The sequence below is a fragment of the Phytophthora cinnamomi genome (assembly GCF_018691715.1).
Source record: "Phytophthora cinnamomi strain GKB4 chromosome Unknown Contig14, whole genome shotgun sequence".
Taxonomy (NCBI): domain Eukaryota; phylum Oomycota; class Peronosporomycetes; order Peronosporales; family Peronosporaceae; genus Phytophthora; species Phytophthora cinnamomi.
Window position 1 is genome coordinate 3,275,099 of NW_027150947.1, and position 129,010 is coordinate 3,404,108.

The following is a 129,010-nucleotide window of genomic DNA, read 5'->3' on the forward strand; positions in this document are numbered from 1 at the left end:
AGTGCTCGGGAAATACCATATAGTATTGAATAGGCCTGCAGCAAAAGAACGTAATAGCTAACTGTCGCGTTGGGCCCGAAGAGTGTTTGTCGTTGAAGTGGGTGCGAGTGTTGGTCCTGCCGAGAAGCGCGGTAGTTGTGGTCGATGTGCGGGGTAGACGGTTTATTTAATACTGAATTGCCACTGCTAGCCTAACATGCATGCCTCGCTGTGCTCCTACGCGAGCACAGGGCTCTCTTTGCGTATTTCTAGGGTTTTCCTTGACTATGCGCTACCCTGCGTCTTTTTGTTTTCTTTTCATTTCTTTTCTACTAAATGCATGTTCCATGTTTCTTTTTCATGTTTTTCCTACAAAATGCATGTTCACTGTGACGGCTGATCTTCTCGGGTAGCTGCCACAGGAACTTCAAGCCTCTGGCCGCAAGCAAGCAAGCCAGAGTCTTTGCGCCGCATCGCTCTGGCTTGCTTGCTCAGCAGGCCAGAGGTGGGCCTGACATCTCCCCCTGGTTGACTTCGCGTTGGCGGAGTCGATACTCATCCAGGAGTTGACGCCAATGCGAAACGTGCTTGATCTGCGCTTCGCTTTCGCAGGTTGCCTCATTCTCCGGCAACCCATGCCACTTCACGAGCCATTGACGTTTGCGACGTCTAGTTTGTTTCTTGAGCAGCTTCTCCACAATGTAGAGTTCTTCTCCAGTGTCCTCATCCACGATTAGAGGTACAGCCTTCGGAATCGGTCGATTCGGAAAATCCTCACGATTCATTTGGTAATGGGTCAGTAACTCCACGTTGAATGTCGGATTAAGACGTTTCATCGTGCGCGGAAGTATCAACTTCGCCACGTTGTCGTTCACCATACGTTCAATCACGAACGGTCCAACCTTCTTAACTGCTAAGTTCGCTGTCTTCAATTCCGTGTTCTTGTTTACGGTTTTCAGCGGTAAGTTCTTCGTGTCGAGCAGCACTAAGTCACCTCTTTTAAAGACAACTTGTCTGCGCTTGCGATCGTAGTTCTCCTTTTGTCTTGCTTGAGCTTCTTCCAAATTCTTCTGAGCACGTTCTACGATCTCCTGTCGCTCCTTCGCAAAGTTCTTCGCGAACTCCGCGAGCGTCACATCATTCTTCGATTGCAGCAGGTCTTTCATTTCCCCTGCCACAATGTTTGACACCTTACGTCCTGTGTCAAGTTCGAGTGGCGCGAACTTCGTAGACGCGTTGACGAGAGTCGAATGCGCATATTCGATAGTCCCTAGGTGCTTAACCCAATCGTCACCGTGATACGAGATCATACATCTCAATGCATCTTCGAGCACGAGGTTCTGGCGCTCTGTCTGGCCATCTGCCTGAGCTCGGTGCGCAGTTGTCATGCTGAGTTTGATACCCATCAACTTCATCAATGACTTCCAGAAGTCCGAGATGAACTTCGAGTCGCGATCACTGATGATGACCTTCGGCAATCCGTGATGCCGAACAACTGCATCAAAGAACACTTTAGCCGTGTCCTTCACGTCAGCTGTCGAATACGTTGGTGCATACTTCGCTCGCTTGGACAACTTGTCCACTGCAACTAGTATTGCATCAAACTCTTCTGACACTGGCAAACCCGTGATGAAATCCATTGACACCACTTCCCAGCATACCTTTGGCACTGGTATTGGCATCAGTAGTCCTTTTTTCTTCTGGCTGCTGGACTTCCATCGTGCACAAGTCTCACATGTGCGAACGTATTCCCTTACGTCGCGGCCCATAGGCGGCCAGTAGTACCATTGCGCTGCTTTCAGGTACGTACGTCGACTTTCAGGATGCGCGGACGTCTTTCCATCATGAAATGCGATCATGACATTTGTGCGAAGCTCTGTTACCTTCGGCACACAAAGTCGGTAGCCAGTTTCGCCTTTCGTCTGTTTGAAAAACAGAAGCCTATTGTGTTTGACGAACTTCTCCTTTCCTGCTCCATTAGACCACTGTTGCTTGAAAGCAGGGTCTGATTCGTATCCTTCCTGAAACGCCCTTTTCGTCTCAGGTGCCAAGTGCGGACTTACAAAATGATAGTCGACGCTGTTGACTTGCTGCTGTGCTACGCCAATCGGGCGACCCTCCCCCCGTAAGTCTACATCGTCGAGTAACAGGTGAGTATCATCCATTGACAAGTTGCGCAACACTGCAGACTTAATACGGTGGTCATGAACTGGTGCAACATTCTTCGCGCATTCGTCGTCGCAGTCATGAACCGTACACGTCACATCCGGAAGAGGTGCTTCTTTCTCCTCTTCGTCTTCCAGTCCATCCGGTGGAGGCCGTAAGAGTGCATCCGCTACAACGTTCATCTTACCTCGCACATAATGCAAAGTAAACGTGTATTGCGAAAGGTGCGTCAAAAAGCGAGCCATCTTTGGTGACACTCGTGGGTGATGCAACATCCACGAACACGCTGCGTTATCCGTGTTGACGTCGAATGGGCGTCCATGCAGATAGTGTCTCCACTTCTCCAAGGCCACTTTGATAGCTAGTAGCTCCTTCTCATGCGTAGGCCACCCACGCTCATGTTTATCCAACTTCTTCGAATAGAAGGCAATCGGATGATCTGCTCCGTCATACTTCTGTGACAGAACTCCACCAATACAATGTCCTGACGTGTCCGTCGTCACGATAAACGGTCGCTCAAAGTCCGGCAACTTCAGCGTAGGCGCTTGCTGAAGTGCGAGCTTGAGATGCAAATACGCGTCCTCCACAGGCTTCGTCCAATTCCATGGGGCATCTCCCTTCGTCAAATCCCTCAACGGACGAGCAATCTCGGCAAAATCACAGATAAATCTGCGATAATATCCTGCCAAACCCAAGAAACTCAACAACTCCTTTCGATTCGTCGGAGTCGGATACTTGGCTATCGCTTCCGTTTTACGCGGATCAACGCTTACTCCTGTCTGCGAGACAACATGTCCTAGGAAAGCCACTTCGGACTGACCAAACGAACGCTTTGCCATGTGCGCAAAAAGCTTCTCGCGACGCTGTACCATACAAACTGCACGCAGATGCTCCACATGCTCCTCCATACTCTTCGAGAAGACGCAGATGTCATCGAGATACACGACGACAAATTCGTACTTGTCGAACAGCTTGTGCATGAGCCTGGACCATGTCCCTGGCATTCCAGCCACTCCCATGGGCGCTACACACCACTGATACGTTCAATGTGTGTTCGAAACGCAGTGTACCGACGACTTGACTTTACCACCAGCATTTGATGATATCCCTGCGCAAGGTCGATCAACGTGTAGATGACACAACCTACCATCTTATCGAACAACTCCTCGGTTAATGGCAACGGGATCTTGGCAATGACAGTCACGCTGTTGAGATAGCGGTAGTCGAACACCCAACGCAACGGAATCTTGAAATTGCCGCTACGCAACCATTCAGCCCTTTTCGGCATTTGACCTGTGACTGGGTCCTTCTTCGGGATATCGAAGATGTTCGAAACCCACGGCGAGTTCGACACTTCAATCCATCCTTTCTTCAACTTGTCTTTGACAAATTCTTCGAAAGCATCCTGTTCCATCTTCGACGTGCGGAACGGTGCACGAGAGCTTGGTTGAGCCCCCTTCTTCAACGTCACTTCAAAGTTGACTTCACGCATCGGAGGCAATCCGTCAGGTAATTGCTCCGGAAACACATCCTTGAACTCCTTACCGACTACGTTGAAGATCGGTTCTGGAATTCCTTCCATTTCGGGCACAAGTTGTATCTTCACCCGAAACACCTGCTCATACTCGCCTTCCTTCAAGTTGTGCGAGAACGACGGTGCATCGACGTCGATGAATTGCATCCCGTCAGGTATGGCAACCTCCTCCTTTTGCCAATCCACTTGAGGGTTGTAGTCCTTAAACCACGGTTTCCCCAAAATGACGTCGTGCGACTCCGGCAACTTCCATTCCACGAACTCGATCGCTGGAAAGAAGTACCCATCCATGCTCACTGGCGCTTCCACGTGTTTGACATCCGTCGCCGGCGTTAACGTGCCATCAAAGCGCTGAGCTTGAAGTCGTCTTGACAGAAGCACATTACTAGCCAAACCTGGCATAATCATGTTCGTGCTTGCACCCGTGTCCAACAGAATTCGGACATCTCTGCCATTGATGCGTCCACTCAACTTACTATCCTTCCAGTCTATGACCTTAGCTAAAAAGCACTGCTCCACCTGCTCCCGGTATAGTTGGAACGATTCCGTGAGCGTCCCCCCGAAGCTGGGCATTTTTATCCCATCCAGCTTTAGTTGCGACAGCTGCCTTGACTTGCGCAGCTCGTCGATCAATTCTGTCTGCTTCTCCATGGCCGCCAACATACTATGCATTAGTTGGGCTGGATCCGCCATCTTGAACACGCGAAAACTTCGTACTTTGAGTGTTCACCCTTGAAACTTGATACCGGTGGGATCAATCTACTTTTAGGGGCACTGACTAAAAGAAAGTAAAAGAGAAAACCTGTTAAAGAAAATAGCCTACGCTACTTCTAAAAATTGGCCGAGTTATGCGCTGTGGGAGGTCTTGGACTTCTTCGATGCCTTTGAAGAGGTCGATGACACGTGAGAGGTCGATGACGCGTGAGAGGTCAAGCGATGACGGTTGTCGTCCCGGTCTTCGCTTCGCCAAATTTTGCTGTGCCGGGCTACCAAGAACAAAAACTGACTAACCGGCTTCGAGACTTATAGTGCTCGACTTAAGTGCGGTGCAGTCTTTTGAGAACAGTAGCTACTTGGGCAAATGGGCTATCACCGGGGCCAGATGCAAAACAGATTTGCACCACGGCTGCCCTCCAGTTATTTCCCACGGTCAGCGTACAATAATAGGTTGCCCTATTAAGGTACCAAAGTCTCCCCAACAGCTGGGTTGGTCACGCTTACGTGACACGTACACCTCAAGCTGAAAAAGCCTCCCCTTGAGAGCCGTGCAGCAGCGAGCCTTCCCCCCGCAAGTGCTACCAGATGTCGCGTTGGGCCCGAAGAGTGTTTGTCGTTGAAGTGGGTGCGAGTGTTGGTCCTGCCGAGAAGCGCGGTAGTTGTGGTCGATGTGCGGGGTAGACGGTTTATTTAATACTGAATTGCTACTGCTAGCCTAACATGCATGCCTCGCTGTGCTCCTACGCGAGCACAGGGCTCTCTTTGCGTATTTCTAGGGTTTTCCTTGACTATGCGCTACCCTGCGTCTTTTTGTTTTCTTTTCATTTCTTTTCTACTAAATGCATGTTCCATGTTTCTTTTTCATGTTTTTCCTACAAAATGCATGTTCACTGTGACGGCTGATCTTCTCGGGTAGCTGCCACAGGAACTTCAAGCCTCTGGCCGCAAGCAAGCAAGCCAGAGTCTTTGCGCCGCATCGCTCTGGCTTGTTTGCTCAGCAGGCCAGAGGTGGGCCTGACACTAACACAATAACACCACAAGCAATAGTTAATCATTGTCAATTACAAAATGTATTGCCAGATCAAAGGATAACTTGCTCTAGCGGGCGCGACAGCTCTACATTTGCTGGTACACCGCGTTTACCGTCTCCATGTCCCAGTACCTGCGGTTTGAGCGCAAGAACGTTAAGATTCACGTCAAGTGTGATAGCCGTCTATCATAGATCAACGGCGACCTTTGATTTGATGTTGGGGAGCCACATTTCAGTATGCCCCGAGGAAAGAAGAGAAGCCGAGATGATCCAAGCGATTCTGCCGCAGTAGCTGCGTCGCTTCAGTCCAAGCGAACGAGCAGCAGCACGGAGCGCACATACCGCTCGAAGATCAACGCTATGAAGGAGTGGCTTCAACGTCACCACCCAGACTGTATTGACAGCGATGCAAGCGAGCTTCGCGTCCCCCTGCCGAAAAACGTCATCTTGGCGTTCTGTGGACACATCTGCAGCCCCGCACATGCATGTGACCGTGCCAACATGGACGCAAGAGACGCTCCAACCCCTCCGCTATCCGTGTCTTGTGTCTGGGGCTACCGTAGTGCGCTGGTTGACGTCTACCACAGTAAGTTGCTTGAATTGGAGCAGCCAGAGGATACTGAATTGAGGCGAGTGCTTGATGGATACGAAAAGGTGATCAACAGCTTGAAGAAACGTGGGCTGGTGAAGATAAATGAAGGGAAAAGTCAGCTGAAAACTAGTGGTTTTGATATGTTGGCGCTGAAGTTGATGACAATAACACCAGTGAAGAGAGGACAAGCATGGCATACCGTTATGTTTGGGTGGGGTTATTTCGTCTTGATGTGGAACCTAATGAGTCGTTCGGACTCAATTAGCACCATTATGCTACAGCACATTGAATGGGTCGATGACTGTCTCACTGTTGAGGAGCAAGGTCATAAAGGTGACCAGACTGGTGCTGAGAAATACGGAAAGCACGTGTACGCAAATCCATACGAACCTTCACGTTGTCCTATTCTAGCTCTAGCGGTGCATCTATTTTGCTGCCCGGAGCGCTTAGCAGGTGGTAAACAGCAATTGTTTCTCGGTGACGATAGTAAAAATCGGTTTGGACGAATGCTACGCCGTGTAATTGGTTCTTTGGGTGAAGACGAGATTTCAGTGCTAAGTTGCAGTCCTGGTGATATTGGAACGCACAGTCTACGCAAGGGCAGCAATTCCTATGCCCTAGGACAAGTCAACGGCCCCACGCCCGTCTACGTGTGCCTAAGAATGGGCCAAAGCCTAGGAAAATTAAAAGACCGGTACATTCATTTTGGCGAAGGAGCAGATCAGCTTTGCGGTTGAATGATTACAGGACTGCCATTTAATTCTGAGCAATTTGGGGTGCTGCCACCGCATTTTCCTCCGGGGTAACAGTCCAAATGACTTGTGAATACTGGGAAAAAATAGTGAGTGGCTTTGGAATTATCCACGAGGCATACGGTCGTCGTTTCCGTATTTTTTGGCCTCGGTAATTCACCACGAACAGTTTTTGCGTGCTACCCTCAATTCTACTCATCCGATTTTTGCAGCCAGAATTTTTTCGTCGAATCCTTTGCTAAATCTACAACGAGGCTCTACGGTTATAGCAATCGGTGCTTCTCCAGTCTGCGCGCTGAAAGCGACAGGCATACCAGCTCATCTTGCCATTGCAAAAGAGGTAAAAGATCTACGGCAAGAGGTCTCTGACCTAACCAATGAAATTAATCAGCTCAAGTCTGATATATCCTCCGTGTTACCAGAAAATGTCGCTGCAAAAGTAGTTACTGAATTGAGGCAGCACTTTACTGTGAACGGAGTCGCCCCGGTATCGCTTCGAGACCTCTCTAGTCTTCGCTCCGACCTTGCAGCGGAGTTCCGAAGCGCGATCAGCGCTATTCAGCATCCTTACGATCCCAGAGCGGCTACGTCAACCGATGTGCAGCAACCAGATTGGAGGTCTTGGAGCTGGAACGACGGCCAACTTGCACATGTTGTAGCTAAAGGCTGGGAGTTTCCTGCTCGAATGAGCGTGAAGCAGATGTGGAATCTATGGTTTTTTGGCAATAAGGACACCGGTATTCGACCGTATAGACTGATCAACAAGCAGCATGATATCAAAGTATCCGACAAGATGCGCCACTCACGCGTACGAAAAGTAATGGAGCATGTAGTTCATCTTGTAAATGAAGCAGGTATCTTACCAGAAGGAGTAAACAGTATCTCGGGAATGTCAGTGTCAGCAGGTGATGACGTCTTTGGCATCGCCTACGCAAATATGCTCTCCAGTTATACGAAACTAAACCAAAGCGACCAGAAGAGATTACCTGTGGCACAATTTACAATCGACTGTGTAAATACCAGCAAAGAAAAACTAGTGAGCGCATACGCCAATTAAATTGAAAAGTACACATGACTCTGAGAATCTTACCTAGTAGCCAATCAGCTTGTGTGATATTTTGTGATCTGATTCCTATCACACTTGCAGTGGTTATATACATTATTCAAGTGAATTGTCTTGCATTCCTGGACAAAATATTACGGCTACCTCTTTTTTGCAATAATTTTTTTTTCTGGCTCTTGCTGTTTAGATATGTGTTTCAGACACCCTCAAGAAACATAGTTACGATGAGAAGGTTGCGGAGTTCGAGCTCTGAAGGGAGGCTCCCACACAGAAAACCGTAGCTACGTGCATTCCTAGCGACGCGTTCAGCTAGATCGAGCAAACTGAAGTACTGCAGCGATTGGAGTTGGACTTCCATTGCATAGTTGGTTAGATCTGTTCTCTGCAGGTTCTTGACTTGCTTCAAGACGCTGAACTCACTCAAAAAAAAAAGTAGCGTCTATCGGCTCGACCTTCGCGTCATCCAGCGCATCCAGCTGCTACAGCTACCAGGCAGCTCATCCAAACTCCTGCTCGCTCGCATGGCGGAGCTGAACCGCGTGGCCAAGTCCACGTACAACACGACACAGCAGAACGGTGTCTACCTCTCGCAGCATGTGCGAGCGAGGATGGGGGCGTAGGCTGTAGAATACCATCTAGTCATTAGCTGTAGCATTTCTGACTCAAGCGAAATAAATGGACACTCTAATTGTTACACGTATCGCAGGCAGGACGTGCTTCTACTCACGCCGGAACCAGCAGCGCTTTGCCGGCGGTAACGGCGGGCCCAAACGATGCAGTGCAACGTCTTCTGCTCGTGCAATTTCGCGGCCAATCGCTTGGCATAAGTTTCCATCATGCCTCGGTAATTTCTTCATCGACTTGAACTCCCTGCAGCGCGTGTTAACCTTTGCCGCCAACTCTCTGGTGCTGCGCAAGTTGCACCTCAGCGTGACAGGCACCGTGACCGTGCGGCTGGAGCTGGCGCTGGCTGAAGGCCAAGTTCAACCTCGTGTTTGGGGGTCCATTTGTGTGGCTGCTCCAGATGGGTGGTTTTAGTTTGCACAAGGGCAGTGTTAAGAAGAAGAAGAAGGAGAAGACTGAAGTTGATTGACTAGGAGGTAGAATTGTCGTAGTGCTGGCTAAGTGAAAACTAAATCAAACCTAAGGCTGAGGTACCCACACACGCGTAATTGCGAGTTAGACGTCGTCATGAACTAGTTCAGGGAACCCAGGCGGTGCAAAACTGTCGTGATCGCGTCACTATCAAGACTGAACTCGGTTGATCGGCGATGGAGGTGCAGGTAGTGTTGCTGGAACGAGCAGCTCAAACAGGGAATGTTTGGGCTGATCGCACGTACACCGTGGAACTAGATATCGCTCCAGAGACGTCATAGCGCGTGGAGCACAATGGCTGTGTGGGTGCGCCATACAATGAGAAAAACCTCACGAAGATAGCGCTAGTCGTCATGCGCATTGCGGTCGGACGGGAAGATCAACAGCCACCACCTCAGGGAACATCGAAAAGCTGGAGCTCATGGTTCCCAGATCTTCTGTCATAACCCCTAGACGGGGTCACACTCTGCTTAATAATGCAGTGCACTGATTGGCCAAAAGTAGTTAACGCTTGCCAACGCATGAGTTGTGCAGTATCATTTTTGTAACGTCCTGTTAACCAATCAGATCACAAAGTGTCCGAAAACGCATGCGTCCGCCTCGGCCCTAAGAGGCAGCGCCAGCGGCTGTGCAAATACCCTTTAAAATCGCTTATGGGTTGTAAAGAAATTATTGTTTCATTTTTCCTGTTGGATATAATAACTTGCACAAAACCATAAATTACTTGGATGTTACCTGTGTCGTCCACCTCAGCTAAGTGCGAAATTTATTAACCAATAAGCTCGTATCCTTGAAATCTATTAGCCAATCGCATTGATCAGATGTTGCACGAAGGTTAACCCAGACGATGCCGCTCTGATCGCGCAGTATCTGGAGTCGAACTAGGGCTCTGACTGCAGAGATGCTTTTGCGCGTCAACTGGCGTGGAGCTGAGGATGGAGGTGACGGGTGACCCTGTCGCGACCGCGGGTGCTACACAGTCCAGCGATAGTTGACCCACCGTCTCAGTAAAATAAAATAATTATTTTTCCGAGCTCTAGTCTTGTTCCCCCAGACGCCGCCTCGCTCCGCGCGGACTTCATTACATGAAAGTAACAATAATATATGTTTGTCTGACACGTTCATTTTGATGATTCACTGAGTAGTCGAGTGCATGATTTGTATTGTTTGTGTTGATAAGAGACTCAAATTGGTTGCTCCAATGAAGTGTATGCCTTGATTTGCTTTGCTGGTTCAGCCACCGCCTCACAAACTTGGAACGCGGAGGAGCTTGTTCTCCGGGGTCCCGCTTGGAAGAGCTGGGCACGTCAGCCACGACAGCAAGGAGAATGACGATGGAGGGAAGGAACTTCATGGTTTGGCTCTTCAGATGACGGGGCGGGTTAGGCTGACTTGGGAATATGAGAACTAGATGTCCATGACATACTGTCCTCCTCTGTCCTAATTCCTCTGTGATGTCCATTACTTCAACAGAAAAGACGTGGTATGACGCTCACATTCGGCGATCACGGGAAGCGACGCTTTTATCGGTTAGGCTGTGGACGTTTTATTTGGTGAACTTGGGAGTAACGATGTCCAACGTAGGCAACCTAAGGTGCGCAACACGAGTTGAAATCTGGGAGTGTCATATTTAGCAAGAATTTGTCTGCGTTTTGTCTGCTCGTACCTAATTGAGACGAATCTGTAGTGCTGTGGAGACTATGAAGAGGCACAAACGGAAAACCCACGATGACAACCAGAAGCACATTGAATGATCGTTGTGACCTCGCCAGCCAAGTTGAGGCCATCAAGAGCAAGTCATAGGCAAGAAGACGGTGGAAATGTACCACCGAGGAATAACTCGTTATCTGTGTTGGCTCTACCAACACAAGAGAAACGGGTTGAGCGATGAGTTTCTAAAAGCTGTTGAAGATGATCAGGAATGGTATCTCCATTATGATGACACTGGGGGGGGGGGGGGTTCCCACCGGCAAATGTTTAGTAGGCTACGCAAGATTGGCGACTCAATAAATCCAGCGAAATCATGAGTTGTGTTTCCACCGGCATATTTTGAGAAGGCGCGGCCTTTCGTCCATTCCAAATAGCTGCTTGACGATGGAAGAGCTGGCTAGCGGAACGCTAGTAGTTCTGCATAAGTTTCTGTCTCGAGGCTACGCATTATCTAGCGGCGGCGAGGACAGTGACGACACTGATGAAGCAGTGCAGTACTTGCTCAGTGGCAATGCCTGTACCAGTGGATTGTCTCCACCACTGTACGAAGATTGCGCTGCATCCGTGTTTTGGTTGTTGTCAGCGAAGTCCGCAATATATGTCTGACGAGGAGCACTACTATCCTCTCTCTCAAAGATAGGCGTAGAGGAAACTAAAGCGGAAGGCTCGACAGAGTCATCACCTCCTAAGATGTTCTTCAAAGCATTGAATACGGCTATATCCATGTCGGCATTGCGAGCGTCCGTCTTGTTAGCAGCCTTGATGGCTTTCTTTTGCTCACGTGACAGTTCAAACCAACAAGGCTGGTCGGTTGAACCGACCACACGGTTGTTGTTAAATGCGACTATGAACTTGTACGCAACAGGCAAGTTGTTCTTCTTGTCGATGACTGCTTTCTCACCGCGAGACGTGGTGCCACCACACAGCGTCTTGAATTGCTCGAATACTCGCGTGTTAAGAAGGGCCGTCGACTCCCCCTTCTCTCCTGGGGTATCCAGCTCAACTCGCCATGCCTCGATGAGCTTCAGGATCTCCGTTGTAGTCCAGTTAGGCCCTCGAGCACGAGATTCGCCATGCTGCTTCTGCTGCTTCTTCTTCGCCATGAGACCTTGTCCCCCGCCCCCTACTCAAGATTTTTTGCAGTAGCAGAAATCCTACTGCAAAAATCCGCACCTTCTGACGGGTTATTGAGTAGGAAAGTAATGAATCAGGTTAGGTTCTCAAAACCGCCTACTCAAGAGTTACCGGTGGGACCCCCCCCCCCCCCCCCCCCCCCCACTGGTGATGGATCTCTCATAAGGAAAGCAGTACTCAAATTTATGCGTGACAATAGTGCTGTGGCCCCAATTCAATATAATGTGGATGTTGCCGGCGATTTCGGAGGGTTTTTGACGTCTTTAAGAAACTCTAAGGGTGAGAAACCCGGTCAGTCCGCGTATGATTCTATGCGCTCCAGTTTGTTTCACTATACCGTGCCTACGGACGTCTGATGAGCGTGGAATTCGCCACTGACTTGACCGTATTTCTTAAGGGATTGAAGCGGACTGTTGCTCGCCGCAACCATAACAGTGGCGTGAAATTAACCGAGGGAAAGAACCTCTGCCTTTTTCGGTGCTTCAACACCTCTGTTTGTCTATGATGCAACATGGGAATGCCGAGCTCGTGTTTGCACATACTTTTCTATTGATCACTTAGAATCTCATCTCCCGCGCGCTGAACAAGTGTGGCGTTGTTGAACTTCTACGATCGGTTCAATTGCAAAACGCGTCACAGCCGCATCTACCCGTTGGTACTGGCTCAGCTCCACTTTCTATTGAGCACCATTCAAACCAAGAAGCTTCTGATACCCCAATCACAAACTTGCGTATGCAAAGCTCTGGCTTGACACGAGTTCGTGCTGATTTTGCCATCGCTACCATGACTTTAGAACGTGCGTGGAAGCACTGGGGTTGTGGCACTCCATCAGGTAATTATGGACCATTCCGCTTTCTCCAGTGGCAAGATCTTTCATGTGCCACAAATGAAACTACTCTCGCACTACAGATGCATGATGATGGTAGTTCAAACGAGAGCCATTGCACGATCAATCTGGATTGACCACCCGACGATTGAGCAAGCGCGCTCAATGCTCGAGACAGTGTTACCGGACCTACCGATCAGTGACTTCACAGCTAAGAATCATCAGCGTCGTAAGATACAACTCATGTTGTAACGGGGTTACACGCACAAGTGGCTGCAAGCCACTTGTGAATTTAACAGATAGGTTATCTGTTAAACGTTTTGGATACTTCCTCACATTGGTGTAAGACACACCGATGGATACATTGAAGTGGACCACCACAGTGAGTGGTCCACACATACCCAAAGATCCTATTGGTAGAAAGCAGCATCTTTCTACCAATCAGAGTCATGCATATTAGCGGGGCTCTGACAGCCAGCCGCTGTCAACCCTTTCATAGATGATAAACATTTCTAAGCAGATTTTAGAGGAAGATCAATTTACAAGCAATACAGTTCTCATTTTACCTAATCTAAGTCACTTGGAGTCCCTTCTTATTTAACTTATATTTGTGTATTCAAATATAATTAACCTAAGTAATTACTAAGTACTTACGCTTCCTCATACACGTTGCGCAACGTGTAAGCTAAAGTAGTGAGTCAAGTTAGACCCACTACACATGTGGTCAACTGCTTTACAGGAAATTCGATCAAACCGTATAAATACTGGTACGAATAGCAATTCGACTTCATAGGCTACGTCGCGTTGCCACTGCTAGCAGATAAATCAATATAACTAAGTCACTCGGTGTCATATCAGTTTCACTAATTGCTAACCAGACGTCGTCTCTCTAATGATTGTAGCATTTTTTGTCTGCGTGAAACGCAGACAAATTCGTGAGAAAGCCGCGTTTGCTCCAAAACTACCAGCAGATGTATCGAGGAGCCACTATTGCGTTTAAGAACTTGTCTGCACTAAACGCAGAAGATAACGCAAAAGATTTGATACAAAACCAGCGAGCGGCGCAGATATATTCAAGAGAACCAGGTATACCTATAGCTGTAGTTCTGTAAATGGATATTATATTATATTATATTATATTATATTATATTATATTCCACTAAAATAGAACAATGTAATACAACCGTAACTGCAGGTACGGAGGAGATCTAGAGTGCACCCTGGGCGCAAGCGGCATTATCAGCGGAAAATAAAATGAAAAATAAGAGAATGTATTCAGTGGTCAAGTAAACACGAGTGGATTGAACCAGACCTTGGCTGCTTCTTGGTAGCATGAACCATTACAACATACGTGACTTAAGGGACATTTCTCAAGATTCATGGATTGACGATATTTCTCGATCAAAACGACTCGGGTTTCGAAAGTGCAACGAGTTGAGTGTAGAATAAAATTACCTGACCAATAACACGGACAATTTGGGTTCATCGTACGATCCGCGCGAGTTAACACATCCGTATTATTGACATAGTTCCTAGTGCAGACCCATAATATGGGTCTGCACTATTACGCATGTTTTATCTACTAATAGAGTATCAGTTTCAAGCAGTGCTCTCCCAGAGTGTGACTGGTAAAAAGTGAAGGCCAATTTCCCATTTAGTATTGCAATGCACTCCAACTACTCTACTATATCCATTTGGGGCAGTAGTGCGGTGGAAGAAACATCTAAACTACCTATTTCCTGTTATTAAAGAAAATATGAGAGCAGTACTATACTACAGCAGAATCTATCTATTGTTGTGCTGTGCGGTCCGCAAATCAAAAGCCAGAGCTGTTTCGGGCGAAGCTCGACTTTGTTAGAGCTTGCCTGTGACCGCGTTCACGCCGCGTAGGCTATGAGAAATAAGCAAATTGAGGCAGGGCGTAGCTTTGTTTCATCTGCCTTTTCAATTTAGACCACGAAATATCAGAGCTTCTCTTCGTGCGGCGCACGACTTTGTAAGATAAAGATGTTGACTTCAACCGAAAGCTGAGAAAGGGATAGTTGGAGACTTTGGATTCCAGCCACCCGCGGTTGGAACTACTGAGGCAGTCGAGAATCTGCTAAGTCACACACAGACACACACACTCGAAATAAAACATCAAGGCGTCGGTGCTTGTTGCCCGCGCCCACCGCTATCGCTGCCTGCATCTTGCATCTGGTCCATCCAGACAGTGAGTCCATCCGTGATTATCGAGTTGAGGCAATCCGGCAGGAGCTGACGCTGATGAATGAGGAAGTCTCAGATAAGGAGACGATTACTGCGCTTTTGACGGGTCTAGGCAAAAAATATGAAAGTATGGTTGAAACATTTGATAACCGAGATGATTACTCGCTACCACAAGTGAAGATTAAAGTCACAAGCCGCGAGGATTGGTTGAACCAGGCCAATACTGCCACGTAGGCGAAGGCTCGGAAGAAAGCAAGCATACTGGGACTCGTGCAGTGCGGTCAGAAGGTGCGCAATCCGATGATAAGAATGTGTCGTTTGTCAAGAAGCGAAACCGAGATCGTGGAGAAGGCCGAGGTGCACAAAAGCGACGTCTTGCTGCAATTGATTACTACAATTTGCGGGAAATTCGGGCATTCCGTGTACGAGTGTCGTGCTCCGAAGCGGGACCAGCAACAAGGTGGCAAACAGAGCCAAGGCAAAACGCAACGTAAAAGACGCAAGCAGCAGGAAAGCGATGACACTGGTGACTATCTCCCGGGATATTATAACCCAAGTAAGTCCAGTGGAAAGCAGTCTGAACCTGTGACGATGATTGAAGTAGTAGATGAGGAAACCCCCCTGCCATGTTTCGCTAATCCTGAGGTGAAGAAAGATGCTGGTACCAGCTTTTTCATTCCGTTTGTGCTGGATAACACCTCTGGAGTATATATATATATACGGAAATCGCGAGGCATTTGTGTCGTTGACTTCAGCTTGTGACACCGTGATGAAATTGTTTGAGAACACACGCAAGAAGGCACAAATGAAAGGTCTGGTGAAGTTTGTGATTGTCGATGCGCTGACCAAGAAGAAGGTATGGATAACCGTGGAGGCGCTGTATGTTGAAGGTGCAACCCACCTGTTGTCTCAGCGAACGTTGTGTAAGGACTATGGTTATACCGCTCAGCCAAGTGAAGATTAGGAGGTGACCGCTTGATGAGCCGAGTGAAGCACTTTACCTGGCAGTTGGATATGGTAGAATATCTCTATCAGACAATGGTGGAGGTGCCATGCTCCCATCCTGCATTAGCTGTGTTGCAGAACACCGTGCAAACTGCAAGGAGCCTCCGTTCGTGGCATCATCGTCTGGCACATGCAAATTGGCATGTGATTAAAGACATGGCTACGAAAGAGCTCGTGAGTGGTCTGGACTTATCGCAGGAGGAACGGAGAAAACAAACTCAGTGCTACAACTGTGACATGGCGAAGATGAGAAGAATTTCTTCCGCCACACTAATCCAAGTCGGAAAAAAGTGCCGTTTGAAAAGGTGTTGATGGATGTGAGCTTATTTAAGACCCAACTATGGAGGGGTACACCATGTACTTGCATTTGATTGACGAAGGCTCACGTTGTCAGTGATGGTATGGGCAGAGAGCGAAAGAGGAAACTGTGGCCAAATTGAAGTGCTTTCGAGATATGGTGAGCGCAAAACACCATAATAAGTGAGGACGTTTCATTCGAACCGTGGACCAGCATTCATGAACAATGCAAAGGCGTATCAGTGTGCGAGTGAATCGATACAGATCTTCACCCACCGTCACACGCCCGAAGAAGTGTGTTTAACAGAAAAAAACACACGGAACATTGATGCACAAAGTCGAGCTGTACTGTTTAGCAGTGGACTACCTGGCATGGTGTGAGGAGTAGGAGCGTGCTACGTGATTGAAACAATCAATAGGACGAGTACCAAGGGCAAACCTCATGAAACAATGTATGGATCGAAACCGAGTGTTCGTCATCTACGACCCTTTGGTTGTCTTGCTATGAAATTCGTGGACAAGGTCTACCGTAAGAACAAATTGTCGATGAAAGGAGCACCTGCACTCATGGTCGGATATGCGACTCAGACACGAGGATATCGGCTACTGGACATGACGAAAGGTGTGATAAGTGAACATCGCCATGAAAATGTTAAGATCTATGAGGAGACGACGGTGGATAGATGGTATGTAGAGAAGCTGCTCAACGAGGTATACCGGTTGCGGAGACGTCCAAGCGTGGACAGTTCATAGATTCCGCTCGTTGACTTGCCATTGGTAGACGTGGACGAGTCAAACGATACTAGGGGATCAGGGCTCCAGCGTGAGCACGAAGTGGAGCCGGCCTGCGCAGCAGATAAAAAGTGACGACCACCTCACTCTTGTGACCCCTTGCGGGTCCTTCCTAGGGCTACGCTGTGGGCCCAGACTTGCGTCAGCCACACCAGCTACCCCCGATTCCGAATGTCTCCAAGTGTTCCCAGACGAAACTTGTACCTCGCTTGGCAAGGCTCAGTCCGCACGTTTCTTCACCCGATTCACCCCTCTTGAATGTGCAGGCACGGCACCACCCACACGTAGTTCACTCCTTTCCCAGACCTTTGGATTCTGGGCCTTAACAGCCTACTGATTTGCTGAGCGACTCAGGGATCGAGTCGTTTCCAGTCACGACACTTCCTCCTGCGGCTCAGACGGTAAGCCGCGTAGCATCGTTCCTCAGACCTAAGGGTGACCCCGAGAATTGGCTCGGCTTGAGCCTGGCTTTATCCTGGGTTCTCACTCTGCACCCTGTGACTTCCGCGCACCACGCCTTGATGTAGTCGAAACAGCGAAGCTGAAAACCACTATCCCAGATCAATCGCGCCACACGGATTCACCAGCAGCCCTGAAAACCACTACCCCAGGTGCTGATCTGCCTTGAAATATCAGGGCGAATCAACTTCTGCCCGGAAACACGAAATACGACGCTGGGTATACAAGCACCCCAGTACGTAGCAATATGAAATACCTCCACAGCTGTCACTCCGTAGGAATAGCAACTGAGTTGGTCTGTGGAGCCGAATTTGGAGATCTCCTTGGACCCTGTGGAAGCACCACCTGCATCTTTGGGTGCAAATCGAACTATGATTAAATTTAACACATGCAAAAACTAAGACTTATCAAGTGAGGGTGCAATTTCCCTCTGGGTGCACCTTGAACAATGGTGAGATGTAATCCGTCAAATACTGACTTGGGCGACTCTTCGTGCTGGGCAGATCATTGTATCCACCCCGACCAAGGTCAGACCAGCCACGTAGAGGTCCACGACTATGCCGATTGGTCACTGTGGGTGAGGCACTTATACCCACAAAGGGGGTGCCTAAGTGTGGTACGGCTGATATGAAGTGACTGACTCAAACTGTCAAGTCGACATCTCCCAGATCCCTCTGTAACGGGGTTACACGCACAAGTGGCTACAAGCCACTTGTGAATTTAACAGATAGGTTATCTGTTAAAAGTTTTTGGATGCTTCCTCACCTTGGTGTAAGACACACCAATGGATACATTGAAGTGGACCACCACAATGAGTGGTCCACACATACCCAAAGATCCTATTGGTAGAAAGCAGCATCTTTCTACCAATCAGAGTCATGCATATTAGCGGGGCTCTGACAGCCAGCCGCTGTCAACCCTTTCATAGATGATAAACATTTCTAAGCAGATTTTAGAGGAAGATCAATTTACAAGCAATACAGTTCTCATTTTACCTAATCTAAGTCACTTGGAGTCCCTTCTTATTTAACTTATATTTGTGTATTCAAATATAATTAATCTAAGTAATTACGAAGTACTTACGCTTCCTCATACACGTTGCGCAACGTGTAAGCTAAAGTAGTGAGTCAAGTTAGACCCACTACAATTCGGCACGACAACGCGATCCGCGTTGTCGTCGACTGCATTGTAAAGCAGCAGTCCGTCGTGCACACGAAAGCGGTGTGCACGCGCTCGAAGGTGCTTGGGCAGCTTCTGACGGGACTTGTCGGAAGGCGCTGTGCCATAGGCCAGCAAGAGCTTCGCGTCCGCGTCGTGCACGTACGCGGCCTTCACATCGTCCAACAGAGACGATGTGGGTTTGCTCGATCGCATGGCGTCAATGGCATTGACGTCAACAGCTTCTGCGTAGTCCGGCCGACGTGATAACGCGTCGGCCACTACATTCAATCTTCCGGGTTTGTATTCGACCCGGAAGTTATACTCCGCAAAGAATGAGAGCCATCTCGCCATTCTTTGTGATATGTGTGGCGACTTCACTGCGGTGCGCAGTGATGCATGGTCGGTGTAGACCACAAATGGTCTACTCCCAAGCAAATACACTCGGAACTTTGCGAGTGCGTACTTCATGGCAAGGAGTTCCTTGTCATGCACCGGATAGTTGCACTCAGCTGGCTTCAGCTGACGCGATTGATAGTAGACGACACGATCACGGCCCTCGTGATCGTGCTGCATCATTGCGCATCCGATTGCAAAGTCGGATGCGTCACATACGACGTGAAATGGACGATCTTGGTCAGCTACTGCCAAGATCGGTGCCTCAGTCAAGCCCCGCTTGACTGCATCGAATGCCTTTTGGCAATCGGGTGTCCAATTCCACACAGCTTCCTTCTTGAGAAGCTGTGACAGCGGGCGGATCTTGCCCGCATAATCCTCCACGTACTTGCACAAGTACGTGGCCAAGCCAAGGAACTGCCTCAGTTCCTTGACACTTGAAGGCGTTGGCCATTCGTTAACCACTCTGACCTTTTCCGGGTCAGGGCGAACACCATTCTTCCCTACGAGACACCCGAGGACGGGTATCTCGCTCGCCCCGAAGATACACTTCTTCAGGTTCGCGTAGAGCTTATGCTTTCGCATAAGCTCAAGTAGCTTCCGGAGATGCACCCTGTGCATCTCTACGTCGGTCTTCCCGTCCACAGCCCGGCTGTGGATGAATACATCATCGAAATAGCTCGGCGCGAAGTCGCGCACCGAGCGCAACAAGTGCGTTACGCACCTGTTGAAAGTAGCAGGGGCGTTCTTAAGCCCCTGTGGCATTACTAGCCATTCCCAGAGCATGCCGCTTGGCGTGCTCACTGCCGTGAGAGGGATATCCCTTTCACGCATTAGGATTTGGTAGAATCCATCTCGCAAGTCGAGAGCACTGTAAACGGTGCTCCCGGCCATCGAATCGATGATAACATCTTTTCGCGGTATCGGCGTCTGCGCCGGTACCGTCGCATCGTTCAGCTTGTTGTAGGCATGAACGATGCGCCATCCGCCCTGTGGCTTCTTGACATAGAACGTCGGAGCACTGTGCGGGGACTTTGATTCCCGCACTTGTCCTGCTTTGCGACGACTTTCAAAGAAGTCGTCGATCGCTTTTACTTGCTCTCGCGGCAGTGGCCACTGCCGCGTGACACAGTACTTCGTGCCCGGCACGAGATCAATCTCGTGCTGAATGCCCTTATCCTGCGGAAGCTCCGCAGGAATCTCTTCCGGGAGTACGTCTCTGTACTCCCTCAACAATTCGTAATAGGGACTCGACTTCAGCGAGTCCCAACCTTGTTTCTCGAAGCGCTCTCGCTTCGTCTTCGCACTGAGAGTGTCTTCACTCTCAGTGGTACTTCCCATGAAGAGCTGCCTCAGCTCTTCGCTCTCGCTCGCCGTTCTTTCGCTGTCCGAAAGAACGCAGACTTGCTCGATGCGTCCATCGTGCAAGTCGCGCGTGAAGCGCTTCCAGCTCATGGCTGGAAGCGAAGTCAACTCCGACGCCGTCGTCGGAGGACTAGCGAGTTCCATCTCACGATACTGGAATCCAGTATCGGTGCGCGTCAAGACGCTTAGCGTCTTGACATTCGACGTCACCGCCGCAGTCTGCCCAGCAGACTGCTCTTGTTGCGTCTCGGTCCCGGACCGAGACTTGCGCAGCGTTTTCCGCTTGCGCCGTCTTCTTGTTGTGCGGAGCCCGGCTCCGCACAGTTGTTCTTCTGGTCCAGGCCCTGCCGCGGACAGTTGTTCGCCGGCGGACCCTGTCCGCGGGCGCGCGGTATCAAGCCCGGCTTGACCGCATTTTCCTTCGTGCAGCCCGGCTGCACGGTAATGTGTCCCTTCGCCGGCAGACCCTGTCTGCGGGCGCGCGATATCAAGACCGGCTTGATCGCATGGCGCTTCGTCGTGCAGACCGGCTGCACGACAGCATGCAAATTGCGTCAGTGCAGTACGTTTGCAACCGTCCGCACTGTTTGCAGCGTCAACTCCCGGAGTTGACACGCCTTCGTCACCTCGACGCCATTCATTGGCGGAGCCCCTCATGACCGAGGTTGCGTCGGCTCCCGGAGCCGACGCGTCGTTGTCGACCTGACCTTTTCGGGTCAGGGACCGTCCCTTACACGCTTGAACGTGGGTGTTGGTTCCCGGAATCAACACATCTCTTTCTTCCGATGTCGGCAGCATTGCCGACGTGGGACTCACTTGTGCGCGCCCTCGCGCACTTCTTGGGCACTCCGGGACAGCAGCATAAAGCGCTGTCTCGACTGGTGAGCCGCGCGCACCTGCTGGTGCGCGCGCTGCGGTAACAGGGCCATCGCTCTCTGTTCCGCTGTCGCGGCCGAAGCGCACGAGCGTGCGCTTCTTCCAGTCTATCACCGGATCATGCCGTGCAAGCCACGGCATGCCCATTACTACGTCGAACTTATCGTCCAGGTCCAGGACGATAAAGCGTTCGACAAACACTTGTTGTTTGTACGAGAAGCGCACATTCACGACGCGCTTCTCGGTCTTCACGATGGCACCTGTTGCCAGTCGTACCTCCAGAAGACTTCGAGGTACATTTACTTCCTCGAAGTCAAGTCTCGACAGGCTTCGTAGTCGAACAAAGTTGTTCGACGCGCCTGAATCTACCAAAGCTCGAAGAGAGTCACTCGCTCTCTTCGAGTAAACCTTCAAGATGACCAGGTTCGGCCTGTCATCTTGTTTCTTGCAGTGAGAGCTGGTCTCACTGGGGGCTGCAGTCCTCAGTGTCGCGTGCCCGATGTCGGCACGCGCGACTGCATTACCAGTAGGGCGCCCCGCGCCTACTGGATGTTCGCGTGTTTTGTTGGTCCGCGGCGATGCCTAGCATCGCCACGACGGCCACCTCCAGGGGGCATGGGAGCTGTGCACTCCCGTGCAAAGTGACCGATCCTTCCGCAACGGAAGCATCGCACGTTACCTCCCTGCTGCTGGTAACCAGCAGTTGCGTTCGAGAGGTCCATTGGTTCCGGACCTCCCGTCCTCGCTACCGGGCGTGGTTGCGGCCTCGGCACGTTCACATGCAGTTTAGCCTGCCGCAGGCTAAACTCTTCCTGCATGGCAAGAGTAATCGCAGCTTCGAGAGTACTCGGGTACTCTCGGAAGAGATAGGTCTTCACAGGCCCATCTCTAAGCCCCTTCATGAACGTGACGACCTTGGTCGCCTCGTCAATCGGGTTAGTCACGATATTTGATACCAAATATCGTGCGCGCTGCGCGTAAGCATGGACGTCATGCTTACCCTGCTGAAGGTCGAGGAACTCCGCCCTCGACCGGAACTCGTTTTGCGGGGGCTCAAACGCTTGTTTGAGCTCCTCTTTGAACACTTCGTACGTGCTGAAGCACGTAGGATCGGAGAGTCGGCGTCCATACGCCCAACTCCTTGCGCGTCCGCCAAGGCAGGACATGGCGAACGCGACCTTCGACAGCGGGTCGACGATGCGTCGAGCCGCTATGGCTGGGTCGAGCTCGACAAGCCATCGGAGGAGAGGCTCGCCCTCTCTTCCCACGTAATTGCTTACGCTCAACTTTAATGGTTGAGCACGCGGTGTCGTCCCTGACGACGCCGTCACTGAGGAAGCAGCATCACGCTGCTCCTTCATGATGAAGCCCAGAGCAACACCATGTTGCTCCGTCGGCGATAGCGTACGCAGCATCGTGGCTATCGCCGCTTCTCCAATGACTGTTGACAGTCGTTGGAGGACTTCCCACTCTGGGTCAGACAGGTGGGGGCAGTCTGCGCGTGCAACATGCGTTGCAGGCGTATTGGAGCTCTCCATGGGCACCTCCGTGCTCATGGGGTTCTCGGCTCCGCGTTCGTACACCGCGTACGAACGTCAAGCAGTCGGTCGTTGGACGGACTACAAAGTGCTACCAGGTGTAGTGGGTATAACTTGACTCACTACTTTAGCTTACACGTTGCGCAACGTGTATGAGGAAGCGTAAGTACTTCGTAATTACTTAGATTAATTATATTTGAATACACAAATATAAGTTAAATAAGAAGGGACTCCAAGTGACTTAGATTAGGTAAAATGAGAACTGTATTGCTTGTAAATTGATCTTCCTCTAAAATCTGCTTAGAAATGTTTATCATCTATGAAAGGGTTGACAGCGGCTGGCTGTCAGAGCCCCGCTAATATGCATGACTCTGATTGGTAGAAAGATGCTGCTTTCTACCAATAGGATCTTTGGGTATGTGTGGACCACTCATTGTGGTGGTCCACTTCAATGTATTCATTGGTGTGTCTTACACCAAGGTGATGAAGCATCCAAAAACTTTTAACAGATAACCTATCTGTTAAATTCACAAGTGGCTTGTAGCCACTTGTGCGTGTAACCCCGTTACACTCGGTGCTCAGCGTAACAGAGCCATCGGCATTCTGTCCAAGGTTCTCGCGGCCGACAGACGCTACGCAGCCTCAGCTCTCTCCGTCGAAGCTGCGCGTCTCTCTGCGCGTTCGTCGCATGGGTTACCGCCCGAAACCGTAGTCATTTCCGTTGACCTTAACGTAACAATACCCATCACTGTGAGCTCTTCATCCTCACCCCTTATCCGAATCGTCTCAAATCTCGTCTACCATCCTCTGCGGATCGCTGCAGGGCGTCCTCATCGCCCGCTGACGCCAAGCGCGCAGGAAGCCTCGAACATTCCTACCCAGAAGGCGCCTGTCATGACCACCATATAGACATCGCCGGGCCTCTCCCGGGTAAGTTCGTCGATGCCAGCACCCGCCTCGTTCGGGCAACTAGCTTCACCAGCACCCGCCGCGTTCGGGTAACTAGTGTAGATCAACATCCTCAGAACTATTCACGACCTGGGAACCTAGGCAACGGGCACTCACCGCCGGGTCGGGGCTGGGCTTTTCACCAGTGTCAACTGGCCCTTTCTTCGGGAGGGTCCAGGATAGAGCCGATTAGGAGGGAGTGCCAAGCGACCTCGGCCTGGGATTGACCGGGATTCCCCGCTATTTCCCCACGAAATATGCACCGGGCCGCCGCACGTCGCCCTGCTCGAGCCACTAGGCCCTCACGGTACATTCGCGCGCACGAACCCCTCGGCCAAGGCGCCGATAGCCCCCGCAGCCCCCGCAGTCTCTCTCTCTCTCTCTCTCTCTCTCTCTCTCTCTCTCTCTCTCTCTCTCTCTCTGCAGTCCTCTATCCTCTGCTATCCAAACGTCCCCGCCATTCCTGTAACGGCGTACCTCGCTTTACGATGTATCCGGCCTCGTCCGGCGTTCACAGCCCGTACTCCAGCGCCAAGTTCCTGAGATTAGTTTCAACTTAATGCACGTCCTGCACTAAATTTTGTCTGAGAGTCGAACGGCGACCGCCGCTTGGTGCTCTCCTACGAAGCCCCACACTACCAACTACCTGCGGGAACGGCACCCTTCTCCTAAGGTACCCGCTTGGACCTCTCCCCCTTTGGGGTGCATCTTCCGTCTCGTGGACTCTCGGCCTCACATCCTTCACTCGATGTCGCCTCGCCGCGACGCCATTCTCTTTGCCGTCCATGCTGAACGTATCGTCTCCTCTTGCAATCTTCCAGCCTCCGCTGGCTTCAACCCTCCATATCGTTCCTACCTCGCACCTGTGGCGCGAGTCTCGCTGACTTGCATTCGCCCCCATTCGTCCTTGCTCTCACACTCGCGTCCCGATCTCCGTGGTGTGTGTCACCCTGCTGAGTACGGCCGTCACCGGCTGTTCGTCGAGCACTCCGCGCCGCCTGCTGCTCGACGAGTGACGGTCCGCCCAACTACATTATCAACCATTTAGAGGTTTTCGAGATAATCGCGTTTAAAGTTGACCAATCAAAATTCGTATATAACCATACGTCAAAAATTTAAAAGCAACAAAACACTCGTAGAAAGCGAAAACAAATCTAATTCGATTGCTTTTAACACTAGTTTCCGACAATATACAAGAAGCTAAAATTAAAAAATATTGAGGTCATACGCCCGATATAAAGTCCGAGATTTCGGGGGTCCGGAAATGGAGAAAAAAATTTCGTCCGATGTAACTCCACGAGTTCTCAACATTTGCTAACAATCAATAGCTTAAAAGAAGCACAAGACAAGCTCTTTCGAGTCATGCAGTTAAATCGCGATTCGTACTTAGGTTCATAAGAAAAATTTTGTTTGCAGTGGCCTCTTCGAGGTTCATATGACATATTATGTCATATGAACCTCGTGAACCTTTGCGGAGTTCACGGCAGTGCTCGGGAAAATATTATTAAATACAAATAGTAGTAATATTTATTGTAAGAAATTATTAAATATGTATTAATATAAAGCTGAAGTATTATTGATATTTGAAATATATATTACTACCGACTACTACTTGGCGTGCAACCGGTCCGGTCTTTATGGACCGGTCTCGATTCTCGATTTGGTGGCGTAGGGTTCCCGTCAAAGAAGCCGCAGCTAAAGGCGTCTGGTTCGATTGTGCACTCTCCAGTATTTGAATCCGCAGCGGTGAAGGTATAGTATTAAATCCTTGATGGATTGATATGATGAGTACTAACATTTTTATGTATTAATACTACATGTAGGTAGTTAATGGAGAGATGCGCTTGTCCTCTGGCGAGCGCACAGCCATCAAAGCGTTTGAAAAGCGGTATCGGTAACGGACTCTAAGCGTAAGGAGCGGGACGATAAACGGCGAGAAGAACCAATTGGGAGAAGACTTTGCCACGCCATTTTGCGAGCCAAGAATACAGCCGTGGCGTCCCCGTCAGCGGCGGTTTACTCGGAGCTTCTCACGAAGCTCCCGCCAACGAGTAACCGCGCTGAACGCCTCTTCTCACAGGCAAAACTGGTACTGACACCGCAACGAGCGTCGCTGTTGCCCATTAACATGGAGATGTATACCACCTGTATGCCTAATTTGGATTTTGAGGCGTTTGTACCGTATCGAATTACCTAATCAACCTTTTCAGAATGCCTATTTGAGGTCAAATTAGGTAGGTAGGTATTTCTGCCTAATTTTGAGAGGCCTGTCAATAGTCAAAACAAGATGAATATTACAGTGTCTCCTTGAATTATCCGTGAATTTTAGGACGGATTTTAGGGATTTTTGTTAGGTAGGTTTAGGACGCTGTTAGGTAGGCACAGGCGAGTTCTAACTAATTGTGTTTGTTTGTTAACCCTGCCATAGCCTCGACCCAGATCAGCTACGAGCTCGCAGGTCGAGACCACTACTACTTTGCCAATCGGAATCCGTCCTCATGGAGGGCACCACTAGAGGTATCCTGATAAACGCAGTGGCAAACATACAAAAACATGAATTACATATCACTCGATTAATGTTCAAGGACTGTTAGAGAACTGCCAAAGGTTCAGTATTTTGCTACTTATAAGTACATATTTACAGTTTGCACGATAGAGTCTGTTAGACACCAGAGTATTTGCTCTTGAATTTCTTTATTGCATGTGGAAACTAGGAGCTAACAACTACATCATGTGGTTTGTTGATATTTTACTTTTCCATCAAAGTTGACGCTTACTTTTTCGTCTTTTTGAGGGCACCTTCCAGTGCCTCCAGATTAGCCGGGCCACCCCACAACGACTTGAACACGTCGTGTTCGTACGAAAGCACTGCATCCAAGCTCACGTCGTCGGCGCGATTAATCACTCGCTTCGCACCATGCGAGACCGCTGTTCGCAACACAATGGCAGAGTTAGCTCCGCATGCACATCACCGTAACTCTACGTAGAACCAGCGAGCCGTACCTGGTGCAATTGCATCGAATGGCATCACGAAGCTGCAGATCGCAGCGTCAGCACCATCAGTGGCAGCGTCAAATGTAAAGTCGGCTAGCTTCAGCTCCACCGCCCGCTGCGCCGACAACTTCTCCGCTGTGCACAACAACCTCAACGCGTTCTGCCTCCCCACAATCTTGTACAGCCTCGCGCCACCGCCCCACGCGGGCGAGACGCCCATGTGCACTTGCACGAACTGAATCACAGCTTTCGCCTCCAGGATCCGGAAGTCGCAGGCAGTGGCGAGCTCCGCGCCTCCCCCGTACGCACCGCCTTCAATGCACGCGATGCTCACCAGGGGCAGTCGGCGGAACCTGGTCAGCGTGTCCACCATGAGCTCGCCCATGGCCGCGCCAGCCTCGCGCGACGTCAGCTCCTGCTGCGCCACGCGCAAGTCCGCGCCGGCGCAGAACCAGCCGCCGGTCCCCCGCACCACCACGGCGTTCAGCTTGTCGTGCACGGCGGGGTCCTCCAGCAGCGCCACGACGTCCGCCAGCTCCGCCATCATCTTGCCGCTCAGCGCGTTGCGCGCCCTGGGGCTGTGGATCTCCAGCAGCGCCGTCTTCTTGAGCGTCTCGAGCCCCGTCGGCAGCGACGAGTGCGCGGTGGCCACTGCGCTGCTACTGGCAGCCGCGAACGGCAAGTGCAGCGTCACGTAGTCGTCGTCTCTCCCGAGTCCGCGCAGCACCTCGCGGCTCCTTCCCACGAGCGCATTGCGGTCGTCCTTCAGTGCGTGCACGAACGCGAAGAGGTCCGATGTCATGTCGACCGGCACCTATTGGCGTTTCTTCAAGTGGGATGGATGTCAATCAAATGGGTGTCGTTTGTGTATAAGTTATGTGGTGTACATATTGCAGCGCGGTTTTTGTTCTATATTACCCTATCCAAACCGATTTGTATACCCCTACCATATCTGAAAGGTTTTGCTTGTTTGGGCATTCCACATCAATTAGTGCTGCATAGAGAGATGGAGGAGACCGCGGGCAGGCCGACGGCGGAGCGCCCCGAGGACGTGGAGGCGGAGGCGGACGACCTGCTGACGGACAGCGGCCGCAACTGGAGCGCGGACGTGCTGCTGCAGCTGGTGAAGATCTGGCGGCGCGTGTTCCTGGCGCACCCGGACTGGAGCCGCGTGCAGCGCATGCAGGCCGTGTACGACGCCTTCCAGCAGTGCGTGGACTGCTCGCAGCGCAGCCGCAAGGCCGTGGACGACAAGCTCTACTCCATGAAGCAGATGTACCAGTTCATCGCGCAGGTCAAGGACCAGTTCAAGCAGGGCGGGCCCGACAAGGCGCCGTCCCCGTCCTGGTTCGAGCTCACCAAGGAGGAGCGCCGCGTCGTGCGCACGCTGCATCGCGTGCGCATCCCCGACATCTCGCTGGACGTGTACAACGTCTTCGACAGCGTGCTGAGCCCCAGCGCCGTGGCGGCGCGCAAGGCCCTCGAGGGGAACTTGATCAGTGCCTCGGCGGCGTCGGCACAAGGATCGACGGCAGTAGCCACGACGCCGCTCGCGTCGGCGCCCAACGACGACGCGCAGGAGATCACGCAGGAAATCCTAGACGTGAAGCGCAACTGGAGCTACGACGTGACGCTGCAGCTGGCCAGGGTCTGGAACAACGTGCACAGGGAGAACCCGGCGCTTCGAGGCGCCACGCTGAGTTTGAACGTGTACAACGCCTTCATGGCCGCGGTGGGGGGATCCAACCGCTCCAGGAAAGCCGTGGACGACAAGATGCACTCGATGAGGGAGATGTATCGCTTCATGAAGAATTACGAGACCAAGCGGATAACTACCGGAGAGCCGAAAATCCCGTGGTTTGACCTCACGAAACCCGAGCGGCGAGCGGTTCGTGCGGCGAACAAGATCCGGGTGCCCAACCTGGCGCCGGATGTGTACAACGAGATCGACATGCTTATGACGAGGATGAACCAGATCTCTCCGTCCGACACTCCCATCGAGTCGGCGTCGACATCGGTGCCGTCGGTGGACCTGGAAGGCAGTCAGCACAACTCGAACTTTGCGACGTCGACGTTCATTGTGAACAACAGCAACGCTGTCGCAGGACAGCTTTCTCAGAATAACGGAGCGACTGCCAATGGCCAGCCGGGCCAGCTTACCTGCGAGTGTGGAGCCAAGCGTCTTCTGGATATCGCCCCGGCCACGATGACTATCACGACGTCAAACAGCGGCAACAGCAACGTACAGCTCCAGCAACAGCAGCCACTGCAAGGCGGAAGACCAGCTCCTATTGTTACGGCACAGAATATTCAAGTCCCTGCCAATTACTATTCGACGCAGCAGATTGCAGGCCAAGGCACGCCGAAGCGCCAGCGAACGACCCAAGAGCAGCAGGTTACGACGAACCAGGTGACTGCCGGAGTCCAAGCGATGGCCAGCGCGGGCATGGTTGACGCCCAGTCGGCCCACGACTTCATGGAGCAAATGCGCGCCTCGCTGGCCCAGGACCGCGAGGAGAGACGACAGCAGCACGCCGAGCAGATGAGCGCGCTGCGCGAGATCGCGGCGTTGCTGAAGCAGAGAAGGTGAGGTTCTTCGAGGCAGTCAGGTGTATTTGTCGAGGCCCGCTTGGTTTTGAGGCTGAGTGAGTGGGCGTCTATGCTATCATAGCCAAAATGCATTCGTGTTTAGCAGTTGAAGCCGCCCTGACGTCATTCATTGTACTACAGTACCTGTATCCCTGGTGGTAGTTAAGATAGCTGATGTGAGATTTGTACAGCCGGTCGAGCCGTAACTTATCCGGACACGACGACCGCCGACGCAACAGGCAGGAATTCATGTCGGAGGAGGAAGACGCCGGCCGCAGCCGCCTCATCGGCGAGACAGACGTGCTGGCGGCCATCACCAGCGAGTACCTGGACGAGAATGCGAGCAAGAAGGACACGGCGGCGGCTACGGTGTGTCTGGGGCGGGTGTTCATGACGACCTTCCGTTTCCAGTTCGTGCCAGACGAGCACGAGTACGACCGTGTGCGGCGCCATCTGCTGGACCGGAGGGACGAGGAGATTGAGAGCTTTTTCCTCATCCCTCTGGGCTGCATCGCGTCCGTCAAGAAGAAAAACTCCATCGTGGAGATTTTCACCAAGGATCTACGCCAACTTTCCTTCCGTTTCGACGTCGTGGAGATCACCAAAGTGGGGGACGCAGACCCATTGCTACGTACATTATTTGTTTGAAGTGCTGACCTTATTTCATTTTATTTCATTTTGTTGTATGCTGTGTTCCGTCTTAGATCTACTCGGTGCTGACGACGTACGTGTTTCCGGACAAGATCGAGTTTTTATTCGCGTTCTACCATAGGTGTGTGAGTAAAGGTTGTGGGGTGCGGCTTTGCGGAGATCAGTGCATTGATATTATGAGCTATGGCAGACTTTCGGAAAATATGCTGGAGGAGGAACCGCTGCTACCGTGTGTTCTGGACTGGGACGTCTACGACGACCAGGCTGAGTGGGAGCGCCAAGGTGTGTTCGACAACGGAGAGTGGCGGGTTTCGAACTGCAACGAAAACTTCTGCGCAATCGAGACGTATCCGGAACGACTTATAGTTCCTACTGGGGTTACGGACGAGGTACTGCAAACGTGTGCGAATTGTACGCTTGCAACATAGTCCTTAATGAACCTTTTTCGACGGCCAACGTGACAGGTACTGCTGGACGCGATGAACTTCCGCTCTTTGGGCCGTATCCCCTGCATGACGTGGCTGAACAAAGCGAATGGTGCAACCCTGAGTCGGTCTAGCCAGCCAAAGGTTGGAATGTCAAAGGCCACATCGCCCGCCGACGAGAGCTTGGTTGCTGGTATCTCGTCGTCGAATCCATTGCAGGGCCAACTTCAAATTATTGACTGCAGGCCAATGTCCAGCGCACTGGTACGCTAATACTCAGGGGGTGAGTACTGTTGGTGGCTAGTGATTGACTCTGTCATACATCCAGGCAAACCGCGCGAAAGGATACGGCGTTGAAAGCTCGGTGAACTACAAGACCTGCACAGTGACTTTCATGGAGATACCAAACATCCATTCGATGAGAGAAAGGTAGGATTGTCATTTTGTATCGTGCATCATCGCCTGGTCTATTAATAATCGATTCATATCTTCATTGTTTATGTATTTTTTTTTTAGCATGAAAAAGGTGCGAAATCTTTGCGCGTCGCCATCATGTGACAACTTGCGGTGGCTTGGAAGCATTGAGGACACCAAGTGGCTGGTCTACATTCGCCAGCTACTAAAGTCTGGTCTTCACGTTGCGTCATTGCTGCGGTCAGGAGAGTCTGTGCTTCTGCACTGCAGTCACGGCTGGGATCGCACAAGCCAGATATCGTCGCTTGCTCAGATTTTCGTGGACCCATACTTTCGAACGTGGAAAGGCTTCCAGGTGCTCGTTGAAAAGGAATGGCTGTCCTTTGGACACCCGTTCCACCTCCGGCATTCTCACGGCGAGAAAGCGGATACACAGGAGTCGCCCATTTTCATTCAATTTCTGGACTGTGTCTCGCAACTCGTCCGAATCTACCCGACCTACTTCGAGTAAGTGATCTGAATGCATGAATGAGGAACTACCCAACGTGGCCACTAACACTTGCTTGTGGTGTATAGATTTAATGAAGGCCTGCTGCTTCTGCTTGCCGATGCATTGCACTCGTGCCGCTTTGGGACATTTTTGTTCGACTGCAAGAAGCATCGGCTGGAGGCGAACCTGGAAAACAGAACAGCATCCGTGTGGACGTGGGTGAACGGCTTCCGTCCTCAGCTAACGGAGCAAACCTTCCTTCCAAAGCAAACCCTGAATCCTCCTCTCTCGGGTTTGTTGAAACGTATAGTGCTATGGGATGCTATGTTTATGCGATGGTCTGGTCAACCACTAGTGCAGGAGCCTCCCATTTCGACAAACTTCTTTGCCGACAATGCGCAGCGCACCCCGACGTGGCAACTTCCGCAGGGAACTGTGAACGCCCTCAATGTAGCGCTTACCCTCAAGTATCGTGAAGCCCGGCTTATTCAGGATCTGGAGGAGCGAATTGCAGCTTTAGAGGCGAAAGTAAAAGGCCGCAAGGGCTCACGACACTAGGGAGAAGATCTACAGCAGCAAATCGATTCTGCTAGAACGTGCTACGATCACTACAGTTGTCCATATCAACAAGATTTGTTTGATCTTACTCTATTCGTCAGCATAGCTTTTGCCCCACAGCTTGAACATTGTCTTCTCGCGCGCAAGACTGCGCCGCTCTGCCTCCAATTGATCAAGGAGATGCCACGGAACCTTGGCTGCCAAGATGAGCTGCCGTTTGCGCTTCTGGCGGTCCAACTCATTTATCGGGTCTTCAGCGCGCTTAAGATTGATCTCCGCTATGCGACCTTCTCGGTTTGCGATGTCATTGCTGACCGCTTCTTGGATTTCTCGCTCGTGTCGTGCTATAAGACGTTTTTCATGCGCATGCAGCTGCCTTTGAACTTGGTCGAATGAGCGCTCCACATCACGAAAACACGGGTCGAACAACGCTTTTGTTTGCTCGATCTGAGCCGTGGCTGCAGTGAGAGCAACTTGGTCCGTCAGATCTTTGATATGTTCTCTTGTGTCGCGTTCTTTTACCTCGTCATCCAATACTTTCCCAGTTGACGCGATTTCTTGCATTCGATGCCGCCATTTATCGTGTACTAGAGCAAGGATGTCAGTTGAACCGACGCAAAATACTTCCTTTGCTTTCGCCGCGTCCAGTACATCCTGGGACCAAAACGTTCCACGCCAACGGCTGTCGCGTTTGCCGTTTGTTCTGTAAAACTGAATTTGCCACCTGCGTCGCGTTTCAGCAATTTGCTGGCGCCTCTGGATTAACTTTTCCTGATACCGGAACCTACACTCGCGCTAGAATTGACCAGGTTTGATCAATGAATTGCAAAACCTTGCTGGCCGTCATTCTAGTCTACGTACCTTCCAGTAGTCCAGGAACTCTTCGTTTCTCCAGATTTCAAACTACGTTAAACACGACGTAATTGCATCGCTTAGAACTGTTACTACCACGCATAAATTAGTTGATCTTACCCGTCGACGCTTCTCCTCTAGCTCGTATATGCGTCGCTGAAATTCGATGAGCTCCTTCTCTTTACGCTTAAATTCTAAGCCAAGACCAAACACTGTATCAAGCTTAAGCCTGGTAATAAGCGCACGCTGTTGTTTCATCTTCGCTTCCATCTCTTCCACCCATCCGTGCTCGATGGCGCGGGGAGATACCCGCATACGCTGTGTCTGCATGTCAAGATATATGCTTTCCATCTACACGCGAGCCAGGCTATTAGCAAAAACGACTGCCATTATTTTGCTTCGATTTATGACGTACATCGTGAATGTGCTGGTGCTGGGTGAAATACTCGAATTCAAGTTGAGCAACGCTGCAGAATATGCCAATGGGATATAAATTTATGAGGGCATTGCTCGATCGTCATCATTCAGGTAACAAACTTACCGCTTTTGTAGTTGTTTACGGTTTAATCGTGCTTGCAGCTTGTCACGTTGAGCACGATTCCATTCTTCTTCAACCTCTAGAACTGCCATGAATTCTTGTCGATTGCGAGTTTCTCTATCGCGCAACAGAGTATTTATCTCCTTGCGAGCTTTCATCCCTCGAAACATACGTTGGATCTGAATGGCACCACTCTCTAAACGCGCTGCCTTCCTTCGTGTAAATTTCCGAGCCAGAGTACCACGAACTAGCCGCTGCAAATTTGTCGCTCTTGCTTCTAGCCAGCACATATCCGATTTTTTTCGTGATGCAAACCCTCGCCAAGTTGACTGGATGTGCAGTGCCGCAACATCCCTCTTATAACGGCGGCAAAACTTCTTCGCAAAATGCATCCGGATGATGGATTGAATCTTGGCTGCATTAAGATTTTCCCAACGCTTCCAGGTCGAGACAACCCTATGTCGAATGTAGTATCCACGAAACAAGGCCTGCAGCCTCGTCACTCGAATTGTGCGATTCACGTGCCAAATGCGAAGCCACCGCCTTGTGAAGTAACCACGCGCAATGCGCTGAATCTGCACTGCCGCTTTTACCTGCTTGAAGTACAGGCACCAAAACTGACGATGCAAATGCCCCCGCCACCACTTTTGCAGTCGACGTGTTGCCTACGCTCGACACAGAAGAAGAAGCAAAAACTTAAGATAAATGACGACTCTCACCAACGTAGCACGAAACTTGTACCTCAGCGCAGCGACGTTCCAGTGTGAGCATATCTTGGACAATGCGTGGTCGAACCTTTTTCCTAGCCACCAAAGAGAGGCATAAGTAAAATATTACCTGCGCGTCAACATGCAAGCAAACTGAAGGCCCCAACTTCTTCACTCGCTGGCGCAGTTTGGTATCTTTCATCAGCATAGCCAGTCGCAGGTTCTCCATGGTGTAGATGCTGCCCTTCTTCCTGTTGTTGCTGCTGCTGGCCTCGGCCGCCTGGGCGGCCAGCTCGCGTTCGTCAGTGGGCAGCTGGCGCAGCCGCCGCATCTCCGTCTTGCGCCTCCATTGCAGCTGCTGCTCCTTGAGCTCCTGGTCCAGGCGCGTCGCGGCGCTGGCTAGCTCGTACTTGTCCTTGACGCTCTGCTTGCGCAGCTTGGCCAGCGCCTCCACGCGCTCCTCCTCCTCTCGCTGGACGTCCAGCTCGGCGGCGCAGATCCATGCCGACTCGACGGATACCACCGCAGTCGAGAACTTGTCGGTCTTCATTTATTTCTTCTCGAAGGTAACATAGATTCTCTATATAATACTTTACGCCCTTTCAGGATCCACCCGGTTTTTGACGTTTTCGACATATCTCGTGTCAAAAACCGTTTTCGACATTCAAGGGGAAGTTAATGACGTCCTTCCCCCGCCCGAGTGACGGTGTCCGAAGCGACTGGCTCCGCTGCGTCGCCGCCCCCCCCGCCTTCACGTCGACGGCTGTCAGTATTGGAATTGTCGCCGTAACCCCGTCGTTCGCCGCCACTTCCTCGCCTCTTTCGCCATGGCTTCTGTCGCTGCCAACCGCCCCGTCGTGTCCGTCCTCTCCGTGGAGGGCGAGACCGCCACCGTCGCGTCGCAGGTGGCGCTGCCGGCCGTGTTCACGGCCCCGATCCGCCCGGACGTGGTGAACTTCGTGCACACGAACATGGCCAAGAACCGCCGCCAGGCGTACGGCGTGTCGCGCGAGGCCGGCCACCAGCACTCGGCCGAGTCGTGGGGCACGGGCCGCGCCGTGTCGCGTATCCCGCGCATCCAGGGCGGCGGCAACATGAGCTCCGGCCAGGCCGCGTTCGGCAACATGTGCCGCGGCGGTCGCATGTTCGCCCCCACGCGCATCTGGCGCAAGTGGCACCGCAAGATCAACGTGAACCAGCGCCGCTTCGCCGTGGCGTCGGCCCTGGCCGCGTCGGCCGTGCCGGCCCTGGTGATGGCCCGCGGCCACCGCATCGAGAAGGTGCCGGAGGTGCCCCTCGTGCTGGACGACGCCGTGGAGGCGACCCAGAAGACGGCCCAGGCCCTGAAGGTGCTGGCCAAGATCGGCGCTGACGTCGAGATTGAGAAGGTGAAGGCCTCGAAGAAGCTGACCACCGGCCGTGGCAAGTCGCGCAACCGCCGCTACACCACGCGCCGCGGCCCGCTGATCGTGTACGCCAACGCCAACGGCGCCGAGAAGGCCTTCCGCAACATCCCGGGCGTGGAGCTCGCCAACGTGGAGCGCCTGAACCTGCTGCAGCTGGCCCCGGGTGGCCACCTTGGCCGCTTCATCATCTGGACCAAGTCTGCGTTCCAGAAGCTGGACTCGCTGTACGGCACGTACTCGAAGAAGTCTGCCTCGAAGGCCGGCTACCAGCTGCCGCGCCACCAGATGAACAACGCCAACCTGGGCCGTCTGATCAACTCCGACGAGATCCAGTCGGTTGTGCGCGCCGGCAAGTACGAGAAGCACCGCCGCTTCCAGAAGAAGAACCCGCTCAAGAACCTGGGCGCCATGGTCAAGCTCAACCCGTACACGCTGGTGGCCCGCCGCGCCGAGCTGCGCGCCGAGGCCCTGCGTGCCGAGAAGAAGGCGGCTGTGGTCAGCAAGAACCGCAAGAACACGTGCAAGACGGACGCCAAGCGCAAGACCCAGTCGCGTGCTCTGTTCGCCAAGAACTCGTCGGACTAAGCGTACTGCTGCGGACGTTCGCGGAAGCGCTCTCGTGCAGGGTGCTGTCTTCGCTTGGACGAAGCTGCTTAGTCGCTGTGCATTACTTGTAGTGCTAGGTTAGGTAGCCCGAGTGAAGGACGCTAAAACAATGAAAGAACGCCATGAAAGAGGCAACAACGGATTCTGAGTTTTGTTCATGGTGTTGTCTTGTTGGTATAGATAGTAGTGCACTTGAAAGCGTTGGCATGCTGTGTGCGTATTATATACTTAGTAGTGGTAGTAGCAGTAGCACCAATACAAATGCAGCCCATCGTCGCCATTTTCAGACTTTGTAGAGTGTTCCCCGCCCAGCCGACCTAGGGTGTTTCAATTGTTTAAGACAAGACCATCCAGAATATGAGGAACGCTGCGCTGTTCACAGCTTGTTACTTGGTGACTGTGTCAAGAAAGGAATAATACATCGCGTTTGTCATTTTATTGAAGATTTCTCTGCGATCAAAGAAGGATACGGAAAGCTGTGTAAAGCTTACCGGTACATGTAGGACGACGCTATGATAGAGGTAAGTAGGCTTCTTCTGCGGGAAGCTCTACGCAAGGACACTCGCATCGCGTTGGAAATCTACGCATCGTCATATCGCGAATCCTGCCAAAATCGGTTTTAATAAGCGCAGCAGTAACGCCGCAACCGGCACCCCCACACATTCGGAATGGATGCTATGGCAGAAGCAGAAGATTGATTCGGGAGTGAACTCGTCGAGCACCCGGGACTATGCCTTCAATTCCAATCACAACGTCGGCAAAGACGTTTGGGGATCGTTTGGTCCATCATGTGGATCTACTGTTCCTCTTCTTTGATGAAGTCGAAGGAGCCTTTCCAAACCCTCGTGGAGTCAAACACTCGCTGGAACTGTTTACTAAATTTCGTAAACAAGGTGGCTGCAGGTTCCGAAGTTGTATGTATACCAGAGCTCGCAATCGGGTACCCGAACCCGGGTAAAATGCTTACCCGACCGGGTATACCCGACCTTCGGGTAGGGTGCGGTGTCTACATTGTAGACATCAACAATTTGCAAATTAAAAGCACGTACAAAGCGAAAATAATCGCTTAGACTGTTTTTTACACAATCTTTTCGACAGCATACAATATGAAACCCGCATCAATCAAAAAAATCAAAGTACGAATCGCGATTTGACCGCATGAATCGAACGAGCTGTGTCTTGTGCTTCTATGGGGCTGTTGAACTCGTGGGTAGTATCCCTTTCGTGACGAGAGGAAGAATTTTCCGCCCTTTAAGGTGTTTTGCAAAACAAGGTACGAATACCCCCTCGCATTTTCCGCAAACTTCCGTTGCAATCGGCCGTATTGTATGACAAATTAGAAAAAAAGGTGTTTGTCGTATTCATCATGTAATCATATGAATACAAATATCAAGATGTAGTTCCACACTATGTACGGCAAAATCACAGTAGAGGATATGTCCCATGAAACATGTGAACAGCAGTTCATGTACTGTGATTTCGTTAAAGGGCGACATTTGCGACCTTTTACAATTGCATGCCTTAGATTTGTATTGTATACTAGTAGTTAATAGAGGTGGCTCGCGAAAGGGGGCTGTTGATACAGCCCAAGCACGGTGGCGGCCAGCATTGCTTTGCAATCAGGGTTAGGGAAAGAAGCATACTGAAAACAAGTAAGAAATCCCAAACATGGCGAAACATGACAAACATGTTTTGACTTGTGGGACGGGTGTCATCATCTGCACTCCGCTACCAAATCCTATGGGTCAAGGCGAACTGCTGCTGCCAAACGTAGATCTATCGGTCGTTAAAGCCCGCATAAGACCGACCCAGCGTCGAGCAGGGATTCGTAGGATCTGACTCTGCGGGCTGTTCATGGCTCTCAAATGCCACGAGGGTCGATTTGGCTTGGGCACTTCTGCTAGATTTGAGTGTCGTTTCACCCCCTCCGACTGAAAACATGGGCTGTATGTTTTCCGTGTCATATACTTTTTTATAGTATATGGTACGGAATTATTAATATAATAGCTCTGTCGCAGGTGTTCCGAGTTTTTTTAGTTGTAATCATGCAGATGACGCCACGATGGTACTGCATTCTGGTACATGAGCGGGATAGAACCGTTGTACGCAGGGGCAATTCTGAAGCGAGCGGCAGTTCAGAATCTGCCAATTGCGATGCGTTTCCCGAGTCTTGTCGACCCAGCCTAGAGGACATGCTTGATTCTGCACCACCCGGAGAATTAATTCCGTCGATGAGGCGTGCAGGCCAGCCAGAACTAGCGCCTGGACCGAAGCCCGCGAATCAGAAGAAAAGGCGCGTGCGACGCGAAGTGCAAGAGCTCAAATATCTCCGCGAGTAGACTCATACACTCGAACTCAGGTCAAGATGCGGGCGCCTGCCCACTCAGGGCAAACTCCTGCCCTGCCTACCAGCCACGATGCGTCAGCTCAGTCCATATGGGAGGGTATTGCGGAGCGCCAGCTCGAAGAGAGACTCAGTGTCGAGAAGGCCCAGCGGGAGCTCAGCGCCGCGTGCGCTGGCACTGTAAAGCTGGTGCGTGATCTGACAAAGCAGCTCAAGTCGTGTGCGAAGGATATGAGGTTGTCTGCTTTGATGAGGCAAAAGCCTGCACAACTCTGGGACTTCAGGTCTGCAGATGCCGCGGGACCAACTCGTGCAGGTATCAAAAACGTACCTCAAGACGCAACAGCACTGTCTTGCTCCAGTCGCGACGCTACAACTCATTACCGATCTCGTCCAAGGCCTGGAAATCGTAAGAACAGACCCCAACATCGACTGGGGTTGTATTCGAGAAGTTCTGCAGTACGACAATCCCGTTTGACCTTCGCGTGGCAGGGAGGGTATATTGGAGGATGTCCATGTACGAGGCGTACCATCGCCTAGGGTATGTGCAACAGGTAGGATTAAATATCCCGCGGCTCTTAACTCTCGTTCTAATCGGTGCCGCTACCAGGATGTGGACACGGACAGCGATGTCGTGTCGTCACCCTTCGCCTTACAGGTAAATTGTGAAGGGTTTACAGCAAGCGCTCGGGGCATGCAAACCTGCCAGACGATACATTGGAGAAGACAGCGAGACCATTGTGTGGGCAAAATATGTGGAACCTGTCGACTTTAACGGCGTCACATATCCAGGCATGTACTGTCGAAAAACCGGCTGGATCAAGCTGCAACGGGCAGCAGGACAGGACACACCCTCGACCGTGGCAGAAATGTACTCGGAAATGACTCCGGTATTCAAGGACGGTGTCGAAAACCAGAACTGGCAGATCCGCGCTCTCGTTGACTCGATGGCGCGAGCTCACAAGATTACGAATTCCATTTACTGCGAAATGATCCGCGACCTGCTACTGGAGGAAGACTGGAAAGCAACGTTTGGAAGTGGTAACCACTTGACGTAAGAAGAACCAAATCAAACCAAAAAATGTTTCTACCAGAACTGTGGGTTCCGTCAGCGACCCACCACTTGTGGTGTGATATGAGCGATACACTGGGATTTCTACGAACACTTGCCGGTTTGCTCTATCATACAATCATACTGCAGGCATATTTTCACTCACTAATTTGTAGAATTCGCTGGCAATTCAGAGCGAAGACCAGCCAGCGGTACGTTCAACTTTCCATTTCAGTAACTCGTAATACCAGCACAGAGCTGTGGACATTGCACTGAGACTCCTTTGCTCGTAGCGTAACCTTTGAATACTGCTGCTAGGACGAACACTATACTAATTATCATTGGGGCTAAGAGATTGGGTATTGAGGAGAGTGGGGTGGCTACCGGTAGACGTGAAACTCGAGTCGCGGCGATCGATACATGCACCAGCACAGGGACACCTGATGGTCCAAAAACGAGTACAGACCCGAGACCTCGGACGAGATGGTTAGGTCGTCCATGAACTTGAGCACGACCTGCTCCAGAATTGGCTTCTCCACGTACTCGTTGCTGCCTGCCTCCTCCGGGCACGCCACGTTCATCTCCGAGCTGCACGGGGGCAGGAAGTTGGAGTGTAAACAGGCCACTAAGGCAAATGTTCGGGCGAGAACAGGCGGGGTGTCTTGTCAGGTAACATCTCATAAAAGTTATGATCTGAAGTTCATCGCATGACTCGGACAACAGAGCGACTTCATCTGCTGAAGTTGTGACAGAATATAGCGATTTTGGAGGGGATTATCGTATTTTAGATTCCGTGGAACCAACGTAACCCTTTTGAGGATGGTTTCTCGAGCTTGATTTACGCACGTAAGAACCGTGATTTGAGCATTGGTTGATAGCTTAGAACTGCGCTGTAACGATTTAGCTAAAGCAGTAAAACTTGAGGATGTTATGTATGTGCCCAAACTTTGCTCGTACTGCAGTAGTCATTGTTCCGCTCGAGTATGGCAAAGAATAGCTGGTTATCTCGATCGAGTATAGGCACGCCCCGTTAGCTGGTATGATAGGATCTACGTAGGTTGGCAACCGATGGGGAAGCTTACCTACAACGAAGCGTTCTGTGATGAAGCGGTCCGCAGAGGCGCCATATCACATTTAGTCGAAATGCTGCGGGCTGGTAACTTCCCGCTAACGACAACCACGGGCTTGAGAGAGAAGTCAATGCGTTCCTAAAAGCGTCCAATCCTAAGGATTTCTCCTAAAATATCATGTGGACCACATTACTTTTAGGACTGGGTTAGGACGAGGATTTTCCATAAATCAGTGCTTTTCACTGAGACTTGTCAAAACGATTGTGATAATTGCCTGGTACTGCTGATGTGTATTAGATTATCCTTAGTATTGGATTGACATACACATTAAATGTGTATTTTCAAGTCAATCCGATATCAGTAGTACAGTACGCCAAAACTAGTAAGTTGGTTCTTGTTTAGCAGATTATACTACTGTCGTGATGGCGTGTTGCAAGCTTGGTTTGAAAAAAAAATCTAGTGAAACCTGGACCACATATGTTTTGTGCTGGAATCAAAGCAAATTCCGTGTTCGTATGTGACTTATCAATAAAGACCCCCCCCCGTTGACGTTACCTAAACTCGACTTACTCAATCCCTTGACGAGCGCCTAAAACCCGCCATTTTACGCTTCCGTCCTTGCCTGACGTGTGCCTAGAGCTCGCCAGAATGTCCGCTGCCGTCGGTTAACAGGACGAGAAGAGAGGCTTCTGACACGATAGTCCGATCGTGGGAAACCATCCACATCGCAGCAAGCTCTTTACTAGAGAATGATAGCTGCTTCGGCGCTTTGGCTTTAGAAGCTCCGATACACAGGGGGCCCACAAGGGATACCGACTCATAAATAGAAATAAGACAAGAACTATCAGTTGGTGCAGTTGGCCAGCTTAGCACAAGCAAAATATCGATAACCGGATTGTAATTAGTTTTCGCACAACCGTTTGAGAATTTGAAGACACTTAGTTTTAGTTTAGGGTGTGCAGTAGATACTAGCGTTTGCAAACTGTTTACTACATGTAGAATATGCTTTGTGGTGTATGAGTGTTCGAATAGAACATCGTGAAGCCCTCGCAATGCTTGACAGGCTGGGCTGTGGATTTGTACTTCACGATTAACACTACTGATCTCGCTGACGTGGTTGTCTTTGGTGCAGCCCAATGTGGGTCATTTACCGTCAATACCAACTTGGAGAAGACGGATTCGGCTGATTGTCTGTATCGTTTTCTTGTACGTTGTTAGTGGTAGGTGTATGCGGACGCATGGTGAGGGCTGCGACCTTAGACGATGGGATATCCCACTTGTCCATGACATCTCGCAGCAGCGCTATCGTGTTCACGTGTTCATCCAGCGGCAGCACGTACACCTCCAGCACACAGTCCCGGCGTCGGAAGCCGCGCGAGATCCAGTGGCCGCTCACCGTGAAGAAGCTGTAATCCGAGCAACGATTTTGTCAATAGGATGGCAAACAGGCAAGCACGTTTGTAAACGTGTATATTAAAGTCACAAACTTGTCAGCGCGGTACGTTACGTACTGTGCATCACTACGTTGATTAGGACGTGGGGACTAGGCTGGGTGCTAGACGCCAGCTACACTATTACCCCTGCATGGAGCAGAGTGATGATGTACATCAGCGATCCACATTTGATGATCAGGAATATGATAGTACAGATACAGTACAACTGTAATACTACCTCCCTAATCACTGAGTCAGTAGTTTGGCTTTTCACAATCGCTTGCCGAATCTCAGTAAAAATCACTGATTTATGAAAATTCCTCGGTTAGGACAAATTGGGCCAAGTCAAAACAGTCGTTTTGGCAGGATTCGCGATATGACGATGCGTAGATTTCCAACGCGATGCGAGTGTCCTTGCGTAGAGCTTCCCGCAGAAGAAGCCTACTTACCTCTATCATAGCGTCGTCCTACATGTACCGGTAAGCTTTACACAGCTTTCCGTATCCTTCTTTGATCGCAGAGAAATCTTCAATAAAATGACAAACGCGATGTATTATTCCTTTCTTGGCACAGTCACCAAGTAACAAGCTGTGAACAGCGCAGCGTTCCTCATATTCTGGATGGTCTTGTCTTAAACAATTGAAACACCCTAGGTCGGCTGGGCGGGGAACACTCTACAAAGTCTGAAAATGGCGACGATGGGCTGCATTTGTATTGGTGCTACTGCTACTACCACTACTAAGTATATAATACGCACACAGCATGCCAACGCTTTCAAGTGCACTACTATCTATACCAACAAGACAACCCCATGAACAAAACTCAGAATCCGCTGTTGCCTCTTTCATGGCGTTCTTTCATTGTTTTAGCGTCCTTCACGCGGGCTACCTAACCTAGCACTACAAGTAATGCACAGCGACTAAGCAGCTTCGTCCAAGCGAAGACAGCACCCTGCACGAGAGCGCTTCCGCGAACGTCCGCAGCAGTACTCTTAGTCCGACGAGTTCTTGGCGAACAGAGCACGCGACTGGGTCTTGCGCTTGGCGTCCGTCTTGCACGTGTTCTTGCGGTTCTTGCTGACCACAGCCGCCTTCTTCTCGGCACGCAGGGCCTCGGCGCGCAGCTCGGCGCGGCGGGCCACCAGCGTGTACGGGTTGAGCTTGACCATGGCGCCCAGGTTCTTGAGCGGGTTCTTCTTCTGGAAGCGGCGGTGCTTCTCGTACTTGCCGGCGCGCACAACCGACTGGATCTCGTCGGAGTTGATCAGACGGCCCAGGTTGGCGTTGTTCATCTGGTGGCGCGGCAGCTGGTAGCCGGCCTTCGAGGCAGACTTCTTCGAGTACGTGCCGTACAGCGAGTCCAGCTTCTGGAACGCAGACTTGGTCCAGATGATGAAGCGGCCAAGGTGGCCACCCGGGGCCAGCTGCAGCAGGTTCAGGCGCTCCACGTTGGCGAGCTCCACGCCCGGGATGTTGCGGAAGGCCTTCTCGGCGCCGTTGGCGTTGGCGTACACGATCAGCGGGCCGCGGCGCGTGGTGTAGCGGCGGTTGCGCGACTTGCCACGGCCGGTGGTCAGCTTCTTCGAGGCCTTCACCTTCTCAATCTCGACGTCAGCGCCGATCTTGGCCAGCACCTTCAGGGCCTGGGCCGTCTTCTGGGTCGCCTCCACGGCGTCGTCCAGCACGAGGGGCACCTCCGGCACCTTCTCGATGCGGTGGCCGCGGGCCATCACCAGGGCCGGCACGGCCGACGCGGCCAGGGCCGACGCCACGGCGAAGCGGCGCTGGTTCACGTTGATCTTGCGGTGCCACTTGCGCCAGATGCGCGTGGGGGCGAACATGCGACCGCCGCGGCACATGTTGCCGAACGCGGCCTGGCCGGAGCTCATGTTGCCGCCGCCCTGGATGCGCGGGATACGCGACACGGCGCGGCCCGTGCCCCACGACTCGGCCGAGTGCTGGTGGCCGGCCTCGCGCGACACGCCGTACGCCTGGCGGCGGTTCTTGGCCATGTTCGTGTGCACGAAGTTCACCACGTCCGGGCGGATCGGGGCCGTGAACACGGCCGGCAGCGCCACCTGCGACGCGACGGTGGCGGTCTCGCCCTCCACGGAGAGGACGGACACGACGGGGCGGTTGGCAGCGACAGAAGCCATGGCGAAAGAGGCGAGGAAGTGGCGGCGAACGACGGGGTTACGGCGACAATTCCAATACTGACAGCCGTCGACGTGAAGGCGGGGGGGACGGCGACGCAGCGGAGCCAGTCGCTTCGGACACCGTCACTCGGGCGGGGGAAGGAGGTCACTGCGCATCTCTTAAGAAGAAGAATACTAAAAGGGAATGAACGTATTTTGTTTGAATTCTGGAAATACACAGCTGAATTTGAAAATAAGACAGAATCTCTGGTGAAAGTGTGTTGCTGAATTTCATAAGCGACAAATGCATGATGTAACTTAAGAATCGTGTCACTTCTGCTCGTGCACGTGGGAGACCCAGTAGCTGGAGCTGGTTACCACGGTTTCCGTCCCATCGAACGAAAAAAAAACGCTTTCGGCCTATGAACCATCACATCGACTGATGGAGCGGGCTAGAGTAGTCAATAGAATACCGAAGCATTCCTTTGCATTCGACATTTGTTTCGCACCGTAACGCCACAATGCGCAGTAGCTGGGCATAATATAGCGCAGCTATAGTTGTTACATGTTATGTAACAACTGCACACGTGCTACATTCGACACGAACCTACTTCAGCTTGTATTCAAAGCTGCAATTCCTGTTCGCGTAGCCTCCGACTTACTCGAAGAATTCCACTTCGTTACTGAATGAGCCAAATAGAAGTGTTTCAAAACAGTCTGGAAATCTACGTCCTTTTGCTCAACTTCTCGTCAGAAAACGCCGAATCTTTCGCCCCGTTTCTGGCCGCGTCTGGGTTGAAGCACACAGTTCCGCACTTTTGGATCCGAGACGCGAGGCGAGGAAGGGAAGGGAAGCGTCGGGTTCGATGGGGGCGCAGGCGTCTCGCGAGGGTGCCGCCGCCGCCGACGCGGGCCCGCCCGACACTCAAGACGAGCGGCTGGCGGCGCGCGCGTGGCGCACGGGCGTGCCGTTCACGCTGCTGCACGACGAGGGCTTCGTCGTGGAGAAGTTCCAGGAGCTGCTGGCCGCCTCGAGCGCGCCCAAGCTGGGCGGCGGCAAGGCGCGGGAGGAGGCGCAGACGACGGTCTCGGGGCTGGACGAGGCCCCCATGGACGAGCTGCAGCACGCGACGGACATGGCGCGCATCAAGCTGTTCGCGCGCGCCAGGAGGGACGAGGGGGACCAGGGCGGGTCCAGGCCCGGCTCCCCGGCGGCTTCCACCGCCGGGGCGTCCACGCTGACGTCCTCTGCAGCCAAGGAGAACCCGCCCAGCGCCCTGGCCCGGATGGTGGGGAACACGCTGTCCCGAGAGTCGCCCGAGAGCGTCGAGAGCGAGAAGCTGCGGGCGCAGCGCGACGAGCTGCTGCAAGTCTACTTCGAGCAGGTCGCCGCGAGGATGAAGCAGAAGCAGACAGCCTCCGAGGAGGAGACTTCGAGGGAAGAAGAGATGGCGGCGGCAGGGACGACGGAGCCTTCCCCAGTCGCGACGCCGTCTGCGGGGTTGCCCGTGGTCGCGGAAGGACGGAAGATCTCGCAGGACGTGACGCCGGCGAGCATCTTCTCGCTCGGGTCGCTGCGCCTGCAGCTGGAGATGCTGCGGGAGTTCCGTGTGCTCAGTCCTCGCCTGTTCGAGAAGGGAGTGATGGCGCTGGTGCAGTCGCTGCTGGACAGCCCACCGTTCGCGCTGCGTGACGTTGGCGCGAATACCCCCGAGGACGCCCTTTTGAACGATGTACTCAGGTTTTGCCAGGATATTTTGCATCCTGACCAGGGAGAGCAAGCGGCAACCGACGCCCAACGCAAGGTTATCCTCATCCTGCTGCTAGCGCTTGGAGTGAGTAGTGGGCGCGTCAGCTTGCTACTCGAATTCGTCTCTGAGTTGCTTGCCATGCCACGAGAAACAACAACGAGTGCAGTTCTCGTGCAAGGGTATCCGTTCTCAGCGTGGGTCAAAGTGTTTATGGCGCGGATGCAGTCATACCGCATTGATTTTGCATTGGGAACGTTCGAGGACAGCACGTTTGTGAAGAAGATTGCCGTAAAAGCTCTTCCAGGCGAGGTAGATCCTGCAACCAAAGAAGATGCAGAGAACGATTCGCCGGCTAGTTTGTCGTCAAGCTCTTTGGCCACAGATGGGAGCTTTGCCTACACGTGGAGTTTATCGAGAGGCCTTGCAAAAATCGGAACAGGGCTCAATTTTACTATTGCTGGAAGAGTGTATGCTGAGGTCCCAGCAAGTGTGTATTTGGGGATACTTGAGGAGAAGCGCACCGTGCAAAAGTTGGTGTATGGTTTTGGGGAGCAAGTCATGGATGTGTCTGAAGTTGCAAGGGAAGAAATGGCTAAAAGTCTCACTACAACATCCACAAGTTCAGTTGGTGTGACGGTACAAGATGTATTTGGTGCAATTGACCGGTTGGAGCGTTTCACAACACCTAGATTGCTAGTTTCGTACAAAATAGGCAACTATCAGGACGTTTGCATCCTCGAAAATGGGGATAATTTTGCTCTCCCACCTTTTTCTTCCGAGAATGGAGACACCGCTGTAAGGATCTGCCGCGCATGGTACGGCGACTTGGATATCTTAAGCAACGAGGCGTTGTTAGAATTCCGCAAGTTACTTGAGCAGAAGAGATCCACACCGGTTGATGATAGTGGCGAAGTGGGCATAGCACTTACCAACGATCTTCTCGAGCAGCTTATCACATTATCGGACATCTCTCCAGAAAAGATAATTGATTCCAAGAAACTGATGGTGGTTTATGCAAGTAGTAATGAATTTAATTCGGTGGGGGCCCAACTCCTTAGTGAAGGTGATCGCTTTGTCGACGTTGAAGAAAGAACCCGAGACATATATCTGTCGAGTCTTCTTTACTGCGGCGATTCCTTGTACCTGAACGTCATGTACCCAGAGCGAGATGTAAGTGGAATGCTGACTGATGAAACGACTCACCGATGTCGGCAACTACTTCGTATATCTCCTACAGATCTTGGATTCCAGGAAGTGTTGCGAGTGGAAGATGCGTCATCTTCCATTGGAGTCGCGAGGCTGTCAGTGCCAATCTACGCTTACGTTACTGAAGGGAGACTCATCTACGAGATTAACATGGGACTTGGTGATATTGGCGTTAGTGTTATTACCCCAAAGAAGACTGTAGGCGCAGGAAAGGAGCTTGTCATTACTCGACAATTCGTCTTGGACGAGAAGACAGTCCAGTGCTGCGATTTTTTGTTGTGTGTAGCTAAGATCCGCAGCATGGTGATGAACAATGAGGATAAGCTGGATGCGAATCTACCATCCTTCTATACGAATGGTGCTTCACTAGGAGTACTCGTTGTAGATCCAAACGCCGAGGAAACCGTATCGTCGAAATATCGCGATCACTGCGTGATGTTTGATTGCGAAAGTGGTCAGAAAAAGGAGCAGCAAGAAGACGGGGGAAGTGTAGAGTGCTTTGAACGCTCTCTTCCTCGTGCGTCAGTGTGTTTCGATGCAAGAAATAATATGCTGTGGCTGTATGAAGAGCAAAAGAAGGTTCTCCGTACATACAAAAATTCGGGGAAGCGAATACTTTTGGAGGAGAATTCTATTCCTTCGGACATTGTTACCAGCACCGTTGTAGAAAGTGACGAGGGTGCGGCCTACGTCGAAACAACTGCACTTTCAGTGCTTGGCATCCTGTACAGAAATGCTATCGCAAGTGATGCAGCTGATGAGAGCTTTGGTCAAAACAGCACTCGAACCAGGATACCATTCGCGATCGACGTCGAGGTTGAGACATTCAAGTTTCTGTTGGCCTTCACAGCCAAGTTTGTCGAGATATTCAAGACAAATGAAGTGTCTGTTGTTCAAGCATATATCCTCCAAGCATGCCTGGGCATTCTAAATAAGAATCTAGAGAGCTTGCTCCTTCATGCGGACGGTCGTCGCAAGCGTGATTCAATTGCGCTGTTAATGGCAGGTTTATCTGCTCCCCTTGACAAGCTTCTCGAGTTTTCCAACGAGGATCACACTAGTGCAAGCCCGATGCAAGTAACGCCAAAATCACCTAATAGTTCAACTTCGTTGCAGATTGACGACAGGAGTCGAGTACAAGTGGCTTCTGTTGCCCTGGATTTGTACACTACGTCCATTCGTATTTTTCACTCGGATGTTAGCAAGCAGTTCACGCACGTTCTAAAGTATTTGCAACAGTGGCAGCAATCAAAAGCGACGGGAATGGAGTTGAAGATATTGGCTCGCCTTCTGGCACATTTGTGTACTCGAGTGGGTGCTATCTACCAGTCGATGGTACTGTCTGATGATGCATTGGGGAAATTTTTAAAGATGGTCGAGTTTGCAGTGCAAATGCAGGAAGAACAGCTCCGGATGGACTGTATTGATCCGGACGGAGGGTTTGAAGAAGCCAAATCAACCGTTCTTTCGCATAGTTGCGAAAGTTCGTTTGAGTTGATTTCACTCGTGAACGCAATAACTCAAGCGTCATTCGTGGCTCTCACTCACGCTGACGCAAATAGCAGTCGTAGAGCGTTTGACATTGCGGTTGTGGTATTCGATGCGATACGGGATGCTTGCTCTAGCATTTTTAACGACTTGGCTGAACAGGCGAAGCAGCAAGATTTTCAAGTCCAGTGGCTTCGAAGGGAAACTATGCTTAAGGATGGGTTTGTTGGTGTATTGGCACCTGTCGTTCTTTCGTCGGGGATTATGTTTTTGCGAGATCACAAGAACATTGCAGCATTAACCTTGGCAAGTGATAAGGGTGCACACAAACCCAACGAGCAATACGAAAGCCTGGGAGGTGGTGATGCACAAACTGTCAATGACAAGACGTCATCTGTACTATTTGAACTTCTTAAGGATAACTCGTCCAAGCTGCTTAAGTTCATGACTAGCTTAGACGTCCTTGTGTCTTTGATTGAACCAGCGCAGAGAGAGCACACTATGGAGAATATTTCTATGGCACTAAAAACCGAAACAATGGAGTCATCCCACGAGTATGAAAACAACATGGATGCATTAACAGAACTGCAGGTCCCTGGGGCTACTCGAATGGTGATAACATTCGACCCGAGATCACGAACAGAAGTCAATTACGATTACTTGACTTTTTACAAGGATAAAAGCCAGGGGGAATACTACGGAAACCAGTTTTACTCCGGTCGTGACTCAGAACAAAATTGGCCCGGGGTCGGTGATAATCCTCCATTGATCATCGAAAGTGATAACTGCTTCGTATATTTCCACTCGGATGGCTCCAATACAGACTGGGGTTACAAGTTCACGGCAACAGCCGAAATTCTCGAAAAGAAGAAGAGTCTGCAACAGCACTGGCTCGTATTTTTGTTGGAAAGTGTAGTTCAACTACTGGATGAAAGCATTAAGCTTCTAGTGGACGGAAGTGCGTTTGCACCAATTGAGGACACGGAGATACAGAGCGAGCGGTACTTGCAAAGCGATTTGTTGAGAAGTGGTGTATGCACTGAAGACAACAAAAATGCAGAAGTGTTGCAGTTATTACAAGATTTCGTGGACCCGTCCGAATCTTCAGATGCGCAGAAGGTCATTCATGCCCTCCAAGAAAGATCAGGTGCAGCCCGGTCAGCATTAGCTCTAGCGCGATCAACATCTTTTGATCAAATCACAAGTTCCGTTCCAAACCAATCTGTGAATAGAGCAGTTCGAGCCGTCGCAGCTGCTATCTTGCACCACAATATGTGGGGGATGGATGCGTACGCGTTCTCGCAAAATTTACGCGATGACATATCTGAGCAACTTCTTCGTGGTTGGAAGAATGCGCAGAAGATGCGCGATTGGTTTCACCTTGGCGACGCCGCAGATGCCGGTATCCGTGGGCAAATGGTACCCAATCGACGGCGTTCCGGGCGACTACGACGTCAGCCATCCGCTTACAAGGGACTTTCCGAGGAATCACTTGCAATTTTGTGTGATAATGTGATTAAACGGGCTAGATTCCTGCTGGAGATCACACCAGTGTCATTTGCGTATGTGACTGGTGCAAAACGCAGATGGGGGTTATTGGCGAAGTACGGGCATGCAATTGGAAAGCAGAGCTCTTCCGATACCCAGTTGGATAAATGGTACAATCTATTAGACGAGTTACAAGCTGCAACCGAACTACGAAGCCTCTTTCAGTATCGGAGATCGTCTAGTGAGCGCCTCAAGCATGGTCAAGTGAAATCGGTCACTGAGCAAGTCCTCGAGTTTATTCAAAGTGATGTGGATGTGGCTGAGGTGCGAAAAGTAATTGAAATCCGGAACCAGAGAGCAGCGAGCCGGGCATTAGGTATGGAAGTGTTCATCCAGTCGCTCAGAGATTGTCCGAGTTCACGCTTGAAGGGAATATTGTTGGAGTCGTTCACGTCAACACTGAAATGTTTCGCCGTTGCGAATTCTCCTACAAATGTGCCTGAGCCGGCTTCGATAAACTCGACGTTGGCTTTGGATTCTTTTCCGCGATTGCACTTCGACACGTTACTGCCTGGATGCGACGAGGTGCTCCGCCAACGAATTGCGGAGGCTTTTGGCAGTTGTCTTGTTACGTTCGCCAAGCAACTCGCGTCAATTGAGGACGATGGCACTAATTCTGGATTGATTACTGCTGTCTTAAGATGCTGTGCGATTGATTATGACTTAGAGGACTCATACCTGCTTCAGGAAAGCCGTATCTTGCCGCATATTTTGCGCCATCTCTCATCAAATTCAGTTCCAATCCGAAACGCTGCGCAATCGCTTCTGGGTGTGCTTCTTTCTCGTTTTATCGCAGGACGAGTTGAGTCAAGTCCAGATGAAGAGGCTTGTAGTGAAGATTATCACACTTCTGCGGATTTGCACGATGTTTCAGTCTTCCAACGGCAATTATTCTCAGCAGTTGGTCACCAGCTTGGTGGCATTGTGTTGGCTACCAAGGCGTCACTAAATTCAAGCAACGACGGCTTAGGCAAGTCATCGCCTCAGTACCTTCCTGAAAACTCTCCTGGGTTTACTGCACCATGTTTGCAAAGAAATGCTGTCAGTTGGAACCACTCCATTATGCTGTGGGTTTATTGTCCAAGTAAGGGACCACTATATGCTCTCAAACTGGGCGATGAAGTACGACGGGGACCAAACTGGAGTGGAAGTGACGATTCTACAGATAGTGACACAGAAGTTGGCACCGTCATCAGCATCCCTGCACCGACGAAAGTCCATGTGCGGTGGAACTCATCCGGCCTCACCACTCAATGCGAATTCGACCCAAGAAATGGAATTTTGGAAGTGGTTTTAATGGACGAAGGTGTGGGCGGCTCAATATTTTTCAAGGGCAACAAAAATATGATCAAAGACACGGCTGCGGCAAAACCATGGAGTCATTTCGGTTTGTCTTTGACTGATAAGCGGATGCTCGTGTACAAAATTGCCTGCGGGTCAGATAAGGAAAGCGTATTTGAAACGGATTACGAAATCGCTGCTGATGAATGGTCTCATATTGCCATCGTGCAGGACGAGGACATATTAAAGGTTTATGTCAATGGTTCGATGGTTTCACAGCACCTCCTCGAATCATTCCTAGTAATGAATGCCAATGTGAATCCAGCGGAGTCGGCTATTATTGAGTCAGCGCACCCGCTCGAAGACTCGATCGATGAATACTGTCCAGTTCACATTCCTGGCGCTGTCAAGATTCGCTTGACTTTTGATCCTTTATGTGATATTGATGGCTCCACAGGATTTGTTCGTTTTTACAAAGATGCAAAATGTGTGGAATACTGGGGCGAAGAGAAATATACTGGAAAGTACAGTGATCCAGAGAGAAATTTCCCTGGAGCTCAAAGCAATCGTGCAAGAAGCCTCCAGCAGACAGATAATCCCGGTATAGATTTGAATGTCCTCGAGATTCCGTCGGATCGATTTTTGGTATACTTTCATAACGAAGGGAGCTCCAACAGCTGGGGTTTCCGGATTTTGGCGTCCCCAGAGTTCGCTACTTCCGAAGAAGAGACCGTGAATCCCGTATCACACTTAAACCCGTACCCGTTCTATTTTGGGGAGGCGCCAGGTCGCGTCCTAGACGAGCCTGCAGCAAAATGCTGGATTTATCAACCACAAGTGTTGAGCTATCCGATTTCGGAAAGTGATTTAACATCAGAGATCCAGACAAGCTTTCCGTCTGCAGACAGTGTTTCAAACTGCGTACCAGCAGAGCGGACTTTGCACATCCTAGGACTCATCCGAACGTGCGCGGAAACCTCGTTTGGCCGGAGCCTCATTGGTACTGCAGAAAATCTTAGGAACCTGATGTTTCTCTCGTTTGATGATCGTGTGCCGATAGAAATCCGAGTCGGCAGCATCCGAGTGCTGAAAGACCTCGGTGGTATATTGAGTGCAGACTTCATGGATGCTCAACTTACAAAAGCTCTTCCGAATGAAACGGATGGCTTCCTGTCGTTCGTTTTCAGGAGTCTAGGTGAAACTCTCAATGTTTGGAACTCGTATGAGCAAGACAAAAACGTTGAAGTTGGTGCTGTTGAACAAGAAGACGAAAGATTTTTGAAGCTACGAACTTCAGCGCAGGGAGCAGCCAGTTTGGTTGCAGCATATGTATCACTCCTTCGCGGTGCTGCGGCGTGTCCGTGCTGGAGCGACCAGCTCTTTGATTTAGTTCTAGCTGGAATCCGCTCTGTCCGAACGCGCGAAGCCATATTATCAGAACAAGCAGTGAACCAAGTACTATCATCTCTTGCGTTACTCGGTGGAAATTATGGAGGTGCTTATATCGGAGGCAGAGTTAGCTGTTGTGTGAACGTCGACGGCAAGGAGATGATTGAGACAGGGTATTTGGTGCAGTTCCGCATGAAAAGTGGAGTCCAAATCGCGCGCGTTATTTTCGACTGCGATCAGTCCAGCACCGTCGATGTGCCATTGACTGACGTTGCTCACTTTGATGACACCGAGATAGCCGAACTTTCCTCTTTTATTAAACGAATGGTGCCCTTCACATCGGAGCTGAAAGAGTTATTTCAAAGCATACTTCTTCTGAGTGATGACGCAGCCCTGTCTACGGGACCGTACCTACCCAAAATCACGAAGAAGGAGAATGTGGAAGTGCTCGAAAGCGAGCACCCGTACGCGGGAGGTGAAGATGTAACGTACTCACTCAATTTTCGTGGAGCCAGCGAGATAGTTGTGCGGTTTGATCAGATGTCGAGTACAGCTGGGCCCAACGACTATATTCAGTTCAAAAAGCGGGAAAAAGATAACGAGGAAGGAGGCGACGATGATGAAACATACTGGGGGGAGGAAAAATACTACGGGGAGTCATTTCCAGGTGTGGGAGCGTCACCGCCACTTCGTATTCCAGCCGGGTGTGTCGACGTACACTTTTGCACTGAGGGGTCATCAAGTGGGCTTTCTGACTGGGGCTTCAAGCTGACAGCACACGCTTTCGAAGAGGCTCTTATTTACCCGCCCGAAATTCCCCCACCAATCTTAATAAGTGCATTAACTGATATTCGGGCGAGATGTATTAAGTCGCTCGGACAAATTCTTCGAGCACAGAAACGTGCAGACATAGTCCCTGCTTTCGTAGGTCTACTGCCTTCATTAACGAAAATCGCCAATGCTCCTTGTGGTGGTCGCCCAATTCAATCCTCGCCGAAGTCGCAAATATTTGAATCGAAACACCCGTACGCAAATTCGGTGATGGAATACATGAAAGTGACTTTCAGTGGTGCGTCAACGTTGACGATAACGTTTGACCCGCAATCTCGAACCGAACAAGGATGTGATTATATCTGCTTCTTTAAAGACAAGTCACTTACAGATCGATGGGGTGCCTATCAGTACTGTGGAGTAGGCAGCGATGCTAATTGGCCCGGTGTTGATGATCGACCTCCTCTGATTATCCCTGCTGACTCTTTTACTCTCTTATGGACCACAGATGGCTCTAACGTCGATTGGGGCTGGAAATTTAATGTTACAGCGGAATTTCAACCCGAGTACCCCCTTGACAAAAGTTTGAAGCAGCTTGACGCACGGTCTTACAGATTGTTTGAGACGTTGTACGAGAAGACGAATCACCAGCGGGTTCCACTTAAGAGCGAATTTGAAGACTTTGCCGACAGTGGTGATCCATGCCAGGAGAAACATACCCCGGATCTAATTCGCCAGGTGTTGTCATCGTGTAGTTCGCAAGATACAGTCACTACGCCCCCAAGAAGTAGCTCGTATTTAAAAAAGTTGCTACATTTTTGCGTTACGGACGAAGATGGACTAAAGATCTATCAGGAGAGAGACCGCGACTCGAATGTTTTGACTGAGCTTGACAGTGGAACAGAATTTTGTGCGGAGATCCACTCGAGTGGCTGGCTCAGAGTTACATCTGAAAATTTTAGTCAGCTTGGTGAAGTACAGTGCGGTTGGGTGTGGCAGCGAACAGGTGAGCGCGTGCATGCCAGCTTTTCAACGTCTTGTGCTAACGGAGAGGACCTGTTGACGTTGGGAGTGGATGATTTAAACTTTGAAACCCGACATTCGGTACTGGAAATGGACGAGAGCAATGATGAAGAAAAATCCCTGACAGGTTTATGCTCTCCATTTGCATTCGACGAGTTGAAGGGGCAGACTGACCGAATTCAGAGTTTAGCGTACGATTCGCATCGAGCTATGGCGACAAAAGCTGCACGAGACGCAATTCTAACATTCCTTTCTTGCAATGCAAAGCAAGCTCCGATACCGCTTGGTTCGTTTGGAGATCCCGGCGATATTCTGCTACTCTTGTCCCACTATTTCTTAGGAAACGATTTTGACAATCAATTGGGCGTCCTTCTTGCTCTTCGAAAGCGGTTAAAACACACGGCGTTAACTGGCAATGATGATTCGGTCATTTCTGCGGTCATTGTTCGATGTCTTGGCATTCTTTCGAGTGGCCTGAAGATGCTCCCCAAGGGCCGTGGAGCTGTTCGAATTTTGGAAAGTACTCATCCGTACCAGGATAATGCAGACCAATACTGGGATGTCTCAATTCCTGGGGCTAAAAAAATTAAGGTAGTTTTCGATCGGCGATGCAAGAGTGAGGCTGGGTGCGATTGGCTGCGGTTTTACAAGGCCGGTTCAAATCGGACGGAAACAATTGGCCCGGACCAAATCGGAGGTAGAGGAGACAGCGAGAATTGGCCGGGGAGTGGTGGTCGCCCTCCACTATACATTGACGCCGACTCGTTTGAAGTATATTTTCATTCTGATTCCAGCAATAACGATTGGGGCTTTAAGCTATACGCTATTGGGATATTCAAGGAAGACGAAATTCTACCCGAACAGAAGGGCAGTACTGAAACAGTGGTCAGGTTACTTTCTATGGTCTGCTGGATTCTGGAGGTACTGAGCTCAATTCCTGATGCTAACTTTCAGCAGAGTCCAAGCGCATTTAAAATGCTGTTCTCGGCCGAAACACTTCAAACGCTGATGTCAAATTTGGATGACTCGCCTCAATGCATCAAGATTTGTGTGCTTCAAATTCTAAGTAACATGTCGCAAAGTGAGGCTTTTCATCGAATTCCTTCAGTCCTCATTGAGCAAGTTCGTGATTTACTGCACGTGAAGATGCGCGCAAAGTATCTGGCGGAAGATCGTGTGGAAGTGAAGTCGCCCTATCTACAAACTCTAGTTCAATGTACTGTTGCCATCGATCTAGCGATCGATAGTCACTGCTTCAAGGAATTTACTGGTTCTGATTGTATGGAAACATCGTTGACCGTGCCTTACCAACCTGATACGGGGGAGGTCAGCACCTACGTGAGTGATGCAACTACATCGACTTTAGGGTGCTACCAATTCCAGCTGGTTTTCAACCGGCTCGTATCAGCATTGAGTTTTGGGATTATCCATGGAGCTTTCGTAGATACTTCAAGCATTCCAATCGCATCTGTGCTGTGGAATGTCAGCGGAGAAATCATGATCAGGTCCGGCCATGACAATGCTCTCGTCGAAATCCCTGGATATAAAATTCGGATTCGAGAAGGAGACGCAATAACTGTGCAACTAGACGCACCGCGACAGACTCTAGTCTTCCGAAAAAATAGCGCGGTGTCGGTCCTAGTCGCAGGCCCAGCGGGTTCTGGGGCTTTGCTTTCGTGGGACGCTCTGAACCCTTCGTTGCGCGAATGCAGTGATGTCCGACTCGTGGTCTCAAACTCAAGTTCCGAAAACAGGATCGAATTAAGCTCGCTAAAATGCTCTCCTGTTGCCCTCATACCTCAAACTGTTGCACCAAATTGGTACGGCAGAATTGTTGAAGCTGTAGGGATGATGGTGGATTTCCATAACAATTTGTCGTCAGCAATTATTGCGAGTGAAAGCCACCACCCATTGCCATCGTCGGCAACACCTTCCAAATCAAATCGTGCAAATGTCGCTATCCAGGGTGCTGTTGCATTAGAGATCCGATTTGATCAGCGAACCAAGCTTCAGAAAAGTGATGAGCTACGGTTTTACTACGAAAGCCCTTCTGAGGCGTCATCAGTCCGTGACGAGAAGTCAACTGTATTTTCGGGCATCAATGGCGAAATTGACAAAAACGGGAATCCACATTTATTCGCCCCTGAAAGCGGAAACAAATCGAATCGTTCGTTGTCTGTCGGGGACTTAGTAACAAGATCTCCAGATTGGGAATACACCGATGAAGATGGAGGTGCTGGAAGCGTCGGCATTGTGCAAGAAATCACTGCTTGGGCGTCCCATGGTGGGAAAGGGCTGCGCGTGCGATGGCAGGAAAATGGTTTTGAAAGTGTGTATCGATATGGCTTCAATGGTCGCTACGATGTGCAGAATGTGGAGAATACGAGGTACCACAGCGCACCATTCATCGTAAGAGGAAACTCTTTTTCATTCGACTTCGTACGAAGTATGTCACAGACAACTGCTAAGTTTGATCTGAGCACTGTTGCCTCTGAGTTTGGTGGCAGTTTGGAGCTGGATGGATCAGTTCAGTTGAATTTGAAACTCCTGGACGAAAGTGCATGCTCCATCTCGAAAGGAGATTGTTCTATCGAATTCTGGGCGAGTGTTGGGAAAAATGCATTTGGCACAGTTGATGGACGCACCGACGGATGCAGTGCATTCATGGAAGTTTTCCGTATTGACGGTGCACATGGCCGAATTGTTTTGCTCTGTGATCGATTTGGCAAGTGCAAATTAGCGCTTCAGGAAGTGAGTACAAGCGACAAGCCAATGGAGCATCGTCAGTCTGATGATAATATCGAGAGCGACAACGGGAGTTCTGGTATTGAGTTAAATCAGTGGGTTCACTTGGCTTTGGTATTTTGTGGATCAAGGATCTCAGTTGTAAAGAACGGCGATACGATCTACTCATGTAGATGCGCAGAACAGGATAGGTTGATGCTGGGGTCGAATCCAACGTTAGTTTTTGGAGACTCGTGCAATGCGATTTCGCCGTGCAATCATGATACCAGCTGTCATGTACCGAGCTTGGCGTTCCGCGGCCACCTCTATGATATCCGGCTATGGGATGTCGCCTTCCGAGTAGAGCAACTCCGCAGTCATTTCCGAGGCTTAGATAGCGTGGATGTGGTACCCAAGGTCAGCAGTAGACCAGGAACTCCAACTTCTGCGTCAGGAAAACCTCAATCTCCATCTATGACGTATCTGGCGTCGCCGCGATCGCCCCGCGCATCATTACGTCCTGTTGCAGTACCTCAGCACCTGCGAAAATGGGTAACCACTAACCGGACTAGCAAGGATATTTCCACTGTTCGCCTGAATTGCAGTGTGAAGGTATCTACTTCGACAAAGGGTGAAGAGTCCAGTGATACAGTATATTATGAGGCTCATGCATTATCTAGTGGCAAAATGTGCGTCGGGTGGATTTTGGATGGCGTAGATATACTAAGTCGGACAACGATGATTGGGGAAGAGCGCGATTCGTTTGGCATTGATTTAGCGAAGAAACATGCCCATTTCTCGACTTGTACGAGTGACCTCGAGCAATTCACTAGGGTTGAACCTAGCGGGTGCAGCAGTCCACGAAGATCTATCGGAGCCAATTCGTTTGCGAATGATGTTTTCTGCCGCAGTGGCGATGTAATCGGTTGTACTCTTAACACGTTGACTGGCGAGCTTACATTTTACGTAAACGGTGGGGTGGTTGCAAAATGCATTCCTTCAGCCATCGACGGGAGCTCACGTACAAATAGCGCACTGGTTGAGACTCCTTTACTAAGCAACAGCAAAGACCACGAATTCGACTCGTTGGTTTGTGAAATTGTTACTGAGGAGAAGCCGTTACTATCATCTTCGACCGTTGAAACTAAGACGTCACCGCCTGGCCTGGAAGCGAGATTTTATCCTACGGCAAGTCTAGGCCCTCAGGGTGCGCAGGGCCTGGCGTGGAATTTTGGGCAGCGCCCATTCAAATATGAGCCTGACCTTGGGGGTCGTGAGGTTATGTCGCTTCTTCAGGGCTCTGGTAGCACCGAAGAGGAAGCCTATTTTGAAGTATATGACCACGATGAGCGACGATGGGATCGAGTAGTCTACCGCCACAAGGTTCAAGATATTAGTCCTCGACTAGTTGGATGGTGGAAACTAAACGAAGGGACGGGCAACAGTATTGATGATGCAAGCGGAAACAGCCAACAGGGAATGATCGTTGTCCGTACCGCGATAAGGTCTGCCTTTGCTCGGGCTTTTGAAGAAGGAGGAGAGAATCCGTGGTGGAACGAACAATGTGCCCCGCCCGCCGTCGCGCGTAGGCGAATTGGCGATGGCAACGGAACGTCGCCGTTTTTCCCGTTTGGGTCGAACAGTGACACTTCAAACAAGCCCGAATCATTTTGGGGGTACAAATTTTACGTGATCCCGCACTTTTCAGCCGAGACGATCGGTCGCCGCCATTTTCAGGCTCCATCGGTGCGTTATGGTGACGGTCCGCGCAACTTGCTGCCGCGCCATGATCAGCAGCTGGTCAAGTACATCAACAAAAAAGGACAGAGTAAGGATCTCAATGCGACACAACTTCTGCATGGGTCATGGAATGACATTGCACCGCAGGAAAACGAACTCGTCCGGTGGCCTGCATTGGTTGAAATTGTGACCTCCACGGGAGACGAATCAACGGTAGAAAGGAATGAGTCAAAAGCCACCGACGTACCTTTATCGACCAAGACACTCGTTGATACGCATGGCCGTCTTTCCAAGCGATTTAAAGTGCTGCAAGAATTTAATGCCGCAATCTACCGAATCTTGCCGTTCATAGCCTTCCATGCTCCGAGCGTCGATACCAGTACGCCTGAAAGACAATTTTTGCTGAGCAATCTCTTAATGGAGCACAGACACCGGATATTGAGCGTTGTTAAACGTACAGTCTGGGATAGCGCACTGGGACGCACAAACGAAGGCGGTGTCTCGTTTGAGCTGACTCTAAATCGGCCGAAGGCTATGCGGTTCCGAGCAACAGGAAAAATTGATACGGAAGGGCGACACACACTATTTTCGCAAGCGTTCCGGCAACTGCAGGCTCTAGATAGCACTCACTTTCGGCGCGAGGGCGCTTTATATCATGTGACGTTTCTTGGTGAAAACGCGCAAGACGCTGGAGGTCCATATCGTGAGACTTTTGCCCAATATTGTGAAGAGTTGCAAAGCGCTCAGCTGTCGTTAATGTTGCCTACTCCCAATTCTCAACACAACGTTGGTGTTGGTCGTGAGAAATGGCTACTAAGTCCTGGTGCACAATCCACCACTGCGTTTCAGATGCTCGAGTTCCTCGGTAAACTTATGGGTGCATCTATTCGCAGCAAGCAGTATCTCGCCCTGAATCTGGCACCGATTGTCTGGAAAAAACTTGCTGGTGAGCACCTAGGCCTAGACGACCTGGCAGCTGTGGACTCGATGCTTGTGAACTCCATGTCGAAGATGCGAACCATCGATCGCTATGGTGTAACAGAGGAGATGTTCGAGGATATCGTCATGGAGACTTTTACGACGTTAGGGGCGGATAATCGTGTGATCGAGCTCAAACCGGGGGGCGCGCATTTGCCGGTGACATTCAGTTCACGCTGTGAATATGCTGATCTAGTCGAACAAGCCCGGCTACATGAAAGCGACGATCAAGCCCAGGCGATTTTTCGAGGACTTGCCAAGGTAGTTCCGGCAAAACTACTCGCGTGCTTCTCAGGTGCCGAGTTGGAGCTTATGGTTTGCGGGTCGCCCGAGGTTGATGTGGACTTGTTAGAGAAGTGCACGGAATATTCCAGCTGCTCACCTACGGATGACCACATTATTTGGTTTTGGCGAGCACTGCGAGATTTCTCTCACGAAGAGCGCAGTGCGTTCTTGCGTTTCGTTTGGGGGCGTTCGCGCCTTCCTGCTAGTGCAGACGAGTTTCCCCAGCGTTTCAAACTCCAGTCGTTTAATCAGCAGCGCGCGGGTCGTAGTGTTGATGCCTACATGCCTGTGGCTCACACGTGTTTTTTCTCCATCGAGGTACCTGCCTACTCAAGTGAGTCTGTACTGCGCGAGAAGTTGCTGTACGCTATCTACAACTGCCAAGAAATTGATGGCGATGGCGATAGCGTCGCAGCTAACCAGCTAGGGTGGGAAGAATAAGCAGTCCAGAGTGCGTGGTAGATAATAATTTTGATATATGATACTTTTACACAACCTTCCCCCCGCCCAGCTCTTTCAACAGCGCTTCGTAGTGTTCCAGTCGCTCGTGTAGCTCGTAGATCTCGTCTTCCTTCGCATTCAGGTTCTCTGTCGCCCACACTACAGCAAGGACGAAGATCATCGTTCAGCACCGTAGCTTGGGTAGCCGAAAGTCAGTAGGGGGTCCGTACCGAAGCCGTCGCGCAGTCTTTCGATCTCCTGATCCTTATCACCAAGCTGCTCTTGAAGTTCTTCAAGTTGGAGTGCTAGTGTGTCGCGTTCCTGCTCTGCCTCGTTCACCTTGACACCGACAGCATCCTCGGCTCGCTTCATCCAGAGGTCCGCGCTGTCCTCGATCATAGTGGTGACTTCGTTCATTATGACGTGAGAAGTCATCGCGAACTCGAGCATGCGCTTGAGCCGGTTGTTCTCCTCCAAAATATCATCGATGGCCGTCAGTGCCGTGTTCTCGGGTTGGCACTCCACCACCTCTAATGACATCGCGTTGTCCACTTGGTCTCCATTCCACCAACTCTGTAGTGTGTCAAATACGGTGTGAACGATGGCTGTCGTTTTGGAGACGACCGTCTCGATCACAGTCGAGCAGAAGCCAACACAAACGCGAGGAAGCTTCAAAATGCCAAAGGTGTGCATGGTTACCCATGGATCATAACGCATAGTTACGTGTCGAGAGCGACGGCGCGGAGATGCTGTCTTTGGTGTCGGTGGACACAGTGCAAGCGGAGTCCGGCTCAAGCGGGGATTCGCACGCCGAGCAGGCGATGAGGCTGAGTTTCGACGCTTCATGACACGAGTTCGTGGGGGACTGGGCCATGCGCATTCATCTCGCTCCGGGCGCAGCACGAGTTGAAGCGGCAGCATCGTCAAGGTTGGTCCTTGTGTTTTCGGTGCTGCGCGCCACTTCGATAATGATCACCACCACGGACGGTTGAGTTCGCACTGTGACTTCAAAGCATCGACGTGTTCACTGGCTCCGAATAAGGTCATGATGCAGTAGTGGTGCAAGAAGCTGAAGCAAAGAGTACTATTTTGGCTTAACCGAGTGTCGTGTCCATGGCCAAGACCATTGTGCGGACACGTTCAACGCATCAGAGAATAAGAGCAAGACGAATGATCTGACGAAGGCAATGAACGAACTGTGCATTTTTGGGCGAGTCTAGCTAGTTGGTGGCGGATGATTTCCGTCGGGCCTTGCGAACTTCATCCGTCTCATCAGCCTCATCGAAATCGTCGTCATAGTCTGCTTCCTCCTCGGCGTTTGGCGCGTTGTTACTGGGTAGAACGGCTGGTTCTTCTTCAACCATGACAACCTCAACAGAAGCTGCGACGGAGGGCTTCGCCGCGACAATTTCAGCTTCTTTCGTAGTCGAAGATTCTTGCCGGTTCTGTTCCTGTGGAGGCTTTTGTTTTGGTTGATCCTCCTTTGGTAAAGGAATCGACGGCTTTTTCGCCACCTCAATCCATTCCGCGAGTTTTGCGATCATAGTATCACTTCCTGTAGCTCCGTTTGTTGTGCCTATACCAGCAAGACAACGACCGCGTTAGAAAACAGAGCTGCCAACGCTTTGCCACTGTTGAGCCTTACCGATAGCCAAAACATAAAGCTTGGTGATCTCAGCGCTAAGTTTGTCTTCCTTGGGTTTTGAGGATGCTGCATTGACGCTGCCCCCAGCTTTGCTTCCCGTCATCTCGAGCAGTGATTGATAGCGCTCCAATTGCTCCTGTAGCTCACTTAGCTCGTCCTCTTTGGAATTCATACGATCTGTCACCCACACTGACACAGCATAGTCAAGTTAGCACCAGAGAAAAGTGAAGCAAACGCCCGACAACTCGTACCATAGCCGTCACGAATACGCTCGATTTCTTGGTCCTTCTCGCTCGTCTCAGTAAAGAGCTGTTCTTCCTTTTGGCGTGCCGAGTCACGTTCATCAGTGACCACCTGCAACTGTAGCTGCAGTTCTTCCTCGGTCTCTTCCAGCTCTTTCACACGTTTGGCGGACTCGAGCAGTGCTTGCTCTGTCTGGCGAGCCTTCTCCTCGCTCGCTGCCAGTTCAAGCTCTAGACTCTGTACCTTAGCTTCCATCTTCTCCAGATCAGCCAGTCTACGTAGCTCGTTCGTCTGTGCCTCCAGTAGAAGCCTTTCATTTTCTCTTGCTGCGGCTTCAGATTCAGCATTATCACTAGTGGCTCCGCTGGCCTCAGCACCAGCGGCACTACTAAGTGCTTGAGCTTGATTTTGAACTTCAGCCTCTGCAGCTTCCGCTCGACGTCGCCAGTTGTCTAGTTCCGCTCCAGCAGCACTGCATTGTGTTTCTAGTCTACCTGCAGCCAACTTGAGCAAATTCTCAGCTGCCAACGCTCGCTCGAGCTCTTGCTTCACGCGGTCATGTTCGTCGTGAAGTGCTCTAATGGCAGCTTCGCTCTCAGCAGCACGTGCTTTAAGCTTAGCATCTGCCTCGGCCTCCTTCTCCAAAAGTGTAGCACGCGTTTGCTGCAGTAGGGAGTACTGCTGTTGACCGTAGGCTTCTTGGTCCTTGGATTGTAACTCTGCAGCCTCGAGTGCTCGGCGCTGCTCATCTAACTGAACACGCACAGACATGAGCTCTCCGTTGAGTTCTGCTATCCGTGACTGGCCTTCCTGTTGACTCGCATCTTGTTGCTCCTTGTTGTTGGTCAACTGTGCGCGCAAATTGGTCGCCAACTCCTCGAGCTGTTGCTTGGTCTGTTGCAGTGCCTCATGAGCGCGCTTCTGCTCGCCAGCCTGCATCAATAACGTCTGTATTTGGTGCTCTTTCTCACTCAATTGGGTCTGCAGTATATCTCCACGTCGCTTAAATTCCTCTCCTTGACTGGTAGTCTGCGTCAACTCGCCTTGAAGTACATCGCCTCGAGCTTTTTCACGATCTGCACGTTGGTTTGCTGTATCGAGCTGAGCTGAGAGGTGAGCATGCTGCTCTTGCATCTCGCGCTGTTGTTTCTCCCAAGCTGCACTTGCAGCTCTCAATTTCGCTAGCTCTTCACCGTAGCTTGCTAGCTGTGCGTGTTTTTCACTCTCCGCCGCCTTAGCTCGATCATATAAGGCTCGGGTTTCCTCCAAAACGAGTGCAGCGGTATGGCGAAGTTGCTCTAGTAGTGCCCGAGCCTTACAGGCTAGCGCCTGAATATTCTGAGCTAGTGCACTGCTTTCGTGTGCTTCGCGGCCAAACACCTCGCACTGCAATGCTGCACGGTGATGCCACTTTACACATGTGAGTTGCAAGTAGCGACCTGCTCGGCTTCCGTCCACCGCTTTGGGGTCTCCTGTTAAAGCTATTGCGACCGTACCATCAGCATCCGTGTTCGCATCAAACTCGCCCAAGACACGCCAATCCCCACCAGAACCCGTAAAGCTGGTTGCGACACGAAGTCGAGTTACCCAACCATCTTGTGGGGTAGGTGGGTCTGTTTCCGGTCTTCCTTCCGCCTCACTTGTCGGTGTAGCATCAGATGTGCACTGCTCTGGAACTGCCACCGGTGGTACTGGTGGATGCTGAACCGCGTGGTCCATCGCTGCCAACGCAAAATATCCCAAGAACTGGACTGTGTCTGTAGGTTCCTTGCCTGCTAAGATGTTGGAAGTCGTAGCTGCAATTATCACGCTGGGAGAGTTCTCGGCGTTCTGGCGTTGATACCAAGCTTGAACATGGTCTAGGACGGCCGACAAATATTCGGCACGCTCTGCCTTGGTAGGAAGCTGTGCGTAGTCTCGTTGCGCTGCCGAGACTGCGTCGATCGCGAATCCTGTGTTTCGCATAACCGCAGAGATCACGTCGTGCAGGAATCGAACAGGAGGCCTTGCAAACAGTTTGACCGGTATGACGTCTGTCTTGAGCAAATCTTGCCATGACATGACATGCGCTAGAAGCTCGTACGTCAGCTCGTTTGATCCAGTTACCTGACCGAGTGTATATCGAGCTCTCGCTGCCTGTAGATCCGCAGTGTTTGCCAGTGTAAATGTTGAAACTGCAGCTGGAGCTGGAACGCTGCTGCCACCAGCCGGTGTCGCTACTCTTGCATCCGCTGAAGTTCCTGAACTGCCACCAGGTTGAACCTTACCACCGTGAACGGAAACTGAATCAAAAATGCGAGGAAGCTCGAAATCGATCACGAGGGATGGTGTTGCGTCTTGTGCGTCAGGCACCCAACACTGCGTTCCGTTCAGCCTAGCAAGCTTAGCTTCCTGTGGCTTTGAAGAGGCTAAAAAGCATTCGTCCGGCAGTAATCGTGATTCCACCCCAAGTGCTGCTACTTCTCCATCGCCTACATATTCCGCAGCGCTGGAATCGTTCGGTGAGGTCGTTTTCGCTTTCCAAGTATCCTCCCAAGCCTTCGATACAGCCAAAAGCTTGGTTTTTGCTTCTTCCCAGCGAGCAAGCTGTTGCGTAACCTCGGGAGATTTTGTGGCAGCACCTTGAGATAAAATAATGTGCTGATCCGCAAAGCTCGCAAAGTGCTTGGCCACTGTGGCGAACTCGAAGATTTTTTGGCGGTCGCACTTGATGGACTCGACGAGAGCCGAGCGCTGAGTTCGCACTAACGCAAGTGTGATGGTTAGTCCCCGCTCACGCTCCTCAAGAAGCTGTTCCTCTTCTTTTGCAGCTTTTGCTGCTTGGGCTGCGCCTGGTGTAGTTTTCCCAGCCGCAGCAGACGTTGCTGCAGCTTGCTCAGCTTTGAGTTGGGCATGCCGCGTCTTCAACCGGAGCAATTCTCGTGTCATTGTGTTGATCAATGCGCTGCGATCACTCACGAGTTGTCCCTCCAAAGCTAGCAGCTTTTCACTTTCGTCACCTATGTTCTGCAGTTTGCTACCCATTTGACTTGCAGTCATATGCGCTGCCGACGCTGCGGCCGAGTCTTCCCGACGCTGAGGCAGCAGATTCTTGGTGGACTTCGAAGCATTGCTGCTGTCTTGATTAAGACCACAGCGCCGAGCCCAGACTTCCACATCTTTTTGAAGAGAGTCACGGAATACCTGAATGAGAGTGCGCAAGTCTTTGGCCTCTCCCTCCATGGTTTTGACCTTCTGTGCCGTCTCGAGCCATTGTACTGCTACTGATGCCGCCGTTGCATCGGCTGCAGACACATTATTACCATCCAGGTCACGAAGAGCACGCATCATTAGCTCCAAGTCACCTTTCTCTTCGAGCAATCGCCACTTCTTGGTACGCTCTTCGCGAATACGTTGATCGGCCAAGGCACGCTCCCGTGCGAGCTTTTTTCGCTCCATCTCGTGCTGTTTCGAGAGTTTAGCTTTGTCCTCCCATGTCTGCAGCCTTACCCGATCCATTTCTTGGATCTGCTTTTCGTACTTCTTCACAATATCATCTTTCTCCTTCGGGTCGAGACCGAGTGTAGCTTCCATTTGCTCCTGAAGCTTTTGCTTGAGGGCTGCAATCTCTTCATTAAGCTGCGAGATTTGCGACGATGCCTCGTTTTTCTTGGCGTTCACCTTGATGCTCTTAGCTCGACTCGCATACTTGAGAGTACTCAGCGTCTCCGCAAAGTTGATGTTAGCAGGCGAGAGTGTGGCGAGCATTGAGCACAGACTATTGCCACCCAGCGATTCTTGCAGTACACGCGTGAGCTTCGAGTTACGGTAGGGGATAAACACCTTCTTGCTGGCACGTGAGGCCTCCACAAGCGCGTTGATGACGTTGCCCAAAGCGCTCAAAGATTTGTTGATATTTGCTCCTTCTCGAAGACGGTCTCCTTGCGCCCCCGTCGATGCAGCGCGTTCGGAGCCGGCGAGATCGACCAAATTGATCTTAGCGAAGACGCTCTTGGTTTCGTCGTCTGCATCCTTTTGGTGGATCTTGATCGTGAAGATAGAGTGAGAACGGGAGCTCTCAGCGTTCATCTGCGTGTAGCCCACCGTTCGCGATTGAGCACCCAAAGCCATAAGCTCAACAATTTCTTCTCTTGTTTCCACAACGCGCTCTTGAAGATCCTTCACGTAAATTCCCAGTACCGAGTGCTCCTTGATCTCCAATCCGCCTTTATTTTTCTTGCCATTGCCACTCGAGTCAAGCAAGTCGTAGATGATTTCGTTGTAGATCTCGAAGAAGGAGCACTCAACCAGGAAGCGCTTGTTGGGGCTTTCGACGCGTTCTTTGGCCACACGCTCGAAGATGGCGCGATTGACTCGCGGAATCAGCCCTTCTAGTACCTCCGGGCCACCAGTCACACCTGTCATACTGAAGGACTTACCACTACCTGTCTGTCCGTAGGCAAAGATCGTGCCATTGTAGCCCCCAAAAGCCCGGTCCAGCAGGGGCATACCGATGTCCTCGAATACGGTCTCCTGCTTCGAGTCACACCCGTACACGAAATCGAAGCCAAACTCGTGCTTCTCAGTCGGGTTTTCCACGTTCGTGAGTACAGCTGTGCCATTCGGTCCGCAGGTGAAGCACGAGACCGCTTGCTCGCGGTTTTCACGCTCGTTCATGGGACGACATCGCACCGCCACGCGGATGTTCTCCGCCTCCTTTTCGTCGGGCTTCATCGCTGCTTGGCTGCTTCTAACCGGTCACCAGTAGCTCGCAGGTGGCGAGGCTTGGCCTGAGCTCAACCAAAAGAGCTTGAAGACTACGAACACACCCTGTGCCCTGCGTTATGTCGGTTGCGAGCAGCCGGAAGTTGCTGCATAAAATGCCACGACAAAAATACAGAAGAGCTGTTTCCTGTTTCAGCGTGAGATGCCAGCAGTGCTGACTCAGCACTAACGAGCCGCGTGGAGTGGGGATGAACGACATATTCGATGCCGAGACGGGCGAGAAGCTTGAGCTGTTTGTGCCGGCACTCGCTGAAGTTGAATCCACATCGACATCAAAACCAGAATCCATTCAGGAGCAGTTCGTGAAGAAACAGGCACCCCCAACACGGACTGTGCATCGCGACACGCAGTCACAACGCGTGCTGGGTGACTATGTCGACTGGGAGCGACAGCAAGTCACCAAAGTGGAGGTGCGTTCCGTCGCTGACGAAATTGGCTCCACTTAGGTTGATCCGTCCTAACGCATCCTGAAAATCTGTGGTGACCAGAAAGTTGAAAAGTGCTTTCGTGACTCGCTCGCAGGTATCCGACGCGAGTTGCAGCGCCACGGACTCTCCGAGGCGGAGCGGCTACAGCTCACGACCGAGCTGCTGGAGAAGACCAAGCAAGGGCACGCACGACATATGCAAACGCTGGTTGTGGAGGAGCTGGCCCGCGAGATGGATCGAGAGGTGGCAATGCGTCTGGAGCTGGCCCCGCTTGGCCGCGAGCGGATGCAACGGCGACACGACAAGGAGCGGGCTTTCTACCGCGCGCAGATCGCCCGAATCCGCGAGGAGTGCGAGATGGCGCTCACTGCGGCAGCCGCCAAGAACAACTTGCTGCGGTGAATCTGGGAAAGTTTTGATATGCAGGCAACTAAGGTGGCTTGCATCGGCCTTTCATGATGCGGTAGAATACCTTGCAGGGTTGAATACTTTACTTTGGCAGTACATGTACATCAAGTAAGGCGTTCACTTCAACCTGACGCAAAAAATCGTAATTTCCTGAAAACAATTTACGAAGTATGTATTTTTTTCCAGAACATTCGTGGCTTGAATCCTGTTATTTCCTATATTGTATGAGAGCAAATACACCTGAAACACAACCTTTCAATACATTTCAATGATTCGTAAAGCCTACTACATCTAATATATCCAGGTAATAATTAACCTGCGCGACACACAAACTCGCAATTATAAATTTCGCGAGACTCTCAGGGAGGATATCTTCCTGGCCAACGCCGTCAGTCAGAAATTATCCAGGTGAGCCTCGCCACGTACCCGCTTGGAAGCCTGCGAAGGCCCCGCGCTGACCTTGTGCTCCCCCTTCCAGCAGCTAGAGAACGCAACATGGCCGACGCTACGACGAAGGAGCCCGTGGACCTGTCCGGAGACGGCGGTGTGCTCAAGGAGACGTACGTGGAGGGCTCGGGCGAGTTCCCGCCCGCCGGCGACGAGATTCGCGGTGCGTGTAGAGGTGGATGCAACCCCAGTATTAACTATTAGACACCACTGACTCCGCCTTGTTGCCGGCCAGCCCACTACACCGGCACGCTGCTGGACGGCACGAAGTTCGACAGCTCGCGCGACCGCAACTCGGAGTTCAAGTTCGTGCTGGGCAAGGGCAACGTGATCAAGGCCTGGGACCTGGCCTTTGCCTCGATGAAAGTTGGCGAGGTACGGTAGTTTCCACTTGTCTTTTTGGGCTGGACTGTGCTGCTCACTGGTAGCTGCTGTTTGTGGCTGCAGAAAGCGGTGCTGACGTGCAAGCCCGAGTACGCGTACGGAGCGAGCGGCAGCCCGCCCAAGATCCCGGCCAACGCCACGCTCAAGTTCGACGTGGAGCTGCTGGGCTTCAGCCCCAAGGCCAAGGAGATGTGGGAGATGGACGCCGAGGAGAAGATCGCCGAGGCCACTAAGCTCAAGGCCAAGGGCACGGAGCAGTTCAAGGCCAAGCAATTCGACACGGCTGCCGCCACGTACAGCCAGGCTGCTTCGTACATGGAGGACATGTACGACGTCGCCGACGAGGACAAGAAGACGATGAAGCAGTTGCAGACCACGTGCTTCCTGAACGCCGCCATGGCCTACCTGAAGGTGGAGGACTACGCCGAGGCGGTCTCCGCTGCCGGCAAGGCGCTGAGCAATGAGCCGACCAACGTTAAGGCGCTGTACCGTCGTGGTGTGGGCCGCATGCACTTGAACGACCTGGAGCGCGCGAAGGAGGACCTGCTGGCCGCTGGCAAGCAGGACCCGGCCAATCGCGAGGTGCGTCGCGAGCTGGAGGTGCTCAAGAAGAAGATGCAGGCGGCGCGCCAGAAGGAGAAGGCTGTGTTCGGCGGCCTGTTCGGAAAGGTGTCCATGTACGACGACAAGTCGGAGGTGGAAGCCGACCCGGTGCTGGACCCGAACAACCCGAAGGTGTTCTTCGACATTAAGATCGGCGAGGAGGACGCCGGCAAGGTTGTGATGCAGCTGTACAAGGACGTGTGCCCGAAGACGGCGGAGAACTTCCGCGCGCTGTGCACGGGCGAGAAGGGCAACTGCTCGACGGGCCAGCCACTGCACTACAAGGGCAGCTCGTTCCACCGCGTGATCAAGAGCTTCATGATCCAGGGCGGCGACTTCACGCGCGGCGACGGCACGGGCGGCGAGAGCATCTACGGCGAGAAGTTCCCGGACGAGAACTTCAAACTCAAGCACACGGAGGCCGGTCTGCTGTCAATGGCCAACGCCGGTCCGGGCACGAACGGGTCGCAGTTCTTCATCACGACTGTGCCCACGCCTCACCTGGACGGCAAGCACGTGGTGTTCGGCAAGGTCGTGGCGGGTTTCGACGTGGTGAAGCGCGTCGAGGGCCTCGAGGCGGACAAGGGCGACAAGCCCACGCTGCCCGTCGTCATCGCGGACTGCGGCATGTTCGAGGAGGCATAAATCATCGGCCGCAGGTAGCACAAGAGCAACAACGGCGCCAACTGCCGGAAGATACAGCTCTCCTCGTGACTGTAGCCATCTATCCCCACTAACACGCACCCAACCTGTCAGCAAAATCCGGGGCTAAAAGTACCATCCGATGTCCTCCGACCCTCCCTAAGTACGCGCGTTTCGGCAGCCTCGCCTGCGCCTGCACCGTCTTGCTTTCGCACTTAGCCGAGGGCCATGCGTCCACCAGTAGATTGGTCTAGCGAGCGCCATTCAACCGACGCCACCAAGGGCAGGCAGTGCGCATTCCAAGGCCTACGGCACGCAGAGCAGCGCGGACGCAACCCGCGCCATTGCCAGCATGGACTCGGCCACAGACCAGACCATCCTGCGCCATGAGGTGGCGGAGGTGGCCTTCGGCTTCTACAGCGACGCCGAGATCCGCGACCTGAGCGTCAAGCAGCTCACGAGCCGCCTGAGCTTCGACTCGCTCAACAACCCCGTGGTGGGCGGCCTGTACGACCCGGCGCTGGGGCCCGTGGACTTCAACATGATCTGCCCCACGTGCCACCAGACGCAGAAGGAGTGCCCCGGCCACCTGGGCCACATCGAGCTGCCCGTGCCCGTGTACAACCCCGTGCTCTTCGCGCAGATGCTCAACCTGCTCAAGCGCAAGTGCTTCACGTGCCACAAGTTCCGCGTGGCCAGCGCTCGCTCGCGCGTGGTGCGTGTCAAGCTGCTGCTGCTGGACAACGGCTTCGAGAACGAGGCGGCCCAGCTGGCCGAGCTGCTCGAGCAGCGCAACGGCGTCGAGGACGAACCCCCGCAGCGCACGTTCCAGCGCCAGCAGGCCATCCTGGACGAGTACGAGCGCCTCGCGCTGTCCCGGAGCGCCGCCAACACCAACGGCAAGACGCAGCTGCTGCGCCCGCTCCCGCGCCACGCCGAGGTGACGCGCGAGAAGCTCGCGATCGAGTTCCTCAAGGGCATGAAGAACAAGTGCGAGAACTGCGGAGCCATCTCGCCCGCCATCAGACAGGACGCCAGCGCCAAGATCTTCCTCAGGGGCTTGAGCGCCCGCTCTCGCAAGGTGAACCGCTCCAAGAACCTCACGGTCACGTCGGCGCTCGACACGATCCGCGGCAACGTGTCGGACAACGACGACGAGTCCATGGGCGGCGACGACTCCGAGTCGGAGATGGAGGACGAAGACAAATACGCGGCCACCGAGGACTCGTCGTCGCGCAGCAAGTACCTGCCCCCGCTGGAGGTGCAGTCGCAGCTGCAGCTCATGTGGCAGAACGAGGACGGCCTCATGGAGCTACTGTACGGCGACCGCAACATTGCCAGCGGCCGCGCGACCGGCCGTAAGCCCGATGGATGGCGCAAGTTCTTCCTCAACGTGATCCCCGTGGCGCCGTCGCGTTTCCGTCCGCCAGTGTTCATGGGCGACAAGCAGTTTGAGCACGCCCAGAACTCCCACCTTTCTAAGATTATGACCCTCAGCGAGAGCATTGTTCAGAGCGACTACTACAAGCGCCAGGCGGCTACCACCTCCGATGAGGATGATGCCGAGAAGGAGCAGCAGGTGAACCTTTCGCGCAAGCTTGCTTTGTGGACGGAGCTGCAGACGGCTGTTAACCTCCTGGTCGATAGCAGCAAGGCCAAGCCGGGTACCGACGTTGCTCAGGGCATCAAGCAGGTTATTGAAAAGAAGGAAGGTCTCTTCCGCAAGCACATGATGGGTAAGCGTGTGAACTACGCTGCTCGTTCGGTTATCTCCCCGGACCCGTACATTAGTACCAGTCAGATTGGTGTGCCACTTCGTTTCGCCAAGACCCTTACGTATCCTCAGCCTGTGACACCGTGGAACGTGGAGGAAATGCGCCAACTGGTAATTAACGGACCGGATGTGCACCCTGGAGCAAACTTTGTCGAGAGCGAGAATGGACGACTCATTGATCTGAGCAAGCGTACGCCGCACCAGCGCGAGGCTATTAGTAAGACGCTGCTTACACGCTCCGCCAGCGCTCAGGGTACCAGCAAGAACCGCGTGAAGCGCGTTTGGCGTCACCTGAAGACCGGTGATGTTGTGCTGATGAACCGTCAGCCGACACTGCACAAGCCCAGTATTATGGCTCACACCACGCGTGTTCTTACGAACCCCAAGATGCAGACCATTCGTATGCACTACGCCAACTGTAACACTTTCAACGCCGATTTCGATGGTGATGAAATGAACATGCACTTCCCGCAAAACGAGCTTGCGCGTGCTGAGGCGTACAACATCGCGTGTAACGACAACCAGTACATTGTGCCGACGGATGGTTCGCCGCTGCGTGGTCTTATTCAGGACCACGTTGACTCCGGTGTGAAGCTTACTCAACGTGACACGTTCCTTACGAAGGATATGTACATGCAGCTTCTGTACAACGCCTGGGCTAGTATGGAGGATGCTGGTGTGGAGAAGGCACACATTGAGACGGTGCCACCTGCAATTCTGAAGCCCCAGCCGCTTTGGACGGGCAAGCAAGTGATCACATCGGTGCTCAAACTGCTCACAAAGGGACTTCCTCCTCTCAACCTTGACAGCAAGGCTAAGATCAAGGGTGACCTTTACGGCTCGGCCAACAACGAGCACATTGTGATCATCCGCGATGGAGAGCTTCTTCAGGGTGTGCTCGACAAGAGTCAGTTTGGTGCGAGCATGTACGGTATGGTTCACGCTTGTTACGAGGTGTACGGTGCACGCATCGCTGCCGATTTCTTGTCTGCTCTTGGCCGTCTTTTCACGTGCTACCTGCAGTTTGCTGGACACACTTGTGCAATGGAGGATCTGACACTGAACAAGCCTGCTGAGAAACGTCGTCGCAAGCTTGTGGTTGATTCTGAAGTTCTGGGTGAGGAGGCTTACGCTGAGTTTGCTGGTTTGACCGAGCTGCTTGAGAAGAAGCGTGCTTCTGAGAAGGATAGCAAGAAGCGCCGCATGAACGAAGAGGAACGTGTTCAGATCCGGGAGCGTATGCGCACGCTGCTTTCTGGACCTGACGCCGACAACAATGCTAAGGCTCTGGATGCGCACATGATGGGTTGCGTGCACGGATCGAACAGTGACATTATCAAGACCTGTTTGCCGTCGGGTCAGTCGAAGGCGTTCCCGAAGAACAACTTTTCCCTCATGGTGTTGACTGGTGCCAAGGGCTCCATGGTTAACCACTCCCAGATTTCTTGTGGTCTTGGCCAGCAAGCTCTTGAAGGTCGCCGTGTCCCTATCCTGTGCAGTGGTCGTTCGCTGCCATCGTTCGAGCCATTTGACCCTGCTCCGCGCGCCGGTGGTTACGTTACTGACCGTTTCCTTACCGGCCTGCGTCCTCAAGAGTACTACCACCATTGTATGGCTGGCCGTGAAGGTCTTGTCGATACGGCTGTAAAGACCAGTCGTAGTGGTTACCTCCAGCGTTGTCTGATTAAGCACCTCGAAGATCTTCAAGTCGGTTACGACCACACGGTTCGCAATAGCGACGGAGGCGTGATCCAGTTCCTGTACGGTGAGGATGGTATCGATCCGGTGCAGAGTGCCCTGCTGTCGGGCAAGGACGCTCAATTTGACTTCCAGGCGATGAACCACCGCAGTATCTCGCACAAGTACGGCATCAACGCCAAGTTCTTTGAAAACACGAAATTGGACATCATGAAGCCGTTAAAGCTGCACCAGGAGGTCCGTGAGGCGAAGGAAAACAACTTCGCAAGCACGTCTTCTGTGCTGAAGGCGGGCGTGAAGGTGATGGCTCGTCGCTTGAAGCAGGGTGAGACCAAGTGGAAGCGTGGCAACATTGAGCTTGGTTTTCAGGCTGCTGAGATTGTGGCGGTGGTCGAGGAGAACGAAGACGGTCGTGAGTGCAAGTACGACATCAAGTACCTGGACACGGGTCTGAAGGCGTTCGGCGTTCCGCGCACCACTAAGTTCAAGGCTGGCAAGCCGACAAACGCAACCCGTGCTATGTCAGGCCGAGTAGACATCATTAAGTTGTCGCTTGAGGATCCGGTCATGCAGAGTTTGCCGCTCAACGACCACGTTGGTTTGATTTCCGAAAGAATTCAGGACAAGCTGCGCAACTACAACACGCGCAACCCTTCAAGTTGCCTTGAGCTGATGAAAAAGAAAAAGAAGAGCAAGAAGTCGAAGAAGAGCAAGCGTGCTGCCGACGGCGAGATTGACCGCGATGTTATGCAGTCTAAGCACGTCGTGAGTCCCGACGCTTTCCAGCTTCTTGTGTGGGTCAACTACTTGCGCAGCATGTGCGCTCCTGGTGAAAACGTTGGCATCCTTGCTGCACAAGGTATTGGTGAGCCGTCGACACAGATGACGTTGAACACGTTCCACCTTGCTGGTCACGGTGCTGCTAATGTGACGTTGGGTATTCCGCGTTTGCGTGAAATTATTATGACGGCTAGTCAGAAGATGTCTACTCCTATGATGACTATCCCTCTTCGCGACGATGTCAAGTCATCAAGGGCACAGGAAGTTGAACAGCGTCTGAACCAGGTTGCTCTGTCGGAGCTGATCAACAACAACAACGGTGTTCGTGTCAAGGATCAGTTCCACAGCAGCGAGAACGGAATCTTGTGGGTGCGTGACTACCACATTCGCCTGACCTTCTTTGAGCTGAAGGAGATCAAGCGAGTATTCGGACTTAGCGCAGACCAGGTCTTCAACTCTGTTGGCCGAGGCTTTGTGGGCAAGCTGCTTACGCTAATTTCCCGTGAGATGAAGAAGAGCGGTGTTACTGTTTCTGCTACGGCAGAGAAGAACAACTTCAGTGCTTCTGCCAGCTCTGAGAGCAAAAAGAAGAGGGATGACGATGAAGATGATGACGATGAGCAGGGTACACTTCGTTTTGGCAGCCGTGGTGAAGTCCAGGGCTACGGCGAGATGGATGAGGAAGACGAGAAGATTCGTAAGTCGCAGATGGCTGACGATTCGGACAGTGACTCGGACGATGAACCTTCAAGCAAGAAGAAGACCAGCGCCGAAAACGACTCTGACGACGAGGCCATGGAGAATGGCTCGGACAAGAAGAAGACCTTTACTGCCGACGGCATGGAGTCCCTCGATGTTCCGATCAGTGTGCGTAAGAACCCTTACTTCGTCTTTTGCGGACGCAACCAAAAGGAGAACTTTGTGGAGCTGCACCTTCGCTTCCCAACTCACTCCAAGACGCTTCTGATGGTCCCTCTCGTCGAAAAGGTCGCAAAGCAGGTGCTGGTACAGTACTGCCCCGGCATTTCGCGCTGCTACCTGATCAACCAGCGCATTGGTGAGTCCCAGGAGGAGAAGCCATGCGTACAGACTGAGGGTCTGAACTTTCAGGAGATCTGGGGCTTTGACGACATCCTCGACGTCAACAACCTCGCCACCAACGACATTTACCAGGTGCTTCAGACGTACGGTGTCGAGGCTGCGCGCGCAAGTATTTCAAAACAGATTATGGATGTGTTCGGCGTCTACGGTATCAGTGTCGACCCGCGTCATCTGAGTTTGCTGGCCGACTACATGACTGCGCAGGGCGGATACATGCCGCTCAACCGTATGGGCATGAACAACAAGGGCTCTTCCTTGCAGCAGATTACGTTCGAGACGTCCATGAAGTTCTTGTCCCAGGCCGCTATGGGCGGTCTGGTGGACAAGCTGGAGAGTCCGTCTGCTCGTCTGGTTCTTGGCCAGCCGCCGCGCGTGGGTACGGGCAGCTTCTCGCTTTTGCAGCCCATTGCATTATAAGCAGAAGCCACTCCCACACCACAGCGCAGCAATCGCAGTAGCAAATAGAAGTGCAGCAGGTACAACACGTCGGTCAAGAGCCATGTTCATATTTTCATGACTGCAACCTACAATATACACGTTCGTAAAGCTAGAGAAGTTCTTGTGGTTGATTCACGACGTCTTCGATCCTACCGAAGGAGCAGTTTGAACGCTCAGTCTGCGCGGAAGAGTTTTTGCTTTGGGTGCTGGTGGCGGATTCAAGCTCAAGCGGCGTGGCATTGGTGGCTTCGGCGGCGATGGTGGATCCATGACGGGGTCGATGCGTGCCGACGTTGGCCGATCGCCGAAATAATTCCTAGCACGATTAACACGTCAGCCACAAGCAATAGCTGATGATACCAAAGTACTAAGTCGTACTCATAGCGTTCTTTTTTCCAATACTTCTCGAAGTGGATGAGGAAGTGCTTCGTCACCTTTTGGGGTAAACGTTATTTTAGCTACTGCTTCATTGCAGTGCAAGCACGATTACTGTAGTACTTACATCGACTCGATCCGACTTGAGAACATCGGTAATTTTCAGCGCGCGGGGTGATGAGGATGCCAACGCTAGCCACATCACTTGAAGGAGCCCTCTGCAGGCAGTGCATACAATAAACGTTAACCGGTATACACACGATGACGAGTAAATGTTAGCTGCTAACGGTTAGCAGCATGCACACGGACTTTAGATTTCGGTCCGCGGGGAGTGTCTTGTCTAGACAAGTCTTCTTGGACAATCGCACGAGCATCTCACAAAACCCATGGTACGTCAGAACGCGGTCATATTCTGTGGTAGGGGATTTTGGGAGGCTGTCGATGTAGATGCTGGCGAACTCGGTCGTTGTTAACACGCCGTGCGCAATGATGCCGTACTTGCGACCGAATGCAACAGCTTCGGCGTAGCTCATGTGGGGTGGGCAAAATTGCGCCATTTTGGGGTCGATTTTCTCGAGCTTGCTATGGCTTTGCGCTGCGTAAAACATAAAAATCTGACCACCACAAAAGTTACGCTCTGCATTGGCAGCATACGACGCTAATGCAAACCTTCATAAGTGGATCTTCAAAAGCGGCGAGCACTTTCTTGCACTCCAGTAGCTCTTGTGCGACAACCACACGGATTCTAACCAGCACGAGCATATAGCGTTAGTGTCGCAGTCTAATGCAACCATTTCCCTATGCGTACCTCGACTTCTGTTGTTTTTCCAGACAAGTACGAACAAGCGAATCGTATGCTCGACTAGGATCACGGTCCCCCGACTACATTTTTCCAGTAGACAACGTTTAACACAAAGCAAGCAACACTCGATATCGCACAGCCTCGCACCATTTTCGCGAAATGCAGGAGCAGCGCCAGAAATGCCGTGAAGTCCAACTTCTTGCTGCTATCGCGGTCAGTTGGGTGGGCCTTCAGGAATGCCTCGCACACGATGGCGACTTCTTTTTCGATCATCTTGGCTTCCTCGGTGTTGTTGCCATCGATGATGCCGCAGTCCTGCAACAGCTTCACCACGTTCACAATGCGTATGCGCGTCGGGTCTTCGCTCGAGATCTGCAGCGCGTAGGCGGTGAATATCTCCCAGAGCCGCTCCTGCTGCGAGCGCTTGCGAGCCGCCACGAGACTTGCGTCAAAGGGCGAGTCGTACTTCTGCTTGCTGAGCTCCTTCGCCTCCGCCGAGGAGGTCTTGCTCTTGGCGCTGGCGCTAGAGCCGCGGCGACTAGCGTTCTCGCCCCGAGGCGTCGTGGGGGCACTTGCGTCACCCATATCGCAGACCAACTAACCTGTCGGAGCAGATCGAGTCGAGCAACAAAAAACAACTAACTATAGTCTAGAGCAACTTCAACATGCTCCATTAGTGTAGCCATCTGGAAAGAATGAATGGTGTGCGCCACTTCAAATGTATACGGGTAAAAAGCGTCGACCATACAAAGGCCAAGTCAAGCGTAACCATGGTGCTCGACAGTGCAAGCGAGCAGCTCCTGGTGGACGCGGCCGAGCCGCTCGAGAAGTTCGAGGACACTGAGCCGCTCAGCGGCGCGCGCCGCAAGCGCGAGGAGGACGAGGAGGACGAGGCCGACGACAAGAAGCGGCGCGCCGCGAGCCGGCAGTCGCGGCGCCACATCTGGCAGCCCAAGTACGAGACGGAGTTCGGGCTGCACGCCATCGAGCGCGACGCCGTGTCGGGCGACGTGCTGCTGGCCATGTGCGGCTTCTGCAAGGCCTTCGGGCGCGAGGACAAGTACGAGCAGCTTGTGCAGCAGGACCAGGAGGCGGGCAACGACTCGAAGAAGAGGCGCCGCCGCTCGCTGACCACCACCAAGTTCTTCCGCGCCTTCCGCGTCGACAACATCCGCAGCCACCTGCAGGGCGCGCACCCGCGCCGCTGGGCGGAGTTCGAGCTGCTGCCCAAGCAGGACAGCGTCCGCGCGCGCTACCTGCAGCTGCAGGGGGAGCTGCAGACCTACGACCACCTGCCCATGGTGGACGACGTGGTGCTGGGAGGCTCGGCGCTCAACGCCGACTCGGACATCGCGTACGCGCAGGCGCAGGCGATCGCCCAGGCCACGGCTATTAGTGAGGCACAGCATGCGGCAGCACAAGCTGCAGCTCAGGCGGTGCAGCATGCGCATGCAACTTCAAACGGACTGAATGGAGGCGGCCAGGGTGGGACGGCCCACATGACGGCGTCTTTGGTGAGTCCTTCGCTGCAATTTGGAGGTTGCATTCAACACGGTACTGACGATGTATGTTGGATTGATGCTTGTTTTCATTTCAGACGTACAACGGTGAGTGATATGGTACTGCTACTGGAGCACATGAGTCGTGTACTGATGAGTTTTGTTTGGTAGCTTCAGGTGCAGCTTCTACGGCGGCTTCGGGATCGTCAAGCTCCCGCGGGGTCACGTTTGATTACGAAAAGCATCTTACCGAGCAGATCGCGCTGGACCGTGAGCGCCTGGAGTTTGAGAAGATGCGCTTTAAAAAAGAGGTGGAGCTGCGCGAGCGGGAGCTGGCGATTCGAGAGAAGCACATGGAGCAGCAGATTGCTTTGCAGGAAAAATTGTGCGAAGCCAACCGCGAGAACGCGCAGTTCGAGAGTGCAAAGTTCTACCGGCTAGCCGAGGTATTGCGCGATGCGATCGCAGGAGCACAAAGCACGTCTGAGGCAGCGTCTGTTGTGTGATTTACGGCCTAAATGTCGACTGTGTTGAAGATCTTGCTGTACCATTTTCAAATGGAAAGTTTTAGAGCGGCATGCCAGCCCGCATTGGGTCTCTGTTCTATTGTATCATCCCATTTCGATGCGCAACCAAGCAAGCTGCATCGGGCAAATAGAAATTGATGGAAACTATAAAGCTCTGTATTACACCGTGTTGGCAGTGCTTCCAGCTCTGCTACTTTCCGCGTCTGGCACCAAAGACGTTTTAGCTTGGCGACCGCGTTTGCTCTTTCTCTTCTTCGAGCTTTTCGTCTTCTTATTGTAGTTAGTAGATGGTACGAATTGACCAGACGGAGTTTCTTCTGTTGGGGTCGTGGCGCCTTCAGGTCTGCTAGGTTTTAGCTGAGAATCTTGCGCTTCTTCCTCACCCTCAAGACCAACAGCAGACGTAGCCTTATAATGGTTCGCCGGGATGCTTCGCTGATCACTACTTTCTGACATCTTAAAGTCCTCCTCTTGGATCTCCAGTTTTTCTACTTCATGACTGTCAGGAACGGGTGCATTAGAGAATTCATCTTCCTGGACGACTGCAGCCGTGGTACCCAGCTTGACTTCGTCGTGAATAGTCTGTTCGTGATCGTCGATCGCCGAGCTGTCGGGTTCCACATTTTCCTCGTCCACCGCTTGTTCTACGTCTTCGATTTCTTTAGAAGCCTCCATCCCCACTTCAACACTCTCCTCCCTATGGTGACCATAATGGTCTGGGCCTTGTACCTGTTCCAGTTCTCGTCCCGTTGTTTGTTCTTGCACGGTCTCCTCCAGCAGGACATTTTGGGACGCATTCTCAGGTTCAGCATTTACACTGCGGACCTTCATTTCCGCATCAGGTGTTATTTCAACTTCTTTCAGCATCTCATCTCCCGCTGGCTTTCCTGAGTCAGCTTCGGGCTCAATTTCATGAGCGCTTCGACGAAAGCTATCATTTTCTTGAAAAACGCCGTCTGCTGTAGAGAAATCAGTGTCAGCTCTTTCGTTACTCCCTGCGTCGATAGGTTCAGAAGGTGTTGTGGTGACAGAAACGTCAACTTCCACAGCTTCGGCAGACTCTGCCGACCTTGCCATCCTCTGCGTTGGTGTCACTGCCGCTCCGGCAATTCGGGATGATAGTGATTTCTCTTCGCGAAGAGTGGGAATCTGCAATTCTTCCTCTAACGAGCGCTCATGGCGGGCGGGTTGTGAACTTGATGAAGCCAGCGGCGCAGATCGAGACCATCCAGGAATGCTCTGCTTATCCTTCACACGAATACGAACACTTTCGAAACACTGGTACTCCTGCGCCTTCAGTGGGTTCGGCGGATCACGATAGCATGGAATAAAGTGATCCAAGGACTTGAACGTCACAGCTACGTAGCCGGCTTCGAACGTCGACACAAACTGCTTCTCGCAGGCATCAACACTCGACGTCGTAGCGCAGCCCCAATAAGCTACCCACCCGACATTTCCACCAGGCTTCAGGTTCTTTCCATCCAGCGCAACCAGCAGTTCTTCATCAATCATAGCGAACGTCGGGTCCACTTTTTGAATCTCTGGCGCAGGAAACGTAGCGTCGTACAGTTTGCCGGGCATATCAAACACAAACAATATCGCCATCAGCACCATGAGGTATCTTGCCCACCGACGGTGGTAATGCAGCAGTAGCCATGTGTTAATCAGCAGCAGCGCGCCATCAATGCCCACGGGCATGCACAGCTCCTGCGCCACCGTCCTTTCCCACTGCAGCAAGGCCGCATGGCAGGTGTCCGCCGCGCGCTGCACCTCGTCAATCTGCACGTTCAGCTTGACCAGCGTGTTGTCCACATGGAAAACATCCGGCAACTCTCTGCAGATCGTCCAGTACAGCAGCACCAGCCCGAACAGCCCGAAGATCACGTTGACCACTGCACAGCCCAAGAGTTCCTTCAGCGAACGGCATCCCAACGGCCAGAACCTGCCCACCCACACACCACGTACACACGTAAATTAAATACCCAGCAATCCTTCTAAAAGGTACTGCAACCTTGAGCCCCTCCTCTCACCCGTAGCCTTTGTGCCTCAAGCACGGCGATAAAACCACCAGCAGCGGCGCGAGCGTCACCACCAGCAGCGACCAGAGCGTGGAGCGGACAAAGCCCGGCGCGGCCACCACTGGGACACGCTCCAGGTCACCGCACTCGCTGTCGCTGTCGCTGTCGCTGTCCGGGTGCTCCTGCACGTACTGGTCCAGGAAGTCCCCCCAGTTGGGGCGGCGCTTGAGGTTCTCCAGCCGCTCCTCGATGTACTCGGGCGAGCCCACATCCAGCGGCGGCAGTGCGTGGCCGCGCTCGGGCGTTGAGGGCGCATCGTCGCCGTCGTAGCCGCTCTCGGCCTCGGGCTCGTCCGGCGCGCGCAGCCGCATGCGCATGGTCTCGTCTCGTCTTGTCTGGGCTTGGCTTGACGACTAATGGGGTGGAAATGGGACCAACGTAACGGCATGCGACCCAAAACACGGACTCAGATATCATACGTCGGACCCATAAACGGTCGCTCGAAATCGAAACGGAGACCCAATTTCTAGAAGTGACAGCAATCGACCGCCGAGACCATGGACGCGCCGAGCATGGGGCAGATCGCGGCCTACCGCGCCATGAAGTTCGCGGAGGAGTCGCGCGAGAGCTGCTGGAAGCGCAGCGTGGTGGCCTGCGTGGCTGGCGCAGCCATGGGCGTTGGCCTCGGCACGTTCCTGGGCACGTTCGAGGGCGCCCACGGCGAGCTGGTGGGCCGCAACATGCGCGAGCAGGTCCGTGGCACACTGAGCAATTGTATGCTGCGTGATCTAGGCTGGTTGTGCTCTGACTGACTCTCTCGGCGCTGCAGCTGTACAACGGCTTCAGCAAGTCCATCAAGGCCGGCTACGTGCGCAGCGTCTACTTCTCCAAGGCACGTCGTGTGGCGTACACGCAGTTGATACCGTGGAGGTATCTGCAGGAGGGAGCTGACTCCTCTACGCGTTGTTGCGGAGAACAGGAGTTCGCGTTGGTGGGCAGCATCTTCGCTGGCGTGGAGTGCGTGATCGAGCGCGAGCGAGCGGCCCACGACATCCTGAACCCCCTCCTGGCTGGCGGCGTGTCGGGCGGCGCACTGGGCGCGTGGGCAGCGCGCAGCTCTGGACCCAAGTGTGAGTTGATTGCTGGCGATGGTGCAGGATGTCGCCGGGCTGCTGACCTGGTGTTCTGGCGATGGGTGCTGTTGTGTGTAGTGCTGGTGCAGAACACTGTCAAGGGTGCGGCGGGCTTCGCCGTCATGGCGGTCGTGTTCGAGAAGGGCATCGAGTTCATGACGAGTTAGAGGGCACGATAAACAAATAGACGCGTTTGTATCTACGTAGGGGCGGAAGTCTTTGCGACCCTTTGGCTTGGGCAAGATGTAGTACAGGGACCCGATCCGCGATGGCCAAGGCTCCTACACATTTCCAGGCGGTTACGTCAGTGGAAAGCATGGCGTCGGATTTGCTCCCACCGGTACTGATTCCTCTCTCTATTAAGTAAATAGATATTACAGCTTTACTTTTCTTTTCTTACATCTCCTTAAAGGTGAAAGGTGTCTCGAGCATGTACGTCTCTCCGTTAGGTACTACGTCGGCTAAACTCTCAGTTGCGCGTACCATAGGCGTGCAGCGGAACGAAACAGCCTGGTGGGGATCGTTCATTGCTGAAGACTCGACAGTTGTTGGTATACCTTTCTTGATCATTTTTGACGGAGGGGATTTTTCTGGCGCACCTTGCTTGTGGGTTCCACGTCGGTGTGGGTTGTACTTGATGGCCACCACAATCATCCCTTTCTGGAAGTCAGAGAAACAAGCATGATGTGAGCGCTGGTTCCTTTGGGTAAGATAACGTATAAACGGACTTACTGCTGAAATCTGGAAGGTTGCAGTGGCTCTGGTAGGATTGGCGTCCAGGTTAGGTTCATCCCTCTCTTCCATTTGCTGCGTCTGCTCCTGTGGTAGCGCCGCCGGAGTTTTCGTGACAATTTCCAGAAGTCCGGAGTTGTCCTCTATCTCAACTAAAAACGGAGAAGAAGTCGTATTCTGCAGGAATATGTTCGTCGGTGGTGCTGATAAAGTAGTCTGCAATAGACAAATCGACACTCAAACAGTTAGAACATATGAGTACCCTTATTGCGCCATGGAGATCTTACTGATGGCGGCTTTTTAAACACGAATTCGTCAGGCGTCACTACTATTGGTTTTGGAGCTGCTCTTGAAGTTGGCATCTGCACAGGCGCGGATTCTTGGGTCTGTACTTCCTCTTCAAACTCCTCAAAGTCATCAGATAACGAGTTGAAACGTTGACCTGCACGAGGCGAACGAACCCCTATCTCGGCATCTGGGGCATTCAGGGCGTATTTTGTTCCAAACCATGCGGGAAGTTCACCTTTTGCCTTTTTAAAACTGTCGATTTCTGCTGCATCCTTTCCAAAACTGTCGAGCTGTTTGGCAACTTCCACCCAGGTTTTTGTATCAATAGGAAGATTAAGCACCTGCAACGTTCCACAAGAAAAAACTCGTCAAAATGTTGGATTGATCATTCGACATGAAGGAAAAACACCAACCCGCCACTCGACTCGCTCGGATGAATGGATGTCGTGGGTGAGGGGGAAGCCGATATTGACTTTAACGACCTTGTGGTAGACGTTCTGAAATTCGTGGCAGTAATCAAGCACCAAGTCGCTCAGGGAGTCAAACTTCATATCCTTGTTCATGAGCTTGTCGCACCGACTCAGACCCAACGCCCCCCATTTCTGCTGGTGATGGCGAATACCCAATACAATGTGGCGGTGCGTTGATGTTCCAGCCGTCGTCTTGAAGCTGATAGGGAATCGCTCGAGGCTTTGTAAGCCGGCCGTCAGATAGGCCCCCAAGAAAACTGCTTCAAGACACTGGATGGGCAGACCCTCTTTGAGGATTTCTTTCGCGGTATTCGCGATACTTTTGAAGCTGCGATTCTTGTTCACGTCGAAATACAGCGTCCCAGTGTAGTTGTATCTAAACCACAACACAAATGTCTCTGGTAAACGTTGGTTGAACGCAATTCTGCATCAACTCGAGTCATACGCACTCAAGAGAGGTGATGAGATTCTGGATTGCATGGAGCCTGTTCTTGATAGACACCTTTGGGCCAAACGAGGGAAGCTTCGGCTCGGGAGGCTACATTTACTCGAGTTGTCAGAATTCATCACCTACAAGTAGCTCATATCTAGCAAAGTTGCACGCACCTCCGGGAGAATTGCCATGGCTTTCACCTTCTGCCACGCATCCTGCAGCTCTTCGCTCGAGATTGCCGCCATACTGATCACGCACTGAACGTCCACTTCTCTACATTGTGCTCTCTGCGATCATTCTGCTAAAAATGGAGAACCATTTTCACATTCATTAGCATTACTACGCTATGTTTGGCTCGCGCACCAGAAATCTTAGCCGAGGACAAGAAGCCTCGATCCAGCTCCTGGGTCAACAATAGTGCAGTCAAAAGTGATTTAGGTACTGTTAGCAATCCATACAACATTTCTACGCAATATGTACGCTGCCTCTTAGCGAAGCTGCATCATAAAATTTACAGCACCCTGCTTCTTGAGGCGCGCCAGCACGGGGTTCTCCTCCTCGGGTGCGAGCCCAGATTTCGCTTCCTCGTCAAACTTGCGGCTTGCGCGGCGTTGGCTACGGCGGAATCGCGTGTGGCTATTTTCCTCTTCGCCACCACTGCGTTCTCCATCGCTCTCCTCGATAAATGAAGAGCTTTGGCGAGATCGGGTTCGCGTCAGACTCCCGCGAGACGATGGTCTTTCCTTTACAGACCCTTTTTCAAGACTTCCACTGCCGCTACCGCTTTGCTGGCGGTGGCGGCTGTGCCGCGAACGGCGAGAGCGACTCGATACGTGATTGTCCTCGTCCTCTTCAGTGCTGTCGTCGTCATCTTCATCAAGGAATGACGAGTTGCGACGTCCAAGATCGGAAGGCCTTGTCCACGTGCTGCCGTTCTGCAAAGACGTTCTGTCAACAGAAGGTATTTCTTTGCTGACTGTGCGCGGATGATCCAGTAGACTATCGTCGCTGTAGTCAGACTCGTTTTCCGCGGGATTTTCCTCTTTGATCGGATCGGTTTGCAAAGTTTCGCCGAACATGGTGTTGAACGAAGCCCGTCGGTTAAGATGACGTCGCGGATCAGCCAACCCAGCACGGTGTGGAGGAACTGAGGGCGGGGTACTCTCCGGCTGGCTGTGGAACTCGTCAATAATCGGTGTTGGCCTTTCGACCATCGAGTTCCGGCCTGGTGTCTGCAGAGGTTGTACACGTTCCGAACCCCAGTTCAGCGCACTGAGACTATCAGACTTCGGGCGCATTCTCGTGTGCACGTTTTCGACTTGCTGTTGCTCCTCTTTTTGCTTTTGCATGACAACGCTTTCGGAAAACTGTTTTGAGCGCCTACGGTTGCGCCTGTGAGTTCGCCTCCAAATAGCAGCTCGAGCTTGCATCAGTTCATCTCGTTTCACCGCGTCAGGAAGAAGTCTCGCCATCTCCGGAATAAGTTTGCAGCATTCTTGAGCGCCAACTGCTCCAAGAAGGAAGGCGCAATATTCCATCGCGGACGTTTTTTCTCGGCCAAAGTCCTTTGTCTGGTCTTGGAAATCGTGCACGCGTTCTTCATCGTAGGAAACAAGTTCGCGAACCGTCTGAATGATCTTCTTGTGAAGCTTTTTCGCAGCCTTGGGGTCGGTTTCTGGTACAACTTCCACAAACTCCTCGCCCTCGTCTTCCAGTGCTGCAGAGCTACTCCTTCTTAAAAAAGCAGGTGACGTGCTGCTGGACTCGGTACTTGAATACTGGCTAGATGGAGCGTGAGATTCGTTGCTCAAGGGCTCAGCGGCAGGCTGGCCCACATTTTGATGCTCCTCAGAAATGGGCGGCTCCGATACTACACTCGTTTCAACCGTCTCTGCGAGCTTCGACTCGTGCGGAGCTGTTAAAGAATCAGCACTCGTAGATGCAACTGGGGCTTCGTTGTTGTCTTCATTGTCATCATCTTCGCCCGAGGAGGATGACTAAGCAAACAATACAGCGTTATTTAACCGATACTCGTGAAAACCAAGACTCGCTTCCAACGTCCTGGACTTACAACAATCTCGAAGAAGGAGTCAAAGCCGAGGAATTGCTTGACCTTGCCGACTAGAACAGGCTCCATGGAAATTTCCGGCATTTGAAACACCTATGCATCAGCGCATCAGCGCATGTGCAAAATGAGCAACATATACCCTATAATGAGCCGCAACAATACAAGGAAACAAACCTGTTCAACATAGAGCGCAAGCTGCTGTTCCTTCAGATCCTGCAAAGACTTCTTACGCATGCCGCCGAAGAACGAATCACGCTTGCGGTCACGAGGGAACGCAATCTGCGTCATATGCGCGCCGAACGACACACGCAGCTCACTAAACAAACAGGACAGCGAAACAGTAAGTAAGGGCAGCCTTCGTGGCGTTTCCTACCATCAAAATGTCAAAAGGACACTTCAACGTACTCGTCGAATATTTGTAGCTCCGAGAAGGTTTTCCAGACCTTCCACTTGATGCTGGGCTTGTCGATTGGACGCGCCGGCAGTACCAACTGACATGACAACTCGAACTCCTGTTCGTTCGTAGAGACACATGGTAAATCCCCCATCTGTCCACATTACAAGCACGAACGGCGGAAGAAACGCACCACCGACTCTGTGTGCTCGTCGCGCATGCTGGAGGTCAGCACGGCCGAGAACTTGTGGCCGACGTCTTCGCTGGCGCTGATCGGCAGGCGCTCGTACTCCGTGATGGCCGTGTAGACGGCGAAGAACCAGGCGTCTGTCGTGGCCTTGTCCTTGTCTTGCAGCTTGAGCTTCTGCTCGGCACAGCCACACACCCGTCAGCACCCAGCACCCGCACCACTCACTCTACCGTCACGTAGGCTGCTTCTGCTCTACAGGCCAACCAACCTTGCGCAGCCCCGAGCCTGCCTCGTAGATGATAAAGCCGTCCGGCACCTGCTCCAGCTTGGCGTCGCGCAGGTCGATGCGCCCCAGTGGGTGCAGCATGTCCTGGTCGGCCAGCGACGAGTACGCGAGCTCCAGCAGCTGCGGCTGCAGCACCACCGTCACGCGCTGCGGCTTGATCTTGCCCGACGGTTGGCGGCGCACCGACTCGTCCAGACGCGAGAGCTGCAGCAGCCCCTGCATCTGCTTCATGCGGCGGCGCGCGCCCTTCTTGGTCGTGGTCATGGCCAGCCTCTCGAGGCGCGGGGGAGGAGGTTTATGGCCTCGGTTCCGTCCTTCTTCCTGCGCCCGGGTCCCTCCCACGCCGCCGTGCTACGGGAATCTGGCCCCGCTCCAGTTTCGCATACAGATGTTCACCCCAGTCTATGTTCGGGATGTGCCATCCCCCGGCAAAGTCGATAGATTGATGTGGGCCACAAACTTCATGTTTGGGCCATGATTTTACGTAGCACACACAAATCCATACACGGAAATGACAGACAAAACTTTGGCCCTTCGGACTCTCCCCCACTCTAAAACTACACAGTCGAGCACTCGTTTTATTACGGATTACGCGAGCGTAGGTTACACTCAGTAGTAATACTAATACTAGACCACATCAGACACGAGCGGACAAAATAGTACATTCAAACGCCCTGATGCAGGTGGCACACCAATAATTGGTATGCCACATAGATTTGTACTGGCGAGGGAGAGGCAGGACAAGGGGAAGAGGGGGGGGGGGGGTGGACGAGGTCCCTGACGCCTCTTCTACGCCACCAACGCCGCCGCCGACTCTCACTTTCAATTCGCGGCGGACAGCAAGGGTCAGCATCTCCGACTCGGGCGCAGCGTGCAACGGCCAGCGTGCGGCTGGCTCGGCGGCACCCGCGCACAGTACGGAGGCTCGGACATGGACATGGGGGCGTGGTGTGCCACGGCAGCTTGTGCAGAGCGTGTAGAAGGGGACCTCCCTGTATCGCTCTAATTGAAAGCTGAGCAGCATCGTCATTGTCTCTACGTTAGCAATGCCGTGTTCATAGGAATTGGTGTTAGATTGATATGTATTTAATAAAGTTATATGGAGCTGTTACCACGTGTTCTCCTTTGTATTCTCTTTCTCCTGGTGCTTCTGTTGCAATGTAGGCGCGACCAGACCTACGCCGTTGGCGACACCTGTACTGCGTGATCTCGTCAGATGGCAGGTTGGCTGTGGGCTCCCACGTAGGGTTCCCATGAAGTCAAGAACCGCACACGCCCGTTGACATGCATGGGTGACCATCTAGTACGCAAGTTGATCTAGCAGCATCTACGAAGCCACACCATGCATCACCATGTTCAGAAGCCACCGATCACCCTCCTTTCTATCATCAAAGACGTTCCAACTGTGCAATGTGATAAGTGCAGGCGTGCGGTTCGTGCTACTTACCAACCCGTTCTGTGTACATTTCATTGTGATCGAGCTGATCCTGAAGACGGGTGGACCTTCATCTCCCGTGAAGAGAAACGTCTATTGAACATTCTCCGCGAGCGTGGACATACGGAAGATGCTCTTTTAGATCTCATATCAAATGATTCGGGGTCGAGACCAGTAAGTCCAGCATCGTCGATTGGATCTCTGGACGACCGTGCTAACAGTTTGCGGATCGATGAGCCTCTATCAATGTATGAACTAGAGCATGGTGCTCGTAGTGGCTCCAGGCGCCGTCGAGCCGGTATTACCGGCGAATCGACAGCAAAGCTGTCGCATCATCAAGGCGACCCAACCCGCGTTCTTGGAGGTATTGCTTGAACCGGCTGAAAAGAGTAACGGCGGAGGTAGGGGGGAGAGGGGGGGGGGTTGTTAAGAGCGAAGATCACGTGAATACAGATGGTGAACTTGAAGTGATCGATTGCACCAGGGAGGGGAATTTCCTACTTTCTAACAGACAGGATGTCTGACAGGATGTCTGTTAGAAAGTGGGAAATTTAGTGAGAACTAAACTGAGCGGAGGAGCCAACGGGATCGCTGTCTGTCAAGATTGTTCCGCGTGGTGTGTAGGATTGCACGCGGTGCTCTCGACTACGTGAGGAACTACATTTTGAATTTAGGCGTGAATACAATGACGGGTTTAGAAAATACATTGCGTAAGCGTGTTGACGCGGGGAACTATGAAGATGAGAAGTACGGGTTATACGGCACAAAGTAGAAACTTGGAGCCTCTGTCGATCGTTACGTGGACGATGGGTTTTTCGTGGGAGCGGTCCGCAAGTAGCAAGGCCCCTGCCCTGCTGTTTCGCAACGCACCAATGATGTTACTGGTTTTTGAGGGCAGACTCGCTTGCTTCAACACCCGATGCATCTGAATTACTTACTACGAGTGACGGATATGAATGCGTACATTGGCTGTGGAGATGAAACGCTATGGGGTGCAGGTCAGCGAAACCCAGCGGACCGTCTGGCTGCTCGGATTCTGTTTATCACTCTAAGATTCGCTACCCTACCATGTCTACCCGGTGGAGTCGTGGTTGCGAAGTGAGAACCGAGAATCTCCCATTCATATTGACCATGGACGAGTTGTATCCTTTATTCCGCTATGCTTCACGCATACATTCAAGATATGGGTGTTCTACAGAACGCCTGAATGAGCCAAAGAGCTCAACTTCATGAATGGCAAAATGACGTTTAACGCAATGTTGGACACTTCAGCGTCTCGGAGACGTAGTCTACTTGATTACGTTGGTTATTCACTCGGTGGTGCTGGCATTACCTGGTACCTGGGACGGCTTAAGACAAGAAGTGGAGCTCCATTCAGGAATGCGGTCGTCTGTTGCCGAAACCAGGCTTGATTCCTACAGATACGCAGTTCGACGTCCATATGGAAATCAGCGTGGATCAAGTGAAGCGTGGAGATCAATTCCGTTGGCGTTCTGCGTGATGGAAGTGAGAGAATCGTGACAGCAACTACGACGATGAGAAGGAGCGTTCCCTTCTCCAAACGCCTCGATCGGCAGCGGCGGTCTCGGCACATACGGCGGCGAACTCGACGTGGGCGAAAAAGAAGAAGCAATGTGCAAGGTGGAGCGCATGTGCAAGGCCAAAAGGTCGGAGGCGCTGACGAAGGTGTGCAGCGCGGTCGTGAATCAGAAACAAAAAAGGCCCAGATTCAAGAACCTCATAAGACATCAACACAACCACCACTAGTGCTGGCAACGTTCAGCAAACTCCCGGTCTACTTCCCGTGAGTACAGAGGGAGTACATAAGCTCTAAACTCCCTCTTAACTTGACCAGTACTCCGCCAGTTTTAATACCAAAAAATGTATTGATGAATTATGTAAAAAAAACATCAACAGCCGTCAAAGCTCCTACGCCAATTCTCGGACACGACAACTAGATCTCGAACCATTGCAAGTGTCAGCGAACAGCGCTTCACTGTCACCACATTTCCACTCGTTGAGAATGCTCGCTCCGACGGGACACTGGTCGCTACGGTTCCCATCCACTTTCTTGCAAGCTTGCTCAGGTTTGGTACACGGTCTTGTGAACTCTGCACTACTCAAGGGGATTAGTCTTTGCCACTACAGACTTCTTGACATCCGCCAAGTCCAGCTTCAGTTCCTTGTTGCACACCTGCTCTGAATCCGATGATTGTTGCTCAGATTCATCAGGCCCAAACATGTGGTCACTCAGATTGAAGCTCCCCGGTGTATTAGTAGCAGGAGCTGACACCTGCTGGTGCAAACCGCTCGGTGTGCGGAAAGGTGTGTTGCGCGCTTGCTGAGCAAGCTCAGCCGCTGCACGAACAACGCTCTTGCATACATTCGGAATGTCGACTGTGCTTAAATGAGGCGTACGACGAGCTACGCGGGGGTCCAGAAAAGATATTCCGGCAAGCGCACTCCTCTCAAGGTCTATAAATCATTTGCTGAAGAGTTCCAGCAGAACTTTGCGGCACTTATTCATCATAAATACCATTTCCTCAACGTACCCCTCGTCGCAGACAGCAGCTGGATGTGACGCAAATAGATGGTCTCTACTTAACCATTTCCGAATGCCTGAGATAATCGGAATAACCAGCGAAATTGTAGGATAGGTTTGCCCCCCTAACTCACTCGTCGCCTTTGCAAACGGGACCGGCAAAGTGCACAAGCACTTTATCGCAAACCACTCTGCTGATCTAGGTCTGTGTAGCTTTGACGCAATATCCTTGAACTCGCTCCGACCTTCTTTTGAATTGATATGAGTGAAAAAAACTAACTAGTGCAGACTCAAGGTAGACTAGTCATTGTAATATAAGCCAACAGCTACTCCAGCGCGTCGGACAATCCACCTGGAGATTAACAACGATGTTGTAGGCCCAAGCCTGTATAGCTCCAAGCCGGTGGCGAGCTTTCGGGGATTTCCTGAAGTATACAGCTATAGATCGAAAATGCTGCACAATAACTCTCATTGCGTCCAGCTCATTTCGCTGGAGCGATGAGATCGTTTCATCTAGGTACTTGCTGATATCATCAATAGCAAACTCTTGAAGTCTGTCCATTGTCTCGCGGTCATCATTTGAAACCGGTTCGTCCTCTTCATGTTCTAGTATAGTTGCGCCATCATTTTTAACATTCTCATCCCAATTTGGAAGTTCAGCGGGGGTTGGGCTAGACTTTGCCTTAATCATTGCCCCCCCCCCTACAATCAAATGAAGCGTGTGGGCAATGCATGGCAGCTCCAGCAGCTCAGCTGCTTTGACGACGTTGGACCCGCGATCGCTTAGAAGACGTGTGCAATAGACTTTGGAAAGCGACCAGTCCTCCATCATCTTAGCAATCGCCGCAGCGATCGCTTTTCCGTCATGTATACCAGGTATCTCTTGCACCTCGAGTGTCCAATTCTTTAAGTAGAAAGCTTCGTCGATGTAATGAATTGTAAGCGAAATATAGCTGCGAGTATTACGTGCGGTCCAAATATCTGTAGTTATTGAGAAATACAAGTAGCAGCGTCTGATGTCGTCCTGAACTCGCCTGAGGAAATCAGCTGCGAGAACCACAATTTCATGGCGCAACTGTGTGCGCTTAGGCACCTTTACCTTCATGCGACCGAGATCTTCTGTGATAATGCGCACAAAGTCAACGAATCCTTCATCCTCAACGATCACCATTGGGCGGAAGTGGTATGCAGGCCATTTCGCTACGAGCCGGTTGAAGCGTTTTTGCTGGTCTCCCGTGATCGGACGAAGTGGGGTTGTGCTGCTATCTGCTGCCTCTGCGAAAGTTTGATTTAGGTTGCGAACAATTTCTGTAGTCTGTCTTTCATCCTGCCAGCGTTGTCTCGCTGTCATAAATGACTTGATGTCGTCCGGATGATATACTTCCATGTGCTGCTTCACGGCATGCTTGCCCGTCTTGAAGTTGATCGTGCACCTGCACTTCAAGCAGTAAGCGGTCTTAGCGTTCGCGTTGGTGAGCTTATCGTCGGGAATGCTTTCGCATTCATCGCCTCCGAGAAGCCGGATAAACTGCCAAAACTCCCTCTTTTTCTGCTTTCGCATTGCAAAGACCCGCAAATGCGTATCACGCGCAACTTGCCTTCTAGCTCCGTGAAATCGGGTTGCTCATGGTACAGTCGTGGCTGAACCAGAAGGACATCTGTGTATGGGGGTGGATGGGACTCACTGACATACAAATGGCGCTGTTGTCGCTGCGTATACCGATTTATGGCTGGAGGTTGGTCAATCCGTGGCCTGGATCGCTCTGGTGTCCGAGGCGAGTGTTGACTAGACATCCTGTCTCGAGATGCGGGTGCTACCACAATGAAGAGCTAGTAATAGGCTTAATTGTATGTCACTTAAATAAATGAAATCATTAGAGTTTGCGAGAGCTAGAGAGGGGTTGGAGGGAGTTAGGAGGGAGTTCGAAGGGAACTCCAGGAGTAGAGTACAGACGGAGTTCACGAACGTTCGAGGTCCGAACGTTGACAGCACTAACCACCACGCCGGAGCGGCTGCCTTCCTACTAGCAGCATGTTCGTCCACAAGAAAGCGGTAGACACCTACGGCTGTACAAGCTCATTTCACTCAAGAATTTCCCCTATGCCCACGTCGACGATTATGCTATTCGCGCCACGGTTCGATATGATGCAAGGGACCGCTCTACGCTCTTGGAGCGGATGACGGCGCTAGTTGGCGTCATTGACAACGCCTTTTTCAAGGAGCTCTCAGGCGAGAAGTTTGCGCTAATGTTTAACGGATTTACAGGCTCGGTCGAGCATTTGATCGCGAATTTTGCTGCTGCCAAAAAGACCTTCGGGTTTTAGCGTTCTCTCCGTGTTACCCACACCTTGACTTCGTAGAGGCGGGATGACTTCCTTTGCTTTGGCCTTCCTCGAACCACAATCCCCACCAGTGCACGCACTGGCGCCCTCGAGAGCGCATATGCCAAGACGTTGTTGGGGCCCGGCCTGTACACAACTTCGAAATTGTATTCTTGTAGCTGCAGCGACCACTACGTAGCCTACCAGCCAGGTCCTTAGACGTCATTAGCCATTTCAATGCTGCATGATCCGTCACTAGTTCGAACTTGCGTCCATAGAGATAGGGTCTGAATAGCTTGATCGCCCATACGACAGCGGCACATTCCACGTCTGTGATGCTGTACTTTACTACTACCGGAGAGTTGATCTTGGATGCGTAGGCCGTGGGCAGCTCGCGTTGCCCTTGGTCCTGCGTGGGCGCTGCCCCAAGTCCCACCTTCAACGCGTTAGTCACTAACTTAAAGGGGCGTGAAAAGTCGGGATAGATGAGCAGCGACCGGCTAGTCATTGCATCCTTCAGGGGCTCGAACGCCTGCTGTTGCGGCTCCGCCCACCTCCATACGACCCCCTTGCTTAGGTGACGCCTTACTCGCAAACGCCGGCACGAACCTCCGATAATAGCCGGCCATGTGCACGAAGCGCTTCAGCTCCGTCACGTCCGTAGGCACAGGGAACTCCTGTACGGTGTGCACCAGGCTCGCCATAGGTCGTACGCCGTCCGCGTCCAATTCGTGGCCCAAGTTCTCGAGTCTCTCAGTCGCGAAGGAGTACTTGCTCGTTTTCAGCGAGAACCACGTCTTCGCCAGTCTTTCCAGTACAGCAGCCATTTTCACGATATGCCGCTCCATGCCGCCCTTTGCAAACACTATGACGTCGTTCAGATACACGAGACAGCTGTGCCACATGCGACCGCGTAGCGTAGCGTTCGTCATGCTCTGGAACGTCCCGGGCGCATTGGCAAAGGCGAAGGGCATTCAGACGAAACGAAACAACCCCTGTCGCGTCACAAATCCCACCTTATCGCGATCAGCAGCTGTCACTGACACTTGCCAGTAGCCAGCGTGTAGGTCTAGGCTCGTAAATCGGCGAGCACCGTGTAGGTTGTCCAAAGTTTCGTCGATACGAGGTATGGATAGACACCCCTTTTCGTCATCGCATTGATCAGTTTATAGTCAATGCGGAATCTGACTGACCCATCCTTCTTCTTCACTAAGACCACAGGGAGTTGTTGGAACAAAATGACATCGCTTCGTTAAGTGATCAACCACTACCCAGATTGATCATTGGCACGCTTGGTTCGTGGAAGATCCGTGATGAAATCCATCGAAATTGATATCTGGAATACTGAGAGGCTCGACCAGACCTGTTGGCCGAGTGAGCCGTGGTTTGCTTCGTCTGCATGACTCGCAGTCAGCTATGAACTTTTGGATTGGCTTAAACATCCGGGATCAGTACCAACGCCGTGCTAGGGTTAGATACGTTCTCTCAGCACTGGCATGACCACTGTAATTCGTATCATGGTACTCTCTGATGACGTCTTGACGCAAAGTCTCATTGTTGGGGATAACAACTCGTGGGTGTTCGTCTACTGGTGATTGGGTGCCAAGGCAAACCATTATCTTCAGAGAAATATCGGTACATGTTGAGGTTCTGATATTTCCGCTTGGGTTTCGTCTCGCTAAAACGCAGCTTGGTTGCTGCCGAAATGGTTTGTATACCGCGATCCTTCGCGTATGCTTCTTTGATGCGTTTAACGAGTATATATCCGCGGTTACCTCACTGATTTCCAAGCTGAAAGAAGGGTCATCGAAGCTGATCACACTCAAGTCATGGAAGTATTTCGCTTCCGGTTGCAAATCGGGTCTTCAAGTTAAAGCGTCAGCAATGCCATTTTTGATCCCCGGGAGATACGAGAAGGTTGGTTGATACTCCACTAGGATATCATACCATCGCGCCAGTCGGCGGTTAGCCATCTTTTACTTAAACAACCCTTCGAGACTTTGGTGGTCGGTCTCCACGATCGGTGGCTTGTCCAGGCAGCAGATTCGATATGCTGCTAGCGCATACACTATTGCTAGTAGCTGTCTCGGATAGTTGAGCTCCGCGGGTTTCATCTTTCTGCTGCTAAGCGCGATAGGACGCTCGGTCCCATCGACAACTTGGAACAGTACTCCACCAACGGCAAACTTGCTCGCATCTGTTTGCAGATATATTGGCCGACTGAAGTCTGGTATATGCAGTACAGGTGGATTACACAACCGTCGCTTGAGCTCCTTGAAGTTCTTGATCTGTTCGTCATGCAGGTGAATCTTCCAGTTACGCTTCTTCTGCTTCTTGAGAAGATTGAACATGGTGGCTGCCAACGATGCATACGCTGGGCAAAAGCGCCGAATGTAGCCAGTGAGACCGAGAAAGCTGTGGAGCTCTTCTTGTGTTCTGGGCACTGGCCGGTCGCGAATTGTCGGCACTTTGGCCGGGTACATTAGCACACCTTGACGTCCCACGAAGTATCCAAGACATGGAATCTCCGAGGCGCAAAATACATACTTGGCCAGCTTGACGTACCGCTTGTTGCCTCGAAGATTATCCAGTGTCTTGCGTAGATCTTCCAAGTGGGCATTCACATCTTGCGATTTGGTGAAAATGTAGATATCGTCGCAGAACAATCTAGTCTGTTTTAATCCTCGAAACAGCATCGACGTCAATCGGTGTATAGGTGTAGGTGCGTTACAGACTCCATGGGCAACACAAGATATTCCCAGAGTCTGTTAGGTGCTTGAAACGCTGTAAACTTGCTATCTTTTCCACGCATTCGGACTAGGTAGTACGCGTACATCCGATCCATCGTCAAGAAGTAGTAGGCTCCAGCCATGTCGTCCATTATATCCTCCTTCCTCGTCATTGGCACACTCCGCCGGTTGGTGTTAGAGTCGAGGTATCGGTAGTCGTGGGCCATACGCCAGCCAACTGCTTTTCTCACGCAGAAGGTCGGAGCTGCATAGGCACTGATGCTTGGCCGGATGAGTTTCTTCTTCACCATGTCTTCCACCCAGCCCACGATTTGTAGTTGTTGTGCCGGCGACTGCCGCCATTGCAGACGGTACATCGCCAGGTTGGGATCTCGCACGTCAATGCGGTGCTCGATTTCGCGCTTTCCCGGTAGACCTTCTAGGAGTTCTGGACGGAACACGGTGTCCTTGTACTCATTGAGCAATTCGTAAGCCGGGTTAGCTCGAAATCTTTCCCAATCCGCATCCAGATAACATATTTTCCTTGGCAGTACCAACGTTGTCCGGCTGATCGCGTCGTTGCAACGACCTTGCGACGCGCTTGATTGTATCACTCGACAAAACCTGCATTAAATCAGGTTCGTCTGGAGTTTTCGTCTTGATACTTAGGATCTTTCTCAGCCTCTTCCGCGTGATGTACTTCGTCACACGCCTGATGCGTCGACAACGCCCATCGTGAACATCTGCTCCACGACGCTGTATTTACCCCCGACACTGCGATTCTCTGCAGCGCTTGTACCCGAAGCTGACTTCATCTCGTTTACCCCCACCGCGTTTTCAACCTCTGACTCGCGGTCGAGTTGACCACAAGCAACTCTTCGGGCATTCTTCTGCACATTTTCACTCGGAAGTTCAACCATGGACCTCACATCCGTTTCCAGCGCGGCACTTCAACAGGAATCAGGCCTTTTCACCGATACGCCTTTCGCCTCGACAGATCTCTGAAGCTCGGAGATATTCACCAGTCCGCCTTCCTCGATCAGCCCAGAGGTCTCGCTAGCTTGCTCCACTTGTAGAATCTTCATTCTTGTTCCTTCAATCCGTCGACCACTCCAATCGATCATCGGTTACACATCCTTGAAGAAAGGTATTCCCAGGATGCAATCAAATTCTTGAGGAATCGCATAGACAACAGCAATACAGTCCTATACATCATCCAATCCCTGAATCTTGATGGGCATAGCCAGTAGCTCTAGCCGTGCTTCAACCACTTGGTTGTCTTCCAGCTTCACGCGGATATTATTCTCGCTGAACTTTGCCGTTGCGAGCTTGTTCTTCTCGACCCAATGCTTGGACACGTACACCGTCGTAGCGTCACTATCCAGCAGCATTACCCGTGTCGAGATGGACTTGTCACCAACGCTAGTTTCGCCACCAACGGAGAATAGCGGTCGTGTCTTGAACACGAGAGGGGTTTCACACAGAACATTGATGCTGATATTCTCCAACGTTAATGTTCCGGTTACATTCTTGACCACGGCAGGACCCTCTTTCACTGACGCGGTTTGTCGTTTCCCTGTTCGCCTTGTTTTTTCTTCCAAGTGTAACTGTCGGATCGGATATGACCGGGTTTCTTGCAGTAGTAACACGTACGTACTTCTCCACATTTGGACTTTGCGTTGGGCTTAAAGCGATCTTTAACGCGGAAGGGTTTTCACTTGCGACGCCCTCCTTGGTCAGAATCTTGTCCAGTTAAAATTCTCGCCTTGTCCTGCTGAACTTCGCGCGAGTGGGTTTCGTCGACGAAGTGTGTAACCTCGTACTTCACCGCAAGGTCCATGACGTCACTCAGTGTGGCTGGGTTCTCCAGCTTTACATAGCTGCGTGTGCGCTGCTTGAGACCATTCGCGTATTCCAGGACTTGATCTAGCTCGCTCATGCCTTCAACACGAAAAATAAGAGCACTGTACTCTCCGTTGTACGTCTCGATGTCAGCTGTCTGCTTGAGCTGCAGAAGATTTTCGCGAAGTGAGGCTTGGTAGTTCGACGCTTCGAAGTGTTGGAGTGCATGCTCACGAAAATTCCACCACGTGCATGTTAAAGGATGATGCGTGCGCGTGGCTTCACACTTGGCGCGCCATTGTGTGTGCGTGCGTGTGCGTGTGCGTGCGTGTGTGTGTGCGCGTGTGCGAGGCTTTGTGGCGGCGTCCAATGCTCAAGATGAGACGCGCAGGCTGCGTGTGCATGAGGACGAGCGCGTGGGAGCGCGTCTGGATGTTCAAGCTGCGTGGATGCGTGTGCGGGTGCATAGTATTTGCATATGTAGGAGTAGGGTGTCCATGATTTTGCACAAGTCTGTATTTTGCTTAGTGGGTTAGTGCTGTGTCTTTGACTCGAAGGTCGTGGTTTCGATTCCCACAGATGGTTGCTTTTCTTTTTGCCAACAAGAGAGCATAGTAGGCAGGCTAGAAGCTCAAACTCACTCAATCAATCTCACTATTGGTTTTGCAATCTCGGTCCGAAGCCGTCTTTAAGTGTTTCAAGCTCTACAGCTCGTAGTCCAACTTCCTTTTGGTTATGAGCACAAATACCGACACCAAGTTCAAAGTCGAGCCTTTCGACGGCTCTAACTACTCGCTGTGGAGCTACAAGATGAAGATGTACCTGATGTCCAAGGGATTATGGGATGCGGTCAGCGGAGAAGCCGGGGTGGCCTCGGCGAAGGAGCAGCAAGCGCACGCGGCGATTGTGCTCAACTTCAACGACTCGCAGTTGATGCACGTGGTGACGTCCAAGACTGCGAAGGAAGCGTGGGACACATTGAAAACGTTCCACAAGACTCAAGACATGGCGAACCGACTGTGGCTCAAGGAGAAGTTATCGGCGTTCAAGTTTACAGCATCTTCCGTCAGCAATCACGCAACGGAGTTAGAGAAGCTCGTGATGGATATGAAGAACGCGGGGTGTGAACCGAGCGAAGAAGACGTCTGCGCGACGATGTTGCGGAGTCTACCATCGAGCTACGAGAGCCTGGTTCAAGCTTTTCGCATGTCAGTGAGCGATTTCAAGCTTGCAGACCTCGTGAGCAAGCTGATTGCGGAAGAAGTGCGTCAAATGGACTCGACGCGCGTCGAAGAGGCGACCGCGCTTCTTGCCGGTAAGGGCAATGGGAAGCAGCAACAGAAGAAGAAGAACACACGCGGGGAACGAAGAAGGGATTCTCCGGAGCGTGCTTCAACTGTGGCAAGATGGGCCACTACGCGAGGGATTGCCGTTCTAGGGCAAGTCCCGTTGAAAGTATCCAAGACCAGTCAAACGTTGCGTTTAACGCGACCGACGCTTTTGTGAGCGAGAGCCGGGTGATGGATAGTGGTGCTTCGGCACACATGTGCAAGACACGCGACGCCTTTCACGAGTACTCGGCTATAAAGACTGCGCGCAGCATATTGAGCGCAAAGAACAGTGCGAACTTGAAGATTCTCGGCTTTGGAACAGTTGTTTTGCGTGTCTGGACTGGAAGTTCGTGGATAAACGCGCGGCTGGAAAACACGCTGCATGTTGAAGACTTAAACAAGAACCTGTTCTCTCTGACGGCTGCAACAGCACGCGGTATGACCGTAACTATGGACAGCGAACGGTGCGTTGTGAAACGCGGCAGCCAAGTGGTGGCGACGGGTAGGAAGCAAGGCAAGCTGATGTACCTCAACATTGATGGTGGTGAGGAGTGTCATGTGGCTGAAAACGACGTTGGTCTGTGGCATCGGCGTCTCGGTCACGTGTCTTTCAGCACGTTGAACTCCAGGGTTAAGGACGGAAAACTCAGTGGTGCGCAAGTAGCACCTGGAACCATGTGTGGTGTATGCTCGACTGCGAAACAAGCACGCAAGCCTTTCAGCTCAACCGAGAAGGAGCTCGAAGCCAGGGAGAGTGCACACAATGACACCACCGTGTGCTCTGATGTGTTGGGGCCTGTCACCCCCGCATCCAAGTCGGGCTACAAGTATATTGTGAGCTTTATTTTGATGAAAAGCCGTTTTGTGACGATCTATCCACTGCGCAAGAAGAACGAAGTGTGTGAGGCGTTCAAGAAATTTCTCAAAGAGGCAGAAACAAGCGCGGGCATCAAGATTAAGGTGTTACGCAGTGATAATGGTGGTGAGTATTGCAACGAAGCAATGGAGACTCTTTGCGACGACAAGATGATCAAGCAGGAGTTTACGGTACCATACAACCCGCAGTAGAACGGTATGGCAGAGCGAATGAACCGTACGCTGGTCGAAGTGACACGCTGCATGCTGAAAGAGAGCGGGATCGACAAGTCGTACTGGTGTGAGGCTATGATGACTGCAGCAGACATTCGGAACGTGTTGCCTAACACTTCAAACCCACACTCAAGTCCGTTCCAACTGGTTTACAAAAGGGAGCCACGTCTGGAGCACATGCGCGTTTTTGTGACCGAGTGCTACGCCCATGTGACCAAGCAAAAACGCAAAAAGCTGGATGACTCGGGTATCAAGTGCATTTTCCTCGGCTACGCCAAACAGCACAAAGCATATCGACTGCTGGACCCAACTAACGGATCAATCGTGATTTCAAGGAGTGTGACGTTTGCTGAAGCCCCACTCGCTACGGCGCGTAAGGAGGGCAGCCAGGAGGTGACCGATATCATCTGCAACGACGAAGAAGAGGAGCGCACGGAAGAACCCAGCGTTGAGGAAAGTTTCCGCACGCCCCCAACTCACCCACGCCGGGAACCTGATAACCACAGCGGGCCGACGGACTCTGTGCCGACGCGTGGCTCTAGCACTCCGGGGAGAGATGGCGAAGAGGAGTGGATGGTGCGTCCGGCACGCAAAAGGCGTGGAGTTGTGCGCTACCAGGACGAGTACCCCGGGACTCGACGTGGTGAGTTCAACTTGGACGACTTTGAGGGTGAGTTCGATTCCCTCTACTGTCTACTTACCGAAGACGACGACGGCGAGCGTGCTGTTTCATACGACGAAGTTATGCGCAGCAAGTACAAGGACGAGTGGCTGCGTGCCATGGAAAGCGAGATGAAGTGGCATGAGGATCACCGCACCTGGACTTTGGTGGATATGCCATCAGACAAAAAGGCAATCGGGTGCAAGTGGGTTTTCCGCATCAAGCGAGACCCGAGCGGGAAAATTATCAAGTTCAAGGCTCGTTTGGTGGCAAAGGGCTTCACACAACGCCCAGGAGTTGACTACACGGAGACGTTCGCTCCTGTAGCACGCAAGGAGTCCATCAACATGGTTGTGGCAATTGCTGCAGATGAAGACATGGAGGCTGAAAACGTGGATGTTGACACCGCGTTTCTATACGGTGACGTGGACAAGGAACTCTATAGGGACCAGCCAGATGGTTTCGAGGACCGAAGCAACCCGACTAAGAAGTGTTTGCTGATGCAAGCACTTTACGGCACGAAGCAAGCGGCGCGTCAATGGAACAGCAAGCTGAATAAGCACTTGGAAAGCCAAGGTTTCTGTCGATCGGCGGCGGATCCGTGTGTTTACGTTCGGCGTTCTGGCTCAAAGTTCAACATTATTGTCGTCTATGTGGACGACCTCATGATCTTCAGCAAGACGAAAGCAGATATTACTGGGATCAAGGAGGTGCTGAAGCGTGAGTTCAGCATTAAGGAGCTCGGTGAGCTAAAGTACTGTCTCGGCATCGAGATCCACCGCGACCGTGAGAGCAAGGTCATTATCATGAACCAACGAGCGTATATTCAGCGACTCGCAGAAAAGTTCGGTGTAGAAAACTGCAAGGCAGTGCACACACCAGCGGATAGCAACTCGAAACTGGTGGAACCCTCGGAGGACGAAGTTTTTGCGCCTAAGTACCCGTACCGCGAGTAGGTGGGGGCTTTAATGTACCTCGCAACTTGCACCCGTCCGGACATTGCTCAAGCTGTGGGTGAAGTGGCCAAGTTTTGCGAGTACTACAACAAGTCTCATTGGGTGGCCACAAAAAGGATTTTGAAGTATTTGAAGACGTCTCAAGACTTGGGGCTTGTGTTCAACGGCGGAATCAAGGGAGAACTGTTCGGCTACGCGGATGCGAACTGGGCGGGCGATCTGGACACCCGGCGCTCGACTACAGGCTACGTGTTTTTCCTGAATGGGAGTGCGATTTCGTGGAAGTCGAAGCGGCAAACGACAGTGGCAACATCGAGCACGGAGGCAGAGTATATGGCCTTATACAATGCCACCCAAGAGGCAGTATGGCTGCGTCAGCTACTAAAGGACGTGGAGTCTGAGTGTGTGGGTGCTACTACAATATTCCAGGACAACCAAGGATGCATTGCGCTGGTCAAGAACCCAGCTTACCACTCACGCACGAAGCACATCCACCTGAAGTATCACTTCTTGCGCGAGAAGGTGGAAGACAAGATCATCGTGCTTGAGTACAAGCCGACAGACGAGATGGTCGCGGACGGGTTTACCAAGGCGCTGGCACGACCCAAGCACCGCCAGTTTATCGTCGGACTCGGCATGGACGACTAAGACGCCAGGCACAGCGCATCAAGGGAGCGTTAAAGGATGATGCGTGCGCGTGGCTTCACACTTGGCGCGCCATTGTGTGCGTGTGCGTGTGCGTGCGTGTGTGTGCGTGCGTGTGTGTGCGTGCGTGTGCGTGCGTGTGTGTGCGCGCGTGTGCGAGGCTTTGTGGCGGCGTCCAATGCTCAAGATGAGACGCGCAGGCTGCGTGTGCATGAGGACGAGCGCGTGGGAGCGCGTCTGGATGTTCAAGCTGCGTGGATGCGTGTGCGGGTGCATAGTATTTGCATATGTAGGAGTAGGGTGTCCATGATTTTGCACAAGTCTGTATTTTGCTTAGTGGGTTAGTGCTGTGTCTTTGACTCGAAGGTCGTGGTTTCGATTCCCACAGATGGTTGCTTTTCTTTTTGCCAACAAGAGAGCATAGTAGGCAGGCTAGAAGCTCAAACTCACTCAATCAATCTCACTATTGGTTTTGCAATCTCGGCCCGAAGCCGTCATTAAGTGTTTCAAGCTCTACAGCTCGTAATCCAACTTCCTTTTGTGCATTCCTCGCTTCTCGTCACCGACGACCAATGCAGGATCCATCGCGGGACCGGCGATTCCTGGCAGACTTGTACTTGTAGCTTCAACTTGGATTCCGTTGATATGACACGCGTTCTCGATCTGAAACAGCCATTCCCTCACGTCTTCACCTCTCTTGTCGATAAACTTCGGCAGATTACTCAGGACCTTAGATCGGTCGGAGATCGCTTGGATAAGCCGAACGATCTCGGCACGTAGCTACGCATTTATCGGAGACATTGTCGTCTTGAACAGGGGCTGGGACCAACAATTGCTACCAGTTTATCGTGGCGATGCTAGAAGAAGGGAAGACAACTTTGAGGGGGCGGCAAAAAGGAAAAGAGAACTGCCTACCCCTCGCAGTTCAGGCAGTTGGGAGTGGAGCTCCCACAGACTGCCCTACACTGCTTGTATACTAAGGTTTGTATAGTGTCTAAACCTATCCTAAAGAATATGCTTAACTATGGTTACACCTGTTACAGTAGGCCTTCTAGATGCAGCTCACCGAATTCGATAATGAGCATACCAGTAGATGAGGATGGAAACGGCCAACCATCACAGTATATATGGCACACAACGATGGTCAGTAGCGATCCCAACTCAGCGAGACCTAATCTGTTGTCCAGTACGTTTGGCGTAGGCCAACATGCGGCGATCCTCTTACTACTCTAAGTATGTCAGTATATTCGCGCTTTTGCTTTATCTCAGAGTGCGGTTCTGCGGATAGTGGGTCGCGGTTGAAGTGTCTGCCATCCAAGTTAGCGCATAGAGGAATCCGGAGTATGAGTCCGAGTTGGGGAATTGCTCAATGAACAGAGGAAATGGGAATCACGCCCCATTGATGCGTTTTCTCGACTGTTGTCTTCGTGGTAACTACTCTAACGATAAAACCAACAACGAACAAACGGTAGCTTGCAATTCGCAACAACTGGCTGGAGATAAAGCGTGTATGGTAGCTCGATCTCAGTGATATTAGTAGTAATATTGTCATGTTAGTACCGTGGATAATTAGGATTATACTATGTCCGAATTGGATAGTATAATAGTAGTAATATGACGACTAGCCGAAATTCGAAAATACTATTACCAAACCCTGATTATGAGACCAATATATGGATACGGTACAGTGTACCGGGGTAATTTGGACCAATCCGATTCCAGGTGCGTCGTGTGTACGTCCAGACACGGTCCGACACCGACAATTGTCGCCTCGACGTTGTTGCCGCTGAATCGAGACCGCACTTCATCTTCGTCGACGAGCGCAACAGCGGACGAAGCCACAGCCCGCACGTGTTGTACTGTACCAACCCTCCCGCCTGCCTGCCTGCCTGCCTCCCCTCCTTCTCCCTGCTGTATATGGCACAATGACCGAGGAGACGGAGGAGCCGCGGACGCCCGTGAACCTCTCGGAGGACGGCGAAGGATCGCGCAGCGCGGACGACGCCGCCACCAACGACGACCTGCAGTCTCCAATTGCCACGTCCGCGCCCCCGTCCACTCGCGCAGCGGACGCTGAGCGCCGCAGCTCCACGCACTCGACCGCGCCGCCCCTCTCCGAGAGCGGCGTGTCATCCTCCATGGAGCTGCTGGGGCCGCTGGGCGTCGAGCGCGACGGACTGGGCGTCAAGGGATACCTGAGCATGCGCGACGAGGGCGTCACGTACCACCGCATGAAGCGCTTCTACTGTCGCTGCGTAGGCGTCAACTTCTCGCGGTTCGCGTCCCGAGACGCGGCGTCGACCATGATCTCGGCGCTCTTCAGTGCCGAGGTGCAGAAGGTCGAGGCGTGGGACGGCAAGGGCCTGTGGCACACGTACCGCCACTCGTTCAAGCTGTCTTTCACGTCCGGTGTGGTGTTCAACGTGGATGCGGACTCGGAAGAGGACAAGCGGCAGTGGATCGAGTACATCGATACCGCGCTGAAAGGAACGGAGGACGCAGTCGAAAAGTGGAGTGCACACGCCTCTGTGAGCCCTGGCATCATGGACCTCACTCCTGGGGGACTTGTTTTTGCGGAGAAGAAGTGCAGCCCGCCCAAGTTTAAGAACGCCATGACGTGTTGTCACCCTGGCTGCCATGTACGATTTGACAGCACGGGGAAGAGACAGCACCACTGTCGAAATTGTGGCGGCTCAGTGTGCTCAGACCACAGCTCTCGTTTTGCAATGCTTCGACACTTCCACGTGAACCACCCCGTGCGGCTTTGTATGGGATGCTATCGTGTACAGCGGTTTGTGCTCTGGCTTGGAATGCTGCTCCAACGTCTTAGTATTGCCCAGACAGAGGCAGACGGCGTCAAGAAACGTGCTCTGTCCAAGGGTGACGAAGAAGAGGTCGAGGCATTGTTCACGATTTTTGGCGACGATGCGTTCGGCATTTCTGATGTCATCCAGGTGTTACATTTACATCGTCACGGATGCGACGAAGCGTATGCATACGCTGTGAACAAACTATTGGAACTGTCTGCATCCAACCTCGCGGATTTTGAGTTTTTCTTGCCGCAGATATTTCATATGTGGCTAACAGTGGACTGGACGAACAACAACATCAAGGCAGCTTTACTATTCCGGGTGATTTGTTACGCGACTCAGCTTCACATTCGCCTTGCGACTGCCATATACTGGCTAACACGCGCGGCAATCGACGATAGTTGTGGATGGGGCTTCGGCCAGTCGGAATTATATGTGCCCGAGTTCCTGTACCGAAAAATGAGCATGTGCAAGTTGTTGATGGTCAACGTGGAGATGCAGATTTCTCATGGCGATTGGTCTTTTGACATCGACAAGGACTTGCCGGCTTCGACGGAACAAGCTGCTATCATAAAGTGCCTGTTTGATCGTCTGTTGATCCTCGTTCATACAGATACAAAGGCCACAATTCCGCTTGGTGCAATATGCGATGCGGTCAGTGCCTGCTCGATTCCTTCGGAGTTCTTACTCCCAAGTGATGCACTGCCCGAGGATTCTCACCGTGACGACGGAGATGAGCGTCGGATCTTCAGCACACAAATTAGCTTCATTGAAGAGCTGTGTGCGATGACGGAGAGGCTTCGATTTTGCACTCCGCACGAGCGTAAGAAGGCGTTGAGACGCGAGTTACAGAAGCTTGAACTTCCTGAAGGGGCTTTCTGCCCACTGGGCTCATGTGATGATCCTCTACAGCGGCTTCTTACAATCGCAGAAGATGAAGGAACAGTGTTCACTACTCGAGCACGCGCACCAACGCTCATTTTTTTCGAGGTTGCGAGACTAACGACTACTTCCGAGAAAAGTGCCTGGCTCCATCGCGGTCGATCGCTCACATTTAGTATTCAAAACGACAAACTCCGTGACTCTGAAGAAGTAATTGAAGTTAATGGTCTGGAAGTGCTGGTCCCTGCCTCTGAGGTCGAAGTCGCGAAAAATGCTATCGAAATGGCCACAAGCAGTGATATCGCTCAAGTGATTGCGATGGATACCTTTTCTGGAGATGAAGAGGGCCACACTGATGATCCAGCTAATAATTACAATGGCCGAAAGGAGACCCCAGATGACGACGCATCATCCGATGGGGAGGAAGAAGATAGCGACACAGAAGAACTAAGAGATCGTGTTTCTTCGGATCCTCCGCCATCGCTGGTAGCGCTGGCCCGAGCTGTTGGAGGGAAGAAAAAGAGAAGTCGCCGTGGTAGATCTGGCTCGCTGATGAACTCTACTACGAAATCCTTGGACTCGATTATTGCATCATGCGCTGACACAATCAAGATTCGCCGAAGACGCTCGATCAGCGAGGGATCCGGTATCACTGGCTTGGAGAAGTCGCAAAACCTAGGCTCTATGCCAAGCGAAGTCGAAAACTTCACGGATGATCAGTTGATTTCTATGGCGCAGAATATGGAAATCAGCATGTTGGAGAGCAACCCCTCTGGTCACGGCACTTTTACGGGTAGGCAAGTTGTTGAGTGGATGACGAAAAACGAGATCGTGTCGGACAAGGCTCATGCTCTCTGGCTTGGTAGCGAGCTTCTGCGCTGCGGAGCCTTGGAAAAAACTCCGTTATCATCCAATTCATTCAGCGGTTTTGCAGCAAACGATGAGACATCGTATCAGCTGAAAAGTGAGTCCAGCACAATTCTTCAATCTCAAGATCGTCGCCACACCGTGCAGTATGACACACCACCAATGTTACAGCAGTCTCCGAGATCAACTGACGGATCTGGTTCGGAATTTGCTGATCGAGAGCAACCACTGACTCGTACGTCTTCGCGAATTATGCTGAAACCCCAAGAAAAGAAGGTGGATATTGCAGACTTGGCTGATGCTGTCGACGCAAATTTGGCGGGTACAACAACCGAGAGCGCTCCGACTTCCACATCTAAAGCGTCAAGGCCGCTCCAGGAGTGTCTTACAGGATCATCTGATGAAAGGCGCTCTATGATCTCAAACGCCCATGGTGGCTCACTTATTCTCAAATTTGAACCAGAGGCGGCGCTTGCGGCAATGAACTCAGTCGAGCAAGCAATGCAACAGTATGTTCTACCTAAAGAAGGAGTCGCAAATGCTGCCCAACTTGGTGAAGACCTCCACTTATTGAGAGAGCAGCTCAATATTGTGTATGAGTACGTCATCGACAAACGAAAACGTCTACACGTCGCAGTGGAGTCGGCATTTGGAGAAAGCTTTGAAGAGAAAAGGGAGCGTTTGCGTGAAACATCGTCCCATGTCGCGACATCAGATGCGCAAGACTGGGACTGTGTTGCATTCATCGTCAAATCAAACGATGATCTACGGCAAGAGGTGTTGTGTCAGCAGATTATTCGCCAGCTGCAAGACATCTTTCAAAGCGCAGATTTACCTCTTCGGCTGTTGCCATATGAAATCATAGCGACTTCAGCGTCTACCGGCATGATTGAGTACGTCAAGAACGCGGTGTCTCTTGATGCCTTGAAAAAGAGGGGTAACTACACAACGCTGGCGGACCACTTCTTGAAAACGTATGGCCAGGCGGATTCTGCGGCTTACAAGACGGCTATGACGAACTTCGTGCGGAGCATGGCTGCTTATTCTTTGGCGTGCTACTTCTTGCAAATCAAGGACAGACACAATGGCAATATCATGATCGACAGCGATGGTCACGTGATCCACATTGACTTCGGTTTCATCCTCGGCATCGCTCCAGGCGGCAGGTTCAGTTTAGAGACGGCTCCGTTTAAGCTGACAGGCGAGATGGTTGACGCAATGGGCGGGACTCAGTCAGATTACTTCAAGGCCTACGTCATTTTCCTCATCCAAGGCTTTTTGGCTCTACAGGTAAGAGCATTATTTTATCGCATTGCGCTGGTATGATTGAATCTGTGCTGATCGTGTGGCTGTAATGTAGCAACATGCCGATACGATATTGATGATGATCGCCATCATGGCACAGGAGTCGTCTTGCCCGTGCTTCTTGTCCCAGAACCCGCGAGACATCTTGAGCAACACAAAACAACTCTTCCGCCTCGATTATAACCAAAGCCAGGTCATCAAGCACGTGATCAGTCTCGTCCGGCGCAGCCACAACAGTTATCGTACTCGCCAGTACGATGTGTTCCAGCGAATGACTAATGGCATTCTACCCTAGGGATCGATCCGTCGGGTATGATGTTGCGTACGCCTTAGGCTTAGACGTAGTGGCTCGGACGGAAACGAGAACATGAATATATGAACGGTTCAGTAAGCCCATTTTGCAAAACTACTACTCTTCAGGCGACTGCTATGCGCATTCTACTCCGGCTTCACTTTTTGGGGCGGCCACGTGGGCGGGTGATGCCAGTCTTCGCCTTCGCCTTTTTCGGGGAGGAAAACGGGTTTTTCGACTTCTTTAGCTTCGCTACAGGCATGCTACCAAGCGAGAACCGATTCTTCGTGAGCGACGGCAGCAACACACTGTTGGACTCTTGTGCTGTATAGCCGCGGACAAATCAACCGAGTAAGTCTTTACAAGTAAGAACGCATACGTAATAGTCACTGCTTACACTTTTGAGTAAGTTCCGAAGATGGCATGTCCTGAGACTCCGTATCTTGCGAGGATTCTCCTACGGAGTCGTCGGTCGTGTCGTTTTTCTTCGACTTTTTCACCTTCTTGACAACTACGGGCGGCGCTTCTTCTTGATCAGTATCTACAAGACAACCCAGAATTGAGGTCATCAATCTATTGCAATCAAATATCGAGTGACGACAATGCCTTCTAACCGTTCTTGGTCAAGTCAGCCAGAAGACTCTGCGAGTAATCCAGCTCCTCTTCATCCGACGACGAAGAAGACGAACTACTGTCAACTGGGGCAACATTCTTGGGAGAACGCTTGGTCGTCTTCACAACGACGGGGACTTGGTCAGAATCGGAAGACGATTCGCTGGCTGTGCTTTCTGAAGACTTCACGGTCTCTTTTGAAACTTCCTCGGCTTTAGCCTTGTTATCAGTCTTGATTCCCTCCACCTTAGCTGCTAAGACCGTCTGGAATTTCGACTTCGCAGTCTCCTTCGGGGCTTGTTTCTGCTTGGTAAGAATCTTGGTAACAGACGTCTCGGTCACTTCAGTTTCTTCACCGGAAGCTTCATCTCCCTGTGTCGAAGAGCTAGAGCTGGAACTTGAGCTGGACTTGGCCTCAGAAGCCGCCACTTGTGTAGGTTTTGATGCCTTGGGCGATGATTCCTTCTTAGCACGCTTGGTCGCTGGCTTCTCAACGTCGTCGGTGTCGGTATCGATTTTCTTCTTCGACTTGCGGCTGGCTGGCGTCGATTCGCTAGCGGTCGACGAGTCATCGTCCTGATTCAGAAGCGATTTGGCAGCTGCCTTCTTCTTCACGGTCTTCGCAGTTTTCGGTTCGGCTTTCTCCGTCGCCTTTTCAGCTTTGGTCGCCTTCGTCTTCGCTGGCTTTTCAGTCTTAGTCTTAGTTTGCTTGCCCTCAGCAGACTTCGATGACTCGGTCTGCTTAACTTCTGGCTTCGCGATGGTTTTTTTCTTCTTCGCTGGCGGCTCCTGAGTCTCTGAGGAATTGCTTCCTTCGGAGGAAGCGGCGTCCTTCTCGCTGGCTTTGCGCGTCTTCTCGCTCTTCGCTTGAGCCTTCGGTGTCGTGCTTTCAGATCCGGCATTGATAAGAGATCCCACGATCAAGGCAGCACCCGATTCTAATGCATCATGCTTCGCGGCAAGCATCTTCTTCAAGAGCGCATTCTCGCTCTTTTTGGGGGCGAGCTTCTTCGCGGCCTTCTTGGCGGGTTCCTCTGTTTCACCAGCAGGCTTCTTAGAGTCAGCATTCTCCTTCGTAACAGCCTTCTTCGTGGGAACCTCCTTGTCAGCAGCAGGCTTCTTAGTGTCAGTGTTCTCCTTAGCAGCCTTCTTCGGAGCCTTCTTCGCGGGAACCTCCTTATCAGCAGCAGGCTTCTTAGTGTCGGCGTTCTCCTTCGTAGTAGCCTTCTTCGGTGCCTTCTTCGCGGAAACCTCCTTGTCAGCAGCAGGCTTCTTAGCATCAGCGTTCTCCTTCGTAGCAGCCTTCTTTCCCTTCTTTGTAGGCTCCTCCTTGTCCGAAACGGATTTTTTAGTATCAGCCTTCTCCTGGGGAGCAGTCTTCTTCGCAGGCTCCACCTTGTCGGTAACGGGCTTCTTGGTATCGGTACCATCCTTAGTCGCATCAGTCTTCGCGGGCGCCTGCTTTTCAGTCGGTTTTTTTACATCGTTGGTGGCCTTGACGTCGTGGTTCTCCTTGGTGCTCGCATTCTTCGCATCGGCCTTCCCGTTCGTAGCGGGCTTTTTCACGTCGTGGGGTGCCTTGTCCGCCTTCTTCTTCTTCGCGTCCGATGCCTTCTCCGGCTCGCTCTTCTTGGGCTGCTTCTCAGCGGCCCTCTTCTGCTTCGCATCCACAGTCGCCGCAGTAGGACTCTTGTTGTTCGGAGCGGCGGGCTTCGGCTTGTTGTTGTGAGCTTCGGCCGCAATTTTCTTCTTCGGCGGCTGCTGCTGGATCTGCAGCGTCTTCGCCTTGTGCTTCTTCGGGCTTTGGTTGATCACGACGTAGATCTGCTCCATGTTCTGGAACACGTTGCCGGCCTGCACGTTCTTGGCCAGATCCACGAAGCAGTGCGGCGACTGCTGCCGCACCTTGGCGTGCGCGCGGCGGTCCACCACCAGCTCCGGCGACAAGCACTTCTGGATGCGCAGGTTGCGGCTGAGCGCCGGCAGGTGCGGGAACACGCGCGCGTACTCGTCCACGATGAAGTCCTCCAGGTCCGCGACCGTGCGCAGGCGCGGCGTCTGCACCATCATCACGCGGTCGTCCTCCGGCAGCATAGCCATCAGCACGATCTCGCCCTCCATCCTCGTCACCGCCGTCTCCATGGCTGCTGCGTCGACGAGCTGTTGCCGTTGGTACGTCTGCTCTCCCAGCTCGAGCAGGAAATGACTCAAAACGCGAATGGCTCCGAAGCAGTCGTATCTAAGCGAGACACCATATGCTAAAGTATAATGGAAATATTGTGAAACGCCAGTGTCATAAATGAATAAACGTATATTTTCGAAAATACTCCGTAATCCGTTAATTTTAGACTAGCTGAGCGCTGCCGATTCGCGGCGGTGGGGTTGGGTTCGGGCACAGTAGTGTGGCCGCCCACCTCCGCTTCGCTACGGCGGGGGTGGTTTCGTCAAAGGAATACCTTGTTACAACTGAAACGTACTTCCAAAAGGACATAAATATATGTAATTATGAAGTGTATGTCTACTTCGCCGTATCATCTTCGAATATCTGCCTGTACACAATATTGTCAGTGTATGCACTGTCGTCTTCCTCCAGCTCTGGATACTCGATCAAAGCTTTGAACTTGGACCTGGATGTACATTCGCGACAGCGCCACATAGAGCTGTCCGCGGGAGAAGCAGTGTGTTACCAGATACAAACCCAGGTTCTGGACGGTTTGGCCTTGGGCTTTGTAGAAGGGAAACCCGCGCGCGTTCCCACCGCTGACGAAGACGACCCTTGGGATTAGAACGTTTTGGCCTAGACGCTCGCCAGTCATGATGGTAGCATGAATGATATGGGGCTTGAGCTAGACAACCTCTTTCGTTGCAGAGGCCCAAATCGGGGTTCATATTTCTCGTCATCATAACTGGGGCGCCTTCCTTCAGTGCGGAGGAATACCGTTAATACTCTCCGAATACAACACCTCCGGCTCGAAGAAGTTTCCTTCGTTTTCGTCATCCACTGAATAAACTGATAAATATTCGTGCGAGGCGGGTGCCAGCTGCAGTATTTTTTATCATCTTAAAATGGGTATTGCTACTCACTTTAGAGAAAGTAGCGCTCAGTATAGTGGAGAGCTGGAGTCGTCCCCGAAGGTAATTAAACCCGGGGTGCAGGCAAGTGAGCAATGTTGCGGGTTCGGGATGGCCTGCCTGGCATCTGTGCACCAACGGGGGAGTCTCGGCTACATGGTCGTGTCGTGGCATCCACTGCAACTCCCCCATGGCTTAGACACTAGGTCGCCCTTAATCCCACACTAATATACCTCCTTTGACCTGAAGGTACCAGTTCTCCCAGCAGGCGAAACTCCCGAAACCGACACTTATATTACAGTTCGGAAACCATGTAGCTAAGCTTACCTCTGTCGCTGTGCGGCGCTCGCGTCTTGTGGGGCTCCCTGTGGCGCCCGCCGTCCGCGAGCTTCCTCGCTCCGCCGCGCGCGAAATTCAAAAACGGAAATGTGAATGGAGAGCCGAATTCGGTCGGCCAATCACACCACGAATCAAAATGACACATGGTTATGGACAAGTTCGGAAGATGATGGGATGCAGTAGGGTAGGTTACTAACGCGCTCGCGCTAGGCGGCCCGGGCGCTCTCCCGACGATGCTGCACGGTAGGCAGATGCCGCAGGGGTGGGAACGGACGGACTGACAGACAAACTTACAGGATACTCGGGTAGTTGTTTAACCTTTTTGTTGCCAACCGGGCGTAAAACGCAGCATTATGTTTCGTTTTACAAAAACGGATAGTTGGTTATAGTAAAACGCATCATCATGCTGCGTCCGTCTACCTACTTTTGTGTTCAACATGACCACAGAACGTACATATATGTCCAGTGTTAATGTCGGTAGTTTATACATTTGTCCAATCAAATGGAGGCTGTGCACAGCCTTTCAATTAATTTATCCGGTGAAGTTGTGTGTCACGCACACATCACATCAGAACTAAGAGGTTTTACACAGCATCATGATTTTTATATCCGGTCCGGCAGGTTTTGCCTGTCGCTCAACCTAAGTCATCATTGATGCGTGAAGAAATTTGTATAGAAAAAAATATAGTAGTAGTGTCGCTGCGCTTGCAAGCGCTCGCAGCCGCCGCCCACCTTTAGCACAACCTCACGCAGCACGCTATCCTTACCGCCTCGAAGTCGAACGACTTGAGCCTGAACTTTACGTTCATACACGTCTGCAAAGAGCACTACACAAACACACACCGTCCGTGAGTCTGTAGCCGCCCCGAATACGTGAAATACTCGGATTAGCTACTAGATCTTTTACGGAGCCTTCACTATTGATATATTTTGGTCAATCAAACCACAGCCGCAAATCGCTCTAAAACGCTGCATTATGCAGCGTTATAGATAAGACCCGGTCTATGAAAGCATGCAAACGGCACGCGTCAGTACCATCAGCAGCCGGAAAAGCGCACCAAGACGCTGTATGATGTATCGGTTTACAGGAACATATTGAATAAAATATGCACCCTTACTTACTAAAACCAACAACATGATGTCCGTCCGTAACGCATTCCTGTCACGCTAATCCGGACTTCTGATTGACCAAAACAATGTTTGGCTGCCGGGTGCAGCGAAGGCGGCTCTGATAGGATGAAATGTGGTTGTTAATATTAGTTATTCTTTTTGGTCAGTTCATTCCGCTCCATTTTTGATGAACCCGTTCAACTGCAAGAATACAGTGCCCGGGTGGTACCACCACCCGTCACGGTGGACGGCTTGGGACTGCAGTTGCGGCGGTGTGCCTGCTGCGAGGCGCTCCTCGCATTGGACGCCTTCGTAGTAGGACACACCAGGGCGGGCGCTCATTGCTGCATTGCGTGCGCCAGCGGCCCCGACTCCGCAGCCTACTGGTACCGACCAGGGCCACCGCACCCAGAGCCAGCGGTAGACCCGCGAACACAGCCCGGCCCTAGTGGCCACCACGATGGGTCCACCGCTGCCGCCGCCGCCCCATCCCCCCCACGCAGACGGCGAGTGACGCAAGCGCCGCCGCATTCGCAACGTGTTGTGGCGACGCACGACGAAACATGAAGGCTAAGTTAATAGTAGAGACGTCTTTTGGTTACAGATGTTACTTTGGGGGTAGAAGTCTGGCGAGACCTGTCGACCATCACCATCTCGAACACTACTGCGGTCACCTGGTCGGCATCGGCGGCCCAGGTCGAGTCGGAATGAGCCCGTGTCACGGTCGCGGCAAACGAGTTGGGAGGTCGCGGACGTGCGTCAGCGGTGGCCAGCGGCGTCCACAGCACGCCAAACGTGTGAGAACGTGCAAAAGAGGCGTAACAGCGCCGCGAGCGATGCAGGAGAAAAGAGCAAAATGGTCATACAGGGGCTCGAACCCTGGACCGCAGCGTTATTAGCACTGTGCTCTACCGACTGAGCTATACGACCGCCAAAACACAAACACACCCATACACACCAAAATCCACCCGCATACGCACAACCACAAACGCTACCATCTACCCCGCCCTACCACGCGCGTCCCTATCGCCACGCGCCGCTCTACAACCCTCTCTCCAGCTCACCGCTCACTCCCCACTCTTTGTCGACTTAGCGACCTCCACTCCTCTCTCCTCCCCTCCACTCGTTTCTCGGCCACCCCGACGCGCCGGGGCGCGAACGACCGCAGACGGACCAACGACAAACAGGACGGGCTGTCATAGCTAGCTGGGTGTCATAGCTAGCTAGCTGGGGACATATCAGCAACCCCAATACTGCGGTCACCTGGTCGGCATCGGCGGCCCAGGTCGAGTCGGAATGAGCCCGTGTCACGGTCGCGGCAAACGAGTTGGGAGGTCGCGGACGTGCGTCAGCGGTGGCCAGCGGCGTCCACAGCACGCCAAACGTGTGAGAACGTGTAAAAGAGGCGTAACAGCGCCGCGAGCGATGCAGGAGAAAAGAGCAAAATGGTCATACAGGGGCTCGAACCCTGGACCGCAGCGTTATTAGCACTGTGCTCTACCGACTGAGCTATACGACCGTCAAAACACAAACACACCCATACACACCAAAATCCACCCGCATACGCACAACCACAAACGCTACCATCTACCCCGCCCTACCACGCGCGTCCCTATCGCCACGCGCCGCTCTACAACCCTCTCTCCAGCTCACCGCTCACTCCCCACTCCTTGTCGACTTAGCGACCTCCACTCCTCTCTCCTCCCCTCCACTCGTTTCTCGGCCACCCCGACGCGCCGGGGCGCGAACGACCGCAGACGGACCAACGACAAACAGGACGGGCTGTCATAGCTAGCTGGGGACATATCAGCAACCCCAATACTGCGGTCACCTGGTCGGCATCGGCGGCCCAGGTCGAGTCGGAATGAGCCCGTGTCACGGTCGCGGCAAACGAGTTGGGAGGTCGCGGACGTGCGTCAGCGGTGGCCAGCGGCGTCCACAGCACGCCAAACGTGTGAGAACGTGCAAAAGAGGCGTAACAGCGCCGCGAGCGATGCAGGAGAAAAGAGCAAAATGGTCATACAGGGGCTCGAACCCTGGACCGCAGCGTTATTAGCACTGTGCTCTACCGACTGAGCTATACGACCGCCAAAACACAAACACACCCATACACACCAAAATCCACCCGCATACGCACAACCACAAACGCTACCATCTACCCCGCCCTACCACGCGCGTCCCTATCGCCACGCGCCGCTCTACAACCCTCTGTCCAGCTCACCGCTCACTCCCCACTCCTTGTCGACTTAGCGACCTCCACTCCTCTCTCCTCCCCTCCACTCGTTTCTCGGCCACCCCGACGCGCCGGGGCGCGAACGACCGCAGACGGACCAACGACAAACAGGACGGGCTGTCATAGCTAGCTGGGGACATATCAGCAACCCCAATACTGCAGTCACCTGGTCGGCATCGGCGGCCCAGGTCGAGTCGGAATGAGCCCGTGTCACGGTCGCGGCAAACGAGTTGGGAGGTCGCGGACGTGCGTCAGCGGTGGCCAGCGGCGTCCACAGCACGCCAAACGTGTGAGAACGTGCAAAAGAGGCGTAACAGCGCCGCGAGCGATGCAGGAGAAAAGAGCAAAATGGTCATACAGGGGCTCGAACCCTGGACCGCAGCGTTATTAGCACTGTGCTCTACCGACTGAGCTATACGACCGCCAAAACACAAACACACCCATACACACCAAAATCCACCCGCATACGCACAACCACAAACGCTACCATCTACCCCGCCCTACCACGCGCGTCCCTATCGCCACGCGCCGCTCTACAACCCTCTCTCCAGCTCACCGCTCACTCCCCACTCCTTGTCGACTTAGCGACCTCCACTCCTCTCTCCTCCCCTCCACTCGTTTCTCGGCCACCCCGACGCGCCGGGGCGCGAACGACCGCAGACGGACCAACGACAAACAGGACGGGCTGTCATAGCTAGCTGGGGACATATCAGCAACCCCAATACTGCGGTCACCTGGTCGGCATCGACGGCCCAGGTCGAGTCGGAATGAGCCCGTGTCACGGTCGCGGCAAACGAGTTGGGAGGTCGCGGACGTGCGTCAGCGGTGGCCAGCGGCGTCCACAGCACGCCAAACGTGTGAGAACGTGCAAAAGAGGCGTAACAGCGCCGCGAGCGATGCAGGAGAAAAGAGCAAAATGGTCATACAGGGGCTCGAACCCTGGACCGCAGCGTTATTAGCACTGTGCTCTACCGACTGAGCTATACGACCGCCAAAACACAAACACACCCATACACACCAAAATCCACCCGCATACGCACAACCACAAACGCTACCATCTACCCCGCCCTACCACGCGCGTCCCTATCGCCACGCGCCGCTCTACAACCCTCTGTCCAGCTCACCGCTCACTCCCCACTCCTTGTCGACTTAGCGACCTCCACTCCTCTCTCCTCCCCTCCACTCGTTTCTCGGCCACCCCGACGCGCCGGGGCGCGAACGACCGCAGACGGACCAACGACAAACAGGACGGGCTGTCATAGCTAGCTGGGGACATATCAGCAACCCCAATACTGCGGTCACCTGGTCGGCATCGGCGGCCCAGGTCGAGTCGGAATGAGCCCGTGTCACGGTCGCGGCAAACGAGTTGGGAGGTCGCGGACGTGCGTCAGCGGTGGCCAGCGGCGTCCACAGCACGCCAAACGTGTGAGAACGTGCAAAAGAGGCGTAACAGCGCCGCGAGCGATGCAGGAGAAAAGAGCAAAATGGTCATACAGGGGCTCGAACCCTGGACCGCAGCGTTATTAGCACTGTGCTCTACCGACTGAGCTATACGACCGTCAAAACACAAACACACCCATACACACCAAAATCCACCCGCATACGCACAACCACAAACGCTACCATCTACCCCGCCCTACCACGCGCGTCCCTATCGCCACGCGCCGCTCTACAACCCTCTGTCCAGCTCACCGCTCACTCCCCACTCCTTGTCGACTTAGCGACCTCCACTCCTCTCTCCTCCCCTCCACTCGTTTCTCGGCCACCCCGACGCGCCGGGGCGCGAACGACCGCAGACGGACCAACGACAAACAGGACGGGCTGTCATAGCTAGCTGGGGACATATCAGCAACCCCAATACTGCGGTCACCTGGTCGGCATCGGCGGCCCAGGTCGAGTCGGAATGAGCCCGTGTCACGGTCGCGGCAAACGAGTTGGGAGGTCGCGGACGTGCGTCAGCGGTGGCCAGCGGCGTCCACAGCACGCCAAACGTGTGAGAACGTGCAAAAGAGGCGTAACAGCGCCGCGAGCGATGCAGGAGAAAAGAGCAAAATGGTCATACAGGGGCTCGAACCCTGGACCGCAGCGTTATTAGCACTGTGCTCTACCGACTGAGCTATACGACCGCCAAAACACAAACACACCCATACACACCAAAATCCACCCGCATGCGCACAACCACAAACGCTACCATCTACCCCGCCCTACCACGCGCGTCCCTATCGCCACGCGCCGCTCTACAACCCTCTGTCCAGCTCACCGCTCACTCCCCACTCCTTGTCGACTTAGCGACCTCCACTCCTCTCCTCCCCTCCACTCGTTTCTCGGCCACCCCGACGCGCCGGGGCGCGAACGACCGCAGACGGACCAACGACAAACAGGACGGGCTGTCATAGCTAGCTGGGGACATATCAGCAACCCCAATACTGCGGTCACCTGGTCGGCATCGACGGCCCAGGTCGAGTCGGAATGAGCCCGTGTCACGGTCGCGGCAAACGAGTTGGGAGGTCGCGGACGTGCGTCAGCGGTGGCCAGCGGCGTCCACAGCACGCCAAACGTGTGAGAACGTGCAAAAGAGGCGTAACAGCGCCGCGAGCGATGCAGGAGAAAAGAGCAAAATGGTCATACAGGGGCTCGAACCCTGGACCGCAGCGTTATTAGCACTGTGCTCTACCGACTGAGCTATACGACCGCCAAAACACAAACACACCCATACACACCAAAATCCACCCGCATGCGCACAACCACAAACGCTACCATCTACCCCGCCCTACCACGCGCGTCCCTATCGCCACGCGCCGCTCTACAACCCTCTGTCCAGCTCACCGCTCACTCCCCACTCCTTGTCGACTTAGCGACCTCCACTCCTCTCTCCTCCCTCCACTCGTTTCTCGGCCACCCCGACGCGCCGGGGCGCGAACGACCGCAGACGGACCAACGACAAACAGGACGGGCTGTCATAGCTAGCTGGGGACATATCAGCAACCCCAATACTGCGGTCACCTGGTCGGCATCGGCGGCCCAGGTCGAGTCGGAATGAGCCCGTGTCACGGTCGCGGCAAACGAGTTGGGAGGTCGCGGACGTGCGTCAGCGGTGGCCAGCGGCGTCCACAGCACGCCAAACGTGTGAGAACGTGCAAAAGAGGCGTAACAGCGCCGCGAGCGATGCAGGAGAAAAGAGCAAAATGGTCATACAGGGGCTCGAACCCTGGACCGCAGCGTTATTAGCACTGTGCTCTACCGACTGAGCTATACGACCGCCAAAACACAAACACACCCATACACACCAAAATCCACCCGCATACGCACAACCACAAACGCTACCATCTACCCCGCCCTACCACGCGCGTCCCTATCGCCACGCGCCGCTCTACAACCCTCTGTCCAGCTCACCGCTCACTCCCCACTCCTTGTCGACTTAGCGACCTCCACTCCTCTCTCCTCCCCTCCACTCGTTTCTCGGCCACCCCGACGCGCCGGGGCGCGAACGACCGCAGACGGACCAACGACAAACAGGACGGGCTGTCATAGCTAGCTGGGGACATATCAGCAACCCCAATACTGCGGTCACCTGGTCGGCATCGGCGGCCCAGGTCGAGTCGGAATGAGCCCGTGTCACGGTCGCGGCAAACGAGTTGGGAGGTCGCGGACGTGCGTCAGCGGTGGCCAGCGGCGTCCACAGCACGCCAAACGTGTGAGAACGTGCAAAAGAGGCGTAACAGCGCCGCGAGCGATGCAGGAGAAAAGAGCAAAATGGTCATACAGGGCTCGAACCCTGGACCGCAGCGTTATTAGCACTGTGCTCTACCGACTGAGCTATACGACCGCCAAAACACAAACACACCCATACACACCAAAATCCACCCGCATACGCACAACCACAAACGCTACCATCTACCCCGCCCTACCACGCGCGTCCCTATCGCCACGCGCCGCTCTACAACCCTCTGTCCAGCTCACCGCTCACTCCCCACTCCTTGTCGACTTAGCGACCTCCACTCCTCTCTCCTCCCCTCCACTCGTTTCTCGGCCACCCCGACGCGCCGGGGCGCGAACGACCGCAGACGGACCAACGACAAACAGGACGGGCTGTCATAGCTAGCTGGGGACATATCAGCAACCCCAATACTGCGGTCACCTGGTCGGCATCGGCGGCCCAGGTCGAGTCGGAATGAGCCCGTGTCACGGTCGCGGCAAACGAGTTGGGAGGTCGCGGACGTGCGTCAGCGGTGGCCAGCGGCGTCCACAGCACGCCAAACGTGTGAGAACGTGCAAAAGAGGCGTAACAGCGCCGCGAGCGATGCAGGAGAAAGAGCAAAATGGTCATACAGGGGCTCGAACCCTGGACCGCAGCGTTATTAGCACTGTGCTCTACCGACTGAGCTATACGACCGCCAAAACACAAACACACCCATACACACCAAAATCCACCCGCATACGCACAACCACAAACGCTACCATCTACCCCGCCCTACCACGCGCGTCCCTATCGCCACGCGCCGCTCTACAACCCTCTGTCCAGCTCACCGCTCACTCCCCACTCCTTGTCGACTTAGCGACCTCCACTCCTCTCTCCTCCCCTCCACTCGTTTCTCGGCCACCCCGACGCGCCGGGGCGCGAACGACCGCAGACGGACCAACGACAAACAGGACGGGCTGTCATAGCTAGCTGGGGACATATCAGCAACCCCAATACTGCGGTCACCTGGTCGGCATCGGCGGCCCAGGTCGAGTCGGAATGAGCCCGTGTCACGGTCGCGGACGTGCGTCAGCGGTGGCCAGCGGCGTCCACAGCACGCCAAACGTGTGAGAACGTGCAAAAGAGGCGTAACAGCGCCGCGAGCGATGCAGGAGAAAAGAGCAAAATGGTCATACAGGGGCTCGAACCCTGGACCGCAGCGTTATTAGCACTGTGCTCTACCGACTGAGCTATACGACCGCCAAAACACAAACACACCCATACACACCAAAATCCACCCGCATACGCACAACCACAAACGCTACCATCTACCCCGCCCTACCACGCGCGTCCCTATCGCCACGCGCCGCTCTACAACCCTCTGTCCAGCTCACCGCTCACTCCCCACTCCTTGTCGACTTAGCGACCTCCACTCCTCTCTCCTCCCCTCCACTCGTTTCTCGGCCACCCCGACGCGCCGGGGCGCGAACGACCGCAGACGGACCAACGACAAACAGGACGGGCTGTCATAGCTAGCTGGGGACATATCAGCAACCCCAATACTGCGGTCACCTGGTCGGCATCGGCGGCCCAGGTCGAGTCGGAATGAGCCCGTGTCACGGTCGCGGCAAACGAGTTGGAGGTCGCGGACGTGCGTCAGCGGTGGCCAGCGGCGTCCACAGCACGCCAAACGTGTGAGAACGTGCAAAGAGGCGTAACAGCGCCGCGAGCGATGCAGGAGAAAGAGCAAAATGGTCATACAGGGGCTCGAACCCTGGACCGCAGCGTTATTAGCACTGTGCTCTACCGACTGAGCTATACGACCGCCAAAACACAAACACACCCATACACACCAAAATCCACCCGCATACGCACAACCACAAACGCTACCATCTACCCCGCCCTACCACGCGCGTCCCTATCGCCACGCGCCGCTCTACAACCCTCTGTCCAGCTCACCGCTCACTCCCCACTCCTTGTCGACTTAGCGACCTCCACTCCTCTCTCCTCCCTCCACTCGTTTCTCGGCCACCCCGACGCGCCGGGGCGCGAACGACCGCAGACGGACCAACGACAAACAGGACGGGCTGTCATAGCTAGCTGGGGACATATCAGCAACCCCAATACTGCGGTCACCTGGTCGGCATCGGCGGCCCAGGTCGAGTCGGAATGAGCCCGTGTCACGGTCGCGGCAAACGAGTTGGGAGGTCGCGGACGTGCGTCAGCGGTGGCCAGCGGCGTCCACAGCACGCCAAACGTGTGAGAACGTGCAAAAGAGGCGTAACAGCGCCGCGAGCGATGCAGGAGAAAAGAGCAAAATGGTCATACAGGGGCTCGAACCCTGGACCGCAGCGTTATTAGCACTGTGCTCTACCGACTGAGCTATACGACCGCCAAAACACAAACACACCCATACACACCAAAATCCACCCGCATACGCACAACCACAAACGCTACCATCTACCCCGCCCTACCACGCGCGTCCCTATCGCCACGCGCCGCTCTACAACCCTCTGTCCAGCTCACCGCTCACTCCCCACTCCTTGTCGACTTAGCGACCTCCACTCCTCTCCTCCCCTCCACTCGTTTCTCGGCCACCCCGACGCGCCGGGGCGCGAACGACCGCAGACGGACCAACGACAAACAGGACGGGCTGTCATAGCTAGCTGGGGACATATCAGCAACCAATGCACCACGGTCACCTGGTCGACATCGGCGTGATTGAGTCGGAATGAGCCCGTGTCACGGTCGCGGCAAACGAGTTGGGAGGTCGCGGACGATGTCACGTCAGCGGTAAGCCAGCGGCGTCCACAGCAACGCCAAACGTGTGAGAACGTGCAAAGAGGCGTAACAGCGCCGCAGCGATGCAGGAGAAAGAGCAAAATGGTCATACAGGGGCTCAGACCCTGGACCGCAGCGTTATTAGCACTGTGCTCTACCGACTGAGCTATACGACCGCCAAAACACAACACACCCATACACACCAAATCCACCCGCATCGCACAACCACGCTACCATCTACCCCGCCCTACCACGCGTCCCTATCGCCACGCGCCGCTCTACAACCCTCTGTCCAGCTCACCGCTCACTCCCCACTCCTTGTCGACTGCGACCTCCTCTCTCTCCACTCGTTTCTCGGCCACCCCGACGCGCCGGGGCCGAACGACCAGACGGACCAACGAAACAGGACGGGCTGTCATAGCTAGCTGGGGACATATCAGCAACCCCAATACTGCGGTCACCTGGTCGGCATCGGCGGCCCAGGTCGAGTCGGAATGAGCCCGTGTCACGGTCGCGGCAAACGAGTTGGGAGGTCGCGACGATGCGTCAGCGGTGGCCAGCGGCGTCACGCGCACAAACGTGTGAGAACGTGCAAAGAGGCGTAACAGCGCCGCGAGCGATGCAGGAGAAAGAGCAAAATGGTCATACAGGGGCTCGAACCCTGGACCGCAGCGTTATTAGCACTGTGCTCTACCGACTGAGCTATCGACCGCCAAAACACAACACACCCCCACCAAAATCCACCCGCATCGCACAACCACAAACGCTACCATCTACCCCGCCCACCACCACGCGCGTCCCTATCGCCACGCGCCGCTCTACAACCCTCTGTCCAGCTCACCGCTCACTCCCCACTCCTTGTCGACTTAGCGACCTCCACTCCTCTCTCCTCCCCTCACTCGTTTCTCGGCCACCCCGACGCGCCGGGGCGAACGACCGCAGACGGACCAACGACAAACAGGACGGGCTGTCATAGCTGGGGGACATATCACACCCCAATACTGCGGTCACCTGGTCGGCATCGGCGGCCCAGGTCGAGTCGGAATGAGCCCGTGTCACGGTCGCGGCAACGAGTTGGGAGGTCGCGGACGTGCGTCAGCGGTGGCCAGCGGCGTCCCAGCACGCCAAACGTGTGAGAACGTGCAAAGAGGCGTAACAGCGCCGCGAGCGATGCAGGAGAAAAGAGCAAAATGGTCATACAGGGCTCGAACCCTGGACCGCAGCGTTATGCACTGTGCTCTACCGACTGAGCTATACGACCGCCAAAACACAAACACACCCTACCACAAAAAATCCACCCGCATCGCACAACCACAAACGCTACCATCTACCCCGCCCTACCGCGCGTCCCTATCGCCACGCGCCGCTCTACAACCCTCTGTCCAGCTCACCGCTCACTCCCCACTCCTTGTCGACTTAGCGACCTCCCCCTCTCCTCCCCTCCACTCGTTTCTCGGCCACCCCGACGCGCCGGGGCGAAACGACCGCAGACGGACCAACGACAAACAGGACGGGCTGTCATGGCTAGCTGGGGACATATCAGCAACCCCAATACTGCGGTCACCTGGTCGGCATCGGCGGCCAGGTCGAGTCGGAATGAGCCCGTGTCACGGTCGCGGCAAACGAGTTGGGAGTCGCGGACGTGCGTCAGCGGTGGCCAGCGGCGTCACAGCACGCCAAACGTGTAGAACGTGCAAAGAGGCGTAACAGCGCCGCGAGCGATGCAGGAGAAAAGAGCAAAATGGTCATACAGGGGCTCGAACCTGGACCGCAGCGTTATTAACTGTGCTCTACCGACTGAGCTATCGACCCCAAAACAAACCACACCCATACCACCAAAATCCACCCGCATACGCACAACCACAAACGCTACCATCTACCCCGCCCTACCACGCGCGTCCCTATCGCCACGCGCCGCTCTACAACCCTCTGTCCGCTCACCGCTCACTCCCCTCCTTGTCGACTTAGCGACTCCCTCCTCTCTCCTCCCCTCCACTCGTTTCTCGGCCACCGACGCGCCGGGGCGGGACCGCAGACGGACCAACGACAAACAGGACGGGCTGTCGCTAGCTGGGGACATATCAAACCCAATACTGCGGTCACCTGGTCGGCATCGGCGGCCCAGGTCGAGTCGGAATGACCCGTGTCACGGTCGCGGCAAACGAGTTGGGAGGTCGCGGACGTGCGTCAGCGTGGCCAGCGGCGTCCCAGCACGCCAAACGTGTGAGAACGTGCAAAGAGGCGTAACAGCGCCGCGAGCGATGCAGGAGAAAAGAGCAAAATGGTCATCAGGGGCTCGAACCCTGGACCGCAGCGTTATTAGCACTGTGCTCTACCGACTGAGCTATACGACCGCCAAAACACAAACACACCATACACACATCCACCCGCATCGCACAACCACAAACGCTACCATCTACCCCGCCCTACCACGCGCGTCCCTATCGCCACGCGCCGCTCTACAACCCTCTCCAGCTCACCGCTCACTCCCCACTCCTTGTCGACTTAGCGACCTCCCCCTCTCTCCCTCCACTCGTTTCTCAGCCACCCCGACGCGCCGGGGCGACAGGCCACAGACGGACCAACGACAAACAGGACGGGCTGTCATAGCTAGCTGGGGACATATCAGCAACCCCAATACTGCGGTCACCTGGTCGGCATCGGCGGCCCAGGTCGAGTCGGAATGAGCCCGTGTCACGGTCGCGGCAAACGAGTTGGGAGGTCGGACGTGCGTCAGCGGTGGCCAGCGGCGTCCACAGCACGCCAAACGTGTGAGAACGTGCAAAGAGGCGTAACAGCGCCGCGAGCGATGCAGGAGAAAGAGCAAAATGGTCATACAGGGCTCGAACCCTGGACCGCAGCGTTATTAGCACTGTGCTCTACCGACTGGGCTATACGACCGCCAAAACAAACACACCCATACACCAAAATCCACCCGCATCGCACAACCACAAACGCTCCATCTCCCCGCCCTACCACGCGCGTCCCTATCGCCACGCGCCGCTCTACCCTCTGTCCAGCTCACCGCTCACTCCCCACTCCTTGTCGACTTAGCGACCTCCACTCCTCTCTCCTCCCTCCACTCGTTTCTCAGCCACCCGACGCGCCGGGGCGAGAACGACCCCAGACGGACCAACGACAAACAGGACGGGCTGTCATAGCTGGCTGGGGACATATCAGCAACCCCAATACTGCGGTCACCTGGTCGGCATCGGCGGCCCAGGTCGAGTCGGAATGAGCCCTGTCACGGTCGCGGCAAACGAGTTGGGAGGTCGCGTGCGTCAGCGGTGGCCAGCGGCGTCCACAGCACGCCAAACGTGTGAGAACGTGCAAAAGAGGCGTAACAGCGCCGCGAGCGATGCGGAGAAAGAGCAAAATGGTCATACAGGGTCGAACCCTGGACCGCAGCGTTATTAGCACTGTGCTCTACCGACTGAGCTATACGACCGCCAAACACAACACCCCCACACAAAATCCACCCGCATACGCACAACCACAACGCTACCATCTCCCCGCCCTACCACGCGCGTCCCTATCGCCACGCGCCGCTCTCAACCCTCTGTCAGCTCACCGCTCCTCCCCCTTGTCGACTAGCGACCTCCACTCTCTCTCCTCCCCTCCACTCGTTTCTCGGCCACCCCGACGCGCCGGGGCCGGGCAGACGGACCAACGACAAACAGGACGGGCTGTCATGGCTAGCTGGGGACATATCAGCAACCCCAATGCGGTCACCTGGTCGGCATCGGCGGCCCAGGTCGAGTCGGAATGAGCCCGTGTCACGGTCGCGGCAAACGAGTTGGGAGGTCGCGGACGTGCGTCAGCGGTGGCCAGCGGCGTCCACAGCACGCCAAACGTGTGAGAACGTGCAAAGAGGCGTAACAGCGCCGCGAGCGATGCAGGAGAAAAGAGCAAAATGGTCATGGGGCTCGAACCCTGGACCGCAGCGTTATTAGCACTGTGCTCTACCGACAGGCTATCGACCGCCAAAACACAAACACACCCATACACCAAAATCCACCCGCATACGCACAACCACAAACGCTACCATCTCCCGCCCTACCACGCGCGTCCCTATCGCCACGCGCCGCTCTACAACCCTCTGTCCAGCTCACCGCTCACTCCCCTCCTTGTCGACTTAGCGCTCCACTCCTCTCTCCTCCCCTCCACTCGTTTCTCGGCCACCCGACGCGCCGGGGCGAACGACCGCAGACGGACCAACGACAAACAGGACGGGCTGTCATAGCTAGCTGGGGACATATCAGCAACCCCAATACTGCGGTCACCTGGTCATCGGCGGCCCAGCGAGTCGGAATGAGCCCGTGTCACGGTCGCGGCAAACGAGTTGGGAGGTCGCGGATGCGTCAGCGGTGGCCAGCGGCTCCAGCACGCCAAACGTGTGAGAACGTGCAAAGAGGCGTAACAGCGCCGCGAGCGATGCAGGAGAAAGAGCAAAATGGTCATACAGGGGCTCGAACCCTGGACCGCAGCGTTATTAGCACTGTGCTCTACCGACTGGGCTATGACCGCCAAAACCAAACACCCCATACCACCAAAATCCACCCGCATACGCACAACCACAAACGCTACCATCTACCCCGCCCTACCACGCGCGTCCCTATCGCCACGCGCCGCTCTACAACCCTCTGTCCAGCTCACCGCTCACTCCCCTCCTTGTCGACTTAGCGACTCCACTCCTCTCTCCTCCCTCCACTCGTTTCTCGCCACCCCGACGCGCCGGGGCGCAAACGACCCAGACGGACCAACGACAAACGGGACGGGCTGTCATAGCTAGCTGGGGACATATCAGCAACCCCAATACTGCGGTCACCTGGTCGGCATCGGCGGCCCAGGTCGAGTCGGAATGAGCCCGTGTCGGTCGCGGCAAGAGTTGGGAGGTCGGACGATGCGTCAGCGGTGGCCAGCGGCGTCACAGCACGCCAAACGTGTGAGAACGTGCAAAGAGGCGTAACAGCGCCGCGAGCGATGCGGGAGAAAAGAGCAAAATGGTCATACAGGGGCTCGAACCCTGGACCGCAGCGTTATTAGCACTGTGCTCTACCGACTGAGCTATACGACCGCCAAAACACAAACACACCCATACACACCAAAATCCACCCGCATACGCCCACAAACGCTACCATCTACCGCCCTACCACGCGCGTCCCTATCGCCACGCGCCGCTCTACAACCCTCTGTCCAGCTCACCGCTCACTCCCCTCCTTGTCGACTTAGCGACTCCACTCCTCTCTCCTCCCTCCACTCGTTTCTCGCCCCCCGACGCGCCGGGGCGCGAACGACCGCAGACGGACCAACGACAAACAGGACGGGCTGTCATAGCTAGCTGGGGACATATCAGCAACCCCAATACTGCGGTCACCTGGTCGGCATCGGCGGCCAGGTCGAGTCGGAATGAGCCCGTGTCACGGTCGCGGCAAACGAGTTGGAGGTCGCGGACGTGCGTCAGCGGTGGCCAGCGGCGTCCACAGCACGCCAAACGTGTGAGAACGTGCAAAGAGGCGTAACAGCGCCGCGAGCGATGCAGGAGAAAAGAGCAAAATGGTCATACAGGGGCTCGAACCCTGGACCGCAGCGTTATTAGCACTGTGCTCTACCGACTGAGCTATACGACCGCCAAAACACAAACACACCCATACACCAAAATCCCCCGCATGCGCACAACCACAAACGCTACCATCTACCCGCCCTACCCGCGCGTCCCTATCGCCACGCGCCGCTCTACAACCCTCTGTCCAGCTCACCGCTCACTCCCCACTCCTTGTCGACTTAGCGACTCCACTCCTCTCTCCTCCCTCCACTCGTTTCTCAGCCACCCCGACGCGCCGGGGCGCGAACGACCGCAGACGGACCAACGACAAACAGGACGGGCTGTCATAGCTAGCTGGGGACATATCAGCAACCCCAATACTGCGGTCACCTGGTCGGCATCGGCGGCCCAGGTCGAGTCGGAATGAGCCCGTGTCACGGTCGCGGCAAACGAGTTGGGAGGTCGCGGACGTGCGTCAGCGGTGGCCAGCGGCGTCCCACACGCCAAACGTGTGAGAACGTGCAAAGAGGCGTAACAGCGCCGCGAGCGATGCAGGAGAAGAGCAAAATGGTCCACGGGGGCTCGAACCCTGGACCGCAGCGTTATTAGCACTGTGCTCTACCGACTGGGCTATACGACCGCCAAAACACAAACACACCATCACCAAAATCCACCCGCATACGCACAACCACAAACGCTACCATCTCCCGCCCTACCACGCGCGTCCCTATCGCCACGCGCCGCTCTACAACCCTCTGTCCAGCTCACCGCTCACTCCCCCTCCTTGTCGACTTAGCGACCTCACTCCTCTCTCCTCCCTCCACTCGTTTCTCA

At 53.0% G+C, this 129,010-nt stretch overlaps 20 protein-coding genes across 24 annotated transcripts; 9 read left to right on the forward strand and 11 right to left on the reverse strand.

The window, feature by feature from the left end:
* Window positions 1–26,413: 26,413 nt before the first annotated feature.
* IUM83_01678 (Ethylmalonyl-CoA decarboxylase) lies at window positions 26,414–27,436 on the reverse strand (the record flags this gene model as incomplete). The annotated part of the gene is made up of 2 exons (XM_067925548.1): window positions 26,414–26,568; window positions 26,644–27,436. The coding sequence occupies 2 exons, from the start codon at window positions 27,434–27,436 to the stop codon at window positions 26,414–26,416; spliced, it is 948 nt and encodes a 315-aa protein (XP_067797376.1).
* Window positions 27,437–27,640: 204 nt separating this feature from the next.
* On the forward strand, window positions 27,641–29,224 carry IUM83_01679 (Myotubularin-like protein; the record flags this gene model as incomplete). The annotated part of the gene is made up of 1 exon (XM_067925549.1): window positions 27,641–29,224. The coding sequence occupies one exon, from the start codon at window positions 27,641–27,643 to the stop codon at window positions 29,222–29,224; it is 1,584 nt and encodes a 527-aa protein (XP_067797377.1).
* A 248-nt stretch (window positions 29,225–29,472) lies between these two features.
* Window positions 29,473–30,857, forward strand: IUM83_01680 (Myotubularin-like protein; the record flags this gene model as incomplete). Its single annotated transcript, XM_067925550.1, has 5 exons — window positions 29,473–29,829; window positions 29,928–29,995; window positions 30,065–30,263; window positions 30,339–30,563; window positions 30,816–30,857. 5 exons carry the CDS (start codon window positions 29,473–29,475, stop codon window positions 30,855–30,857), a joined length of 891 nt encoding a protein of 296 aa, XP_067797507.1.
* A 994-nt stretch (window positions 30,858–31,851) lies between these two features.
* IUM83_01681 (myosin v) lies at window positions 31,852–34,408 on the reverse strand (the record flags this gene model as incomplete). Its single annotated transcript, XM_067925551.1, has 8 exons — window positions 31,852–32,556; window positions 32,623–32,664; window positions 32,734–32,964; window positions 33,029–33,080; window positions 33,155–33,192; window positions 33,745–33,816; window positions 33,893–33,953; window positions 34,026–34,408. The coding sequence occupies 8 exons, from the start codon at window positions 34,406–34,408 to the stop codon at window positions 31,852–31,854; spliced, it is 1,584 nt and encodes a 527-aa protein (XP_067797506.1).
* Window positions 34,409–34,685: 277 nt separating this feature from the next.
* IUM83_01682 (60S ribosomal protein L4) lies at window positions 34,686–35,849 on the forward strand (the record flags this gene model as incomplete). The annotated part of the gene is made up of 1 exon (XM_067925552.1): window positions 34,686–35,849. The coding sequence occupies one exon, from the start codon at window positions 34,686–34,688 to the stop codon at window positions 35,847–35,849; it is 1,164 nt and encodes a 387-aa protein (XP_067797505.1).
* Window positions 35,850–39,645: 3,796 nt separating this feature from the next.
* IUM83_01683 (Adenylyl cyclase-associated protein) lies at window positions 39,646–39,846 on the reverse strand (the record flags this gene model as incomplete). Its single annotated transcript, XM_067925553.1, has 1 exon — window positions 39,646–39,846. The coding sequence occupies one exon, from the start codon at window positions 39,844–39,846 to the stop codon at window positions 39,646–39,648; it is 201 nt and encodes a 66-aa protein (XP_067797504.1).
* A 2,913-nt stretch (window positions 39,847–42,759) lies between these two features.
* On the reverse strand, window positions 42,760–43,923 carry IUM83_01684 (60S ribosomal protein L4; the record flags this gene model as incomplete). Its single annotated transcript, XM_067925554.1, has 1 exon — window positions 42,760–43,923. One exon carries the CDS (start codon window positions 43,921–43,923, stop codon window positions 42,760–42,762), a length of 1,164 nt encoding a protein of 387 aa, XP_067797511.1.
* An 845-nt stretch (window positions 43,924–44,768) lies between these two features.
* IUM83_01685 (HECT E3 ubiquitin ligase) lies at window positions 44,769–51,423 on the forward strand (the record flags this gene model as incomplete). Its single annotated transcript, XM_067925555.1, has 3 exons — window positions 44,769–45,737; window positions 51,303–51,331; window positions 51,408–51,423. 3 exons carry the CDS (start codon window positions 44,769–44,771, stop codon window positions 51,421–51,423), a joined length of 1,014 nt encoding a protein of 337 aa, XP_067797510.1.
* Window positions 51,424–60,573: 9,150 nt separating this feature from the next.
* Window positions 60,574–61,067, reverse strand: IUM83_01686 (kinesin-like protein; the record flags this gene model as incomplete). Its single annotated transcript, XM_067925556.1, has 2 exons — window positions 60,574–60,686; window positions 60,758–61,067. The coding sequence occupies 2 exons, from the start codon at window positions 61,065–61,067 to the stop codon at window positions 60,574–60,576; spliced, it is 423 nt and encodes a 140-aa protein (XP_067797509.1).
* A 680-nt stretch (window positions 61,068–61,747) lies between these two features.
* Window positions 61,748–67,128, reverse strand: IUM83_01687 (kinesin-like protein; the record flags this gene model as incomplete). Its single annotated transcript, XM_067925557.1, has 4 exons — window positions 61,748–62,103; window positions 62,173–62,361; window positions 62,424–63,348; window positions 65,374–67,128. 4 exons carry the CDS (start codon window positions 67,126–67,128, stop codon window positions 61,748–61,750), a joined length of 3,225 nt encoding a protein of 1,074 aa, XP_067797508.1.
* Window positions 67,129–67,367: 239 nt separating this feature from the next.
* Window positions 67,368–75,861, forward strand: IUM83_01688 (the record flags this gene model as incomplete). Of its 3 annotated transcripts, none has more annotated exons than XM_067925559.1 (6): window positions 67,368–67,589; window positions 67,668–68,005; window positions 68,501–68,625; window positions 68,698–68,837; window positions 68,910–70,078; window positions 70,443–75,861. In XM_067925559.1, 6 exons carry the CDS (start codon window positions 67,368–67,370, stop codon window positions 75,859–75,861), a joined length of 7,413 nt encoding a protein of 2,470 aa, XP_067797503.1. The 3 variants fall into 3 exon arrangements, with proteins under 3 accessions (XP_067797503.1, XP_067797501.1, XP_067797502.1); XM_067925558.1 differs by lacking the exon at window positions 70,443–75,861 and adding an exon at window positions 68,409–68,423 and having other exon boundaries at window positions 68,910–70,094; XM_067925560.1 differs by lacking the exons at window positions 67,368–67,589; window positions 67,668–68,005; window positions 68,501–68,625; window positions 68,698–68,837; window positions 68,910–70,078 and having other exon boundaries at window positions 70,444–73,590; window positions 73,657–75,861.
* A 153-nt stretch (window positions 75,862–76,014) lies between these two features.
* Window positions 76,015–77,644, reverse strand: IUM83_01689 (uncharacterized protein; the record flags this gene model as incomplete). Its single annotated transcript, XM_067925561.1, has 7 exons — window positions 76,015–76,198; window positions 76,261–76,316; window positions 76,385–76,475; window positions 76,567–76,871; window positions 76,927–77,002; window positions 77,066–77,139; window positions 77,207–77,644. 7 exons carry the CDS (start codon window positions 77,642–77,644, stop codon window positions 76,015–76,017), a joined length of 1,224 nt encoding a protein of 407 aa, XP_067797500.1.
* A 185-nt stretch (window positions 77,645–77,829) lies between these two features.
* Window positions 77,830–79,064, forward strand: IUM83_01690 (inorganic phosphate transporter 1-6; the record flags this gene model as incomplete). Of its 2 annotated transcripts, none has more annotated exons than XM_067925562.1 (3): window positions 77,830–78,573; window positions 78,657–78,666; window positions 78,730–79,064. In XM_067925562.1, the coding sequence occupies 3 exons, from the start codon at window positions 77,830–77,832 to the stop codon at window positions 79,062–79,064; spliced, it is 1,089 nt and encodes a 362-aa protein (XP_067797185.1). The 2 variants fall into 2 exon arrangements, with proteins under 2 accessions (XP_067797185.1, XP_067797186.1); XM_067925563.1 differs by having other exon boundaries at window positions 78,736–79,064.
* Window positions 79,065–79,244: 180 nt separating this feature from the next.
* IUM83_01691 (uncharacterized protein) lies at window positions 79,245–81,480 on the reverse strand (the record flags this gene model as incomplete). The annotated part of the gene is made up of 2 exons (XM_067925564.1): window positions 79,245–81,027; window positions 81,116–81,480. 2 exons carry the CDS (start codon window positions 81,478–81,480, stop codon window positions 79,245–79,247), a joined length of 2,148 nt encoding a protein of 715 aa, XP_067797187.1.
* Window positions 81,481–81,660: 180 nt separating this feature from the next.
* Window positions 81,661–82,403, forward strand: IUM83_01692 (Mitochondrial Protein Translocase (MPT) Family; the record flags this gene model as incomplete). 2 transcript variants are annotated; one of them, XM_067925565.1, is made up of 4 exons in its annotated part: window positions 81,661–81,855; window positions 81,933–82,004; window positions 82,086–82,233; window positions 82,315–82,403. In XM_067925565.1, the coding sequence occupies 4 exons, from the start codon at window positions 81,661–81,663 to the stop codon at window positions 82,401–82,403; spliced, it is 504 nt and encodes a 167-aa protein (XP_067797189.1). The 2 variants fall into 2 exon arrangements, with proteins under 2 accessions (XP_067797189.1, XP_067797188.1); XM_067925566.1 differs by having other exon boundaries at window positions 81,676–81,855; window positions 81,933–81,971; window positions 82,083–82,233.
* A 229-nt stretch (window positions 82,404–82,632) lies between these two features.
* On the reverse strand, window positions 82,633–84,404 carry IUM83_01693 (Vasohibin-2; the record flags this gene model as incomplete). The annotated part of the gene is made up of 8 exons (XM_067925567.1): window positions 82,633–82,766; window positions 82,836–82,896; window positions 82,969–83,184; window positions 83,256–83,410; window positions 83,492–83,597; window positions 83,670–84,102; window positions 84,176–84,264; window positions 84,333–84,404. The coding sequence occupies 8 exons, from the start codon at window positions 84,402–84,404 to the stop codon at window positions 82,633–82,635; spliced, it is 1,266 nt and encodes a 421-aa protein (XP_067797190.1).
* A 243-nt stretch (window positions 84,405–84,647) lies between these two features.
* On the reverse strand, window positions 84,648–87,361 carry IUM83_01694 (mitochondrial protein translocase family; the record flags this gene model as incomplete). The annotated part of the gene is made up of 6 exons (XM_067925568.1): window positions 84,648–86,156; window positions 86,231–86,320; window positions 86,402–86,543; window positions 86,633–86,739; window positions 86,815–86,985; window positions 87,080–87,361. 6 exons carry the CDS (start codon window positions 87,359–87,361, stop codon window positions 84,648–84,650), a joined length of 2,301 nt encoding a protein of 766 aa, XP_067797191.1.
* Window positions 87,362–104,574: 17,213 nt separating this feature from the next.
* On the forward strand, window positions 104,575–105,397 carry IUM83_01695 (Atypical/PI3K/PI4K protein kinase; the record flags this gene model as incomplete). Its single annotated transcript, XM_067925569.1, has 2 exons — window positions 104,575–105,288; window positions 105,347–105,397. The coding sequence occupies 2 exons, from the start codon at window positions 104,575–104,577 to the stop codon at window positions 105,395–105,397; spliced, it is 765 nt and encodes a 254-aa protein (XP_067797192.1).
* A 2,696-nt stretch (window positions 105,398–108,093) lies between these two features.
* Window positions 108,094–108,808, forward strand: IUM83_01696 (Atypical/PI3K/PI4K protein kinase; the record flags this gene model as incomplete). The annotated part of the gene is made up of 2 exons (XM_067925570.1): window positions 108,094–108,498; window positions 108,569–108,808. The coding sequence occupies 2 exons, from the start codon at window positions 108,094–108,096 to the stop codon at window positions 108,806–108,808; spliced, it is 645 nt and encodes a 214-aa protein (XP_067797193.1).
* Window positions 108,809–108,962: 154 nt separating this feature from the next.
* IUM83_01697 (uncharacterized protein) lies at window positions 108,963–111,559 on the reverse strand (the record flags this gene model as incomplete). Its single annotated transcript, XM_067925571.1, has 3 exons — window positions 108,963–109,129; window positions 109,203–109,346; window positions 109,420–111,559. 3 exons carry the CDS (start codon window positions 111,557–111,559, stop codon window positions 108,963–108,965), a joined length of 2,451 nt encoding a protein of 816 aa, XP_067797194.1.
* Window positions 111,560–129,010: the final 17,451 nt, after the last annotated feature.